At 36.1% G+C, this 144,179-nt stretch overlaps 10 protein-coding genes and 2 long non-coding RNA genes across 26 annotated transcripts in view; 4 read left to right on the plus strand and 8 right to left on the minus strand.

The window, feature by feature from the left end:
* Positions 1-1,984: 1,984 nt before the first annotated feature.
* On the minus strand, positions 1,985-13,246 carry LOC132151507 (nuclear receptor coactivator 5-like). 3 transcript variants are annotated; one of them, XM_059559649.1, is made up of 11 exons: positions 13,094-13,246; positions 9,657-9,917; positions 9,334-9,441; positions 8,085-8,142; positions 6,789-7,001; positions 6,582-6,697; positions 3,844-3,973; positions 3,562-3,761; positions 3,145-3,349; positions 2,935-3,020; positions 1,985-2,849 (listed from the first exon to the last, which is right to left on the minus strand). In XM_059559649.1, exons 2-11 carry the CDS (start codon positions 9,817-9,819, stop codon positions 2,251-2,253), a joined length of 1,878 nt encoding a protein of 625 aa, XP_059415632.1. In that variant the 5' UTR covers positions 9,820-9,917; positions 13,094-13,246; the 3' UTR covers positions 1,985-2,250. The 3 variants fall into 3 exon arrangements, with proteins under 3 accessions (XP_059415632.1, XP_059415634.1, XP_059415635.1); XM_059559651.1 differs by lacking the exon at positions 9,334-9,441; XM_059559652.1 differs by lacking the exons at positions 9,334-9,441; positions 9,657-9,917 and having other exon boundaries at positions 13,094-13,238.
* A 2,332-nt stretch (positions 13,247-15,578) lies between these two features.
* LOC132151215 (uncharacterized) lies at positions 15,579-17,249 on the plus strand. The gene is made up of 4 exons (XR_009436352.1): positions 15,579-15,631; positions 15,917-16,003; positions 16,604-16,688; positions 16,761-17,249. It is a non-coding gene; the product is annotated as an uncharacterized LOC132151215 (long non-coding RNA).
* A 2,293-nt stretch (positions 17,250-19,542) lies between these two features.
* Positions 19,543-25,415, minus strand: LOC132151508 (phospholipid transfer protein-like). Its single transcript, XM_059559653.1, has 15 exons — positions 25,295-25,415; positions 25,091-25,190; positions 23,799-23,924; positions 23,212-23,367; positions 23,001-23,064; positions 22,805-22,868; positions 22,628-22,719; positions 21,495-21,671; positions 21,358-21,417; positions 21,119-21,283; positions 20,967-21,034; positions 20,842-20,881; positions 20,700-20,763; positions 20,232-20,308; positions 19,543-20,147 (listed from the first exon to the last, which is right to left on the minus strand). Exons 1-15 carry the CDS (start codon positions 25,401-25,403, stop codon positions 20,055-20,057), a joined length of 1,455 nt encoding a protein of 484 aa, XP_059415636.1. The 5' UTR covers positions 25,404-25,415; the 3' UTR covers positions 19,543-20,054.
* A 5,174-nt stretch (positions 25,416-30,589) lies between these two features.
* Positions 30,590-33,048, minus strand: LOC132151511 (uncharacterized). The gene is made up of 2 exons (XR_009436415.1): positions 32,930-33,048; positions 30,590-30,910 (listed from the first exon to the last, which is right to left on the minus strand). It is a non-coding gene; the product is annotated as an uncharacterized LOC132151511 (long non-coding RNA).
* LOC132151509 (mRNA (2'-O-methyladenosine-N(6)-)-methyltransferase-like) lies at positions 30,757-40,044 on the plus strand. 2 transcript variants are annotated; one of them, XM_059559654.1, is made up of 16 exons: positions 30,757-30,893; positions 32,962-33,104; positions 33,180-33,304; positions 33,764-33,898; positions 34,008-34,147; positions 34,292-34,446; positions 35,158-35,305; positions 35,390-35,473; positions 35,552-35,651; positions 36,761-36,923; positions 37,075-37,250; positions 37,333-37,419; positions 37,498-37,682; positions 37,858-37,951; positions 38,050-38,225; positions 39,001-40,043. In XM_059559654.1, exons 2-16 carry the CDS (start codon positions 32,981-32,983, stop codon positions 39,266-39,268), a joined length of 2,160 nt encoding a protein of 719 aa, XP_059415637.1. In that variant the 5' UTR covers positions 30,757-30,893; positions 32,962-32,980; the 3' UTR covers positions 39,269-40,043. The 2 variants fall into 2 exon arrangements, with proteins under 2 accessions (XP_059415637.1, XP_059415638.1); XM_059559655.1 differs by lacking the exons at positions 30,757-30,893; positions 32,962-33,104 and having other exon boundaries at positions 33,177-33,304; positions 33,719-33,898; positions 39,001-40,044.
* Positions 40,045-44,051: 4,007 nt separating this feature from the next.
* On the plus strand, positions 44,052-48,312 carry LOC132151510 (deoxynucleotidyltransferase terminal-interacting protein 1-like). 2 transcript variants are annotated; one of them, XM_059559657.1, is made up of 13 exons: positions 44,052-44,411; positions 44,853-44,923; positions 45,053-45,149; positions 45,238-45,336; positions 45,473-45,538; positions 45,676-45,732; positions 46,213-46,274; positions 46,358-46,403; positions 46,477-46,535; positions 46,646-46,706; positions 46,778-46,849; positions 47,620-47,675; positions 47,752-48,312. In XM_059559657.1, the coding sequence occupies exons 1-13, from the start codon at positions 44,337-44,339 to the stop codon at positions 47,867-47,869; spliced, it is 939 nt and encodes a 312-aa protein (XP_059415640.1). In that variant the 5' UTR covers positions 44,052-44,336; the 3' UTR covers positions 47,870-48,312. The 2 variants fall into 2 exon arrangements, with proteins under 2 accessions (XP_059415640.1, XP_059415639.1); XM_059559656.1 differs by having other exon boundaries at positions 44,054-44,411; positions 44,850-44,923.
* Positions 48,313-50,043: 1,731 nt separating this feature from the next.
* Positions 50,044-52,144, minus strand: LOC132151513 (regulator of G-protein signaling 9-binding protein-like). The gene is made up of 2 exons (XM_059559659.1): positions 50,936-52,144; positions 50,044-50,756 (listed from the first exon to the last, which is right to left on the minus strand). Exons 1-2 carry the CDS (start codon positions 51,135-51,137, stop codon positions 50,221-50,223), a joined length of 738 nt encoding a protein of 245 aa, XP_059415642.1. The 5' UTR covers positions 51,138-52,144; the 3' UTR covers positions 50,044-50,220.
* Positions 52,145-52,246: 102 nt separating this feature from the next.
* Positions 52,247-59,072, minus strand: LOC132151512 (E3 ubiquitin-protein ligase RNF182-like). The gene is made up of 2 exons (XM_059559658.1): positions 58,816-59,072; positions 52,247-54,326 (listed from the first exon to the last, which is right to left on the minus strand). Exon 2 carries the CDS (start codon positions 53,596-53,598, stop codon positions 52,855-52,857), a length of 744 nt encoding a protein of 247 aa, XP_059415641.1. The 5' UTR covers positions 53,599-54,326; positions 58,816-59,072; the 3' UTR covers positions 52,247-52,854.
* Positions 59,073-61,786: 2,714 nt separating this feature from the next.
* Positions 61,787-71,894, plus strand: LOC132151514 (nuclear factor of activated T-cells, cytoplasmic 2-like). 2 transcript variants are annotated; one of them, XM_059559660.1, is made up of 11 exons: positions 61,787-62,278; positions 62,793-63,663; positions 64,291-64,459; positions 65,057-65,259; positions 65,833-66,005; positions 66,318-66,458; positions 68,408-68,463; positions 68,553-68,685; positions 69,156-69,695; positions 69,991-70,080; positions 71,561-71,894. In XM_059559660.1, exons 1-11 carry the CDS (start codon positions 62,176-62,178, stop codon positions 71,605-71,607), a joined length of 2,526 nt encoding a protein of 841 aa, XP_059415643.1. In that variant the 5' UTR covers positions 61,787-62,175; the 3' UTR covers positions 71,608-71,894. The 2 variants fall into 2 exon arrangements, with proteins under 2 accessions (XP_059415643.1, XP_059415644.1); XM_059559661.1 differs by lacking the exon at positions 69,991-70,080 and having other exon boundaries at positions 61,798-62,278.
* Positions 71,895-72,816: 922 nt separating this feature from the next.
* Positions 72,817-74,122, minus strand: LOC132151216 (protein MANBAL-like). Its single transcript, XM_059559325.1, has 3 exons — positions 74,100-74,122; positions 73,782-73,944; positions 72,817-73,102 (listed from the first exon to the last, which is right to left on the minus strand). Exons 2-3 carry the CDS (start codon positions 73,929-73,931, stop codon positions 72,989-72,991), a joined length of 264 nt encoding a protein of 87 aa, XP_059415308.1. The 5' UTR covers positions 73,932-73,944; positions 74,100-74,122; the 3' UTR covers positions 72,817-72,988.
* A 6,160-nt stretch (positions 74,123-80,282) lies between these two features.
* Positions 80,283-125,699, minus strand: LOC132151528 (synaptotagmin-2-like). Of its 7 annotated transcripts, none has more exons than XM_059559689.1 (10): positions 125,671-125,699; positions 124,327-124,431; positions 91,218-91,458; positions 90,244-90,404; positions 86,044-86,175; positions 84,256-84,423; positions 82,536-82,703; positions 82,315-82,432; positions 82,098-82,231; positions 80,283-81,299 (listed from the first exon to the last, which is right to left on the minus strand). In XM_059559689.1, the coding sequence occupies exons 3-10, from the start codon at positions 91,429-91,431 to the stop codon at positions 81,084-81,086; spliced, it is 1,311 nt and encodes a 436-aa protein (XP_059415672.1). In that variant the 5' UTR covers positions 91,432-91,458; positions 124,327-124,431; positions 125,671-125,699; the 3' UTR covers positions 80,283-81,083. The 7 variants fall into 7 exon arrangements, with proteins under 7 accessions (XP_059415672.1, XP_059415674.1, XP_059415673.1 ...); XM_059559691.1 differs by lacking the exon at positions 125,671-125,699 and adding an exon at positions 125,057-125,075; XM_059559690.1 differs by lacking the exon at positions 125,671-125,699 and adding an exon at positions 124,664-124,785.
* An 8,664-nt stretch (positions 125,700-134,363) lies between these two features.
* LOC132151516 (myosin-binding protein H-like) overlaps positions 134,364-144,179 on the minus strand; it is a 15,440-nt gene continuing 5,624 nt past the window's right edge. For 2 of the 4 annotated variants that reach the window (XR_009436417.1, XR_009436419.1), the window contains 9 exons: positions 143,531-143,619; positions 142,592-142,787; positions 142,367-142,506; positions 141,772-141,931; positions 140,527-140,663; positions 137,903-138,089; positions 137,050-137,104; positions 135,687-135,716; positions 134,364-134,658 (listed from right to left, as the gene is read on the minus strand). Coding sequence is in view for 1 of the 4 variants with exons in the window: in XM_059559669.1 (XP_059415652.1) it covers positions 137,073-137,104; positions 137,903-138,089; positions 140,527-140,663; positions 141,772-141,931; positions 142,367-142,506; positions 142,592-142,787; positions 143,531-143,619 (941 nt within the window). In the remaining 3 variants the exon portion in view is untranslated. Of the gene's footprint in view, positions 134,659-135,686; positions 135,728-137,049; positions 137,105-137,902; positions 138,090-140,526; positions 140,664-141,771; positions 141,932-142,366; positions 142,507-142,591; positions 142,788-143,530; positions 143,620-144,179 lie in introns of all 4 variants that reach the window. The other 2 variants (XR_009436418.1, XM_059559669.1) reach the window with 2 other exon arrangements.

Here is a 144,179-nt window from a genome sequence, read left to right on the forward strand (position 1 = left end):
GCTTTATCTCTATGGCTTCTGCAAAACTCTCATTCCACTTTATAGATTTGTCAGCACAAAATGCAATAAACGAATACCATTTTATAACTGATTATATCATCTAGTCTTCATTTGGAGAAAGTTTTCAAAGGCTCAAAATCTCAATCCTGGTCCACATTTGGATGTCATTTATACTACACACCTGAATAATATCATGAGCTCGTTAGTAGAGACTCCAAGACTTGGTTGTGATTTAATGACATTTCTGAGGAGGTTTCCTGTGAAAACTGTCAGCTAAAGCAATGGAATTGCTATAAAATATTGAAACAACCGTTTTGATTAACCAGTAAACCTCACTGTTGTCTAATCTCAACCATCTCAAACCCAGTTCCCTCTTATGAGCAATCTGCAACATTTCTTAAAGTCAGTTCTTTTGAAACATTTATTCGTTTATTGGTGCAACGTTGTCACATGAAAATGTTTACAGAAGCCAAGCTTTTGGAGCAGAGATGGTAAGAGTTATGATCTTCCACTCTAAACGAAATACATTCATACTTCTCTAAATAGATTCACATTCTAGTAATTGTGTTTTAAAGATGCCAACTTTTGCTTACTTTTACACAGCAAGGCTAATCAGAATTTATTTGGTTTAATATAAGGTCACGTGGACTGTTACCTGAGATTCCAGCATATATATATATATATATATATATATATATATATATATATATATATATATACCATTACAATATAATATAAAACATCACAATATCACATTTCTCTAATCTATTTAGCCTACCAGTCAACAGTTTTTGTACAGTAAGCTATTTAATGTTTTTAAAGAAGTCTCTTCTGCTCACCAAGCCTGCAAGGTACAGCGAAAGCAGTTATATTTTGAAATATTTTTACTATTTAAAATAACTGTTTTTTATTTGAATATTATTTAAAATGTAATTTATTCCTGTGATCAAAGCTGTATTTTCAGCATCATTACTTCAGTCTTTACGGTCACATCCTTCAGAAATCATACTAATTTGCTGATTATCAAGATTTAAAACAGATGGGTACATTTTTTTCAGTATTCTTTGATGAATAGAAAGATCCAAAGATCAGCATTTATTTGAAATAAAAAGCTTCTGCAACATTATACACTATCATTTAAAGGCTTAGAGTCAGTATAATTTTTATTTTTTTTTGGAAAATAAATTATAGAAATTAGTATTTTATTTAGCAAGGATTCTTTAAATTGATCAAAAGTGATGATAAAGACATCATTTTACAAAAGATTTCCATTTCAGATAAATGCTGTTCTTCTGAACGGTTTATTCATCAAAGAAACCTGAAAAAATTCTACTCAGCCGTTTCATCATAAGTTTTTTTTTTCTTTTGAGCAGCAAATCTATCAGAATATCAGAATTATTTCTGAAGGATTGTGTGACTGGAGTAATGATGCAAAAAAAATCAGCTTTGAAATCTGAATGCGTGTGTAAATATATGCGTGTGTGTGTGTGTGTGTGTTTGAAATATATTCAACTAGAAAACCATTATTTTAAATAGGCTAGTAAAATATTTCACAATTTTACTGTTTCGCTGTACTTTGGATCAAATAAATGCAGGCTTGGTGAACAGAAGAGACTTCTTTAAAAAACATTAACAAGCTTACTGTTCAAAAACTTTCACTGGTATAGGAAACTTTCACTTTTCTCTAATGTCTAGCTTTTAATTGGCTTAGAAATCTCTAAATGCTGGACAATAACAAATAATAATGATTTGTTTATATTCTACAAAAACATTTTATCAAAAAGGCAGAATAGTTTCTATACTGTAATAAATACTGTCAATTAGCACTGCATTGTTCATATACTTTATTTATCACCTGCTGGAGATGACTTGAAAAAAAGTCATAGTCTTCAATATCTGTATCCACAATATCTTTGTATTGCATTTCACCCTTTATAGGTAGGACACAACTATTCTGGAGAAATAAATACAAGAGAGACAAACATTTCTGTATCTAAAAATGAATTTATTAAGTCAGAAGTTGGCTTGTATATACAATGCTCCAATTCCATATAAAACAAACTTATCTATTGATGCAGCATTACACAATCAATCATGCCCTGTTTTCATCTAACACACTAAAGTAAAAAATAAACGAAACCGTAAAACCAGAAAACTATGACTTCACAAAAAAACTCGTTTATCACAAATTACACAGGAGCAAAAAATAATTTATGATAATTCAGAGCAATGCTGACTTCTCAATTAGTTTCAGTAATGGCGGGAATAATGCGACATGGGCGATGGATCCATGCTTTGACCCATTCCCTGTGCTGACCGGCTCCCTTGACCCACAGATCCCATATTCACCAAGTGGTTAATGGGTCCGCTCTGGATGAGCGTATCCAAGGCTTTCTGCACGCTGGGGTTGTCAAAGTTGATCCCGGTGCCGGTGTTGACCGCTGGTCTCGGGTGGCCTGGCGGCCCGGCCATACGAGCTCCAGGAGGCCTCATGGCAGCCCTAGGATTCATCATGCTGCTCTGCGGCTGGACGGCAGCGATTTTGGGCATGCCTCCAGGGGCGCCGTGAGAAGACTGGAGCCCAGCGGTCTGAGGGCCGAGGCTGGAGCTGTAACCCAGTGTTTGGGCTGCCGGAGCAGGACCAGACACTGAGGATGAGCCGCTGCCGCTGTTGAAGATGCTGAGGATCTTAGCCTGGAGCTCCTGCTGTTGGTTGGCGGCGGTGGAGGTGGACGCAGTGGTCAGGTGGGTGGAATGAAGGCCCAGGCTAGTGTACGCGGGCTGAGCTGGAGCGGATAGAGGCTGTGTGGGCTGAGAGGGTTCGTGGGTCGCTGCTGGAGGGTGTGCAACTAGAGAGACCAGAAACAGTGAAAGGTAAGGCTTGATGGGTAACGCATAACACAACATTGAGTTTAAAACACCAAGTGGAGTTACCAGTGTCAGTACTCCCTCTGACAAGACGATCACGTTTGTCTCTTAGATATTCAATTAGCCTGGCCAACTCATCTGGAGTCATATACCTGAGAGATGCAAAGACCACCAGTTATATTTGACACTTAACACCAGTAAAATATCTTGAGTTTCAATGCCAAATTCAAAAATGCAGCAAAAAAACTATTTGAATGCTAGTATTTGTTGACCTACCTGCCCTCGGACAACAGCGTGATGTGGGTCAGGACGGAGGCAGGGTGACCCTCTCGGTCAGGCTCCCTCATCAACACCTCATCGGCCATCTTTGCCGCCTTCCTCACGAGCTCGTCCCTTTCTTTAGCAAGGTGTTCAACTTTAAAGGAGTCAAAGTTGTGGGCCACCAACACCATGGCATCCTGCATGGGCATGTTCCTGTGCTCTGCAACAAGAGTATGCTGTGGTCATCTAAAATGTTGATTATGGCTTCTATAGTGCTGTGTGAACATCTTAAATAATGGTCTGTGATCTTATATCAACGTTGGGCTGGTTTTGAATAGCTGCTGTGTTGTACTGCATTGGATTTTTCAGCGTAAAGCTGATGAGCAAGTAAACTGGCTTCAATTATCAAACTCTTTGTGGAAGGACACACACCTTGCGGAGTCCCAAAGAGGATGTTGACTGTACAGGAACGGTGTACTTGGTGCTGCTGGGTGATGATGATGGCAAAAGGTGTACGAGCACGGCTCACATCCTCCAGAGCTTGGGTCAGTGACACTTCTGTATTCAGGAAGATGAGATCCACCACCATTCCCAGATCCCGAACCTGCCTGCCCACCGTCTCGGCATATTCCCTGCACGCAAACACGGAGCTGAAAATGTTACTGGTTTCTGCATTAAAACATCTGATGCTTTACTCAGGTCTTCAAGACTCACTTTTGCAGCTTGTTGACGACGATGACGGAGCAGTCCACTGGTCTCTCAGCATCATAGCGCTTCTGCAGCTCTTCATAATATTGCCGGTAAAGTTCATTCCTCCGGCGCTCTTCGGGAGGCACTCGCTCCTCTGTAAATTAAGAATCAAACATTTGTTTAACTTTGGTTTGCTTTAAACTAACCACTGAATTAACAATGCTGCTGACAATGACTACAAGAACACTAAGATTTTTGCATTTATATTTTCATTAACACAAAATTCCCATTACAAAACGACAAAAGTTTCAGTAGTATTTGTTATACCACTTTTCACTATTAATTATATAAATAGATAAATTATACATTTTTCAATAAAAAAAAAAAGTACTGTACAGGGGCATTACAATAAAGTTAAAAAAAAAACTGTCAAAATCAGTGTTATTTTAGTATTGTATGATATTTAACTTTCTATAAATTTTTTTCAATATTTTAATTTATATTTTCCTTTTTTTTTTCTTTCAGATTGTTTTATTAATTTTATTAATTGTAATTTAGCAATTTTATTATTTTTGTTTAAAAAAAATTATATATAATGGTTTATATATATATATAAGTGGTGGGCATTAGGGCTGCACGATGTGTCGTTTAAGCATCGATATCGCGATGTACGAATCCACGATAGTCACATCGCAGGATGTGAGTTGATCCGTTATTCATTAACTGTACGGGCCAGCTGCTCCCCGGCCCTTGATGAATGTGATTCGTGGATTAATTGCACAGCTTAACCATCATAGAGTGAAAGTTTTGACAGGGCAGAGAGAGCGAGAGAGAGACCCGGCCACACGCTCACAGTCTCCAAACAACACGAGCGCTGTCTTGCTCTCTCTCCCTCGCGCAAATTAACCAATTGACATGATGGTGTCGATGTTTAAATCATTTAAAAGGAGAATGGAAGTGTGCTCACCCCATTTTTGTTTGTAAGAAAAAATTTGATTAGATTTCATATCGCAGAAAAATGAAATATCGCAATGTCATTTTTTCCCAATATCGTGCAGCCCTAGTGGGCATAGATTAATTTTTTTAATCTAGATTAATCTCACTGTGATCTTGAAATTAATCTAGATTAAAATGGTTCATTCGAATTCTGCCGAAGGCATTCAGAATGTGTGTGTTACCCAAATAAAATTGACAAACAGTAAGTCTTTGAGAAGGGGTTTATCAAGCCAGGTGATGCATTAGACCAGGGGCTCATCTCCTGTTTCCAAAATGCATCACAAAGTGCTTGAAAAAGCTGTAAACTAATTCCACATTACATAAGGTGCAAACAACCTTACGCCTGTTTCACACATACTCCGTCTGCGTTAATGTTTTTTTACGCGTCCATGTTAACGGATTCCAGTTGCGTTCCAGGAGCGTTGCATCTGCAGCAGTGCAGCGATCATTTACGTATCGAGTAGCGGACTGCAAACGCTTCCTGTGTGAAAGCACATCGAGTCCATGCTGCACCACATACGTAACGCACACGGACTGCATGCGCACTGCAGACGAAGTATGTGTGAAACAGGCGTAAGCAGGGCCGTAGCTGGGGTCAGCGGGGCCCCGGTGAAGGTTGTACCAGTGGGCCCTGTTTGAAATTGTTTAATTTGTATGTTCGTTTATTTTTATTTATTTGTGCTATTTACACAATGTTTAAGTTTTTTTCAAGTTTGTAGGTGTCAAGGTACAGAAACCAAATAATTAAATGTAAAATAGCAATGGATAGTCTTCTATGTAAAAATGAAATATACAAATCAAACCTACACCTTCAACATTTCTCACATTATTTCAGTTTTGCTATACATATCAAATTATATCTGGTGTCTGAATAATTTTTGGTTTGACTGTTAAAACTACAAAGTAATTCAGTCAAGAGCAGTGAGTGATTTTCTTGGATTAACATTACAGCAGCCAGTAGCTAAATTAAGCGCGGTCACTTTAAGAGACGATGAACGCATCCAATATAATACACATCCCATTTTTTCCTCAACTATTTACTTTCACTTAAGAAATAACTGAGTTTTTTCGAGCATAATTTCCAAGGTGGATATTTTGTATGTATTTGTCGGCACAAGAGCAAAAATAAGCAAATTCGATGTTCAAGTGTTTTGAGACGCCTTTCTCTGCATGAGCCCTGAACACCAGAACACCGCGAGTACTGAATTGGGCTCTTTCACATCTTTTTGTTTGTTCAAACGGTGATTTGTATTTGTTCATTCAGGTGCAGGAGGGACTTCGAGGAGAACTTCGCAGAAGAGAGATCGGTTCAGTGTCGCTGTCCGTGATACGCGGCACTCTCTCTCTCTCCGCACCGAACACAGCGCGCGAGTGACCAGCTACTCAGTTCAGCTTTTCTGCGTCTTGTGTTTGGATGCTTTAATGTTTAAATCGACAAGCGGTAAGGCTTAAAAAAAAAAACGTGAAAAAGATAAGCTTTCGTGGCGATGCGCAGCAGTGGCCCGTCAACTGTCCTGAGCATCTTTTAGGCTGGCCCCATTTATAATTTTTTTTGTTGTTGTTATTTTAGTATTTTTAGTTAAACTAAAAACTGAAAATATAGTATAACTAGCTGAAATAAAGATTAAGTTATTTTATTTTTTGTTTTTATATTAAGTTAACTATAATAAACTGGTCACAATGCAAAAAAAAAAAAATCTTATAGATTTAATTTTCATTATGATAGTAATCAGCTTTATTATATGGTTGTAATCAATCAAACCAACCCTCCGACTCTCTCCTGCCATTCCAGGGTTCCCTATAACGCTCAGGATACGGCTCATCTTTCTTCCGATAATAGTCGTACTCTCCTCCGCGGTAATAACGATCATACCCTTCCTCTCTGTAGAAGCACAGTAATGTTGTTTAGATGATGTTACAACATAGCTACAAATGCAAAACTACAGAAAAGCTCAAAAGCATTGTGAGTGCACCTGTAGGAAGGATCTTTCTCTCTGCTCTCTGAGCCCCTGTATCGCTCATCGGGTGGCCCTCTAGCATCATGCTCTCGAGGTGGACCGGGACGCAGCTCACGGCTCTCGCCCCTCATCTCTCGACTGTCACGGTGGTCTCGAGAATCTCGCCCATGCACCGGGGACCGAGAACGGGGACGGGGCTCTCGACTGTCCCCGTAAGAGCTGGCTGGCCTGAACAGACAAAATACACTCAGTTAACACATGCCAACTAAACACTTCACCCCAAACACTTAACAGCTCTATTATACCCCTCAACGAGACCGAATCTTACCATCAAGTACTTAGAAGACATTATGTTAGTGAAATGGTAAAAACAAAACACTGTCAGCAAATGTAACAAGTTATTTTTACCAGAAAATCTCATTCAATTAAGCGCTTTCAGAGTTCGTTTCAGAGTCATGTTTTGGGTGGTGCCAAAAATCAATCGCGAAATTTGCATCTTTTCTCTTAAAAAACCTTTGCAAACTGCGAATATAGCTCTCCAAAAACAAATGTTGTGGGAACATTGCTTTTTGAGGTAACCATGAAAACCAGGGTCCATCTTTATAGTTTCCAAAAGGCAAATTTAAGTGAAATGAACGGCAGGTTTCAGAATTAATTTTTTTTGTTCGTCAGTTTGGTTTTTAAGCAAGCATGAGTTTTTAATATTAAAACTGCTTTAAGATAAACCAAAGCATGAAATGCACTGTTCCACGACCGCAAAAAAACTAGTCTCTGAGGTGGTGACGATGAATGGACTGGAGAGAAAAACACCAACCTCTAAATATAGATAAAACTGGATTGGATCAACTGCATAAATTTGTTTTAATTGTTTCCATCTTGTTGAGCGCATGAAATAATTTGGTTTTTGAAAATCTTTTTATGCTAAGTGAGTGTTAACTGTCGGAGAAGGCTCGATTGGAAGCAGCGATTGTCGGTGGACGATTTCGAAACCGTGCATCGTATGTGAACAGAATGAGTAACACACCGTTTAGACAAAGACACACCAAGGGAAATGTACTCAAATTACCCTTTCAACTTTATTTCAGTTAATTCTGACACAACTAAAAGTGAGGAAAAAGGGAAATAAAATATTTAGAACAAACTAAAAACCGAAGAGCCACGAGAAGTATGGATCGAACAGTTTTTGCGCGCTCGACAATGATATTGATGCATTTTAGAACTTTCAATGAATTCCATTGTGGAGGGAAAAACGTTTACCAAAATTCTCGATAGAGGACGTCTTCATTAGCAAAAATCCCAGCGATACTTTACCTGCGTGGAGGGCTTGACCTGGATTTATTCTGTCGTCTCTCCGCTGCCATATTTACATCTGCAAATAAACCAATCCAAACGTTCAATATGACAAAAGATGGGAATATTTCAGAGCCAAACGATTTTTGGTTTTGGTTTTTTCTTTCTCTTTTACTGAGAGAACCAACATTTTACATTCTGCATTGTATGAATCTAAAACAAGTTGTGTCTAAATTGTAAGCATTTCCAAAATGTCAATAGCTGTTAAAAATTAAACAATGTAGGTGAAAAAAGCAGCAAAGGATCTTATGATCCTATGCATCATGTTTACATCAGTATTTGATATTGCCCAGCTGTAAACACTTATTAAACAGCTCTTGAATTAGACTATATAGACCACTAACATTAATTGGTGCTTTACACAAATAGGGTATAATACACCATGGATCTTAGGGCTGCACCATTAAGACAAAACCATAATTGTCCAATTTTCCCTCGAAATTCTAATTGTGATATATTTTTATATGAAAAAAAGCTAGCTGAGAACGCTCTTACTGAAAAAACTTCATATTTTTCTATAGCATAAAGTCTCAAATGTCAACTATACACTGAATTGTTTTTTCTTTAAATAGTAAGTAAAAAAATATGCATATTACAATGTTATACTAAAACTGAAATTAAAACAATGGGGAAAAAATATATGATAACCTGTAGACAAAGAAAACCCACAAGCACTCAGAATAACATAAGTGGTCTTATTACGATTATGTAATTGTGGCTTATGTAATTGTAATGACGATTGGAAATTCAATTAATTGTGCAGCCCCAATGGATCGCTTTAAAAAATAAGTACAAAATTAAAATAAAGCATTTCCCCAATATTCTATTGTCTCATTTTAATTACAATCAGGAAGATTATCATTTCAGTCAAGATGAGTGAGGTGGGAAAACATGAGATTTGCATATGAATTCATTTCATAAAGTCAAAGGATACCAATATCTAACCTATTTGTGAAACGTTCTATTAGATAAACAACTTTTATTAACTTAACATATACGAAAACGCTGAGAGAGGAGAAAAAAAAAACTCAGTTTGATTGAGGATCATCTTTAAGTTAGTTTGGCTTTATTAGATTGACCACATTGTGGTTATTACAGTAAAATTACAGTTATACAATTAACTGGTCCTATGATTTACTTTAAAAAAATTGATGTAACAAGTAACAACTCCCCAATTCACTCCAGTGTTTAATACTAAATAAGACCTTACCTAGTTTATAACCTTTATAAATTCGACCGTTTTGTCCGGCTTTAGCGGCCTCAGCATCTTCCACTCGCTCAAACTGCACAAATCCATACCCACGAAACAGGGACAAAGCTGGAAAAAGGAACAATCATTTCGTTTTACGCAAAAGGGCGCTTATTGGTGGATTTCTGGCCTAAGCTTCCCTTACTTTCAGTAAATCGCAACCATAGTCTTCAAACCAAAGTCTAAAGAACTGTGGATCAAATCATTTAAAACCAATTGTAGCGATAGCGAACACTATAAAAAAAAATTCCGAAACGTCTAATTAAGTCTTTGACGCTACTAACCCTGTATTTTCCCATATGGCCTGAACAGATCCTCCATGTCCTTCTTCGCCATGTGTGCCGTGGGCAAATTTCCAACAAAAATCCTTCGCTCCAGCTCACGAGGGTCATTGCTGTTGGTGGTGTACGATGGTGGTGAACTACTCCGGCTTCTTCTGTGCGACATGCCTCTATGAGCTTTAGGTTCAACGGCCCGTTTTCAAGGAACGCTTGCAGTTGATTTTAGTTACAAGACTATTTGATTAGCTATATTTCCCCCAAGGTCTTGAAATTGATGATGCATCGACATGTAAGAAAAGAGAGATTCCAAAGGTAAAATGACTGGGCAAAGTAAAAAAAATAATACACCGCAGAAGTCTTAAAGTCACCATGAAAACTTAATACAGATCATCATATATATACAGGGATGCACCGATACTAAGTATTGGTATCGGCTCGGATGCTACGATTTTCTGCCAGATCGGGTATCGGTCAAACGAGACCGATCCAAATCCGATATTGTGCATATACTCTGTGTTATTGTTAAGCTCCACAAAAACATTATGAAGCACCATAAGGTTTTCTTGCACTATATTCTAAGTCTTCCATAGTTTAATGTGAGGTACAGATGAATATTTACAGATGTCTGTCATCCTCCATTCAGCATACAAAGTGCATGTCATGTTCGGTTATGACAATCAAGAAGATGAATCTCTCTCCAAGATGATTCAATGTTCCAATTATTACACTTGATCTGTAGATAAAGATTAGTGGTTTTGCTTTTAACGACTTTAACTTGCTGGTGTTAAGTGCTGTTTCTAAATCATGCTTCTTTCTACCAGGTGTCTGTTTGATCACTACACTGTACTGTTCTTAACGCGCACAACGTTCACAGATATAATACACTACGCATCAATGTGTACCATTTTACCAGATGTAGTCGCTTTTATTTGTTCCTCACTAAATAATGAATTTTGATTAAATGTTTAGATTTGTACAAAATTGTGGGTGTTTTTTTTTTTGTTTTTTTCCCTGTATAATAAAGTTGTCCATATTTAGATTGTGTTTAACACACAAAAGATCAGGTCAACACAAAGGTATAGAAATTTTGCTTGGATGAAAAAAATAACTGCGCTGGTATCGGATCTGTATCGGCCGATACTCAGAATTATCGGTTTTGGATCGGCTTTGAAAAAAATCGTATCGGTGCATCCCTACTAATTATAGCACTCAGGTATGAATGTAGATTGATTGATTAGACATTTATTATCTTATTGAATATCCCATCATCATAAAATTCTGTGCCAATAGAAGTTTCATGTTGACTAAAGAAACTTCACAACAATTAGAATGTCCAAGTACAGTTTAAATTCATATGCTGTATTTTGCCGCCTGTTCAAGTGACATATGAACACTTTACAATCATTCACACCAAATAAAATGTTGAAAATAATTAACTTTTTGGCTTAGTGAGGCCTGGATCGCAGGAGGCCTTGGATTTTGCAGCTTCACTTGAAGTCTACAAAGCTCTCTTGCAAAGAATAAGATGCTTTTTAAATTAAACCCATTTCTGAAGTATTTGATGAAGGAATGTAGATGAAGGTGAAAAGGAAAACTGTTGGAAGAACTGACCACAAACAGGTTTCCACGGATCACGCAACGGAAAATACGAGAGCTTGTCCATGAAGATAACATCAAATCTCGAATAGGCCTGAAAGTGTAGTTCTTGGGGATGGATGAACATAAAATGCTCCCCAAAAACTTCTTGAAATTTATCCAAAGTTTAAAAATTTGGTATCCACAATAAACAAAGGCGGCGCTTGAAGAAAATGATAGACCCAAGTCAGTCAGTCAACAAAAACATTGTGGACACTGGACATCATGGTTCAAGGGGTCATCAAATCATCATCAAATATTTTCTCTACAATAAAGCATTGAATTGACCAAATCTAATTTTCCACAACAACGCAGTTTCTCGGGCCGCTTGTTATTGTACATCTTTTTGCCATCTGTACATCTGTAGTCTCTGTGGTCCACTTCAGCATCATGGTGAAATTTTGGTAAGTTGCAAAGCTTTATCATCATACCCCGAGTTTCCAAAGCTCCTCACGCCTTACCAGACGACCGCTGGTTGTTCCACTTAAATGATTTTTCACTGTTTTCATCAGACTCTACCTCAAGAATATCAATATCTGACAGAGCCGACAATGGAGAGTGAAAACATGAATTTGATTATAATATTTAATCAGATTACAGGTATTATATACACTATACTCTGAAAAATTAGATTGAGACATTAAGTGTGTAACAATAGGAATGGTTTATTTATATTTTAAATAACCATTATTATTTTAAATTGCAATAATATTTCAAAATAGTTTTTGGTCAAATAAATGCAGCCTTAAAACACATTTAAAATCTTAGTGATTCCAAACTTTTGAACCGTGGTGTACATTTCTTATGTTTTAGGATTTTGACAGTAGATTACAATTTTTAAACATGAATAACTCGAATATTACATGTTCAAGAAGTAAGGCCTGAAAGACACACCAGTTCATGTCTCACATTGTTCAAAGGCTCAAAACAATTAACTGCTATGATAGAATATCGTGTGATTTAGTATGATAATACTCTGTTACACGGTCTATCAGCTTGTACGGTCATATATACAGTGCTGTTTATTATTCAAAAGGTAGAGACCATGAAAACGACCAGCAGGTGAAAATGCACAAGCATAATATCCTTGTGCTCAGCAAACAGTGTTGCCAAGTTCAAGATTTTCTCGCGAAATTGGACGACTTTAACACGGTTGACGCTGGTTGTTTTTCATGTCCAAGGGTTGAAGTGACCCCAATAAGGTGATATGTAGTCACTGGGATTTGTATTTTACAACCCGTGTCGCGGTTTTTAACACGGAACCCCTAGAAACGCGATTGGGAGGGTTTTGTGAAAACCTGGCAACCCTGGCGCCGCGCCAACCCTTCAGCCATTTTGAGACAGTCTCGTGACGTCACGCGAAATTAAACCCTGTAAAAGAACCCGAAAATAGCTACAAACAACAAGACACCACGTATTCCTGTGGCAAAAAAGCAATCCACATCGTCCTTATTCCGTGGGTTTGAACGCTGTAGGGAAAACCGCGTAACGTTACATTTCGGCTCATGTGGGATTCGATCAGACGCCATGTTCCTCCGAAAATTCGGTCGTGCGAGGTTTTTTTTTTTTGATCATTTTCACTCGAATGTGTTCGTGTTCCAGTTGAACGATTCAAACATTGCGTACGTTACGTTACTACCAAGACTACATCTAACGTTACGGTTTTCAACAATCGAAAAGAACAACCCATGCTACGACTCACACGGCGGCTAACAAGCTAGCTAACATTTATAACAACGAACGCCGTTGGAGCGCCAAAATCTTTGATACCTGAGTTTTGTCAGATCATGGAAGCGAAACCTTACCGTTACCATGGGAACCGGGAAAGTATCCTTTGATTTTCTTCGTGGCGTTCGGTTTGTGCGAACAACTACAGTGAAAGCCCCGCTGCAAAACTGCCTCAACCTTGCGATGATCCTGTGCGGAAGAACTGCGAGCTGAGCTGACGGTGTTTTCAAAATAAAGGTTTCCAGTTCTAAAGTTCCTTTGTAGCAAACGGATGTGATAACGTTACAAAATAATTATGTTTAAAAAAAGTCATTAATTTCGGTTAAGACCGATTTGCAAATACACAATAAAAATAATAAGTTACATTTAGAAGTACATGGTGCCTCGGAAATTAAAAGTATTAATTTGTGTTCAAATGTATAAACCTATTAATTTTATATGTCGTTGCCTTACGTTCAGATAATTCGCACAAAAAGTATTTTATAATGTGTTTCTGTCCTCAATATGGAAATGGGAATAAAAGTGATTGTATATTTACCATTTATCAATCAATTAATTATCATTTTATGTTTAAAAAGGTTGCTTTCTTTGTTTTTAGAATGCTTGGCAGCCGTGTGCTTTTTTGTTAGAAATTATGTAGGAAAAGAAATAGATTAATTTATGGCAAGAGTGCACCCCAAAAACCTACATCATAACAGGAGTTCTGACCTTTGTCAAATCAAAAAGTCTTCTTTGTTGCCTTTTTCTCTATCACACTTTAGAAATCATCAGAAATTGTATATCGCTTGAAAACATAAAATCTGAAAATTCATCCTTTAAAACTCATTTTAAATTCAAACATTGCATTACCGTGAAAATGGTACATCAAAATCATGTTACAAAACGTTTTCAGTCATGAATTATACAAATTTAGGTTTGGATCATGCACTTTTAAGTCTATGTTCAAAATGTGAATGACAGTGAACAGGTTTTAATTATTCTAATGGTTCACAATTAACTTAAGTTAAATAAAGGCTTTAACCTGTTAGCCACAATAGCCAGCACCCCACATTATGGGACTCGCAGCTGAAAGTGCTATACCTAACTTATAATTGTAACAGTTTCCTACTTCAGTGTGTTACAAACATAATTTTTGTGTCTTTGTAAAGAATACACTTTGGCCTTTACTTTTTATCAACCAGATTTGATAATGCTCAAAAATATTAAAAGTTATAGACACTGAAGTGCCTTGAATTTTTTTTTACCACACTTAAATATTTTTATATTTGATATAAGAATACATGAAATGAGTCCTGGAGCAATCTAGAAAAGTAATGGGTTGAAAGCCACATGTCTCATGAGTTTCTATTTCAAATCTGAATAAGATATCATGAAAAATGAGACTCCTGCAAATATTTTTCTTAGACTATGTCTACACCCCCAACCCCCCAAATATAAGAAAATATATTTCCCAATAGTTTTGAAGGCTTCTACAAACTATTTAGTCAGTAAACATACCACTGCATAGTTTTTTTTTCAATTATAAAACACTAGACAGAAACTTAGACATCATATAAGTGGTTTATTTTAGCACTAGAATACAATAAGAATAATTTAAGTAAGAAAAATAAGAATAATAAGAAAAATAAAAAAAAGATCTAACTTTGTTTGCCAATTGCAGAAAATCCTGAGATTGCTAGAAATGCAGCATTTACAATGACTTACGATGCAAATAAGTGCCGATGTGCTGATGGCCACTTATACAGATGGTAATAACACAAATGTGCCATAAAGTAAATAATCCACTCTCTCTATAGACGCGTTCACTTTGATGGCCGTGATCATACAGTAATAGCGAGCTGATTTAGGCTGATTTGCACTCAAACAGATGGTAATCATGCACATACATTCACATTCAACATAAAACACACTCTCACATATATAAAAACTGTTGAAAAATAAAACAAACAAAGAAAAAGGCGATCGCTGTAAGTTCCGCCTCCATCAGCTGACAGGTGCGTCAGAGCGCGTCACCAGAGAGCGCCAAAATTCAAATAAACTATCTTTCGCCTATCTTTCATTCATTCTTTTTTTCCGGTGGATCGTCTCATTCTGTTTGTGACACTGTAAGCTGCAAAACCGTGCAGCGTTTTACTACCAAGACGCAGTTTCCGACCGTGAGTTATTCCATAACGTGCTTCATGAGATGTCATTCAGTAGACCCTTACCTTTCTAACTAAACCGGGATTTACAGCTGTGGATGTGTTTATGACTCGTTATTACGACGGATCTGGTATGTACAGCATTTCTAATGTTCATGTTTGTATGTGTACTGCTTACACAAATGTAGCAAATACAGTCTTTATAAGCTTTCCATTGAAAAACAGTGATCTGTCATCGATGCTTTAGGCTTAGATCTTTATAATGATACATAGTTTGTCAAGATTAAATTTGTCCCGTTTCATTTAATCTATTCTTAAACACTGACATGTGCATGTTGAGTGGCTTTCAGGACGAGGGCGTCGGGGTGCAGGCTAAGAGGTTTTAAAATATGTGCATTATCCCTTCTATCTGGTTAATCACAGATCCAAGACGTTGGTGCAACTCTAGAATTTAGTCCTTATTTTTGGAACTTGGTATTGATTCTGTCTTTATTTTTATTTTTGTGTATTAAATCATAGCTCTTTTGTTGATTTTGATTGATTCCATTGTCCTCATTTGTAAGGACGCTTAAAATAAAAGCATCTGCTGCTAAATGACTAAATGTAAATGTGGTGTGAAATGTCACAAGGCCAGTTTTCACCTTATAACAGCAGTTTCGGTAACTGGACTATGACACTTTCTTAAGCCGGTTATATGCTTTTATCCTCGTTTATTTATGGCTGTAGCAAACCAGCACTAAACATGGCCTGTATTTCCAGATTGCAAATGTCTTATATCCAGAGTCACCAGCAGGTGTCTGCTTCTCCTACTCTGATGACAAGAAGTAAACTACCAATGACACAGAGGTATGACTGAAATCATATTATATTCATATGGAAGTCAGCTGACCACTACAGGAACCAATCAGTCTTCTTCCTGGACCGAGACACACAAACACCTACCAAAACAAAAGAAAACGACATAACAATAAATATATATACATGCACACACATTTGTAAGATATAAATATATCTTTGCTTGTGTTGCATTATCATAATGTTTATACTAGGTACATATATCATAAGATGCAGAAATGCATGTATTGTACAGACAGGAGTGCAATTGAATGTAAGTTTAATTGCATAGCACATATAGTATTTAATTGAACACTATGTGATCAAAAAAACAAAATCCTAACCATATAATAATCGCTGACTTTCCAGGTGGCAACAAACAACTACTTGACCCTGAAAGAGTTTTTCAGGTTGTTTCCGGAGTTCAGCAAGACTTTTTTCATGTCGCTCCATTTAACATGCACTCTTTTATACATTTAATTTGCATGGGTCCGCATTGGCAAACAGTATAAAATGTCAATTGTAAATAAAAAATTATTTGTGCATGTATTTTTGTTTTATGTGTTTGCATAACTGTGTATTATTATTATTTTTTTTTATATCTATATATAGCTTGTGGAATGACCTGCAGAAATTTTGCTGCAAAGATGGAGTGTGTAACTTCTACAATAACCAGGATGTGAACTGCTTGTGTTGTGTAAGTTAAACAGTGCTCCACTAATGGCTTAAAATGTCAGATTCTTTACTTATCTTTTCTGACACTCTTTAGCTCACTACAGTTCAAGTTATAGTCTACCAGTCTGGACTGAACATGTTTAACCTATAAGGAGTTCAGCAGAGAGTCAGGTGAGCTTGGATCAGTTATGTGGAGTAACTGTTCAATGTCAGTTCATATGCTATGCTAATATTGCTCTTCTGTTCTGAAACCAGCATTGAAAATGGCCAGTTTGTGATCCGAGACCTGGGCCATCACTTCGTGAACCATCCTTACTCCAAAGCACAGAACGAGGTAGAGAAACCAATTCATGTGCTGCTTTGGACTACAAACTTCACTCGAAACGAAAACCAAAACTGTCCCTCGCTCATTACTAACCTCAGTTTGTTGTCTCAAAGCTGTAAACACAAGATTATGTTTTAGCTATTTTGATGCTCATTTTCACACGATGAAAGTTATACTTTTGATTTTAATACATTGAATATATATCGCCATTCATGGCAGCGCTTTCATTTTATTTGCATATTCAAATTCTGCCTGGTTTCACCCACACCACTGGTTCTTGCGTGTCTCGTAACCAAATGCAAAACTACAGTTTGAATATGCAAATGTTTTAAAATTCTATATATTTTTTGAGGTGAATGAATGATCTGTACTTGATACTTCACCCAAAACTGAAAATGGTCATTTACAGACACTCAAGCGGTTTCTTTCATCTGCTGAATACAAAGATATTTTGAAGAATGTTGGTAACCAAAGAGTTTCTAGTCTTCATTGACCTCCATAGAACTTTTTTTCCATACTGTGGAAGTCAAGAGAGACCATCAGTTGTGTTTTTACCAACATTTTTAAGAAGATTTTCTTTTGTTGCATGCGAGAAAGAAATTCAAGGCTGAGAAAATGATGACAGAATTCTGGAGTGAACTATCTTTGGGGTAAATTCTTGGGTGAACTGTTCCTTTAAGTGGTATGAAGAACAAAGCTTTGTGTCTGGTCAGTGTTAGTAGGCCTTCTTTAATTCATTTGTGCTTTGAGGGTAAAGCCAGATGATTTTTCTTTTCATTTACGGACCACTGACTGTTTTCTGTTACTTTGTCACTCAAAACTGATCATGTATTTATGTAGTTTAGCATGTGAACTAGATTTAGTCATGCATCCTGTACATAATGATGTTCACATATGTCCATTCCTCCTTCCATCTTTGATTTCGGTTGATTTAGTAGCGAGAGATACTGAGTGTTTCTGAACTGAAATCCGATCAGCTGTGAGTGGAAGCTGACTGTTTATTGCACAATTTTAGTCTTCTCTATTAAACATGAAACTGTAGCTTTTATTAATCATCAAACAGATATATTGTTGCCTCACTGTCCTCATTGTAGACTTTTATTGAGAAATCAATGAGTTGATCGTTTGATTGTGGTTTAAAGTGATGCATATGGTACTTTTTGTGCTCATAAGGGAATAATTTGTGTGCCTTTTATCCCCCTCTACCCCTAGTTTATTTATTTATTATTATTAAAGACATTTTCTATGATTTTAAGTTTTTCTATGTGATCGTTTATTTCAGAAAATGGTGCATTTCAACCCACTCGATCATTTCAATGATGAACTAAAAAACAGTAACACTAACTGATTTTTAAAACGTCATTTTTATAAAGAGGTACAGTGGTTCATTCACAAATGAGGATGGCAAACCAATCACATATTAAACAACCAATATACGATAAAATGTTTAAAAAACAAACAAAACAAAAAAACAGATAAAATTCAACTAAAAGTACATATACATCTAAGAGTTGTACATGTGTTTTGGGGTATAAGTCAACAGGAACTAGCATTTGCAACCCATTTTGCTACTGAAATGTGAATAAAGTAGTTTGTCACTTCATATTAATGCACTGATTAATTGGGTGGGTGTTTGATAGTAGAACAGAGTCATGTCTGAATCTAACTCTATTGGTTTGTGGGGGGTCTGCTCTCCTCAAGAGCATCTCTACAGTATGCATCCAAACAGTAATGCTGCTTTTTGTAAATATAAACTTATTTGCTTATACTGGGGAAATCATTTTACAACAGCTATTTACACTAAGTGTAAAACTTAGACTGTATGTACACTGAGAGCAAATAGTGTAAATAGAAGTAGAAGTATTTGTGCTAAAAGTGAAATACTCCAGCAACAGTGAAAGCAGCATTTGCCAACAAGTTTAGTAAATTGCACTCATTATAAACAGACACTGCCTATATTCATTATATGAGCAATAAATTGTTGCATTTCGTTTGGGGAGATATTAGGGGGTTAAAGGCATGTCAGAAGAAATTCAAAGATTATAAATACACTTTTTTTTCTTCTTGTTTAGAGTAAAGTGCTGATTGTACACAATTACACCAGGAATGCATATTCAGAGACTAAATGTGACCCTGGAGCACAAAACCAGTCTTAAGTCTCTGGGGTATATTTGTAGCAATAGCCAAAAATAGTGAAGTGACGTGACATTCAGCCAAGTATGGTGACTCATACTCAGAATTTGTGCTCTGCATTTAACCCATCCGAAATGCACACACACAGAGCAGTGAACACACACACACACACTGTGAGCACACACACAGAGCAGTGGGCAGCCATTTATGCTGCGGCACCCGGGGAGCAGTTGGGGGTTCAATGCCTTGCTCAAGGGCACCTAAGTCATGGTATTGAAGGTGGAGAGAGAACTGTACATGCATTCCCCCCACCCACAATTCCTGCCAGCCCGGGACTCGAACTCACAACCTTTCGATTGGGAGTCCGACTCTCTAACCATTAGGCCACGACTTCAAATACATTGTATAGGTCAAAATTTCGATTTTTCTTTTATGCAAAAATCATTAGGATATTAAGTAAAGATCGTGTTGTAAAATGTTCTACTCTAAGTCTCTCAAAACTTAATTTTTGATTAGTAATATGCATTGCTGAGAACATCATTTGGACAACATTAAAGACGATTTTCTCAGTATTTTGACTTTTTGTGCACCCTCAGATTCCAGATTTTCAAATGGCTGTATCTCGGCCAAATATTGTCCCAAACCATACATCAATGGAAAGCTTATTTATTCAGTATTTCAGATGATGTATAAATCTCAATTTCTAGAAATTAACACTTAAAACTGGTTTTGTGGTCCAGGGTCACAAATAGGGCAAATTTAGAGTTGACGTTGACAGTAACGAAAGCAGGTCTTGAGGATCAAATGATGTACAGTTAATAAACATCATGCTTCTGCTCAAAGGTTAGTTCCTCTCTTTTAAAACTTCCATTTATTGCTCATTGTGTTAGTTCCTGTGCATCTCTTTACACGTGCGGTAATGTTAGCGTCTTAAATGGAGTCTGTTTCACCCGACAGCTTCTTCTCGATTATTTCTCTCAGACCTGTCCTGAAGTGGAGGTTTGCTCCAACTATGATGTAGCCCTATGAAATCAAAGATGGAGAATCACAGCTGAACATGGTGTCTTAAACTTATGATGTTAAAGGTTTCACAATGCAGCCACTTACATTGTGATACTCGACCACCTCTTCAATGAAGTCCATCCCGTCCGGAAGAGGGATCTGCACACCTCGCTTAATGTAATCTACGTGAAAACACATTACCAAGCATTTTCTGATTCACATATTTAAAGTTAATATGTTTTCTAAAAAAAAAATCTTATAATAATTTTTTTTTATAAACAAAACAATTTGTTTATTCATAAAAAAAAGGTTTTAAATGTGACATTAAAAATGTGAAAAATTCAGCTTTGATCACAGGAATAAATTATATTTGACAATATGTTCAAATAGAAAACACTTGTTTTAAATTGTAATAACATTTCATAATTTTACTGTTTATATTTTTTCTTTTAATAAAGAAAATGCAGCCTCGGTAAGCATAAGAGGCTTCTTTAAAAAACATTAAATACCAACCCTAAATATCTGAACAGTAGTGTACATGTCATTTAAAATATAATATATTGTTTCACTTACTGTTAATGAGAGGCACCGCTGATAACTGCAGCATTGTCTTTAAAGGACTTTGCAATGGAATAAGCTGAAAAAAATTATTCATTATATTGATATATCTGCTCTTGATTAGTCTTGTATCGAATATGCTTGTGTGGAAACTTACAGCCAAAGACTCGAAAACCTGATCAGAGAAAATTGTGGACCTGAAAACAGAATCAAATCAAATCAAAATCAATGTCAAAGTTACTCAAATGTCAAAAAAGTTCAGTGTTTGCAGATCATATTCACTTTTTCAGATCTAAATGGATGGTCAAGCGCTTGCCCTTCATCGCTACTTCCGCGTTGAACGTGCCTTCCTAAAAACAAGGTGAAATTTGGTGCATTTCTAGCATCCCTTCAATCTGAAACTACTGGTTGTATATGTTGTGTATAATTCTCACCATGGTCAAGCTGCTGAGCTGGACAGCTGGTTTTCCTGGAGGAAGAACGAACACTTTGACGTTACAGCTGACAGCCACACTGGCACCAGAGGTCTTGATAGTGGAGCGAGGAGGAGATTTGACCTCTAACTCCAGCGAGAGAGGATGCTCCATGAAAGTCGGGTCCTGAATGGACAAACACAGAAAATAGAAGGTTGCTATGCAATTGCTGTACATACATAAATCTTAGTTTGGCTCACCAGCATCATGATTTTCCCCATGTAGGTGGTCCTGAGGAGCATCTCTAAGTCCTTCGGCATCTGAAATGAGTCGAGCAACAGTTGTTTTTGTCTTATTTTTGTATCCTGCTCTTGAAATGAGTTAGACGATGTCTTACTCGTTCGTTTGCTATCTGCGTTTGGAACAGTCCGCCTTTGAAGTAAGAGAAGAGGCCACTGTCAAAGAAGTACTCAGAGAGAGCGAGATAGACCATACGATCGTATTCTCTCAGTACCGGATTCACAGCGTTGTTCACAAGCGTCTCGTTCTCATTCTTCAGGTCATAAAACATGCCCTGTGTAGAAAAAAAATCACACGGACTAATTTAAAACCATATATATATTGTGTGTGTGTGTGTGTGTGTGTGTATGCTGCAGTTATGATGTAAACAGCACCATGTTTTCAAATATGTTTTTTATTATTATTAAATTTAAACCTTAAAATTCTAAAATATAGCCTTTATTAGAAAATGTACTTCAAGGGGCAAGAAAATACATTTACAGTCTTAAAATACATTTTTGGGTGATCACATAACTTATTATTATTATTTTAATGTTTTGGAAAATTAAGATTTACGTTATTTAATTTATAGATTTATATTAAAACCTTTTCAGGTTTTACTATTATTGTATTAGTAATATATTTCTGCACTTTTTGTAGATTTTGAAATATATTTACATATATATATATATATATATATATATGTGTGTACAATTTATTTTATTTAATTATTTATTTTTGCTCAAAGGTGTGTTTGTTTGTTTTTTTACGAAACCAAGAATTAATATATTTTCATTAAAATCCTATGTTGTTTTTTGCACATGTACTTGGTAACACTGACCAAATATGGTGCTGATATATCATTTATTTAGAAATAAGTTTAAAAGTTTGAGACAAGTTTAAGTTTTTTGTAATGTTTTTGAAAGAAGTCTCTAATTCTCACCAAGGCTGCCTATAAATACAGTAAAAACACTAGTACTGTGAAATATGTATTCATATAAAAAAACTGTTTTCTATTTGAATATATTTGAAAAAGTAGTTTATTCCAGGGATCAAAGCTGAATTTTCATCCAGTCTTCCGTGATTTACAGCTCAAGAAACAGTTCTTAATATTATCACTGTAAAAACAGTTGTGCTGCTTCATTTTTTTTTTAGTGTTAATTATGATAAAGTATTTCATATGAATAACATGTCTTTGCTGACCCCAAAAACCTGCATTTAAAGTTTATTAACTAGTCATCTGTCACTCACCCTAAAATCCATATCAAGGCTAGTTTCTGTCACCACGGGGTCATTTAGCAGTGAGTAATCGATGCCCACGTAACTGTCCACCTCGGTGCGCACTGAAAAACACATTCACATAAACACACGAGTCTGCCAGATCGATATACCACAACAGTTTTACACTGATCAACATCGTTCTCTAACCTGGGACTGTTTCCAGTAGCTGGTTAACCAGAACTAGTGCGGCATGATTCAAAGCAGGACAAATCTGACAGAGACATATATGCAAAAGTTTGTTCAAATCTGTTAAAATGTCACTGAAGTTACAATACCTTTATGTACTGTATGTGAGCACCAGTACAAACATCTGCTAACCTTGACTAGAAAAAAGCAAACAAACCTGTTTATTTAAGACGAAGCGCATTCCTGTAGTCAGGAACGTTCCGATAAAGTCATAAACCCTCCTGTGAGAATATTTAAAGACACATAAGAATATGCCATGAAACAGACAGATATGCAAAACGCTGAGCAAATGATGTATTTCATTTATAAAGAAGTTAATTAAATCATGTGCAATAAACATGCTCAAAATTCAATATAGAGTGCTGTACCCGAGGGTCCCGCTAAATCTGGCCCTCATCTTGGTGATGAACGCATCGCAGGTGATGTTGGCGATCTTGAGACGTCCGTCCTGGTCTTTGATAAGATGGAGGACTGTGAAGATGTTGACACCTTCAGCGGAAGCGTTGATGGATCCCTCATCATAACTGATGGAGAGAAAGGGATGCATTTATTTGATGAGAAATACAGTAAATATTGTGAAATATCATCACAATTTAAAGTAACTGTTGTCTATTGCAATATATGTTAACATGTAATTTATTCCTGTGATCAAAGCTGCATTGTCAGCATCATTACTCCAGTCTTCAGTGTCACATGTTCATTATAATATGCTATATAAATATTAATTTTCTGATTATCATCAATGTTGAAAACAGTTGTGCTGGTGTATTTTTACATGTTTGTATTGTTTGATTAAAAGAAAGTTCATAAGAACAGAATCTTTTGTAATGACTTTACTATCACTTTTGACCAATTTAATGGCTCCTTGCTGAATAAGAGGCTCGTTTCTTTCAGTTTCTTGTGACCTCAAATCACAAACATCTGGTCTGATGTCTGCAGATGTGTCGAGACTCACAAGAGCCAGTAGAGGATGCGTCTCTGGAAGTTGATGGTGATGGAGGAGTTCTGCACCTCGAACAGCAGCCCCACGTCAGGCTGGAAGCGCAGGTCAGAGGTCAGGTTCAGCTCCGTGATCTTCACACTAAACAATCAGTGCAGAATTAGAGCTTCATAGGTTCATCTTAAAGGTGCGTTCAGCCCTCGGGGTTGTCATTCTAGTCCATTCTTAGTAGGCCTTTTTAATACCACTGACACCTAAAGGGCACCATCACCCCCTTCTGAATGAAGACAAATGGAGAATTGAGCATTTAACAGGACTGTACAAGGACATTTTGATTTGGAATATAACAAAAAAAGGACTCTATCTATCAATCTATCTGTCTGTCTGTCTATCAGTCTATCCGTCTGTCTGTCCGTCTATCCATCCATCTCTCCATCCATCCATCCATCCATCATCTATCTATCTATCTATCTATCTATCTATCTATCTATCTATCTATCTATCTATCTATCTATCTATCTATCTATCTATCTATCTATCTATCTATCTATCTATCTATCTATCTATCTATCTATCTATTATCCATCTCTCCATCCATCTCTCCATCCATCCATCTATCTATCTATCTATCTATCTATCTATCTATCTATCTATCTATCTATCTATCTATCTATCTATCTATCTATCTATCTATCTATCTATCTATCTATCTATCTATCTATCTATCTATCCGTCTGTCCGTCCATCCATCCATCCATCTCTCCATCCATCATCCATCTCTCCATCCATCATCCATCTCTCCATCCATCATCCATCTCTCCATCCATCATCCATCTCTCCATCCATCCATCTCTCCATCCATCTATCCATCCATTCATCCATCCACCCATCCATTTCTCCATCCATCCATCCATTATCCATCCATCTATCTATCTATCTATCTATCTATCTATCTATCTATCTATCTATCTATCTATCTATCTATCTATCTATCTATCTATCTATCTATCTATCTATCCATCCATATTTGTAGTGAAAAGTACAGTTATCTGAATTTCTGAGTTTCTGAGTTTCAAATAGTTTCAATTCTACTTCCTTACATTAATTTGAATTGCAGTTCTGCATCCTCTTTGCTACCTCAGTTCAAAATCAGGAACTGAACTGTAATTTAAAAGGCACACTTCGTGCTTTTTTCTGATTGGTGCTCATCCCTTATGCTTACTGTGCGTGTGAAGGACCACACGAGAGCGCTGTGTGTAACGTGGGAGTAAACGACGGGAAATGCAGTAGATAAAGGTCAAACATACTTCTTGATGGTGTACTGGAAGCGGCCCTCTTTACCCTGCATCTCTGGCATGGTGATGTTACTCAACTCTTCCTCCACGAACCTCTTTGTCTCGGCCTTCACTGTAAAGACGTCAAGCAGAGGCCAGTCTGAGATAGTCTTATATTCTAATAAAGTGTAGTTGTATTTTAAGTCCGAATGTTGGGCTTTTTGTCAGATATCTTACGCATCTCCAGTCCTCTGTTAGTGATGCGGATCTTGCATCCAGGCGGTTCTGCTAAAGTCATTGTGATTAATGAAAGAAGAAAGATGACAGAGACGTTCAGCAGTCCCATGATTCCTCAGCACACCTGAAATCAACAATATAGATACTTAGTTTAATTTTAGTTCCCCTATTTCCACATCTTTTACATTCAATACATACACACATAATCAGTGAATAGGAATAAATAGAAGTCAAGTTTAAAATAATATGACGTCATAAGTTTATATAATGGACAAGAATGGATTAAAGATAATAAAGTAAACGAGTAATTAAAAATTAAGTACAAATAATGCAAAATAAATTGAAATAATATATATTTTCAAAAAATTTAAATGTAAAACTAGTGCATCAAAAAGCCTTCCTAGTGCATTAGTTTTAGAGATCAGATCCGAGTGACTCTATCTGTCCACGGATGATGCAGCTTTTCTGTCCTGCACCAAAGAGCTTCTCCAGTGCTGCGGCAGGAAAATAGGTCCTGACAGCTGAATATATCCAAACTGCAAGCATATAAGAGAATGATCTTGCCTTTCAACCGTGTAGAAGAAAGTATCCAGTGGAAAAAGTCCAAGTCTGTCGTCTCTCGTCTCTGTAGCAGTGTGTGTGAAAGGTCTGTGTCTGCGTGTGTGTTTGTGTGTGTGTGTTTAGTGCAGAGGAGGAGAGACTGTGTGCCTAGTCAGAATGGACAGAGGAGAGAGAGAGTGAGAAAGAGAGAGAGAGAGAGAGAGAGAGAGGGACTGTTCATGTACTGTTCAAATGGATTGGGATGAGTTAAATTTTTGTTTAAATCACTAAATCACTTTTTATTAAAATAAATAAATGGGATGCAGCACTTAAACTGTTTATGTAAATGTGCTTTAAAATTTTTTAAATAATACGTACATTTAAATGTCATTTTAAATAAATAAAAAAACTTCATAAATAAATTATAATTCATTTTGAACAATTTAAAACTAATTATTTTAATTAATGAATTGTAATTTTGCTTCAATTTAAAATAATGTAATAATTATTTAATTCTAATTATGTAATAATATTTTAAATAAATGAATAATCATTTTACATCTATTAAAAATATAATATTGAATAATTTAGAAATAAATATCAATAATATTAAATATCAATTAAAATTTAATTTAAATAAATAATTAAAATATATTATAATGCATAATTATGAGTAATAATTAATGTAATATCAATGTATATTAACTATACTCTATATGCTAATTAATATAAGAACTCTTCAGTCAAACTCAATCATATTTATAAATACAAGAACATCTGAACATTTAATATATTGATACGCAGTATAATATTTTAGAGACTTAAACGAGGTCGCTCTCTTGGAGGTCGTGTGTTTGTGTGTGTGTGTGTGTGTGTGTGTATGTTGGAGGCAGCTGTCTTTAGTCCCCCAGATATAACCAACAGGAACAAACAGGATCAAAACAAACCATCCCACAAATGTGCTTTATAAAGTCACTGACCCCAGGGTCCGGCTGATTTACTTCGCTTCACAGAAGACGGTCTCAGGCAGGCGGAAAGATTTCACAAATGCCTCATTTATTTTGTACCCTGTGGGCTTGAGAGCTTTTTTTAAGCATCAAGAGGAAATTTCTTGTTTAAAACAATGTCTTTTAGCAAAAACATGGTCCGTACGCAATAATAGGTGACCTTTGACATAAAATGATGCTGAATGAAAGCTATATGTCTGTACATTTCAGGAAAGATGAACATGTTCTTTGTGAAACAGAAGTGTTTTTGGGGAACAAGAAATAGACTTGACATGAGAATCAGTGCATGTTAGTGGAAATCACTTAAATTTGGACTGTTCCTCACAAGTGTTTCCAGCCATAAAGTGATGTTTGCTTTGAGAAGACACTGGGGTTACTACAGTTCACAAACACAAGGTCAAAACCCCAAACATAAGAACTAAAAAAATGTTACACAAGCAAAATCAAAGCCTCATTACATTCAGAATATGTTTTGTTGACATTAAGACAGCACAGAAACTGGTTAAGTAAATGTCCTTTTAAATTATACTTTTATATAATAAAAAATAAAAATAAAAACATTTGAAATGAATAAATGGTCATTTTAATTGCATTTTAAATAATTTGAAATAAATACATTTATTAAATAAACAATCACTTTTTTATTTAATTTGGAAATAATTTAAAATATATAAATAATAATATAGTACTATATAATTATGAATAATAATTAATGTAACATTGATGTATTATAATCACCAAACAGTTTTGCTCAGAAAGTAGCACAGCAAATTTACTTTTAAATTATACTTATGTATTATAAATTAAATTACATATAGTATATATAATTTACCTTATACACTTATTATATAATATAATTATGATTGAGATATATATATATATATATATATATATAATTTTCAATATTTTAATGAATAAATAATGCATTTTTAAAATTTAAATTTTCAATAATTCAAAATAAATAAATGCATTTAATAAATAAACAATATTTTAAATCATTAATCTTTACATTTTTAAATAATTAATTACAAAATTTAGAATAAATAATTAATATTATAATATTATATAATTATTCATTCACTAGCAAACTGAACATTTCAGATATTTCTATGTGAATTTGGGATATAATGATATAAAATGTGCAGCAGCTATTTGTGTTGATCCATAATATGAACAGTGAAACCCATTATTTAAAATGCAAATATGAAGACAATTGATATTTTACTTTGACATGAAGATTTTCTAATATATTATAGGAACCACTTTAAATCATATGAGCCCATAATGTAAAACCCTTCTCTATCCATGTCCGACTGCTATGAACAGAGCAAACGAGTGCAAATGTCCATATTAGCTTTTATATAACGGTAAATTAGCTTTACCGTTCAGACGTTCTAGCTTACTGCTCTGTGCTTTGCTTCTTATTTCTGTACTTTTCTCTGATTTTTTTCTTCAGCAGATCAGCACAGTGCTCAAACAACAGATTTTTGGCACAAACGCTAAAACTAAAAACTCTTTGGGACTGGAATAATACTACTAAAAGAAAACTTTGCCTCCCACTGCCAGCAGCTTACATTCCAGAGACGGGAAAACAACTGCCTACATTCAAACAGAAGAGAGAGAAAATGCCTCTTGTTGGATCTACTTGTTGCATGAACTGCTGCAAACTTCTGCAAAGGATTGTGATTCTGGAAACAAAGTTACTTGCTGGACTTCCAAAACAGGCATGGACCCTCTCAGCGTACAGCCGGTGAGTCCCATGAATCTTCTGAATCTAAACAGTTTATACCAAATGTAGAGGAACAAGCCGAAACTACGTATTCTCGTATTGCTGCCATAGCTTCCTCTACCCCAGATTCGACTATGACAAGGCTTGTGACTGGTTTTCTATCACCCACTATACATCTTGAGAACAGATTTGAAGCATTAATGTATTGCAGGTGAGGATCCCCAAATGTGATTAAACATGGATCGGATCAGCTGCTAACATTGCTACTAACAGGCGCTCAATGACGAGCAGACCACGGCATTCAGCTCAGAGCACAGCCGAGCCAAGGACTCTGATAGTGGGTGACTCTGTTATCAGAAACATCCGTAGCAGGACTACAACAACATGCTGCCTTCCTCAAGCAACGGTCTCTGATGTGAACAAGGAACTTGAGAACATTCTGATGAAGCACAAGACTGTAAATCGAATCATCATCCTTGTTGGGAAGAATGATATTTGGAAAGAGCAGTCAGAACTCCTTAAGAAGGACTTCAGTGAACTCTTTGAAACACTCAAAGTTCAGTAATTAATCAGTGGACCACTTCCAGCAAGGGGAACAAATATGTTTTCACAGATGCTTGGGCTGAACACATGGCTACAAAGATCTTGTAATATAAAAGGAGTGGATTTCATCGACAACTTCAATCTTTTCTGGGGCCATAGACAACTGTTTAAACTGGATGGCCTCCACCCAAACAAACTTGGTGCTAGAGTGTTTAAGGACAATATCTATTTTTCCCTCCGTCACCCTTCAGCAGAGTGTGTCAATCCGTTCAGCACACACACACCGGGTCCGAGTCATCATGTGGTTGACATATCTCACAAGGACACTGATAACACCATGCAGCCACAACAAGCACTGCTGATGGACACCGATTGCGCTGTATTTTACGTATTCACTGTATTCTTTGTAAAAATCATTTTTTATTTCTAACCGTTTTAAATTCATTTTAAATGTCAGTTTTTAAATCATTTTCAAAATTTTTAAATTGCTTGTTTTATTTTTGTTCTTCTTTATTATTTTACTTTCTTTTATTGTAAAGCACTTTGAATTACCATTGTGTACGAAATGTGCTATATAAATAAACTTACCTTGCCTTATTGAAACAAAAACCTTTTTCAGATTGTGCTGGAGGCACTCGTTCCCCTTTGAGTGATGCCACAAAATGAAATCATAAACTTTGTACACATTTTGTGCAAGCATTGCAGCTTATTCCCAAACACCTTTGTAGAACCTTTCACAATAATTGAATGCTTACACCACTTACAGTGGTGTGGAAATGCAAGATACTTTTAGTGTTTCTCAGATTTAATTTTCTTGCAGACTGAAATGCACCGGTTTGAATCCTCGCTGTACTTCTACCTTTTTTATAGTCTTGGTTCACTATTTTCCCACTTAATTTATAAGGGTTGAGAAAGGGTGTTGCCCTTCGCATCATGTCAAGGACTTTGTGACAACAGTGTTGGCAATAATTCATAATCATGATGATGTGCAAAGATTAACATGCAACAAAGAATTGTCCATGCCCTTGAATGTTTGGAGACTAAACCTTAAATGAGTTCATGTCTTCTTAGAAGCCCATATTGTAGTCACATGATGCAAGAAATGGGTTCGACTTAAAACCACAGAGGACCACGTTCAGTTCAGTGTTACTTAACATTTCATTATAGTTTGTGAAATTTATTAGTGCAAGCATCTTTATATCAATGCATATATGGTAGTAACCATAAAATTGGCAAATAAAATATACATATACAAGTAACTGAAAAAAAACGTAAATATATTTTAAAAGAAAAATATTACATGAAAACAAGTAACAAAAACTTAAATGAAATGAAAATTAAATGAAAAAAAAACTGTAATTACTAAAATTAATTGAAAAAAAACTGTAAGTACTAAAATTGCTAAAACTTAAATGAAACTAAATGGAAATATTTGGGGAGGGAAACTAATAAATATGACTAAAGAATTTCAAAACATAGACATTACCATTTTATTGTATTAAGTACATGTGTAAAAAAATTCAGGACAACAATAAAAGAACGTTCACATAGTTTCCTATAAATAAAGAAATAAAACCGTTTATTTCATTTCACAGAATGAACGCCTCTCTACAAATGGCCGCGCGGTCTCGACGTCGTCCACTGCGGACCCGCGCATGCGCATTAACCGCGTCCGAGTGCCCGATACAAGATGGCGGAGTCGGTGGGGAGGGAGAGGAGGAGGCGGGTCCGAACCGAATAGTGCAAAGCCTATAGAGGACTCCGATCAAACCTCTCCAAGGTAAGGACTTCAGTCATCTAAGAGCAGCATGAGACATATAGGCGTGTGGCGGAATGCACGGGGCACATTAACATCCCCGCGGTTGCTGTATACGCGCACAGTACACGTTATAAACTGGCGTTATAATGCGCAGTGAGCGCGGCGCCCAGTACATGAGAGCGCGCGCCATCTTGACGACCGTTTCCACGAAGCAAAAGTGCGCGCCTAAAATTAGTGCTCGGAACGGTCGAAGTTTGCTGGGGTTTAAACTCAATAAAAGAGCACTTTGACACACTATACTGATGGCCCGGCGCATCCCCGTCCTTTCCGTGCCCAATTAAAGCCGGATGCTCCGCCACTCGGTATTATTTATCCTCTCTTTCCCGCACACTGGCTCGCGCTGCCGTAGTTCTTTGTTAAATGTTGTTCTCCTCCTCCTACGGGTTTCTTTTCGGGCTGCTCGATCTGCGCATGCGCGCCCTTCTTTCGCTCATTTGTGCTCTTATTAACGACGATAAACGCCGTAAACATTCGCATAGAACATATACATGATGTGTGGTATGAAACATGGGTTTACTAAACTAAAAACCCATGGTAATACTGTGGTATTATTATCAGATATCGTTCCCGTGCCGCGTTACCGCCATAGTACTTTTTGTAGTTTTTTGGTTTTTTTTGAGGAAAAACACTGTGTTCGAGTCCCATCTGAGATTGAAGTATAATGTTTTTCTTTCAACATATAAACGCGTGCTTGCGTAATACCATTTCTTTACATTTACCATAGTAATACCATGATGCCATTTCTTTACTTTTACCATAGTAATACCATGGTATTCTTAAAAGTTCCCCACAGTAACTACCATGTTTGTGTACACACGTATGGTATTACCATCACTTTACCTTGATACTGAATTATTACCTTTTGATATCATGCCTAATATGTTGGAAATCCCATACAAAATAATAATAATAATAATGGTAAGTAAAAGCTTTTTGCAAAATAATTTTAGTCAATATTGTTATAACCGTAACATTTAAATTGCAGAATTGTTTACAATAAAGACCTTCAGTGCATAAAGTTTCAGAGCACTGATCACGAATCAATTAATTCAGTTTTAATTGTGCGTTTATTGTCTATAGTAATACTATTATTGTGATGATGATGCTTTGAAATATATACCATGGTACTGTATAATTACCGTATCCATGTATTGTTATAGTGTTTGGCAAAGTTATGGCTCAGTCATGAATTCAATTGTTTGAAACTTTTTCTTTTTTTTTACTCTATCGGTGAATGTTTAACAAATAGATGATCCAAAGATTCACTTTCATTATTGCGTTTAAGTTTCGTTGTTTTCCTGCAAAGTTCTTCCGTAACATTTACCTCAGCTGACTGAAAGGCATAGTCCATAAAAAAACGTTATCATAATTTTTACCCAACTATTTAATTGATTGCAGTCATTTGCTTTAGTCTCTATTTTATTTGTATGTTCACAACTAAAATACAATTTTGGATAAATACGTATAATTTAATTAAATCAACCTTAAATGTACTGTATTGATTTTGATTTGTCCCCTATACGCTGTGAAAATATTCCTGTGACCTATTGAAATCTATATATACACTTTAATTTAGTGCTGTCAAACGATTAATCGCATCGAAAATACGTTTTTGTTTACATAATATATGAGTGTATACTGTGCAGAGTTATCATGCATATATAAATACAAACACATGCATGCATAATTAAGAAAAATATGTAATGTTTATATACTAAATATATTTATATACCATATAACAATTGAAATATATAAATGCATATACAATTTCAAAATATATACTGTATGCATCTGTATTTATATATACATGATAATTAAACACAGTACACAAATATTTATTATGAAAACAAAAACTTAGTTTGACAGCGCTACTTTAATTTTCTGTAAGCTTAGGATGTGAAGTTTCAGTTATTTAAGCATGTTTTACATATCGAACACTACATTTAGAGTTCATAAGACTTTCCTGTATATTGCTCTCATGTTTGCAATGCTTCAACTTGGTAAAAATGCAAACTTTTTTTATCTGAAGACGGGACAAATGAGGAGCTATGACGAGTGAAAACCACGCAACAATAAAGACAGACTCGGTGATGGTCATGTCGCCCACCGGGTCCACGTCACAGACGGCTCCCTTCTCACCCTCGACCAGCAAACCCATCCAAGAGCTGCCAGGTGTGTCTCTGTGAGGCTTTAGATGAACCACCTGACTCTCTGCGGTCCTCATCTGATTCTTAGTTTGTCTTTCAGATGAGCTGATTCAGGCTGGATGGTCAAAGTGTTGGAGTAAGAGGGAGAATCGGCCGTATTACTTCAACCGCTTCACAAACCAGTCACTGTGGGAGATGCCTGTCCTGGGCCAGCATGATGTCATTGTGAGTCCAGGCTTCAGAGCATTTTACACTGAATACGAAATCCTGTGTCAGTTTTATTTAGTATTATTCATATAGTGGCATGCGAAAGTTTGGGAACCCCTTGCTCTAATCAGCGGTAAATTCCATCAGGTGCGCGATTTCACATAGAGCACCTGTTACTACACAGAGCCATTATTAACTGAGAAGCTGCGCAAATCCACGTTTATTTTCAGCGCATCTTCTCAGTTAACAACGGTTCTGTGTAGTAACAGCTGCTCTATGTGAAATCACGCACCTGATGGAATTTACCGCTGATTAGAGAACCGGCTTTACTGACGAGATGCGCATAACGATCGGCCGATCGTGATCGGCACAGCCCTATTTATTACTCGTAATCAAGGTGATATGTTCAATTAATTGAGATTTTGATTTTAGGTCCTATCGTCCAGCCCTAATAACAACACTGTCCTGTTGTTTTAGTCGGATCCTCTGGGCTTGAACGCGGCTCCAGCATCTGGCGAGGCGATGAGCGACGCAGCTTTGGGCAACGGTCAGCGTAAAAGACATCCGTCGGAGGACACTCAAGCAGGCCCAAACAGTTTCAAGAGGCCAAAAGTCTGTTTTCTTCCAAATAGCTTATTTGACGCTTATAAAACAAATATCTATTTATCAGTGTTTAGTCATATTTTAGTGAATCATTTTTCTTATTCCTGTATGATTTCAGGTTGAGATTCCAGTCACTCCAACCACTCCCACTGTCCCGATTTCTCCGAGCACGCCAGGAGTCAAACCCTGGGTGAACACCACAGATGATAAACAAGGCTCGACCAGCGTCCCTGTACCGGCTCCATACCGGCCCTCTGTGTGAGCATGGGCTCCTCGTTTATCAGTCACATTGGCTAAAAGCATCAACTAAATGGTTAAATGTAAAAGTGAAGTGATTCAGGTATCCTGACTGCGGTTCATCTCTGCAGACATGAAGTGTCTGAACTGGTCTGTGTGTTTCAGGGTGTACTGGGACCTGGACGTTCAGACTAACGCTGTGATCCGCGAGCGAGCCCCAGCAGACCACCTCCCTCCACACCCTGAGATCGAGATGCAGAGAGCTCAACTCACCACCAAACTACGACAGCACTACCACGAGCTGTGCTCTCAGCGTGAGGGTATGAGCACACCTCTGCCTTCACATCTGACTCAACATGTTCCCATAAAAAAGCTTTACATTCTACATGTGCAAGATTCTTAATATTAATGGCAATGCAACAAAAACGGCTTAGTATAGTTATTCTGTTTTGAAACAGCCGAGCAACAGAAAATATAGTGAAGTTAGTAGCTTTGTTACTCAAAGTTTAATAATCGCAGCACTAGCGCATCTCCATTTTCACAGCCAGTTCCAGTCTGGGTTAATGGCTTATGAGTGCATTGCAAAGTTACAGGAAGGAAAATGCAGCTCAGGTGTGTCTGTTAATATGTATACAAGTCTGGAGTCAGTAGGATTATATATTTTTTTAAGAAATTAATACTTCTATTCATTAAGTCAAAAGTGACAGGAAAGAAATTTTTTTGTGTTCTAAACTATTTGAAAAAAAGTTAAGGTTTTCACAAAAATGTTGGTAACAATAGTAACTGTTTCTTGAGCAGCAAATCAGAATATTAGAACGATGTCTGAAGGATCATGTGACACCGAAGAATATATTTTTTTAAAGTTATTTTAAATTGTAATATTTCACAATATTGCTGTTTTTACTGTATTGTTTATTAAATAAATGCACCCTTTGTGAGCAGAACACCCCAAACTTTTACATTCTAGAAATATAATGTATATTTTAATGTTTGGAAATTATTGGTAGAAATGATTGACTGACTGTTTTCAGGCATAGAGCCCCCACGGGAATCCTTCAACCGCTGGCTTTTGGAGAGAAAGTTGGTGGATAAAGGTCTGGATCCGCTCTTGCCCAGCGAGTGCAACCTAGTAATTTCTCCATCCATGTTCAGAGAGATCATGAACGACATCCCCATCAGGTTCTTGAACATCCATGTTCAACGTTTCTTATTATTATGCATTTATGCATTATAAATCTCTTACGTCTTTGCAACACATTTCAGGCTCTCTCGAATCAAATACAAGGAAGAGGCCAGGAAACTCTTGTTTAAATATGCAGAGGCGGCCAAGAAAATGATTGACTCCAGGTAATTATTCATGTCAGTTACTAAGATTTCTGAGACAAACATGAACGTTGTGTTAAAGTTTTTTTCCCGTTTTCACAGAAATGCAACTCCTGACAGTCGGAAGGTGGTGAAGTGGAACGTCGAGGACACGATGAACTGGCTGAGACGAGACCATTCTGCCAGCAAGGAGGACTACATGGTACATTCTCATTCGTGTTGCTCTGAGCTGCCAACGTAGCCAGCATTTCAAGGCATCATATGCATGACCATCTGGGTGTAATGATTCATCAATATGGATCGATACATTGATATGATGTCTGACGATACGATGCATTAATGGTACATGTAAAATATCGATATATTTAATATAAATAGGCAACTTATTTGGCAATGTCTACATTTTCACATAATGTCCGTCTATGTATTACCGCCAAGGGTGCATTCTCATTCAAATTCACGGATAACTAAATTGAGCTATCTTCTGCTTTTTTTGTGCATGGATCACTAAATACATAATTACATCAAAATGCACATTTTGGGGAATATCCTATTAAACACAGTCGGTTAGGCATATGTCTTAACGTTAACAGTTCAGAAAGAAAAGGCATGTGTATATTAAATCCGTGCTTGGTTCTTAAAGTGAAATCAAACTAATAATAAATCTAATGCTGTCAAAGACAAATACAAGTGCTCACTGCTTCTGATTAAATAACCTTTGTAACATCAAAAATGATTCATCTATATTCAGTTTTAAACAGTGAAGACCATTTAAGACTATTAAATTTCTTTAGCGTACCTTAAAATTAATTTTAGACTGAGCTGAAAAAAAGCTTTAAAGTTTTAAAGTTGATTGAACTTGGGTCTTTGTTGTATTGGATTTATTTCCTGCTGTTGCTTGTAATTTGGTTACCTGTAGAAAATATTTTTTGCACTAAGCCGATAGTAGCAACCAGAATTGTTTGTCAAATTGTTTATTTTCTTTATTATATAAAAAAATAAAACAATTGTGTAGGCTTAGTTTCTGTTGTTGTTGTTGTTGTGAATCTCCCAATTGAGGTACACAATGTGAAAATTTCAGATTAATGTTCATGTTATATATTTTGGTTGCATTTGTGAGTTAATAAAAATGTAGATGTATAATATCAATATATTAATTGATTTACTTCGGTATCGAATCGTAATCGTATCGTAGAAATTTTTGAGGTATTGGCAAATAGCGTATTGCTGGGTATGAGAATCGATATCGTATCGTATCGTATCGTGACACCCCTTACACCCCTACGTGACTGTAATCTGATCTATCCTCAGGATCGACTCGATCACTTACGAAAGCAGTGCGGCCCTCACGTGGCATCCGTGGCGAAGGACTCCGTTGAGGGCATCTGTTCGAAAATCTACCACATTTCTGCAGAATATGTGCGCAGGATCCGCCAGGCGCACCTCACTCTCCTTAAAGACTGCAACATCTCAGGTAGACATTGGAGACGTCCATGAATAAATGAGGGTTTTATTGTTGGACCAAAGTCAAATCTAAAAATAGGATGATTTTTTTTGGCACTGGTGCGAACTTCACTCTTGGTTTGACTTTAGAGCCTTTCTGATTTATTCTTCTTGCTTTAAAGTGGATGGCACCGAGTCGACGGAGGTCCAGGACCGGTTGGTGTACTGTAATCCAGTCAGACTCTCCATTCCGTCTCCTCCTCAGCCGCGTGTTGAGCTGCACTTTGAGAATGACGTGGCCTGTCTGCGGTATAAAGGGGAAATGGTGAAGGTCAACCGCGGTCATTTCAGCAAACTGGTGTGTACATGCTAAGACGAGTTCAGAACAGATTAAGGTTGGATACATTGGGTTCTTATTTTGTTGGCTCTGGCACAAACAGGAACTCTTGTATCGGTACAGCTGTATTGATGACCCAAGGTTTGAAAAGTTCCTGTCTCGTGTTTGGTGCCTCATTAAAAGATACCAGGTAATACTCTAATTACAGGCATTGGTAACCAACCAGGAGACCGAATGCAACAGTAATGTGTGTTTCCACCCCCCATAGGTGATGTTTGGCTCCGGTGTGAACGAGGGGTCTGGTCTGCAGGGGGCGCTGCCTGTTCCCATCTTTGAGGCTCTGAACAAACAATTTGGAGTGACATTTGAGTGCTTTGCTTCTCCTCTAAACTGCTATTTCAAACAGTTCTGCTCTGCATTTCCAGACATTGATGGCTTCTTTGGATCACGAGGGTATATGAATGTGTTCTTTTGTCAATTATATGAATTTGATGGTTTTGATACAATACCATGTTGATATATGTGTGTGTAATTTGATCCTAACATCCTAGCACAACTACTGTTTTACAAAAGCAAGCATGGTTTCTATCAGAGAGGTTAATTTGCTATATTGGATCTCTGTCCTCAGGCCGTTTCTCAGCTTCTCTCCCGCCAGCGGCTCATTTGAGGCCAACCCTCCGTTCTGTGAGGAGCTCATGGATGCCATGGTGACACACTTTGAGGTGTGTGACTCTTAACGTCATCCCAAAGTCTTTAGACTGGAATATCTTTACATAAATGTACACATGCTATTTTCTTATCCTCTCTCCATCTTTCTCAGGATCTTCTGGAATGCTCCAGCGAGCCGCTGTCCTTCATCATCTTTGTGCCAGAGTGGCGTGACCCGCCGACGCCTGCCCTGACACGGATGGAGGCCAGCCGCTTCCGCAGGCACCAGATGATCGTGCCTCCCTTCGAGCACGAGTACCGCAGCGGCTCGCAGCACATCTGCAAAAGGTCAGACATCTGATGTACATGTCCTTGTACATGTGCCTTTAGTTCCTTGTTCACTGCACAAATAAAACCAAAAGTGCAGTCGTTTTGTAAGGTTTAAAGGAGTAATTGACCTCAGAAATGAAAATTTGCTGAAAGTGTACTCAACCGTAGGCCATCCTGAGGATGCAAATGAGTTTGTTTCTTCATCAGAGCAGGAGAAAAGTAGCATTATGATACTTGCTCACCAAAGGATGCTCTGCGGAGAATGAGTCCAAACAGCTGATAAAAACATCACAATAATCCACACAACTCCACCAGTTAATGTCTTGTAAAAGGCAGCTTATTTGTATGTAACAAATCCATCTTTAAGTTTTAAACTTTAAATCACTACTTCTGCTTAAAATGCGAGTCCTTTCTCCATAATATTGCATTCTCCAGTTAAAAAGTCGTCTCGTCTGAATCAGGAGAGAAATATGCACCGATCAAACACAGTTATATGTGAAAACAGTCTAAAACGGTTGTAAACAAATATGTGATATGTAATTGATGGACTGGAGTGGTGTGGATTATTGTAATGTTTTTATCAGCTGTTTGGAGTCTCATTCTGACAGCACCCATTCACTGCAGAGCATCCATTGGTTAGCGAGTGATGCAATGCTACATTTCTCCAAATCTGTTCAATTCCTGATCAAATCCTTATTTTTGGATACACTGAGAGGTTAATTTTTTGGTGAACTGTTCATTTAACCCATGTTTTACTCCCACAACTCATGTTTCTATCCTCTGTGTCTCTCAGAGAAGAGATATACTACAAGTCTGTCCATGGAACAGCAGTCATTTTCCTCCAAAACAACGCTGGCTTTAGCAAATGGGAGCCCACCACGGAGAGAATCCAGGAGTTCCTGGCAGTGTATAAGATCTCCGGCCTTTCGTTGCCCTCGCCTGGTCCTTCTTCCACCGGTACAGGAGACAAAGACTCCAAACCAGTTCAGGAGCACTTGGCTACGAGTCAAGACAACAGCAGTCCTGTTGACAAGACTGCAGCAGACACAACAGACATTTAGACCGCGGCGCTGGGCGTGTGGCCACGTGTATGTATGTATGTATGTCCATTGGAAAGAGTCTATGATTGTATGAGAGGTTTAACATTGCGCTGTTGGGTTTAGATGGGCACTGGGCATGTAAATGTTCAGGCGAGAAGAAGAAAGACTGACTCACATTTGTTTACTTTCATTATTTAATATTGTTTTAGGTTTTTGAGTTACGTTATCATAATTGTTGGGTTTTATATCAGTGTATTGATAGTTTGGTCACTTTTTAGTTGTCTTTTTTTTAAGAGATGATAAATGTAGTCCCGTATATCTTATTCTTTCTTTTTTTTTTTTTTTTTTGCCTTTTTAGGGTGAATCTCAGTGAAATGTCGTCATATTTCACACCAGATTTATGTTGCAGAAAGCCTTTTAAGCTCTTCACTAGTATTTTTTCAACAATGAAGCAAGTTTTATAGTGGTAAATGGTGATTAAACTTACTACATTTTCATTTGTTATACAGTATTTACTGTATTACAGTTAAAAAGTTACTATTACAATGATTCTTAAAAGATAAAATCTGAATAAATTCAACACCATTCAACTTAATTGTATCGGGTTATCTTAACCACTCAAATATATTTAGCATTACTATAGTACAATTTTTTATTTTTATTTTTTGCAATATGGTATATAAAAAATAAATAAATAAAAAATAGTCTTCAAATAGGTTTCATCTTTCATGCAAAAAAAAAGCATATTTCTTTGTTGATTTTGTGTTAGAATAAGACGAGCTTTGTGATATTCACTTTTCTCACTGGAAGGATTACGAAGCTGTCAATGAGTTGATGCACCGATGCTTGTATATCGATGTTTTAGATGATTCAAAAGACAATTTGCAATCAGGCAGCAATGTTTAAATTACTTCTTCATGACATGCATCAGCGTTAGGGCTTCTCGAAGCGGTCGTCACTTCCCATTCATAGGCGTTCCTTTCTGAGTCGAGAGGTCACGTTTGGTTACTTCATGTCTGAATATATACTGAACGTAGTAACAAAAGGTCAGATATATTTAGTTTCCACCCAGTCATCCACCTGCAGTGAAAGCCAGTCCTTTTTCTTTTCTTCTTAAAATATTGTACAGAACTCCATAACAAATCTGAAATTGTGTAGATTGATTGCGTTCTCCGTTTCTGTGCAGCACAAGCCTGTGTGAACCACCAGTCCTAATCAATTCTAGCATTTAGTCCTAGCAACTGGAAAAAGCAAAGTTACATTTCTTATTAGTTATGAAAGCATTATTCCAACCGTTTCGGTGTGTTATTGCTAATGAATTAGCTCATAAATATAGCATAGGCCCATTGTTTTTCTCCAGTGAGTCTACCTCTGATTTCGGGTGTTTTATAATTGAGAGTAATGACATTATTAAATTAAATTAAAATGAAGCAGTAAATGAGTGGCTTATTCTTCCATTGGCATCCAGTTATTAAAATTGGTAGCTATTGCTTCGATTTCAGTTTTGTGTATATGTGAAAAAAAGTGCTTTAAAAGTTTAAAATTTTAAAAATTTGTTTACATGATATTGGTTTAAATTGTATCACTGGGCAGCGTTTTGAATGTACATTTTTAAAAGGAGAAACGTTATCGATGGATTTGTTACTACAATTGGACTTTAAATGTTGCCATTTTTAACACTACAATGGTGGATCTTTATTTTTTGTTGGGTTTTGTAGGAATTAATAGTCTACTATCATTTTATTAAGCCAATCACTTCCATCTGTAAGAAATGATAGGTTTGTTTGGTTGTTTTTATGCAGTGGACTACATTCTCTTGTAGCCAAACTTGGGAAATGGCATTTATTTTAAGTTTAAAAGCATTCCAGTGGTTTGACGTGTAATGTTACCCATCTTGCCATTTATAAAATCCAATATAACCATTGGTTGTATTTCTTAATCCCAGAGTGGATCACCAGCAGAACTGTAGATGTTGTACAGAACATGGCTATGAAGTTTGTTGCTTTCCTACACGGCTGTTGTTCGTTTATTTGGGAAAAATACGGAAGATGTCTTTTTCACCGTGCTTTTTTTTTTTGTTTTTTTGCTGGTTTTAATTTAACATTTTGGTTCTAAATGACAGTTTATGAATTATAGAATTTATGAAATAGTTGTTTTAAACTAAACCAAAGTGTCATGAAAAGAGGAGGAATTTATCTAGTAGCCTATCTTAAAGTAGAGTCGTGTATGAAGTGTAACCAGCAAAAACATCCATTTATACATAACTTTATTTTTATAATTCTCTTTTGTTCTTTTTCTTACGAAGGTATGTTTGGGTTTTTATTTTGCATGACCTGATATTTTTCATTACAAAAAAAAAATATTTATATATATATATATATATATAAATTGTACAGCTCTGTATTGTTTAATTAGTCATACACTTAGGCTTTAACAGATTTGTATTTATCAGTCATGTTGATTGATTTATATTTGGTCACCATTGCGTTTGTTGATTCAGTGTCCTCTAAAATGCCATGAATGTCTCCCTGTTATATTATTCTGATAAAGACAGAGATTCAGTGAATGTAAATATGTCTTGTGCTTATGTTTCTTCTACCTGTATATTATCAGTGTTGTAGCATTTCCCATCACCTAAAGTGATATAAAGATTTTCATCTGAATCAGAAAAGCTCTCAGTAAAATATTGAAATCACGCACCCATCTCTGGCATTTGTTATTATATTTATTGTACATACAAACCAGATTCCAAAAAAGTTGGGACACTGTACAAATTGTGAATAAAAACAGAATGCAATGATGTGGAAGTTTCACATTTCAATATTTTATTCAGAATACAACATAGATGCCATATCAAATGTTTAAACTGGGAAAAAAAGTATCATTTTAAGGGAAAAATAAGTTGATTTTAAGTTTCATGGCATCAACACATTTCACAAAAGTTGGGACAAGGCCATATTTACCACTGTGTGGCATCCCCTCTTCTTTTTATAACAATCTGCAAACGTCTGGGGACTGAGGAGACAAGTTGCTTAGGAAGTTTAGGAATAGGAATTGTGTCCCATTCTTGTCTAATACATGCTTCTAGTTGATCAACTGTCTTAGGTCTACTTTGTTGCATCTTCCTCTTTATGATGCACCAAATGTTTTCTATGGGTGTAATATCTGGACTGCAGGCTGGCCATTTCAGTACCCGGATCCTTCTTCTACACAGCCATGATGTTGTAATTGATGCAGTTTGTGGTCTGCGATTGTCATGATGGAAAATGCAAGGTCTTCCCTGAAAGGGACGTCTCGATGGGAGCATATGTTGTTCTAGACCTGGGATATACCTTTCAGCACTGATGGTGCCTTTCCAGATGTGTAAGTTGCCCATGCCACACACACTCATGCAACCCCATACCATCAGAGATTCAGGCTTCTGAACTGAGCGCTGATAACAACTTGGGTTGTCTTTGTCCTCTTTAGTCCGGATGTCATGGCGTCCCAGTTTTCCAAAAAGAACTTCAAATTTTGATTCATCTGACCACAGAACAGTTTTCCACTTTGCCACAGTCCATTTTAAATGAGCCTTGGCCCAGAGAAAACGCACTTCTGGATCATGTTTAGATATGGCTTCTTTTTTTACCTTTTTTGAAAGTTTTAGCCGGCAACAGCGAATGGCACTGTGGATTGTGTTCACCGACAATGTTTTCTGGAAGTATTCCTGAGCCCATGTTGTGATTTCCATTACAGTAGCATTCCTGTATGTGATGCAGTGACATCTTAGGGCCCGAAGATCACAGGCATCCAGTATGGTTTTCTGGCCTTGAACCTTATGCACAGAGATTGTTCCATATTCTCTGAATCTTTGGATGATAATATGCACTGTAGATGATGATAACTTCAAACTCTTTGCAATTTTTCTCTGAGAAACTCCTTTCTGATATTGCTCCACTATTTTTTGTCGCAGCATTGGGGGAATTGGTGATCCTCTGCCCATCTTGACTTCTGAGAGACACTCTGAGAGGCTCTTTTTATACCCAACCATGTTGCCAATTAACATAATAAGTTGCAAATTGGTCCTCCAGCTGTTCCTTAAATGTACATTTAACTTTTCTAGCCTCTTATTGCTACCTGTCCCAACTTTTTTGGAATGTGTAGCTCTCATGAAATCCAAAATGAGCCAATATTTGGCATGACATTTCAAAATGTTACACTTTCAACATTTGAAATGTTATCTATATTCTATTGTGAATAATATATAAGTTTATGAGATTTATAAATTAATCCATTCCTTTTTTTACTCACAATTTGTACAGTGTCCCAACTTTCTTGGAATCGGGTTTGTATTTGCTATTTAAGGAACGTTTTAAGTGTCATCAGAAACAGCTTAAAATCTGCTGAAATTTCAGAAAATGTACCATGTTATTACCTTTGTTTATTTTGGACACAGTGCCATGGTAATACCATGTTTTATGTGCATCTGGTATAATTTGGAGTACCGTGCAATACAATGGTACATAAATATGGTAATAGTTTAATATCATGGCATATGTAGAATTGTCCTTTTATCGAACATCCTTTGATAAGAAGTATATTATTTAAAAAATAATACTGTTAATACTTTTTACATTTTGCATATAATATTTAAATATTTCTCAAAGTCATCTTCCGTGCCACAACAATGATGGCCGCTCGCTCCTTCTAAGGGACTCTAGCGTGGCCACTCCCATTGTGTGGCTGCACATGCGCACTACCGATCTAAGACTTTTATTTTGTAAATCGCCACAGGGACGATGATTTTGTTGACGTCACTGCGTTATTGCGTTTGAGGAAGCGACTGACAAGACAGACATCGAGCTGTCGAGCTTTGACAAAAAACAGTACCTTTTCTGATTATTTAATTAGTTCAAAACGTGTGCTGTTAAATTTGTTGTTTTCAATGCACATCTGCAGTAAAGTCTAAAGGGTCAGAATCAGCTCGCCAGACTGCATTGAGTTGCTGTCAGCTCGCAGCGGTGAAGTGCACACTTATCGACCAACATCAGGAAACCCCTGGAGCCTTTCTATCGATCTCCATCGATCCGCTGAGGATTAATAGAGAGTGATGGGAGCTCAGAGGAGCGAGGGACGCAGAGACTGGCTCCAGCAGGATCTGACCGAGCAGCAGATCCAGACAGTGGTGAGTCAATCTCGTGTCATCATCATCATCATCATCATCATCATTCTCTGTATGCACCATAACTGAGCATGCACCATAACCTTTCCACGTCACACTCACCCCAAAAATTTATAAAAGAAAATATATTTTTGCACAAAGAAAACTAAGCCTGTTTTAAGACAAACCTTTTTTTTTTTTTTTGCGTTGACATAATTTTCTTGACAATCAAGCACATTATGCATTTTTATTTTCATTATTTTTATGAGCAAAATAGTTTAGTGTTTATTATCCTTTAATTAAAAAAACAACACTTTAAATCTGTAAAATGTTGCACTGACTGTCAAACCATCCCTGCAATTACATGCATGAACTTGCAATTATAAATCAAGCATTTTATTATATTCTTTATGACCGTTTACACTTTTTCTGGATGTTGTGAAAATGTGTTTTTCTGAACAGCAGAATCCCTGGAACATCATGATCAAACACAGACAGGTTCATCGCAGAGGACGACGCTCACAGATGACCGTCAGGTAAGTCCATAAATGTGCGTTATTGGTTTTCATTGTTAAACTACTATGATCTCAGGTTAACGTGCTTTAAGACATGTGCGGCTCTCTCAGAACATCACTATGTTTAATTGAGCGTGTCATTGTGTAAAGTTACACAGATCCTGTCATTTCCATGGATCTCCTGCGAACTGTTCTGCAGCCCAGCTTTAACGAAGATATCCGTGCTGTGTTCAGAAAATATATGAAGGTGACTGATCGATCATGCTTTTTTTGGGGACTTGTAATGTGGGATTAAATTGCTCTGAACGTGTTATTTATTTAATTTTTTTGCATAGTTTTTTGAGAAGGCAGCCAGCAATGTGAAAGAGAATGTAGGAGGAGACGTCCAGCCCGAGCAGCTTATCAGAGACGCCTGCAGAAACTGCCTGGAACATGTAAATCATGATTTATATATATTTGTACAAAAAAAAAAAAAAATATATATATATATGCATGCATGCATGCAAGCAAAGATTTGTGGTAAATCAACCTATAAGGTAAATGTTTGGTAATGTGCTGTTTTTGTTTTAGGCAAAGCAGCTCTTTCCTGATGTTGAGAAAATGGCCCCAAAGCCTAGTGTTGACCCCACAGTAAAGGTAAATTGAGAATTTATTTTCATATGTTATTATATCTGGTATTATAGCAGACATTTTTCAGTTCTGATTATTTTATTTTAGTGCTAAGTTGTTGTTTTTATTTAATTAATTCTTTTTTTCTTTTGTTGGTTCCACAGCGTGCACGGCAGCCAGACGACTCCTCTGGCCAGAGAGGCAGCCCCATCCCTAAAAAGGTGAAATAAAAAATGTATTTGGAAATATTATTTTCTGTTTGAATATATTGGAATATTTGTAACATGTAAAGATGTATTTTCAGCATCATTCCTCCAGTCTTCGGTGTCACACGATCCTTCAGAAATCATTCTACTGATTTGCTGCTCAAGAAACATTTCTGATTATCATTGGTGAAAACAGTCATGCTGCTTAAAACAGGCGTAAAACAAATAAGGAAAGACTCATATTGTTGTGGAAACTGTGAAGCATTTTGTTCAAGATGAATCAGAAGTTCAGAAGAACAGCTTTTATTTGAAATGTCATTAATGTCGCTTCTGATCATTGCTGAATAAACGTATCGTTTTCTTTCACAAAACTTCTTTTTTGACCTTGAACTTTTCAACAGTAGTGTATTTATAAAAAAGAATGACATTAAACAACATCTCAAAAAGAATAGTGATGTTGTTCTGAATACTAAATATATCATTTTTTATCTTCAGAGGAAAGGTCGCCCTCCTGGTTCAGTTGTACAGTACGACAGACCAGCCCAATACAGCACTGCGTAAGTGTCCAAATATTTTCTCTATCGGATGTCTCCCTATATTAAAGATTCAAGCTTTTGACAAGTTTAAATGTCCTCTGCAGAGCAAAACCCAAAGTATCCGAGCCAATAAGGCGAGAAGGACCTAAGGTAGTTATAATGTACATTTGGATTAAAATAGCATAGTGTTGATATTAAAGTAAGTGTGTTGGTGTTTGTAAAGTGGGACCCATCCAGACTGAATGAGAACAGCACATTTGTTCTGGGATCCAGGGCCAATAAGTAAGTGGATAGAGGTTTGCTCTAACTATATTATAGATTTCACAATAGCTGACAAAAACAGGAACTCTTAAACAATATTTGGCGTTCAACAAGAACTGATTTAATTTCAGGGCTTTGGGAATGGGTGGTACAAGAGGAAGAATCTACATCAAACATGCAGAGCTCTTCAAGGTACGTCTCAGAATTCATTAAGCTTTTTCTATGTTCATGTTGAGGTAACGGTAATATCTTTTGTGTCTCAGTATGCCGCTGACGCTCAGGACAAACACTGGCTTTCAGAAAGACAGCATATGAGAGCTACCGGTGGAAAGATGGTGAGGACGTTGTGTTTGCGTTTGTGTTTCCAAAACATGTTAAAGAAATAATTCACCCAAAGATTATTTACCTTCGGGGCATTCAAGATGAGTTTGTTTCTTCATCATTTCAGCAATGGATCCTCTGCAGTGAATGGGTGCCGTCAGAATGAAAGTCCAAACAGCTGATAAATACATTACAATAATCCACAAGTAATCCACTCCAATCCATCAGTTAAAATCTTGTTAAGCAAAAGGCTGTGTCTTTTTAAGCATTTTTTACTTAAAACCCATTGCTTTCCCAAAACCCAGTCCTCTATCCATAATAATGCTTTCTCCAGTGAATAAGTCATCAGGTCTGAATCAGGAGAGAATTTTGCACAGATAAAAAAAAAAGGATAACAGGAGATGGATTTTTCACTGGAGGAATTTTGATCAGAAGCATCAGTTTAAAGTTAAAATGTATTAATGACGGATTTGATTCTCATAAACACTTCTTTTCGTTTTTACTTCTCAAGATATTAACTGATGGACTTTAGTGGTGTGGATTACTGTGATGTTATTATCAGCTGTTTGGACTCTCAATTTAACGGCACCCATTCACTGCAGAGCATCCATTGGTGAGCAAGTGATGCAATGCTACATTTATCCAAATCTGATGAAGAAACAAACTCATCCACATTTTGGATGGCCTGAGGACGAGGACATTTTTAGCAGATTTTTCAAATCCCAAAAATGAAGCTTTAAATAAGGATTCATCATCATCTTATTTAAACCGTTTCTCTTCTCAGGCCTATCTGCTTATAGAAGAGGATATTCTTGATCTTGCCCGAAGTGAAGACTACAAGTAAATAAAAAATTTCTTACTGAATCAAGGATTAGATGAAAGAATTTTGCATCACCATTTTTTCTCTGAATCTTAGGGACTGCCCTGATTTGAAGCTGGATGAGATGAAACCATTTGGAGTGCCCTTGTGGATGGTGGAGAAAATGCAGAAGGCAATGGAAGCACAGAAAACAGAAAATGAACTTGTCATGTAATACCAACCTCGTCTGGCAAGTCACTGGACCACGGACACTCTTAAGTGTTACCAATTTAACATAACTGTAACTTTTTGTTGTTTGTGCGATGTTCACAGTAGACCCAGGCATTATGATCAAGTTGCCCAGAAATTGTTTTGTTGGAGGTTTACTTGCCAAATAAAAATCCCACATTTCATTTTAGTGTGCAATTGTCTAAACTGGTCTAGATCTGATTTCTTTCTTTTTTTTTCAGTCATCAAATGTGTGCTTTTTTTCATGACTTTGTATTTAAAAGACTTTAATATCTAACGAGGCACATATAGAGCCTCAATGATTTTTTTAAGTACTCTGGTTAATGGACATTTATGTTTGTTTTTTCGTGTTTCCCATGATCCTTTTTCCTGATTTTAACTAATAATATTGTTTATCATTTATGCTTTAAAATTGAATTGATTTGGCTGTTTTTATTTCTCTTTTTAAATATATTGTATTCTAAAAAAAAAAAAAAAAAAAAAACTAAGGTACTTTCTTAACAGAACTATATAATGAGCTTAATGTTTTTACCTTATAGTATATTTTTTAACTTTAATGTTTTGTTTTTTTTTTTCTTAATTTCATACCGGTTACACTCACCTACTGTCTGTTATAACTGAAAATGTAGAACAGTTTATTAATGTATGCAAGTATATTTACCAATAAACAGTTTTCATGCTACGTGGTTTTTTTTTAATTAATACTCCCAATTTATAACAACTAGTAAAGGTTTAAATTTAGGCCCTGTCCACACGGACACGGGTATTTTTATAACCGTGACTTTTTTTACGCGGTTCGGCCTTTCGTCCACACGAAAACGCTGTTTCAGGGCACCGAAACCGAACATTTTTGAAAACTACGGCAAGGGTGAGCATTTTCAGAAACGCTGGTTGCAGTGTTGTCGTGTGGACAGTATAACCGGGGTTTTTGCCTTGCGACATCAGAGTGTGCGCCGTTATCCGCTGTGTTTGACGTCAGATTGTGCGCTGCTTACTGCTTCTGATTGGCCAAGGTGACTTTACAATTTGGATTATATCGCCGCCTGCTGGTGTGGCATGCTCTTGACAGCGCTTGATAGCACGTTTTTGCGTTTTCATGTGGACGGGATTTTTTTTTTAAAAGCAGGAGGAAAAACTCCGGTTATAAAAATACCCGTGTCCATGTGGACTAGGCCTTAATGCATTGAAAGACCGAAACAATGGTTATGGACACACCTACCTGGCTGTATTACCCAATCAAATCAAAGTAAGTCGTGCCTGGCATCAGAGCTCATTGGTTGCTATGCTATCGCTTTGTTCGTAATCCATGCTTCTGATTGGTTGAATTGACTGTAAAGGCGGGGAATTCCATTTGGCAGCCTCAGTTTAAATGGGGGCGTGATGTGATTTAAAGGGTTAGTGGGTTAGACTACTTTGACTACTACTTAGACTACTTTGATGATGTTTTTCTTACCTTTCTGGACATGGACAGTATACCGTACACACAGCTTCAATGGAGGGACAGAAAGCTCTCGGACTAAATCTAAAATATCTTAAACTGTGTTCCGAAGATTAACGGAGGTCTCACAGGTTTGGAACGACATGAGGGAGAGTTATTAATTACATAATTTTGATTACTGGGTGAACCAACCCTTTAATTCTTGTAAGGTGAACTATTTTCTCCTGGAATATAAAGCAGCATGCCTTTTTGTCTGATTTGGTTGGCTTTTAAACTAATTTAGTAGCCGTCTTGTCTGGATCATTGTACTCATGAATTCTTGTTTTTAGAGCCTAACAATGATAGTCCAATGAACTCTGGAGCTGCCGAATTACGGGAAGACCAGGAAGGTGAATGAATGATCATTGCCAGAGTGAAGCAGTTGTTTGAAGAGAATGGTTTCTAGTTCAGTGTTTCAGTGAATCGTGCAATAAACTAACACATTTCAAATCTATTTTGTTGCAGCCTTTAAAGCCCATTTGCACACAACCTACAAGAATTGACCATGAACATAAATGTCTGCCTTTTTAGTTTTTTCTTGTTCATAATAATGTAAATTGTCAGTTATTGGTCTGTGTATATTATTTATATGTTGTATGACACTTTCCTAAATGAAATGTTAATTTAAATGAGTTTTTGTCCCTAATTATTGGATTGCAGTAAGTGAAAATAAGACCAGAATGTTGAATAATTGCTTTGTTTTATTTACATTATATTTAAAATATAGTTTTAGGTACCCAACTGATCAAGTAAGAATATAGTCTAAAAAAATGTTCTGTATTGAATTGAAAGGTTTACGGAATATAATTGTCTGCAATGCAATTTCAAAACTTTTATTTTATTTAAACTAGTTTCAGGACCTAACTAAGCAGGCATAGTAGACAGCCTACTTTGCAGTTGTGATGATTACAACAGCCTGATGTATTATTTTGAGACACCACCTCCACTTCCATTATGTCCTCCAAGCGTTCATCCTCTTCTTGCCAACCATCTTGGTTAGAAACCCCTTCTAACCAGGCTTCTTGTGTGGGTTCAACAGACCACAGTGGAACATTAACTCTTTGAAGCATTTCTTCAAGCAAAACATCAATCTCCACTATGTGGTTCTTCAGGTCTAGTCTTGCAGTCTCCTCTACTGATAACCATGGCGTTTGCACCATGGCTGCCCGAGCTGCTACTTCTGAAGTTCCACCTGCATAACCTGCATTGATGAGGGCTCGTCGATCTTTGCGCTGGGTCAGAGGAAATATCTCTTGCAAGACTTTGACCTTCTTTAGGTCCTGCTGGAAGTTTTCCAAACTGGACAAAAAGATCACCCAAAGTCGTTCAACCTGCTCTTTGTTCTCTTGTCCTTGCTCCATTTCTATCAGCAGACTTAGCAGCCTCCGGTGAAGCCCTGAAACATGAGTCGAACAAGTCAACTATCAAAACTTTGAATGTGGTGTAACTGAATATGGCCTGTTTCTAGTTTTTGCAGTGCAGAAAAATACTGAAAGGGCAATGTAAAATTTCTGCGCCACTAGCATTACCAAACTGCTTCCTGCTTGATTTCTGTTTCTGCTCATCCAGTCTTACCTGAGCATATTTTATGAGCTAATGTCCTGGTTTCCTCCAGCTCCTCTCTAAGGAAGCTCCCATCCATGTTGCTCCCCAAGGAGGTGGCCATTTGCTGGAAGCAGGCTGTCACTTTGCTTAGGGTGGCCTGTGCCCGCTCGCATTCATTCACATGCTTCTTTCTGGTTTGGATTTCCACCACCGACTGCCGCCAGCGACTCATTACCACTCAAGTGGTGGACAACCTAAACTTTGCAGACAATTTAAGAGTTACTGTTGATCGCAATATCAGAATTGGTATGGCCCATTCTGAACTAAAATATTTGAAATGATATATGGAATAGTTTTGGACTTCACTAGATGTATTTTTAAATTCATTAGTCTTGTAGTACATTTTTTTCTCTCAATCTAATCCCAATTAAATGGATATACCATAATCATTTATTTTGCTTAAACATATAAATTATTTGCCTTTGTTAGACTGGTTTCTTTTTGGTTTTCTTTTGTTGTAACTGTTGTACCACTTTAACATTAATTCTTATGTTACCTTATTTTTTATTTCATTTTGATGTGATAATGTTCAATTAAAATGCTACACCCTTTTGCATGCAGATGCATTTGTAAGCCAAACATTTTAGAAAAGAGAAAATCCACTTACTGGTAACTGAGCCTCAAAGATATCCGTATGGTTTCACAGTCTTCAGAAACTTGTGAGTTGTTTTGGTATTCCTGCTTCTCAGTGTGATAACACCTGTTTGAGACACTTCTGCCAACCTTCTTGTATTTGTACGCTCACCTATGTTTTTTTTTCCAAAGCTTTTATAGAAGCCGGTCTTCAGGGACACTTGTTAAAATTAGGCCCAAACCTTTCAGTTCATTCTCTCAGAATACCTTGCACTATAGATCACTATGTCAAAGTTCTTACTTTCTCAGAAATACATGCAGTGTTGGGAGGACAAGGTCCACAAGACATCCATGCATAATGACTGTATGTACGGTTGTCTATATATATGTGTGCATGCGGGTGTGTGTGTGTAAATAATTTGTGTGCTGTGCACAGTGGTTTATGTGAAGTTAATTGTCCACAGGGAGAGTGGTATGGTATTGTGGAGGAGTAGACGGGGGATCCTTTATTGACTCCCTTGTGGTTACTTGGGCTTGTTTGAAAGCTGTGTGTCACTTGATCCAACATGTACACTCCCATGGGTCAAGTCTCCTGAGCAACACCAGAAAGTTGCAATGAAAATCCAGTGCATGTTTTTGTCCTTGTCTAGAACAATACTCCAGCAGTGTTCAAGTATGGTAAGTGTACTTCATTGCGTAAACTAGAGCTCTGTTAGATATGGAAGAATCTTTATTGATTATCTAACAGGTGGCTTTAAAGTATTTGTTCATTCTCATAGCAATGACAAACACATATTCACTTATTTTACATATACATTACAGCTTGGCCATTGATATGCCTTACAAAGGCAACTAGGAACTTCAACGAGAACATTGAGACAATGATTGAAATTATACCACAGATATTTATAAGATAATGAAAAGCGAACAAATTCATCTAGTATTGTTGAACACATCCTGTGGTTTCTATTTTAAAGTGTGGACAGAGATTCATCCTCTTTTGCATGTTATTTATATCACAGTTGTTGAAGACCAATTGGGTGAGCTAGACACGATACAAAAACACAGCGATCTGATGCAGTCCAAAATCATTACTTTCAGCTTGCATTGGTAACCAAGCCTTAACTGCTAAAGTAAATTTTAGTTGGCCCTGCATACAATGTGAGGTGAGTTTCAAGGAGTAGATGCTGGTATAATCTGGTGCAATGGAAAAATTGGGTGTCTGGGATTAGCAGATATGCATCAGTCATTTGGCTTTTGTTCTTTTACAGGTCTGGCTAGTCCAAAGATCAGTCCAAAGACCAACCGATGGGGTGTTATGTGGCGATGGCCTCCATGATCTCATGGCACAGACATTGGCAGAAGCCGTAGAACACGCAAAGGACCAGGGTGGAGGGCACCAGGCTGACCAAGATCACTCCCATTGTGAGCTGCTGGATCATCAGTAAGTAGATCCCCAGTGGCAGCGAGCTGAAGTAGACCAGGCAGAGGAAACCCATCAAAAAGCGAGGAACCGAATGAGACGTCCATGCCCGGCACTTCTGCACGGGCTGGTGGCAAGGCAAGGAGTCAAGGCTGGCAGGCCGATACAAGCGCACCATGTTCAACATGCTCATAGAGTCAGAGGACTGCGACTCTCCAGGGACTTCCATGATTGTGATGACAAGGCAGTCGGATGAACTGTGGGCCTGCTCGCCTCCGCTCAGGCTGCTGGGCGTCAAAAGCACCTCACCACTGGGTGTGGTACCACTCTTAAGTGCCTGGTCCTGGTAAGTCAGAATAGCCAGGATGTTGCTGTCATCTTGAAGCAACCAGATCTCCTCATCGGGGACATGAGTCTCATGGCGACAGAAGGGGCAGCTGATGATGCTCGGAGACGAGTCCAGCTCCACCATCTTCTTGAGGCATTTGGCACAGACACGATGCAAGCAGCTCAACACTTTGGGCTTGCGGGCTCGGGTGTCAAAGCGATTGTAGCAGATCTTGCACTCCAGTTCCTCCACCGTATAAATCACTGGTGCCTTGGAGCCCTCAGTCTCCGAGTCAGACTTCTGGCTCATCCTGAGAGATGGAGTGCAGTAACAGCCGAGAAGACTGGAAGAGCCAGTAAGCTGGTGCAAATGTTCAAATTAAGCAAATTTTAGTATGCTATAGGAGCAGCACCTGAGCACCGTCCTTGTTAGCCCTTGTTTTTCTGCTTTGTGTTTGTTTTTCACCAACATGGATTGCTTAAATTCATCTTTTCAAGAGCTTGCAGCACAAAATGCTGATTAGAAGTCCACAGAATCAAAACTTAGTCCTGACAGAAAGCTTAATATATGTCCATGATATGACACCATAATGTATTTATGACAAGCAGAAAAAGCTCAAATACAACAATATGCAAATTCATTGCTTGCTAAATGAGGATCTCCATTCCATTTCCACGCTCAGTTCCAGAACTTACTTGGGTTTTTCCAGCATGAAAAAGACAAAACCGAAGAGACAAAGAAATCAAGTCAGTTGACACCAGAGAGGTCCAAAAATATTCCATAGCATGGCTGTCAAGCGTCTGCCAGTTCATTTGAAATCAGAGTCTGGACACAGAGTGTGTTTTTGCCTCGTTATCCATAACTGATTCTGGAATGAGGTGGAAGAATCACAGATTCAGATAAAGTCAGCAGAATCATCCTGAATACTGTCAGATATGTTCTTCTTCTAGTAATGGCTACACTTGATCATGACTTTCAACTATGAATGCTTATATTGTCCTCTGAGTTCTTGAAGCTCTTTGTTCCTTCTGCAAAAACTGAGAGAAGAGACAGAGGCGTTATCTAGATAAGAATCTAACTGTTTGCAAAATGCAGCAGATCTGGAGAACACAAGAGGGAATAGCTTGATATCTACACTTACCTTTAATAAGTAAAACCATTCTAGTGTCACTGAGCCAGCAGCACTAAAAACCCTTTGCATTCGTCAAGCCCTTCCTATCAGATGTATAGATGTCAACGTAGGGGTGGGCATGGGTGATAGAAAGCATGCATATACCGACTGCCAAAAACAGTTCTAGTTGTACCTCCCAATATTCAGAATAGTGGCTGATTGTTGACTTTTTAATGTCAAATTCTTAAACATTTAAACCAATATTTGGTTGCATCCTTGCTTATGCCAAAATGTATGTTTTATTGATTACTTGGCTAAAAGAGATCCTCAGATGTGCTAGCCATAGGCATGGCAAGCCGTTCAAGCGAAGGCCAACGAAGGCCATAAAAACTTGATTACATATGCAATTAGCTCCTGTATTCCCTGATTACCTGTGGACGTGACTCACTCCGATCTGACAGAGAGGCAAACAAGTGATGCAAGTGGATGTCAACAAGAGAGTGGCAAACATGCTAATTTAATTTCCCACTAAGAAACATTTCATTGTTTTTCCTGATCTCTTTCCATTTCTCAAAGTGCAGGTTGTTTTGAATTTGAAGCCAGTCTATAAATAGCATGTGTGCGGTGCTAGAGGATACAGCATCCCCCACCTCCCCCCAACCTTGATGACTGTGATAAGGACTGTCACACACACACACACACACACACACAAGCACACACACGACCAACAATACAGGAAGCAGTGATGCGCTAAAATTATGACTTTGACATTGTATGGCAGCTTGTCTCTAAGGGTTCCTCAGCTAGTTCATGTTAATGGCAGCAGACAGTCTGTTGAATAAAAGCCAGTGGGTCAAGCATGACATCCACATGAAGCGAGAGGAGCGAAGGTTAAAAGAACGCAACTGTCATGGGCAATTTATTTGCCATTAAAATGGCAGGGAGTCAATATGTGCTTAGTGCACATAAATACATGCATACATACATTTAGCTGAGTAATCAATGCAGTTGCAGTGGAATATATTCAATGTGTTATACTTGGCTGCAGACAGCTGTAGTTTTCAGTGCCTTGTAAATAAAGATCTTTATTCAGATCAAGAATGTGCTATTTTTAAATGCAGTTTGTGTGATGCTGAAATTTCAAGGGCTAGATTGAATTTATCCTCATGTTGGCTTTAAAAAAGCATTGGCAGGAAAATTGAGCATGCGTAGCCCGAAGTGGTCCTAAAATTGTTTTAATTGTCTTCATCCAAAATGCAATTTCTTATTTTAGGTAAAATGAAGATGTTTTGTGAGATTCACCCGAAAACTCTCAATCCCGAGGTCTGTAATGAAAAATCAATTTCTATTTACTTTGTCTGTTCAGGATGTCTAAAGTGTCCTGTTTCTAAAATAATTGAAATTGAATAGTGATAATGATGAAGTGTCAGCTGTTGTTTGTTCTCTTCTTGCTTTGGTGACCTGTAGTGCCAGTAACCACAGGGGATGATTGCGTCTGTGTGAAGGCTATGTGTTTGTGTGAGAAGCGGAAATAAAGATGCAATGGGCGTTCACAGGAAAACACCATCTGTGTCTGGGTGCTGTGGGTTACATAAATAATACCAGTTCACCTGCCTGCCCCAATGTTTACGTCAGCCTTTTGAGCAGCATGCAGACCTTCTGAAATCCTTCTTATTTTCATTGTTAGTTTGAACATATAAACCTTCATTTTTAGCTCATTGAATTAAGCATGCTTTCTAGGATTTATATGTAACAACTTCATGTAAAAAAGAATATGATAATGAAGCTCAAAATTTTGATCCTAGATGCATGTTAAGGATCACTGATCAGTCATACTAGTGGTTCCAGACTGACAACCAATGTTTACAAACCACAGTAGTTCAGTTAGATATGCTTATAAAGCCTGTTTTAAAACCATTAAAACTACTTATGGCCTTAAATTAACAAGAACACCCATTGGTTTTCTTTTAGATGCATAAAAATGTGCAACAAGCATGACTGTTAATGTAACCTTTGGATAACGGACCACCCTCGTGCCCACCAAGTTCTCCTGGGATGTTTCTACTTGCGTGTTATGATGTGGTGTGCGTTCAAGTGAGATTGGTCGGAATAAAATGAATGTGACATGTTTCTTTTTCTCTTTTCCAGTTCTAGACAGGAAGCTTTTTTGTTTTTTTTTTCAAGTGAGTTTGGTCGGAATAAAATTAATGTGACATGTTTCTTTTTCTCTTTTCCAGTTCAAGACAGGAAGCTTTTTTGCACTAGTGCCACAAAATGCACATTAGATGTGTAATTGATGCTTGCAAATGACAGGAGGGTATCTAGGGACTGAGACTAAATTCTGCAGGAAAGTACAGATCTCAATGCAAAGGACCATTTAAAACTGACAGGATGATTAAAATCATCAATACAAACAAAGCAGCAATATATACTACCAGTAGCAGAATTACAATCCAAATAGCATTTACAACCTATTGTATTTCTGTAATGTGATGCATTTCCAACTATAACTCATATTCAGTTAGTTAAAAATATACTTTTATCCATCAGGAACTGAAATGCCACTGGGACACATTTGAGCAAGCTTTTTGAATGGGACGTGGAAGCTAAAGGTCAAGTTCATTCTCAAGAGCATCTCTTCATATATCACTGGTAACATTTCTTCATATGTACTGTTATTTGCTATCATTTCAGTAAACAGCACAAAACAAGGTAAACTACAAATAGAAAGCATTACACATACATTTTCAGACCAGCTCAATATGTTAGAATAGCTTTTGAAAACCATAACAAAGAGTTACGTATATTGCGCAACCATAAACAAATCTGTCGATTTATGCATTTGGGTTTCCACTATAGATACAAATAACTCATTAAGTCTCTTTTAAAACAAGTTTCATTTTAGAGCACAGCCTTATTTTTCTGTCACTTCTGGCAATGCAGTAAAAAAGGTTTTTTTTTTGTTTTTTTTTAGTTGTTCCTGATTTAGTGTGACAGCTCAGTGGTGATTTCACATGCGAGTTAGCATTCTATTCACTGAAGAGCAGGGATAAAACAGACCAACCCACTCAGGTAACCAGTGGCCTTGTTTACACTGAGTGCCAGATTTGGAGATAGAGATATATATTGTAATGTAACTAAATGTCCTAAAGTGACCAGTTTGGCCAAGACATGCTATTTTGCAATTGGGAACATTGCCAAGGCTGAACACTGTCATCATAAATAAGTATAATTGAGTTTGAGGTGGAAAGCACTTCTTAGAATCTTTCCATCTTTAGAACACTCGCATGTTTTTCATGAAAGCTATTAAATTGGATCCTTTTGTGAAATTCTGATGCTTTTCAACATGCATTTAATAATATGTTTGTGTCTTGCATCTAGCACAGACTCTTTAAAGTGGCAGACTCTTATAATGATGGTGTTCAAGAGGCTTTTTCAGTGAAGTAATTACAATTCATCCTCCACATAAGACATTATATAACATGCTAAGACTCTCTCACTTCTCTCAATGACTGCATTCACAGTTCATTAGTGAGGACTCTGATACTCGTGCTCAATAGATTAACTCTTCAGCTCTTGACAGATGACAGATGAATATATATATATATATATATATATATATATATATATATATATATATATATATATATATATATATTTTTTTTTTTTTTTTTTTTTTTTTTAATAATCCCTTTTTTGGTGCAAACTCATTTTGAGAAAGAGTTTGACTAATTTTCGCATCCATCAGATAAAATATTGAGAGTTATGAGAGATATGTGCAATGCATTTGTCGGAGCCAGCTGGTTAATGATAAATGACAAGAAGAACATCATCATAACACTAATCGAACTACTAACATTTCAACAATCAACAGTGTCTGCATACAATCACTACTTTGCATAATTTAGCTGCTATTTTTAATGTCCATCGCTGGTTTAGATCCAACAGGTATTTTTTATTTTTTTTAGGCTAGCTATTCATCGATTCTTGTGGATTTCATTAGAGCAAATTAAGAACAACAAATGTACTGATATTAGAAAACGATTCTAGTTTTTCCATTAAATAAACACAAGCGGCTCATCGCATAAATTACGATAGCCTATCTGTCGCGTGCGTTTTTTTGTTATTGACGTTTTTACAATAGCGCCGTCGCTTTTCCAACTCATAAGCCGTTTTAGTATTAAATGACAGCTCGGATAAACCCAGTTAATTATTAAAACTAATTTGCCACACGTTTGCCTTTGGAAAAAAGTCGCGTTCTGCAGCGTCGCAGATGTCCATCAAATGCATTGCGCCGAAACGTTGATTACGCGTATAAACATTGGATGCAAATTAATAATTTAATGCACGGAGCCACGGTTTATATCATGAGCTGTAAGCGTTTATAATCCGCAGTGATCGCCAATGACACTCACCCTCAGGTCTTGATTGCGCCTCAAAAACCAGTATCCAACCCTAATAATTGTCTATTACCGACACATTTTCCTTTTCGCGTCGCTTTGTGGTGAGTCACAGTCAATCTCGAGGTCCCATCTGTCCGACCACAACTGCTACATCCCCCTCATTGCGGTAATGCTCCAGCATCAGAAGCTGCACGGATTTCTCCTCAGTGGTTGCTGTGGCAACAGGAGCCAGCGCGAGCTCCGATCTAACGCGTTTGACTTCTCTTACCGGACGCACGTGAGCACCGAAGACGGTGATGATAGACGGGATACTTGGACGTTGATTCGGTTGTTTTTCAGTCACTCAAGAATAATTTTTATCATTGATTTTTCCCCCATTAAATAATAAACGCATCAAGCGCATATTAAATAGCCTACTCTGCTTATTAATTAATTAGTCTTTTTATACAAGGTCATAATGAATCGAGCATTTTAAGATATACATTTATTTGATCATTATCTGGAAATCAGTTAACATGGCGGTTGACACAGCAAAAACAACTAGATTAACAACCTGTCATAAAAAGCATGATGGTAACATCACTGACAGTGACCTTGGAAGCATGCAGCTGTGAGATAAAGAGGAGAAAGATTATGGCATGGCAGGGATGCAAGGAAATAATACAGTGAATCTGAAAAAAAGTAAATGCTCTGGGTGAACAAGGGAGTGTAACATTAAATAAAAATCCCCCATTCCCCGGAATTCTCTTGTTGTAATATAACATTGATTTAATGGTGATTTCCTTTTTTATTTCAGACTGTTGGCAAAACAGAATGTCACAATACACAAGTGTATCTACTTTATCTCATTATATTGTATCCTGACCCCGAAATACCATCCTGTACTGTCTCTAAAGAGCTAGTATAACTGTATAATCTCAAAAATCCACTCTCAAAAAATAAAAATCTGAAACTGTGTAATGCTGAACAACCAAACATTTTATTAACATCAATTATTATGTACATTACACTAACAAAAAATGCTCCAGACAGGCTTGATTTCCTTTAATCATGCTTTAATAATTCATAGTTCATAAATACCTCACCTGAAGCCCTGAAGGTCCAGCTACTTCTTCCTCAACATGCTCTATGACATCTTCACAAGATGTCTGAGTTTTCTAAATGTAATTAAATGAACTAATTAATAAAATACACACATATAGTATGCATTCAACACATCATGTTTATATTTCAGAGTCTTTTTTAAATATAAAGGGCACATGGTTTTGTGGATTAATGTGTTGAAATTTATGTTAGCCTAATGTGTTAGTTTGTCTGTATGAGAACAGCAGTAAGCTAGATCAACATTAGAATAAAATACAGATCATATTCTAACATTTTATCATTGTTGAACTATATAACATTGATTAGTGACTGGTCAGTCACTACTACTAGTTTATTTGTGTGGCTAGCTAGTTATTTTGCCTACTTACACTCTTGACTGCTTTATGAAAAAGCTTCTTATGTCCCCTTTCTTCTTCTTGGGTGGCATCTACAACGTACAAAAAGGGGCAAAAAAACGGAACATTAAAATGTTTTTAGTAGAGAGACAGCTCTGGTAATTTACAACATGCGCGCGCGCGCGCGCACAGACACACACACACACACACACACACACACACACACACACACACCACCCGCTCGCTACTAGTGCAAGCACAAAAGTAGTCCCGGCCCGCGCGTGTAGCCTGTCAGACCCCGCCGCCAATCAAATTACGGCGTTTCTTGTACTGTTGTCGTTCTGGCCGTTAAAATCGATCCAAATAGCAGTTCAAATGAGCTTGCTAAATATTGGTGGGGACAAATTTGTCATCTCAAAATATTGATAGGGACTAGTACCTAGCGCCCCCCCCCCCTAAACCTACGCCCATGGTACACACTCATATATTATGCAAACAAAAACTTTTATTTTGGATGCGATTAATCGTTTGACAGCCCTAGTTAGTTAACATTTAGGTTAATTTGACATTAAAACAAAGATTTTTGGAGGTAAGAAAATTTTTGACTTTCTCCTTCAGAACTGAATGTATAATTTGATGTGCTACTTGGCATTTATTTGTATTATTAGTGAAATTTGTGATTGAAAATAATTTCCTATTTGTGTGTATAATTATATATTATACACACAAATAGGATATTTCCTATTATATGTATTTATACAATATATAGGTATTGAGGGTGGTGCTGCTGTGTGTGTGTGTGTGCTCTTGTTTTTGTCACTTTATGAGGACACAACTCTGTATAATGGCATGGGTATGACACAGGTATTACAAGGAGAGGGTGACTTATGAGGACATAACCCATGTCCCCATTTTCAAAACGCTTATAAATCATACAGAATGAGTTTTTTTGAGAAAGTAAAAATGCAGTTTCCTGTGAGGGTTAGGTCTAGGGTTGGTGTAGGGCCATAGAATATACAGTTTGTACAGTATAAAAACCATTACGCCTATGGGATGTCCCCACTTTTCAAAACAACAAACGTGTGTGTGTGTGTGTGTGTGTGTGTGTGTGTGTGTGTGTGTGTGTGTGTGAAAATGGACATGCATTGCATTGGGATGTGTTTTTGATGTTGTTTAGTCTGTCACACTGCAGTCACTGTTTAAAATGTCATGGCAAGAACTAATTTTGATTAAAGAAACACTTTCAAAGGTCAGTCCAGCAGATGTCGCCATCGTTGTTGATAAAGAACACCTTAGTGACATGAGGATGGACAGGTGCAAGCGGCAGGAATCACCGTAAAAACAAACAGACGCGCATCATTTGCACCTGTCATTGTAAAAGAAATTTATAATAATAATCTATAAGAGTCTGAGAGAAAACATTCCAACAGACTGTTTTCCATAAGAGAAACTTAAACCATAAAGGCCTAAAACATTCTTATAAACGATACTGTAAACAAGCAGCGCAATGAAAGCATAAACCTCGAGTCACTACACGTTTTGCTTTTTTACCTGCTATGCGTGTTAAAATGAACCGATTTACACGAATCTCACTTATTAAGTGTGTTCTGCAGCTCCGAGAACCAGCTTCTGTTACTTTCTGACAAAATAACCGAGTGCACGTTTGGTGAAGGCTATTCTTAGTTTGACACGCAGAGGTTTGTGAGGGAGTTTCTGTTCAAACAGGAAGCCGCTCAGCATCTCCCGCGCTCTCACACGCGACCGAGCCCTCAGCAGAGACACTTCGTTCTGTTGCCTTAGAAACTCAACTAACGGTTTTTATTTTGCGGAAAAACTCTCCCGAGATCGAATAATTGCAACTTTTTGTTGTTGTTTCTTTTTGCCTTATTCGAATCGCTTTTATCGAGGGAACGTTGGCTTGAAAACTTCCCCAATGAGTAATTTATACGAAAATATCGACGGTCAAGAAGAACTGGACTTTCCATTACTTTTCTTGTTCAACCAACCTGGCAATGACTTACCTCCAGATGACCAAGGTTAATGAGTATCACTAATTATTAATTGTAATTTTTGAACTTTTGACTAGCTTTATTTCCATTTTTTTCTGTCCTCTTATAATTTACCATGTTTTTAATTGCATACAAAATAAATAATTATCAAAGTATTAATCAAAAAGAACTATGATACAGTAATTATAGTATATCAGAGCGTGGTACTGTACTATGTGCATGCTAATTCAAAGAATACAAATGCATCTACTATTTTATTTGCATTATCGTGGTATTACTATTATGTACTGTTTTGCTTCAGAGAGTTGGTTTAAAAGATAAGCTGCTTGGGTTTAAAAGTAGGTTGCACCCATTATGTGAAACCAAAGATGCAGTGGAAACTTTCACTGCAGGTAACCATTTAGTTCTCTAGTATTCGAGCCTGCTTATTTACAGGAAACATTCAGAATATTCTATAAACATCCTGTTGTTTATAATACTAAATAAACACTGCTAAAAGCTGGTAAGATGGTTATTAATGTGTTTTCCCATTTGTTTTTAGCTGACGACGCTGGCATCAGCTCCAGCCACGATACCAATCAGACTCATCAAGACCCATCTTTGTACGATGAGGAGTTTGTGTCCCATTTTTCCCACCATCTACCCACTGATGACCTTCTCACCTACGGCCAATCTGATCTCAGACACTCTTTTGGGCACTCCTCCTCGCTTGCCAACCACCCTGGAGCACTCCAAGCCAACGGCCCGAGAATTGAGATCACCTGTCCTGACCTGTACCCACATGACCACGTCCACACCAACCCTGTGAACATCACTCGGCCCATGCTCGACATCCCTTACAGGGAGAGCCAATGCCTCAGTCCGGCTAGCAGCACCTCGTCCACTAGCTGGCATTCAGATGGCTATTCTCCTGGAACATACTCCCCGTGCATCTCTCCTGGTGTTGGTGAAGGAACGCTAGCCGGATTGACCGAAGCCGTCCTTTGCCCGATGATGCAGGCCATCCAAGCGTCTGGCTCTCCCAACACGTCCCCTCGCACCAGCATCACAGAAGACACTGTCCTGGACCGCCGTCCCACCTCTCCACGCTCTCGCTCGTCTTCTCCGCAGGGGAAGCGCACTTACGCCGAATACGAGACCCAGAGATCTCAAAGCCCCCGTTTTGGCCGAGACGAACCCGCCGAGTTCTATCCCCCGGCAAACCTGGAGGACTCCATGAACAGCCTCAGTCACAGCTTGACCAAACCGGTCCCTACTAAGATTGTCCGTTCCAATCTAGAGTATTCTGTCTACACGGAGAGCCAGGCGTGCCTGTTCCCAACTACAACGGAAGTGAAAAAAGAATTCACTATGGAATCGTGCTATTTCATGCCTGCCAACTGGTCCAGTCAGGCTCTCGCAGGGGTTTGTAGGTATGATATAATCGATCAATTAATCAGTCTGGTGACAAAGCCTTACATTTGTTCCTTTAACAACCTTTATTCACTTAAACTCGTAAAAATAAAGGCTCTTTATTGGTATCAGTAGTTCTGTTAATTGGCATGGAAACATTCCATTCCACAAAAGGTTGATTATAGCAGAAAAAGGTTCTTTGGAATATTTAACTCTTATTTATACCAAGAAAAAAAGTGGTTCTTTTAAGAACGGTTCACTGAAAGGTTCTTTGGGAAACCTGAAAATTGCTACCAAACACCCATTTCGTACAAATGAAGAAAAACTCATGCAACTAATTATAAGCAGCGCCACAAACCACAGGAGAAAAACAAAAATGAGGTCTCTCAGTACATCTGTTATTTCTCCTGTTTAGGAGACGAAATGAATGCTTACATAAAGTCTACTGAAAGAGAAAGCTTTGAGAAATAAAAATGCCAGGTTCTCAGAGCGAAGCAGAATCGTATCATTATGTGTCAGATTAAAATGTTTGCACATCTAGTCGTGGCTCCTGTAGATATATTTATTTCCAGAACCTGCTTATTATTAAGTTATTAAATAAGTGATGTGTGATGGATATTGTAACTGAACAGTATCTCATGTGTTAGTATGCCAGTGGCTGCATTGCCTGCTCTGGACTGGCCTCTTCCCAGCAGCACTGAGCAGTACGAGCTCAGGATAGAGGTTCAACCCAGACAACATCACCGGGCCCACTACGAGACCGAGGGCAGCCGAGGGGCTGTCAAAGCATCTTCCGGAGGACATCCTGTCGTTCAGGTAAATTGAGGACAACATTGTGTATTTTTAAGAAAAGTCAAAGCCGTGGGAGGGCGGAAAGGGTAGTTTTGCTTGGTTTTGTAAGGATGCGTAGGGAGCGAATACATCTATTCTTGAGAATCGTTGTGTGTGAAAATGTGCACTGACGTTTGTGAGAACAATCGAAAGTGTTCCAGCGAAACTGAGACGGCTGTCAGTGAAGAGCTTGATAACAGAAACAAGGGGGAGAGAGAGAGAGAGAGAGATAATGTGATGGTTGTGGTGACGTTATTTCCCTGTTACGGTGCAAAGTGCTGTGTCCACATTTAGGGAAATAAGGATCTGTGTTTTTGCCGTTGCTATCGCTTAGACAATACATCATCTACACTGACTAAACCTTTCACTCAACTCACACATATCTCACGCAGATCATCATTTCTGTTGAAAATGAAGATAAATGACTTCATCAAATATTCAAATAACAGGCACTTTTTTCTAATGCAACCACAATCACACAATTTTATTTATAGTTTATCTTCAAATGCTAGTTCACCCTTTGGTTGTTGGGACTGTGTGAAGCATGTGCAGATGTAAAGTGTGGTTTACGAACTGTCTCAGTTGCAAGGGTACACCGGGACCGAGCCGCTGGCTTTACAGGTCTTCATCGGCACGGCTGACGACAGGAACCTCAGACCTCACGCCTTCTACCAGGTCCACCGCATCACCGGCAAAACCGTCACCACCAGCAGTCAGGAACGAATACTGAACGGAACCAAGATCCTGGAGGTGCCACTGGAACCCAAGGAGAACATGAGAGCTGTGTAAGAAGATAATGATATACATAAAGATGACTGGGGCAAGTTGTCTCAAGCGCTGAATCTCAGAAGCTATGAGGTTTAGAGTTAAATTTACAAGTGCAGAAATCCAGCAGTGGTTTTAAGTGTCTAGTGCAATTACACGTGTACGTTTGGATCATTTGTGTAAATTTGATCTTCCAAAGTAATTTATTATTTAACATTTCTTTTGGCAAAACAATAGCTTTTACCTTTTTTTTTGCATCATGAAGTCTTATATTATATAGTTGTATAGTTGAAGCCATAAATAGATTGTATAGCATGCATTTGCATTGCAGATGTTCTGTGACAACTTACCCCATGTAGTGTAAAAACATTCCCTGCTGTTGGACTTTCAATAATAAACCTGGAGAAATATTCTAAAAAAAAAAAAAAAGAAAACTTGCACAAATTTTTTCTCAGTTAGATGGTAGATGTTATTTTCCGTTCTTAGAATATAAAGAAAGAAGCCCAAAACTGAAGAAACAGGAAAAAAAATGTTATAGATAAAAAAAACTAAAAAAAAACTGATTTGCCTGATAAATGTGTTCACATTTTTAGAGTTGACTGCGCTGGTATCCTGAAACTAAGAAATGCCGACATTGAGCTGAAGAAAGGAGAGACGGATGTGGGACGGAAAAACACACGAGTGAGACTGGTCTTCCGTGTCCATGTTCCTCAACCCGGGGGCCAGTGGATCTCTCTCCAAGTGTCCTCGCAATCTATTGAATGCTGTATGCATTGGAACTTTTTTTTTATCCATACATTTTAATGCTACTTTTTTTTGCATGTATAAAATTTCTTTTTTGTTATAATTTATTTTTTTAAATATTATAATTTTATATATTTTACACTTTTATTTATACCTTACATTTATGTTTTATTATAACATTTTATAGTTTTTAATATTAACTAAAAAAATATGTAGGTGGAATGTGCATTTGTTATACAGCCAATCATGCACAGTTATGATGCTGATGATATCAGAATGGTCAAATGTCATATTTTCAATATCACATGCATGAACGCCTCGGGTTCTGTTTCAGCTCAAAGGTCGGCTCATGAGCAGCCAGCAGTAGAGCGTCAGGACGTGGACCACTGTTCGGTTCTGGGTGCACCACAGATGATCCTTAGGGGCCAGAACTTCACATCAGAGTCCAAAGTCATATTCTTTGAGAAAACACATGGTGAGTAAAACTCTGCAGTGAAGGGCTCGGCCACACTTGTTTTGATCATAAGTGTAATGGTAAACCAATGTGTATTTCAGTGGCTAATGTGGGTGTCTAGAGAGCAGAGAGGTCGTCAGTGGCTCCAAAAAGTATGCGGACACACTTTAAAATGTCTGAATGTCATTGCATCAGATGGTAAACTAACATTATTGGCGTAAACTAACATTATAATGCAATAAGTATCCAAAGAGTCACTCTGTATCTCTGATGTGACATTCAACGTTATGTCTACAGTTTCTGTGAAAACTAATCGGTTAAGGTGTCAGTTCAGTTAGCGAGATGTTAATCTCACTTTACACGGATTAATAACTTTCAAAACAGCTGACAAAATGTGAAAGTAGATCATCTGATTTTGTGTGGCAGCTTGTTAACAGCTCCAACCATCCACATATGACTCTTTTAATATTTGACTTCTTCAGGCACTATCAGCCATCTGTGGAGAAAATTAGCATACGATTTGTTTAAAGATGTATTGATATGGTTTGCATATGCTGAAAGATGATAGTCCAGGCTGGAGCCATGAGGCTTTGGGTTGCATGGTAGACTGCAGTATGGTTTGGCCAACCTTTGCAACAACTAAAGAGTGAGAGAGAAAAAAAAGATAAGCCTTGCAAAGCTTGCATAAACACACACACATCTACATAGCCGCCAGTTTGTCTGTCAGTTTTTAAAGACATCAGAAACCTCAGAGCCAACACCTACGCACTATGCATAACCTTGAGACATTCATTCTATACCAAACACCATGGTACTTGAACTTAAATATTGTCGTTTCTAATTGCATGTTGAAATGCTAAAATCTAAATCTAAAACTACTTTTAATAATTTACTCATTACTTTATCATTACTATGCATGCACCTTTTAATAATGTTGTATAATTTGATAGTCAGTCTACATAAAGACAACTTTAAAAACAATGTTTGCAAAGTACTTTACAGCACACATTATATGTATGTAAACATTTAAATATATATGGAAGTGGAGCATGAACGTAAATCAGACAGAGTTACAAATGAAATTCAATTAAAGTGGCAGATGCAAAACCAATTATTAAATGAAATTACATTCAATTGTTTGTGGAAGCACCAGAAGTAGTCCAAAATGTCGAGAATATTTTGAATGGCAGTGTCCAGCAGAGGTTGAGTGAAATCTCAGAGTCACAGAACTTGAAGACAATAGGATATATCAGCCGTGGCTCACACTGACATCCTATAGAAACAGCCTACACTTTCTGACGCAGGCAAAGTTTTAGCTGCACTTTCCATTTAGGTGTGCTAGTGTGAGAGGATGTGGTTATGCTCTGCACAGATAGCATCTACAAGCACAGAGTCTTTTTCCTTTCCTGTACTCAATGTGAGAGTTGCAGAGCAGAAGTAACGCAGCAGGAGAGTGGGAGTTTCACCCGCTATGCATGCAACTTTCTCTCTGTTGTTCATGTAAAAGTCACAGGCCAGTTATCTGTTGTGGCTTCCAACATTAAATAGTGACAGTGCACATGGGCGTTTGTTTGTGAACAGATGTAAAGTAGTTCTATGTTTAAATAAAATACACTACCCTTCAAAAGTTTGGGGTCAGCAGAATTTTGTTTTTGTTTTTGATAGAATTCTCTCACTAAGGCTGCATTTATTTGATCAAAAATACAGTAATATTGTGAAATTGTATTACTAAAAAAATAAATAAAAATAACCGTTTACTTTTTGAATGTATTGTAAAATATAATTTATTCCTGTGTTCAAAGCTGAATTTTCATTACTCCAGTCATCAGTGTCACACAACCCTTTAGAAATTATTATAATATGCTGTTATTCGTAAAGAATATAACAGATCATCTTTTGTTTGAAATATTATTAATGGTACCCATGCATGCTTTTTTTCCAGCATTCACATGACTGTTTTATTGTTTTAGTTGACTTGCAGATATGGGAGGCTGAGGCGAAAGTTTACAGAGACAAATGCACGTCTGTAAGTACTTCAGACTGTTCAGAGAGCAAAGTAATACATAGCCTTCAATAAAGCTGTTCAAAAGTTTAATGTAGGCTGTGCTCTTGCAGAACCTGCTGGTCTTGGAGATCCCTCCGTATCGAGACCCCAACATCTACCACCCGGTCAAAGTCAAATTTCACGTGTTGAATGGGAAGAAGAAATGCAGCCAGCCTCAGAACTTCACCTACACGCCCCTCTCAGGTGAAATCTTCAGTCACTTTAAGAAACAAATGTGACCCTGGAGCACAAAACCAGTCATGATTTTTTGACATAATTTGAAAGCTGAATAAATAAGCTTTCTGTTGATGTATGATTTGTCAGGAGGACATTTTTTGGCCGAGATACAACTATTTAAAAATCTGGAATCTGATGATGCAAAAAAGAAAAAAATCTAAATATCGAGAAAATCCCCTTTATAGTTGTCCCAATGAATTCTTAGCAATTCATATTACTAATCATAAATTACATTTTGATATATTTAATGTAGGAAATATACAAAATATCTTTATTTATTTTCCTAATGATTTTTGGCATAAATGAAAAATCGATAATTTCGACCTAAACAATGTATTTTTGGCTATTGCTACAAATATACCCCAGAGACTTAAGATGGGTTTTGTACAATTTTTTTTGTTTTAAAACGGATCTAATGTTTTGGATTTCCTCTCCAGTGCCACAGATTAAAGCAGAGCCGCTTGAAGAATACCAGTATGCACAGTTAGACTGTATTGGCCGTCCCATCACAGGCGTCTCTCCTCTCTCTTGCCATCTTGCGGACGGTTGCATGATGCCGATCGGCTCCTCGTACCAGCGAGCTCACTGCATGTACCCTGCTGCCCCACTACACACATCCATCCGTTATCCGCAGGATCACACGGTGCCAGGAGTCTTCTCCGGCTCCCCGGCTCATGCTTCCACACACAGCACCACCTCCGTGTCTACATTTGTGCCAAACACATACCAGCACACCATGGCAGGTAACAGCTTCCAAACGGCCGCCTCTCTGTTTCCCACCCTCGACGTCTCAGAGCTCTGCTCCGCTGCGGCCCATCAGAAGGCATATGGCTCGAGGGCGTCCCCAACCACAGGGAGATCCCCTCCGGCCCGCAGCCATCAGCAGACATACCTGCCAGTGCAGCACCAGAGAAACGTCAGTCCTGTGAGAGTCACCATCAAACAGGAGAACCTGGATCAGGCCTATCTGGATGACGGTTTGTGCTCTCATCATTCATTCAGTATATAAACTTGTGTCTAACAGTGCTGGGCAGTAACTGATTACATGCAATCTGTATTACGGAATCAGATTCCATAAATGTACTTGTGATTAGATTATGTTACATTCTAAAATGCTCATAATCAGATTACAGTAACAGTTTTTTTTTTCAATGAAAGCGCCGCGTTTTTGAAAACGGCAGGAGTGTGACGAGCCGCTGAGCATGAGAGTTGAAGAATGTTCAACTTTGGGTAAAATCTCAGCGCGCTCATCTCTTGTCACTTTGTACCCAGCCGTCCAATCACGGTGGAGGATGGGGCGGGACAAATCCCACACCGACCAACCGCCACGTCCTGCTTGTACAACATTGACAGACCACAAAAGTAATTACATATACATTTTTCGACTTCAAGACTAAGAGAAATATATCATTTTAATAACTAAATTAAATTGAATTTCATAGAATTGTTAGATTTGTTTGTATTATTTATCAGTTTATATGAAACTATAAAACTAAATCATAGCATGATTACAGACGTACAGCACATCTCAGTTGTGTGTGTGTGCAGTGGTTGTTGGATCGGTGTGTTTGATGTATGCCGCTCTTCACCAGGCGGCTCTATTTGGGTCAGTGCTTCAGTTCTGTTAAATATTGAGCTCTAACAAACCTAAAACACACACACAGGGACAAACAGGACACACTATCGATCTCTCAGGAAAGCATTCGATCACAAAAGCGCTGGAGAATAAACTAAACGTGCTCTTCATTCACATAAGACCACGTATAGTTGATATCATGAGCCATATTTTAATAACGTTGCACAAAAGATGTTGATGTGTGTTTATTTGTGGGGCTGCGTGGGCATTACAAAGAATCACACCCACGCTTCAGCTTCTATTTCAGGCTGATTATACCTGTAAACGCTCCCCCTCGTGTCCCCTGATCTAATTTTAGATGGAAAACTTTCCATTTTAGCCCACTAACTTGTCTCAGCACAACAGCAGGAAGCACAACCAAATACAGCATGAGATAGAGGGTCAGACTCTGTGCTGCCGGCTGGTGGATGCTTACCGATGATGCACCACTCAGTGCCTTAAAAGTCTTCAAAGATAGTAATGTCTGGAACAGAAGTCTTTGACTAATGCTGAGTAATAGTACTAGTAATGAACACTTCAGCAAACAGAGATTCTGCAGGTGCTATGAAGGTAATTTTAAGACCAAGAGGAAAAAATTTACAGAATTAAAGTCAACACTGTTCATCAGTATTTTCTTCTTAATGTCTAGGGAACACAATATCAACAAAAAATAGCACAAGTTTGAAAATACAACTTGCATTCAATTTCCATTACAAAAAAGGAATACAAAGTAAATAAAATGTGATGTTCTGCCTCAGTATTTTTGTCATTTTCCAGTGCAAATGTCTAAAGATTCTTAAATCGAGATGCATGTATTTTAGCAGCACATTTACAAGATCAGTCTTTTTTTTACTTTGAAACTGATTAAAATTGAGTTTAGGGTTAAAACGAGCACAAATATCTGCCAAAGGGCTCCAAAAAATAGACCTTATTTAAAGAACATGAACATTTTAAGCATAAACTCATTTAATTTTGTTTGGTTTCTTAAAAAAAAAGAAAAAAAAGAATTCATAGTCCTTTTAAGGACTTAAGATATTTGCATTTGAAAACAAAAAATACAGAGAAAGATATTTTTGCAGTGTATGCAACATTTAACGCCGTGACTTTAAGACGTTCTGCTTTGATTTCAGACCTTTTTAAAGCCGTAAATTGTGTCAGGATGAATTTGAAGACTGGCAGAAACACTGTAAGCATCACTAATGATTATGTTTTTATTTTTCCTTGCAGTCAATGCTGTTATAAGAAAGGACCTTGTTCATAAAAATAATCTCTGATGTCAGTCGTGGAAGAAAACCGTCATCCTTTCTCAAGATACATCATCGTCACAGATCAAGACGTCTTGGCATTGATGTCTATTTAAATCACAAGTTTGTCATATCTATGATTTATACACAAAAGGGTGACCAGTATGATCATGTTCAACATGAAATCAGTGTGCTTTACTGTTGTTTATACATATTTAAATATATAATGCCTATTTTCTCAAATCATGTTTTTATCACAAATCGACCTTGCAAGACATATTTATCAATGTGCATTTCAAATAAAATGTTTTAAAGTGGCTGTTGCTTTATTTTATATTCGGGTAGTAACAGATACTTGGTTTCTGTCAACATGGCAGATAATAATAGTTTAACATTAAAATAAAATAAAAGTTTACTTTAACATTAGCCCATCTAACTGCTAAAGCAATAATTTAAATAGTTGCGTTTATATATAACTATTCTTTTTAAAAAGCTTAAGTTTGCAAGCTGTACTATAACTTTTCAATACTCAAAAACTTAAGAACACCAAATTCAAACCACACACTGCTGAATCTTACTATATTTGTCCATTTATTAACACTTAAGTAGCATCTTTTTTTGATCATGTTGCCTGATAATTTTCTCTCATAAGATTTTACTTCTAAAAGTAAAATCATCTAGTTGTATATAGTTAGTACTATGTTACAATGCTTATTTGAAACACTATGTAAGATCTAAGAACAACCCATTTAAGATGTAAAAAATTGTCTTAAAAAAGAAATTGGGCAGGAACAACACAAAACAGAAATGCATGCACCAAAACAGAAAACAACGAGGAGAATAAATGGACATCAGTTTATTCAGTTGAATGTATTTAAAATTGGCATAAAAAACACCAAAGATTACCGTATTTTTCGGACTTCGCATCGGTCCAAAAATACACCATGATGAGGAAAAAAACATATATAAGTCGCACTGGACTATAAGTCGCATTTATTTAAAACCAAGCACCAAGAGAAAACATTACAGTCTACAGCCGCGAGAGGGCGCTCTATGTCTTCAGTGTAGACTACAGGAGCAATGAGCAGCATAGAGCGCCCTCGCGCGGCTGTAGACTGTAATGTTTTCTATTGGTTCATTTCTCTCGGTTCAATGTCAAATTAATTTTGATAAATAAGTCGCAGGACCAGCCAAACTATGAAAAAACTGCGACTTATAGTCCGAAAAATACGGTACTCAAAAACAATGACACATACATAATTTGATTAAAAAAAAAATTTGAAAGACATGGCAAAATCCAAACTCAGACCAGATGAAGTAATAATGGCTGAACTGAACAATGCCTCTAATGCTGTGAGTCAATCCATCATTAGTGAGTTTATCAGACAAACACCTTCACTGTTCACACTCTCTATCTCTTCTTCTTGCTCTCCTTTTTCACTTTCTGGCGGATCTGTTGAACAGCTCCCTTTGGCTTTCGGTTCTGCTCAGAGCTGTGAGCGTCAGCCGGCTCCGACGTCTCCACCTAGAGTTTATGAAGTACAACAGAATAAAATCATTTGAAATTTTAAGACATCACAGGTGAAAACAGTAAATATTTAACTAATAGATGTCATCATACTTCCCCAGATGATTTATCAGAGCATTGATTTGCATTGCAGTTTTTCTGAAATGTTAAAATATGCAAGTAAGCCATTATCTAACTAAATATGCACATATTTAGTGACATAAAAATTTTTTTACAGAGGGGGTTTGGGGTATAAATCAGAAACATTTGTAAACACTGGGAAAAAAATGTCTATATATAGTTCTGCTGGAGAGTGGAGAGGAAACCTAATTTAAAGAAAACTGCTTTTAAGGATGTATTGTAATTTAAATCTACAGGCACAAATAGATAAAGTGAAATAAAAGAAACACTTAAATGTGTATTATAGATGTTTTCTTTTTTATTTATTTATTTTTATTTTATTTCAATTCGCTACTGCATTGAAAAAGTTTTGATGACTTAACCCCACCCCTAAACCGACCATCACTATGACGTCAGCCAACCAGGTAAGGGATCATGGTCTAAAAACACCCTGATCTGGTAACTCCCATTACTTTCCTGCAGAGACCTATACTTGGAAAAAAAGGTCTGATTCTACTAAATTTAGGTCACTTTACCGAAAACCTCAGATATCTGTGATACTTTGAGTTATTCGCACCTGTTCGTGGCTCTTGGATGAGGGTATGATTATTGCTAAAATACAGACGAGCTGAAAAATAGCAGCTAGAAATAATCCATAACGCAGGAGACTCGCGAAGAAAGTGGGCTCTGGGACCTCCGGAGGAGAAAGATCCAGATCTGAGGACATGATGCGGAGCTGACTGAGGACAAACAAACACATACACTCACAGAAATATCGATTATTAATATGCTTCGATCAGACAACGCAATACAAGTTCAACAGTGCAGATTTCATCGCGTCACTGCTGAAATATTTACATATTTAACTCACAAACAAACAAATTAAAAAAGTTACCTGGATAAATAAATCGAAGCCTTTCCTGTCTCTTAAAACTAAGGATGGCTGAAGCGAAACAGTCGTTCCGAAGCTTTGCGAGATCCCGAAGCGCAGATGTGTCGAAACACTGATCCGAAGCGTGATTCGAAACACCCATGTCACGTGACTATGACCAAACGAAGCCTCGAAGTGTTTCACTAATTGTTTCATCAGGTGTGGTCCGCCGAATCAGCGTTTGATTGGAACGGTCGGCAACAGACCACACAATCGCACATCTGTATAAAAGTGAAATAAACGCATTTTGACCTCGTGGGTTTTTGTGAGAGGAGTTTGACTTTGAGATAGCGGATTTTTGGTGATATAGTGACATAGTGCGATTTGATTAGTTATAGGCAATTTAGACTTGCATTTAAATTTACACAACACATTGACTGAGAGGCTAGAGACAGACAGAGTATACATATAGTGACACATTAATAGATAAATAGATATAAATATATATAGACAGCTAGATTAATAGATAGATACATATATAGATAGATTACAGATACATATATAAATACATATATTATAGATAGATACATATATAGATAGATTATAGATACATATATAAATACATATATTATAGATAGATACATATATAGATACATAGATTATAGATACATATCTAGATACATAGATCGATTCATATATAGATAGATAGATTTGGATAGATAGATAAAATGGAAGCTCCCCAGAAGAGATGCCGTACATCTGTGGTGTGGGAGCATTTCCATTTAGAAACCCCAAATAAAGTGAGATGTGTGTATTGTGATCGGCAGCTAGCCTACTGCAACAATACATCATCCATGATGCGCCATTTGAGGAGCACTCATCCTGCCATTTTGCAGGGTGCAGAGGATGGCATTCCCCCTGTACCTAGGCCTGCTACTGACACTGCTGGGCCATCTAAGCAAGGTATGCATTGTTTGGGATATAATTATAATTGAAATATAATTACAACCTTTTGGGACACTGTTTATAAAGTTTATAAGTTATATAAAGCACTGATTATAAACACTGGAAGGTTTCCAAATAATGAACCAGTAGGCTATACTTTTAATAGATGTGCACTAATTGAAGCTGTATTTTTCCAATGTATTTGTCTGAAAGTATGTTTTGTATTCTCTTTTAAAAGTCAGACAGAGGGAATTGGATGAGGCTCTTATAAACATGGTGGTGAAGGATCTGCAGCCCTTCACCATCGTGGACGATGAGGGATTCAGGGCATTTGTGAACAAGCTTGATCCAAGCTATGTCCTCCCATCCCGGAAGGTGCTTAAAATAATGGTCAGCGAAAAGTACAACAAAGCCAAGGAGAAGACAATGGAGGACCTACAAAAGGCCGAATTTGTTAGCCTTACAGCTGACATGTGGTCCTCCATTAATATGGATGGATATCTTGGTGTGACTTGCCATTACATAACACCAGAGGCAAAAATGGCAACTGTTGTACTGGGTGTAAGGAGGTTTTACCAAACCCACACAGCCCAGCATCTCATGGAGGCTAAAGCCTTGCTAATGGCTGAGTGGGGAATAACCTCCAAAGTTCAGTGCATGGTGACTGACAATGCATCTAACATGATCCTAAGTGCCCAGCTACTCCACCTTCGCCATGTCCCATGTTTTGCTCATACTTTAAATTTGATTGTGAAAAAGGCACTAGATCAAACCCCAGTCATCAATGAAATACGCCAGAAGGCCAGAAAGATAGTGGGGTTGTTCAGATCCAGCTGCAAAGCAAAGGACAAGCTTGTGGAGATGCAGAGCTTGATGGGAAGACCAACTCTGAAACTGATACAGGAGGTTGACACGAGATGGAACAGCACATTTGACATGCTACAGCGCTTGTATGACCAACGTGAACCAGTGGCTGCTGCACTTTACAACTTAAACAATGATACTGCTCCCCTGACAAGTATTGATTATGACATTATTGAACAATCATTGTCAATACTGCAACCATTCAAACTCGCAACAACAGAGATGTCAGAGGAAAAGAGAGTGTCTGCTTCAAAGCTTATACCACTGTACAGGATGTTGCAACACAAGCTTGCACAGAAAAAAGGAAATGCAACGCAGGAATCAACTGTTCAATTAGGTAGGCCACAATGACCATACTACCGATGTGATTGGCCATAACTGTCATATTATTGTCATTATTATAAATATGTGTTTCTCCTGTTTTGGCTCATAGGCTCACATCTGCAAGAAGGTCTGCACTCCAGATGTGGAGGTTATGAGAGTTTTAGAGCCTTGGCACTGGCTACACTGCTGGACCCAAGGTTCAAAAATGTGGCATTTGGAAATGCTGCCAAAGCCCAGGAAGCTGAAAAGCATATCACACTGGAGTGTGCTTCACTGATGCGTTCAAACACAAATCCTGGTGAGCAGTTTCAGTCTGTGTTATGTTATGTAATCTGAATCATGTAATATAATATATCCTTCATATATGCCGTCAGTTTAGGATTTGTTACTAATTGCTGTTTTCATTTTTATTCAGACCCAGAAATGTCAACATCACACCCATCATCATCATCATCACCATCACCATCAACATCAACACCAGTAGAAACACAGGACAGTTTATGGGAACTTTTTGATACTCGCATCCATCAAACCAAGATGATACACAATGCTACAGCTGATGCCACAGTGGAAGTGAAAAAATACATGAACGATGCGTATTTGCCCAGAACTCATGATCCACTAACTTACTGGAAAGAGAGAGCAGTAATCTTTCCTCATTTGTATGTCCTTGCAAAAAAAATCTTTGTATGCCAGCAACAAGTGTCCCCTGTGAGAGGATTTTTTCAAAGGCTGGAGAAATTATCTGTAAAAAAAGAAGTAGGCTAAGTCCTTCCACAGCAGATAAATTAATATTTTTGAATAAAAATCTCTAAAAAAGTGAGACATTGTGGCTTGATTTCTTTTATTAATATTCATTTTTCATGACCAAAATAACATTATGCACAGTGAGGAGCCTATAGGTTACAAGCTTCACATATTAGAACATTATAATAATAAAAAAACAACACATTTTTTTAATGGCTCGTCAAGGTTGTTTCAGATCAACACCTGCAAGTGACCACTAGGTGTCACCGTTGAGACGGGTGTCGGATTGATTCGAAGCCTCGAAACAATATGGCACATTTGGTTCAACTGTTTCATTGGTTCACGAGGCCTCGATTTTGCTATCACTACTTAAAACAACAGATTTTCTCCGTTTGTTGTCAGATTATGATAAACTCATCGTAACCGTCCGAGTTCCAGTCTTTAAGGTTTGTTGGGTTTTACCGCCACCTTCAGCACAGGAGGAGACATCCCAAAACTAGAATAAACGGCAGAGACGGTGGGTTTAAGTAATACTTGTTACATTGTAATTCTTCAGTGTTTTATTTACATTCAATACCTTTAACTTTAATGTATTTATAGGTGTCTATTATCGTTCAGCGCGCTGCTAAAGTGGATGGATTTTGTCACGTGGTACCTGTTAGATTTCTCAGCACAGGTCAGGATGGACCAATCACAGCGAACCAAAATCCACCGATTACCACTGAAAAAATAATTAGCGAGAGCACAGCACACATCAGTGAGTTAGCTTGCAGTATCAAACACATGCCTAGATGTGACAAACATCTTGTTCTGGTTACAATATAGCATACTTGCTAGAAAAAAAAAACCGGCAGCCTAGATGAAGTAATCATTTAGCCACTCATCAGAGGTTTCATTTCAAGGACTGACACACCACTCCAAACAAACAATATATTTAAAAGATATTTATTTCCTACAATTAACTAATCAATAACTCATGGAGAAATCTGCGTGTAGACGTTCTACTTTGATGGAGGTGTTCACATTGGATGTACAGGATGAAAAGAAGCTACACCAGTAGCCAGGAGAAAGGCTTTCTTTTTTTTTCTTCTTCACTGGCCGATGTTTTCATTTGTAGAAGGAGATTTCAAAGCTTGCCTAAGCATCCACGAAACACTGGAACCTCCACACAGGACGAACGCAAAAGGAAGGCATCAGTTCTTTGGGAGAGTCTTTAGGTGGGATGGACGGGGGGTGTTAGATGCTAGTAAGCTGAGATGTTGGCAGTATTGAAGGTCTTTGTGACTGCATGGTTTATATTAGAATGCAATGAATGGAAAACTGTCTTAACACAGATAGGGAAGGGGGCCAGTCGACTGGCATCCACAGTGTCCCAGGGAAGACTGGGATTTTGTTGCTTGCTCTGCAGAGGAACACGAGAGCCCTGCAGCTTGATTCACATCAACAGAAGCAGAACACTGAGGCTTTTTAATCTACATTGGTCCTATTGCAAAGTACAACACACAGAAGCTGACAAACACTCTTAAGTAGATGGTCCAAGGCTGTTCAACTGAACGGAAAGTCATAGAAAAGAAATGATTACATACAACAGACCGAGCATTCATTGAAGGAATTAAAAACAATAAATATGAGAACACATCTGAATGGCCACTAAAAGACCATGTTTATTCATTATACTCCATCTTGGCCTCTCTATGTTTTGATTCAGACAAATATTCAGCTGCCCCTGTTGAAATAAAATACTTTAGAGGTGCCATTTGATCAGTCATTTCATAAAATTAAGAAAACGAAGGATCAATCATGTGAAAATCATATGCAAACTGATCTCAAAATGAATTTGACAACGTTACATTTGCATCACCATAATTATGATAATACATCTATTAATTTATTTGCAAGCAATTATGTGATCTCAAATGACTTCAGTTGTTGTATTATAAACATGAGGGCATCACTTTCATACCTGGCAATATCCTTTAAATTATTGTTAAGAATTATAAAACCAAAACCATCTTTGAACAGACAGTTTCTCACACATCATTTTGACTCAAATGGGTGATGGATATTATTATTGGTATCTGTTGAGGTGTTTGTTTTTGTCCGAAAATGATGAGCTCTTGCGAGGGCCCATGCATATGGCTTCTAGTTTCAGCAAGTGGTTTTACACACTGTACATTAACAGGTGAATTTCATGAAACAACATTCGGGTCATTTTCACCGCAAAATCAAAAGAAAAGAAAAAATATATATATTCCACAGGGAGAAAATGTAGCTTATTTTAGGACCATTATTACTTTTTGCATTTCATCATAAAAATTAAGCATATTTTTCCACTGAATTCTCATTATAATGCAATGCAAAGCAAAGCAATAAAATAATAATAAAATAAAATGGTCCTAAAAATTTCTTAATGAAAAATACACTTTATTTGTGTCTTCTGGTTTTGTGGTCAAATGTAACCCAGACATGTTTTTGTGAAATTCCCCCTAACAAGACATTCCTGTAAATTCACAACCTGAACATTTTTATTTCTTGTTTTCACATCAACAGGACAAATACACACAGAAACTTGAAAAATACATGTTGACTGGACAAAAAAGGTAAATAAATGCAAATGAACATAAACTGACACCACAAGCATGAGTCTAACACTCACGTTACACACAGCTCTTAATTCTTTTGCAAATTCAAAAGTATTTTTAAAAACTCTATATTAATATATTTTTTAATATCTTACGCCCTTTCAGGGAAATTTCATAAAATGTGAATTAATTTTCTTTCCTCTACATTTTATTATCAAAATGACAAATACCACACGTACACAATATAATTATGCTCTATCTTTAAAACATGCTTCTATGTACATCAGTTTGTAGGTACATGCTGTAGAAACCAATCTGATCAATGCATATATACACAAGCATCACTGGGGATGAAGAGTGGAGCTGAATGCTTCGGATTGTTTTATTTCGTCTAGTTTACCAAACACTCAGTTAACCGCCACTTACTATTCTGTTCCAGTTAATACATTGGCATCTCGGAGAGTGGAGTTTACGGAATGAACTTTGAGTTTGAGCTCTGAACAAAGGTGGCAGTGATGTCAACCAGGAATTCAAATGTATGTGAAACAAGCCGAGATCATGAACACACAACTCTCAAGGACACATTGACCGAGTGCAAATCTCTTGTATATGATCCCACGATACATTCACAGCCAGCTTTAGTGCATGTCAGGTTTGGCCAGATGGGATCTTCTAAATGTGAGAAGTCTGGATTTGGCACTGTAATAGCAGCATTACAGTAAAAGAGACTTGAGAGACACAAGCTTGACTTGTGTTGAATGTTTATTGCAACATTTCATGAATTATTAGGATATTTATTAATATAGTCCTATCTAACTGCACTATTACAAAACCATAGACCTGAATCCTCTTTCTTTTGGGCACATATATGCAAATGCAATATGTTTCGATGTGTCGTATGGCCCAAAGGCCTAATTTACTTCTTGACAATGTAAACAGATCTGCCTTACACCACTTTCTTCTCCTGGGATGTTTAAGTGAACCTGAACATTGCTTTGTAATTGTGCAAATGTGTAGATATTTGCAACATAAACGTACCATTATTGGCACTTATGATTAGGCACAAAATTCCACCTCACCAATATATCCAACAAACAAGATCCCGAAACAAATTACTTCCTGTTCATGGAATGAAATAAAAGCCTTTTGTAACATTTAATCCAGTTAACTAGTTGTAGGCAAATAGTTTGTTTGTTTACTGATTTTTTTTTATTGCACTTTCATTGCTGATTTTTACTATTTTTTTTATCTGGGTATTGTGTAGTTGGCTGGCAAATTGGACTGCAAAGTAGAAAACTGTGTGAAAAATACCACTCTACCTCTACTGTCCTTTTGCTTTCACTATTTAGGTGCACAATGTTATTTGCCTTGGTTTATGCTATGTGGCGAACATGTGATATTGTTTATCTTTTCAAGTATATTCTTTAAAATAGTTTTGTTGGTGATTATGCAAAACAAACTGGCAGAGCGCGTACGGATGAGTGTGGGGTGTCATGCAGTGGTGGGTTGGTTAGTTAGTTGGTTAGTCAGGCTGAGATGTGAGAAGTTACTTCTTGGCATTAAGGGCAGCCAGAGCACCGTCGATGTCTTCCTCTGGTTGGAGGGGATGCCATTGGGCGATGGGACGGCGCGGGTTGGCCAGCATGTCAGACCAGTGCTTGAGCGCTGTGCCTGAGGCTTTGCTGCCAATGAAGATCTTCCCGATGGCATCGTTTTTACCGATCTTATCGTAGTCGAAGACCGTCACCGCCACAAGGATTTTCTAGAGAAAAATGAACACAGAAAATCATTTAGCCAAACTAATTCTACTGTATTAGAAAATCTGGTAGTAAAAACTGCATCAACTACTGTTCAAAATATATTCAAATTGAAAACAGTTGTTTAAAACTGTCTCTATTTTTACTGTATGTTGAAGAATCATTAATCATTAAAGAAAATCATTAATAATCAATCATTATTCTGGTATAACATCATTTGAGAGAACTTTTGTTAGAAAAATGTATTCAGGTGGAAATGATGTGGACATTTAAATGCTAATCATTACCATAGTTTTGGAGTTGTAATAAACTTAAATCTTTAAGGTGAATGTCCATGAAATTAAAAAATATGTTTTGGATATTACATTTCCATTGACATTCGAGGTACTTTATTTGGGATTTCATCTCAAAATGTTACATATTAACAATATATATTTAAATAGTGTTAGCTGCTTCTAATAAAACAATTACTAAGAATTGGTTTACACTCTGTGACACCAACTGTGTATACATTTATAGATTATACTTTGTCAATAGTAAAAATATAAAATAAAATTCTGTAGCATCGCAACACAAATGTGTCAAAATTTAATAATTATGATGTATCTTCTCACTTCTTTCTAACTAAAATATTGAGATTTAGTTATTTTTATTTTTTTACTTATATGTTGAGTTTTTTCCTTGATTTTTATTATTATTTTTCGTCTTGGTGTTGCTCAGAGAAATGTACAGAAAAGCAATTATGAGTTTGAAAATATCTGTGTGATGTGACTTTTCCAAACAGATAATAATTCAAAATCTACCTGCATCTGCTCCAGAGGGATCTCAAAGCTGAAGGACTCATTGTAGTACGGGTTCAGTGTGTTCTTCTTCACCGTAGTCTTCTTCTTTTTTAGACGCTTGCCGTTCTGCAATAGCTGGATCTTCACATACGGGTCTGCAAAAAGTCAAATGTCGAGTTAATTGCATCAAACATGAAACGTATCTTTCTGGTCTCGTATATTTCAGCTTGTTTCTCACCAGAAAGGCCACCCACGTCCATCTTCTTCAGGTTCTTGGCTTCGAGGATACAAACAGTCAGTTTGCCCGCAGTAGGAACGTAACGCAGAGAGATACAGATGTCGCCAAGCTTCTCCGGCTGTATGGAAAAGATATCAATATATGATATGAAGTTACTGATCTGCAATCCGTCTCGAACCAATTAAAAAATAGATCATAATATTAGATCATCTAATAATCACCTCCTCTTTCTCAGCACTGTCCAGGTCTCTCCACTCCTCGATCGGCTGACCCAGATCCAAAGTGTTCATGGGTAGCTTGACCTCACCGATGATGTCGTGCTTGGAGAAGCGGTCGTAGTCGTACACAGACATGACCAGCGTCTTCCCACCCAGCTCCTCGTACGGGATCTAACATGGAAACCATTGAGAAAAAATCTACATAAATATGTATAAAGGAGTTTTAATATTTTTGCAGAGTTGAGCTATAAATCTGAGCACAGAACATGTTGTCCTTTGAATGTTGTTATATATAGGAGATGCAAGCTGTTTTTGCTTAGTTCTGCCATCAACAGATAGATAGATAGATAGATAGATAGATAGATAGATAGATAGATAGATAGATAGATAGATAGATAGATAGATAGATAAAAAAATGCAATTTTCAAATTATTCTTATATATTAAAATATATTAAGTTTGTGACTGTGAATTAAAGCCTAAAAACATTTTTAAAGTGTGTGAATTAATTTTTCATTTTTAAAATATTAAAATATAAAATTAATATTATTTTATAAAATATTTTATATATTTTAAAAAGGGTGTGATTGTATATCCAAACCATAAATGTTTTTGATCACATAGTTTAATAGCTAAAAGTATATTAAAACTTTGTGATTAATTTGAATCAAACTGATAAACATAAAAAATATTAAATTATAATATGTAATCAAATAGTATATATTTTTTTAATATATATTATATGTTTTTGACTATGTGACCCGAAGCCTATAAACTACATTTTTGTTTAAATATTAAAGTATAATAAATACTCAAATAATATATTAAATGTAATTGTGACGATGTGTATCAAAGCCTTTAATCTTTCTTTTATTTTTTTAATATAAAAAATAAAATATTAATATATAATAAAATAGTTTAATATCTTAAAATATATAAAAAATATATTCAAGCATTTTTATAGAAAATTACATTCAGTTTACAGTTGATTTTACAGTGTTCTTATACAAATTTTTCACATTATTTGCATCTCTTGTCTTTGTCTTGCCCGTACATTGTGCAGGTACGACCGATCCATTTTTAGAAACACAGTCAGCGTTCTCACCATAAGGCCAGGGCTTTGAAGATGGCCAGCTGTCCCTGTCCTAAATCACTTTTCTCATAGTGAGACTATTAGAGCTCTAACAGTGTCCACCAGAGGATGCTCGGCCCCCCCGGAGCTCATTACTGACTCTGGGAAACTAAAGCTCATTCAGAAGCTGCTGGAAGCATTAAGACCAAAATGCTTGTGTTGCAGAAAACAGCCAATGAACACTAATGACAGAGTAATATCACTCGAGGCACATCAGTATTTTTGTTTTCTTCCATATATGTTATGTGTTACAGCCAAGATTTTACTGATTATGCAAGTTTCATTTTATATATATATATATATATATATATATATTTTTTTTTTGAGAAATAATTTATTTGATTAATTTAGAATAAATGTGACCCTGGACCACAATTTTTCGAAATGTAGATTTATTCATCATCTGAAAGCTTTTTGGCATAAAATAAAAATCAATAATTTTGACCCATACAATGTATTTTTGGCTATTGCTACAAATGTACCCCAGCGACTTAAGGATAATATTATAATTGGATATGCTTTGTGCAGCAATATTTGACTAACAGAAAGACTGACATAACAATAAGTCATTTTAAAATGGTATAGGTCTTACCTTAAAGACGAAGGACTCATTGAACACTGGGTTGAGGGTCTTTTTGTGCACCTTAGTGTCAAACTTCTTCTTCTTGTCTGGAAGGATGAACACTTTAACGTAAGGGTCGGATGTTCCACCAGAGTCCATGGAAATCAGATCGGCACATTGCAAGATTCCCACGCTCAGCTGTGGATAAAAACAAAGGAAAAATAGAAGCAAGAGAAGAGATACAGTGACTGGAAAGAATATCTTGTAGAAATAATTTTAATCCCCTAAAGAGATCTCTTTGGTATATTTCAAATGAGATTAAATGAAGAATGCAAATAATCTGCTTGTCAGATTTTTCTTGAGAAATTTACACTGCAATTTTTCTTTGAGATATGCTGTCATACTATAAATAACAGTACAGAAAGGGTTGTGAAATGCCTGTCAGGCTTCATGCATTAATTTAAACTGAAAGAATTGTTTATAAATACACTACCGTTCAAAAGTTTGGGGTCAGTAAGGTTTTTTTATTTGTATGTTTTTTTTTATAATGTTAAAAAAAGTATATTTCAAATTAAATATTGTTGTGCCTGAAATCCAAAAAAAAACTGTTTTTCACAAAAATATGAAGCAGCACAACTGTTTTCAACAATGATAATCAGAAATGTTTCTTGAGCCGCAAATCAGTAGAATGATTTCTGAAGATCATGTGACACTGAAGACTGGAGGAATGATGCTGAAATGAAAATTCAACTGCACATCACAGAAATCAATTAAATTAGGAATTGTAATCAGATTTCACAATCTCACAGTTTTTACTGTATTTTTTATCAAATAAATGCAGCCTTGGTGAGCAAGCGACTTCTTTTAAAAACATAAAAAAACGTACAGATTTATTTTTCACTGTACTGTTTCAGTGTAACAAAACTCTAGCAATATTCTGTGGCTTTATGCATATTAAAATGGGATCTGATTGCATTAAAACACATAGTAAGAATATCGGTTCACTAATTAACGCTTGTTTAAACTCATTTTGGTGAGCCGTAAGCAACTTCACCTACAGTTTCACCTACATTAGTAAAAGATTCAGCACTGTAGGAGCACAAACTCCCAAGACCATCATACAGGGAAATTTAAAGAGATGTACTAGTTAAAGGAACAGTCCCAAAAAAAAAAAAAAAAAAAATCTGTCATTGTTTACTCAGCCTCATGTTGGTACAAACACAAACATGCTGGATTCTTAAGAATCTTCACAAAATTCCCATTAATTACTCCAACAACACATACATTCTTAATCACATAACTGTGACAAAAAATGCATCTTAATATATTTTAATATGAGACAGGATAAATAACTGACAATACATTTAATTCACAAACAAAGATTTTAAATTGAGAAACAGTTTATAAAACACCCCAGCATCTTAAAACAAAACTGAATATATTCGGGGGGGAAAAGCCCTTATATTACCTCATTTGGTGATAACGAGTTTCAAAATATAAATGAAAACATTATATCACATTTTTCTTCACATAATACAAATTATATAATAATATAATGATAAGCTGTATCATCTTATATATCAAAATAACGTGCTGATTAAGGCATAATACATGACTTCTTTGTATTACAAATGTCTGTCCAAAGCAAAAATGCTTGAAAAATGATTTTGGTGATGAAATGTGATGTGCTTGAGCAAAACAGCCACTATTATTGGAATAAGACCACAAATTTACTATGAAACTAGCATTGGATTTCATTCATCAGATATGATTCAGATTATATTCTATTATATAATTTCATTAATCTGACATTCTAACCTTGTTATCCTGGAAGTCGTAATCCAAAGAATACTGAAGCTTTCCAAGTTTCTCCACTTCTTTTTCCTCTTCCTCTTTCTCCTCCTCCGTCAAACCAGTTTCTCCTTCTTCATCATCATCATCCTGGTGTTTCTGTGGGTCAAATGGCAAATTGTTTTAGCAAGTCGATGTCTGGGATAAAAGCAGATCTGGCTCCTGACGATAAGCATGCCACAAGCTCAGGGCCCGGTCAGTTGCAGTAAGGTTGGAGAGATGCTTTTACCTGGCCTGACCTACTAGTTATCTGCCATAGCACACTCGGAGTAATGTTGTCATTCAGGGTGGATGTTGCAAATGACTCGAGTTCACAATTTCTATTGGTGACACTTTTTTTCTGTTCGCTTATCTTGGCTTTCCAGAGTTTAATAAAATTATGTTTTGACTCTATATTCAAATTAGGTTTGGTAGTAAATGGAAAACAAAAGAGCTTTTACTGATATGCATAATTTGGCATCAAGCGTTTTCTCATCTGCATGATAAATTTAACTGTTCATCAGTGATACTCCAGGGAACGAGTGATGACAGCAAATTTTTAAAGAAGAACAGACTCCTTTGTGCTATTCATAGCGTATGAAATGCTGACATGTCATTCTTGTGTGTTTTTGAACATCATCCAAACTGCAGGAAGAGAAAAGAAAACTATAATGTGCAGAATAAATTTTTTGGTTCCACAAATGGGTCACAATTTCAGCATTGTGAAGTGGCCTTAAAAAGTATTTGGACACTAATCACACTTCAAAATGTCTGAAAGTCATTGAATTACAACAAGGGTCTTCAATGTTTACATTAACCAACTTTATTACCATAGTTACCAATGAAAATATAACAGACATACAGAATATTTTTAAAAGAAATTATGAAAAACTTAGAATGAGATAGCAACATATAAAAATCAGGGATCATTTGTGTCTCAAATGCCACTTGGTTTGATATTTTGTTATCTAACGCAATTACAGTACATTGAGACTTTTTTAAGTGTGACTGAAGCGTCTAAATAGTTTTTGGGTTCACTTTATGTAAAGATGATGCATAAAAGTATTATAATGCTATATGAACTGAATTTTTGTGCATTACATCTTCAGGACAAAATCATTCAGGGCTCCAAAGATTAACCAAGTTTTTAAAAAGATAACTAACGAGGACTGTAAACTGGGTCCAGCTGCATAAATTCGGACTCTAGCTTAAGACAGTGACTTAAGTAAGAGTTTGACCAACTGGCAGTTAGTCAACAAGTAATCAGTCGTATTTTTTCGATTTAACTTTAGACTAATTATGCTTTTATGTAACTGATGTTTAAAAACTTTAAGACCAGTCTTAAAGAAAAAACATTAGATGATTATCTAGCAAAACTAGTGGAAACCTTTTATGCAAATGGCCCCAGATTTAAAGATTTTTTTATATATATATTTTAATGTGCCACCAAAAAAATTGTCAGTCTCAAGTCAGTTCCTAACCATATCCATATAGCAACAAATTAAAGGGCACAGCACAATATGTGCTAATATTAAAAACAAATTGGTCATTTTACACATGTTTTGAAAGAATCCGGTACTTCATATATTTCTGTTAATATATATTAAACTGAATTGATTGTATGATCATAGAACAAGAGCTTACATGATAAGCGTACAAGGGTATGGTTGAGACATCTTGACTTTTAGTGCAGTTAAAACAGCCATGCCCTTTAACACATGCATTTATTTTGAATCTTGTGGCTCGTCTCTTACTAACTCCAAACATCTTGCCAGTATAAGTGAGTTAATAGTTATCCCAGTCATACCTCCAACACAAGTACAATTTTTTGTTATTGTATTATGATTATTTTTGGTCCAATTAAGTGGGGTTTTCATTTGCATTTGTAACTTTCCTTTGTTTTTAAATGATATCTTTCTCAAGCAGCAGGTACAAAATGCTCTAAACAAGGAAGTTAACAACAGCCAAACTCAGCGGCCAAACATCTGTGCCATTCATCCGTCCACCTACCGTAGCGCCGACGCCCGTGAGCGTCAAGAAATGCGGCGCATTAGAAATATAGCGGGAGGAAGTAGAGCAGAGAGAAAGGGAGAGGTTGAACTCACGACACACCATAAAACAGAACCAAAAACAGTCAAGACAGAAACAACACCAAGAGCACCATTGTGAGAAATGAAACACTGCCATGTTTAAGAAATCTGTATGCATACAGGTTTGGAATAAAGTTTTTAGGGATCAGACTATAAAATGAGTGCCTTTTCTTCCTTTACTTCAAGACTTCAATTGATCGCATTGTTATGCACAAAACTAATAATGCATTCAAAAGTGGTGTATTGTGCACTTTTTTTTTTATTTAAAAGAAGGCCTACTGCTACTATATATGAACAAAAGTTTAATAACATTTGGTTTGCAAACACTTTAAACAAATAAGGTGCTTTTTACAGCAGTGTTCCTTTTACATAGTAGCAGTTAAAATATTTATTGTAGACTAAATCTCAACTTACAACCTTAATGTAATTAAATGAAATATAAAACAAGCTATGTGTCACTGCCAGGACATTAACATTTTTATAGAAAACATTTTATAGTTTGTAATAGAAAAACAAGTTATGCTCAGAGTCCAGAGCCTCGATCATAATATTATAACAGGCATCTTCCTATTAACGACCTGCATGATCCCTGGACCCATCGCAGCAGAGTGTGTCGCGGGACAACACTTGTTGTGTGGGTAGAGACTCTTGTGTGCGGGAGAATAATTAAGGTGTGCTCACACTAGGCAATCTTAACCCCCAAAGCCTGGTTCACTTGACTAGTGTGATCGCTCCGCTTAGCAGTCCCTGGCTCGGTTGGAAGAGGTGGGCAAGAGCGCGGTTCAGTTATATATAGATCAGTGAGTGTGATCACTAACCGCGCCGGAGTGCGGATCTTCTGATACGTGCTGCATGATTGCATGAGTATTTCTGAGCGGCAAAAGTGATAGATCTGTAAAGCAATATATTGTGAGAGGGACGTGTGTTATCTCGTCCCATATGACTCATAATAATAAATCACAAAGTTAACAAAACGATTCACTCTGCTGTGCTGAGCAAGTGCTTTTCTGCTGTCTTCACGTGCTATCGGAAAACTTCCTATTTCCAGTTTATAAAGTCATAATTACAAGCTAGTTGCATTTGTTTTCTGTAAAAAATATCAATGGGCAGGTTTTTGAATGCTGATGCTTAGCCTAAATAATTTGATCGAGAGCATCCCCTCCTGTGACCCATGATTTGTCTGTGTGTTTATTCAGAGCCAGTGAGCAACGGACATTCATAATAATAAAAAACTGTGTTAATAACATGTTAACTTGCCCAACCCTAATATATATATATATATATATATATATATATATATTGTTATCCTCAAAATGAGGATCCTTGTGAAAAAAGGTTCATTAAAAACCAGTGATGCATTAAGCAACAAATTAATTGACTTTGTCTTTAAGAGTGAGTCACTAAATCATTCACTCAACCAGTTTGTTCAAAAGCACTGATTCATTCAGTGGCAAATTAATCGAGTGTTTATACGAATGACTCATTGAATGCTTTGAATTGCAAGTAGTAACTTGTAATACTGATTATAAAATGTAAGTTACTCAACATTAACTTCTTGTTTAATAATATAAAACAATATTACACTCATAATTATACTGCTAGTCTGAATTCTGTAACATTATTTCATGATACATACTATATATGTGTGTGTGTGTGTGTGTGTGTGTGTGTGTGTGTGTGTGTGTGTATGTGTGTGTTTGAAATTACAGAATTAAAGCCACTCATTTCTTAGAATGATTTTCTTTTTATGATCAAAATTACAAGAGCAACAAACTTGTTTTGGAACATCCAGTGTCCATTTCGATTAAAAGAAAACCAAACACTCACATTACTCACAAACACAATAAAGCAAACCACTAAGCTAATAACATAACAGACTCTCCTTCATAATCAATGCAATCCACACTAAAGTGGTCTGAGGCTTGTTTTCATTTCTTAATAATGCAACACTAATTTTGTTGATATGCCCAGTTAATATAGAAGTTAATATCATCAAGTTTTAACTCTAATATCAAACAGATTAAAGTGTGCATCAGTTGTTTTAGCTACATTCTGTAATGCTGTCATGTTGGGTGCTATTGAACGCTCTGTTACATACATCTCCACCCTGCATGTTCTTCATGTTGAAGCCGTCCTTTCCCTTTTTGCCTTTCTTGTTCTTCTTCTTCTTACAGCAGCATTTCTTAATGATACAGAAGCAGCAGGTGAGGATGAGGAGGGCGGCCACTACAGCGATGGCGATGAGCGCCCACGGAGGCACTGCAGAGCATCATGGGATAAAAATCAAAGAGATTTATTCAGACGTAAGGCTGTCAATGAGCAGCGTGTGAAGGGTTGTTTCCTGAAGGTGATATGGTGAGTATCAACCAAAAAGGGGGGTTATGAGATTTTAATTCAATGTTACAATGCAAATATGTTTTCAGCAAAAAAAAAATTATAGAGTGAATTAAGATTGCATGTTGAATTAAAGGGCTATACATATATATATATATATAAAATAATAATGCTAAAGGATTTACCTCACCCGAAATTGAAAATTTTCTAAAATTGTTCTTACCTTCAGGCCATTCAAGATGTAGATGATTCAGAAGATTTATTTATACATTATTATTATTATTTAATTCAGAGGAGATGACTTTTTCACAGGAGGAAGCATTACTCTGGATAGAGGATTTGTATTGAAGCCAGAAACAACGATTTTAAGTTAAAAATGTCTTGATGGATTTTATCAGCTGTTTGGACTCTCATTCTGACTACAGAGGATCCATTGGTGAGTAAGTGATGTAATGCAAAATTTCTCCAAATCCATTCAGATGAAGAAAAAGAACTATTTACAACTTGGATGGCTTAAAGGGCGAGTAAATTCTCTGCAAATATTTATTTTTGGGTGAACTATTTCTTTATGTTACTCTTTATTGCATTGCACTTGTATTGTATAGATCAGAAATAAGTTCTGTTCTAGGGGCCAGGCATATTGGCTAGTGTTAAAATCCATAAAGCATCTTCGGCATAATGAAACACTATTGATTTTCTTCATCTAGTGGGAGTGTACAATATCTCAGCAGGACTTACATGGGATTTTATCGATCTCATTGAGGAACTTGCTTTTGATTTCCTCAAAGACATCATTCTTGTTGACGGGTCCCTCAGATTCGGTGGAGTTGTCTGCAGGTGTGGAGACGGCGGGGGCCATCGTCATGGTGTGTGACGGGTGGGTGCCGCCGAGTCCCGTGGGCTCCGGGCCCACCATGGCTTCTGGCTTCTTTTTGAAGAGGTTCCACTTCATGATATCTGGCTCGACCACTCAAGGACCCTAAAAAAGGTTATTGAAGTCATATATTGAAGTCTGGCATGCTTTTTGATCGTAAGGATGATGAGAACATCTGTATGTGTGAAGGGAGCAGATTAAAAAAAAAAATTCAATAAAATTTTCACAGTATATGTATTATTATGAGAAGCTTCAAACCAGAGGCTTCGTCTTGAATAAATAACAAAGAAGCACAAGTGAAAAGAAAACAAGACTGAGAACTCTCAGAAGCAACATGGACGGCTCTTTTTAATAACAAAATTAAATAATGAATGGGAGACATAAAGTGTCAGAGCTTTAGGGCGTTATATTAAATATGTGTTCTGAGTTTGTCACACCACAGAAAAATGTGTTATTAACCACCCAGCCTGTCATAAAAACTACAAAGGTACATGAAGGTTGAGAAACAAGACACAGTACTTAAAAAAGGTGTAATCCACAATCAACGTCCAAAAACAGTCAAAGGTCATAACAAGGGCAATCAGTCCAAACAATAACAACAGGGCAAAAAACACAAGCACAGATAAATTCAAAACAGGCAGGGAAACAAAAATCCAGGAAACAAGACACAAGAAAACCAAAAAAACGAAGCTTAAAATTGCAGTAAGCAGACAGGGTGAACAAGACACAGGTGCAAACAATGAGTGCAGATGATGAGTGTGTGCAAAGGATTATGGGGAATGAAGTCCATGTTAGGAAGAGGGCGTCCCAAGGAGGGAGGGAGTCCCCCTAAACACGAAAATGGTGAAAACCTATTTAACTCCACAATTCAGTACAACATAGTTCACAGTCTTTGTAATGTGTTTTCAGCTATGCATTTCTAACATTTATGATGTGTTCAGAAACAATTCTCTGAATTGCCTTTACACAGACTTCAAAGCTATGCTGTGCAAGATAAACAGAACACTGCACTGCAGGACAAAACATGACACAGTTTGTCCTGTGATGCCTCAGTGCATTCAACTTGTTCTGGCTCCAGTACATTTTGCACCAATTTTCCTTTAGGTTATAAAAAAGACATTATTCCTCGCATTGCTTACAACATCCTTGAGTGCAACAGAAATCAGAGAGAATTCACATTCACTGCAGCATCTACCTCCAAAATGTCAGATAATATCTGCTGTCACTGCAAATAGCTTTGCACAACCTTGTGAATGAAAACTTATGAGTTTAAATGAGGGGAGCTCTGCTGGCAGGTTGTACATTCGGCTAGACAATATTTAAAATCATATTGAACAGCAGGACAAATCACAAGGACTCTTAAGAAGGAGCTCTGATATGTACTATATGGAGATTAATATGTGGGTTAATAAAGAGGTTTGAATCTAGAAACTGGCACAAACTGGTGGACAGACAGCAGTAAATAAACATTATCTAAATAACATGACTTTGGCAAAATTTTGTAAAGACGTTTAGATATTGAATGTGATTAGGAGTCTTAAAAACACATGCTAAACTGTATAAAAAAATTCTAGTTTTGTTTTCCAATAATATTGTTAACTACAGAAAAATTATTACATAATTTAAAATCATTATTAAAAAATAATGATTCATTAAAATAAATATTCAATAAAAAATACAATCAAAATATGTATACGAATGTTTGATTAAATAAATTAATCAAATATTAAAAAGAATTATTTCAAGTTAAATAAAATTACATAATTATTTTTATTTATTTTTCAGAATTGCAATGCATAAGTGAGAGGAATCTCACAAGAATTTTCAGCTTATTCCTTGCTAAAAATGGTCCTGTAAGTTTGATCACAACATATAATCATTGCTGTTAATAGTGTTCACCGTTTGTTTGAATGTCATTTAATAACTGCATGATTTTTTTCCCGTACATATCTGCCATATAAACATCACCTTGACAAAGTCAGTCTCTACTGTTAAACTACTCCTAAATGTAATGTAGAAACTTTCATTTTCTGTGAAGCTGAAGATTTGTATCGTGCTCTACAAATAAATGTGGAACTAACTGAATGTCAGCTGACAATGCAAATGAAAACAGAATAAAAACTGAAAATGAGACTGCTTTTGATTAAGCAAAGAGTTTCTAGGCAAAAGGTTAATGAAATCACAATACTCATAAGGTGTAGATTATTAAAGTGTTAAAAAAAAAATTGGTTGTAAATAGACAATATGTGTTCTGCAAATTTGAATGAGAAAATGCATACTTACTATCAGTGGTTAAGTAATATGGGATTTTCTATGACTGACGCAGGTGATTTGTTTATATGTGAGTGTTTCTTCATTCAGCTGAAATGTAGGCTTTATATATGGTCTGTGTTACAGCACTGGCTTCTGCTTTCCAGGATTTTCAGTGTTGTGCTTAGGTATCTGAGCTATGCTTAAGAAAAACAATCTACGATTGCCTCTTTCACCGCCAACCGCCAACAAACAACCATAAATACTAATCAATACCAATCTAAACAAAGCCACAATCAAATGGGTTTGATTTAACAAATGCACATCTCCCTTCCAATCCATGCTGGATAAATCTTCAAAATGACAAGATCCTCAGCCTCCACTCTTCAATACACGCAAAACCAATCTGCACTATTTAGGAGGCAATCACTGATTTGACCAGCGTTTGAGGGGTTGCATTGATTTTCTGGAGTAGCTCGACATCTATCCGCTGCTCTCCACCGTTGCAGAGCTCACCTGCTGCGTGCCACTGGTATTTGCGCTCAGAGCTGCTTTATTGGCTGACAACGCTGTGTCAAAATCTCTATTCCCCAAGAGTAGAGCATGTGATGAAACCCTTCAAACGCTCACACCATGATAGGCATGAGGACTCTCAGCCATGGCTGGTGTGTTTAAGGGGCTTCTGATTAGTCTGGGGGGGCTTGGCCATTGTCCCAATACGAATTTTGAATTAAAACAAGCTCTTAAGCTCTGTGATTAATTACAATATATATCAAACTTTAAATCAAAGCAAAAAAAAAAAACCATATATATCATAAACATACTGTATACACACATATACAGAACAATAAGATATTAATATATTATTTATATATTTAAATATTTATTTTTACTGTTTTACATTATATATATATATATATATATATATATATACTGTATATATATATATATATATATACACAGGGTATCTGCACATTTTTGATCAACAAATTTAATGACTTTTAAGACCTTTTTAAGACCTTCAAGAATAAAAATTAAGACCATTATCCCGGCAAAATAAATAATAATTATATATATATATAGTACAGACCAAAAGTTTGGAAACATTACTATTTTGAATGTTTTTGAAAGAAGTTTCTTCTGCTCATCAAGCCTGCATTTATTTGATCAAAAATACAGAAAAACAATATACACTACTGGTCAGTAATTTGGGGTCAGTAATTTTTTTTCTTTCTTTTTAAAGTGTTAAATTGATAAAAAGTGATAGTAAAGAAAATATATTATTAGAATTAGTGATGCACCGAAATGAAAATTCTTGGCCGAAACCGAAAACCGAAAAAGAGAAAACCAAGGCCGAAAACCGAAACCGAAACACCGAAAGAAATTATGCCAATTATTCCATTGCATTTATTGCTATGACCATGTACTAACTTTACTAAAATTAAGACATTGCAATTGCATAAATTAATATTAAAGTTTCAAAGATAATTACAATTACATAAATTATAAAAAACATAAAAATACATAATTACAAATTATGCAATATTTATTAAGCACATTGCAACAATGCACAGTATAAAATAAAATTCAAACTAAAAATGTATCCCACTCATGTGAATATTAAATAATAATGTACAGGCCTACTGGCCTGCAGAAAGGTTTTAAAATGAACTGTTCTCTCATAAAAACAAAGTGCATTTAGGTCAAGTGCATTTGAAATTGTTCTCTGTAGGACTAGAAAGTGCATTACTTCTCCAGTAGGCAAGACTGTTATCACTTCTGGGGATGGGGACTTCAGACAGATAACCATCTAGCTGTTGAGCAGTTGAGCTTGTCATCTGCCTGACATTTGAGAAATATTTGAGAGAGTGTATTTAAATAGGGGCAGGGCATAAATAATTTGTTTTATCAAATTAAAGCAGAAATCTAGCAGAAAATCTAGCAGAAATATGGCTACAATCTGATATTATGTATGTATATGTATATATATATGTGTGTGTGTGTGTATATATATATATATATATATATAGGCTACTGTAAATAAAATGTCACATATATAGTAGCCTAAGAACTAGAACAATAGCCAATGTATTATTATTTGAGGCACTTTCTTGCAGAATTTCACTGAAAATATCAGACAACGAGGGTGAATGCCAAGAGACGAGTCTTTTTTCCGCGCTCTGATCTGTCTCCTTCGCTTGGCGCTTCTCCGTCTCCACGCGGGTTCTCCGCATCCAGCGCGGCCTGTATCATTTCTCGTGCCTTATTTCCGCATCCAAGTAATGATCTTTATAACGCGGATCAAGCACATTCGCGATGAAGTGCAGAGGATCCGAAAAGATCTCAGTGAGACGTGTGCTAACAGACTCTATAAGACTGTACCTTTCTTTGTTCTCACTTCGTGGTCCGTCTTAATCTCTTTGTTAGGAGACGCTTTAGTGCTGCGAATAAAGGAATAAGAAGAGAGAGAATGTTCTCACTGGTGTGAAGTGAATGTCGCGGGGAGCTCGTGGTCTGCGCTATGCAGGTGCACGTTCAGGTCGCGGTTTCTGTTTGCGTCATCATCACAACATTTCGGCCGTGTTGTTTCGGTGATAAAAGTCTTTCGGCCAAAAACCGAAAATGCTCTTTTGGGCCATTTTCGGCCGAAAATCTTCGGTGGCCGAATATTCGGTGCATCCCTAATTAGAATATTTATTATTAGAATTTATTTATTTTGAATAAATGCAGTTATTTTTAACCTTCTATTCATCAAATATATTAGACAGCAGAACTGTTTCCAACACTCATAATAAATCAGAATATTAGAAAGATTTCTAAATGATCATGTGATAGACTGATGTTACATGTGACACTGAAGGCTGGAGGAATGATGCTGAAAATTCAGCTTTGCATCACAGGAATAAATTATTTTTTTAAAGTATATTCAAATAGAAAACTATTGTTTTAAGTTGTAATAATATTTCACAATATTACTATTTTTTCTGTATTTTTGATCAAATAAATGCAGGCTTGATGAGCAGAAGAAACTTCTTTCAAAAACATTAAAAATAGTAATGTTTCCAAACTTTTGGTCTGTACTGTATATATATATATATATATATATATATATATATATATATATATATACACGACACTCTAGGCAGTTCAGGTTAACAAAGCACATTTGTATTTGAACAACAGTGCAAATAGTCAGTGCATATTTAGCAACATAAGTGCATGTCAGGCAACTGCCTTCTCAATACTACAACAATACTGCTGTAAATAACGTACAAACAGTGCGTAAACAAATCAAATTGCAAATGAAAAGCTAAACACGGAGTAAAAAAAGGGAATTAGTGTCCAAACAACAGCAAAGAACCCCAATATTCTTCAAACATGAGAACGAAGCTGCCTTGATTCACACTTCACAGACGTTGCCTTTTTATGTACGGAACAAGTCCAAATCGAGCAAGATAACTATATTAGAATATAGTTTTTTTTTTTTTTTTGCCTAGTTCCTATGTCTATGGCCCAATGACGCTACAATGAGCATTTACTGCTTTTAAAAAATGCGGGTCAGGAAGCGAGTCGGGTACAATATTTTCTTTTTTCTTTTTTTGCGGTCCGAGTTGCGGGCGGGTCAGTTGAAAACGTCGGTCGTGTGCGGGTTATTAATACATTGACCAACGCATCACTGGTGCTCACGTCTTCGTTGGAGTAATGTCGGCTAACCGTGTGCAAAGCCCACAGCATTTCGGCCTTCAGTGTAGTGGTTGGGGAGAATGTACCGAAAGCATTACTTGTACTGGGACCCGAAGACACCAACGCGGGTGTAACGTTAGCCTTTGAAGTAGATACCGATGCTGCAAACATCTGAATGGGGACAGTTGTTGCCTGACTATCGGCATAGCGCTTGTGCTTCTCCCCTTGTGCGTCGTGGGGCTTTGCAGCTCATTGTTCCCAATTGTATGGTCTTTTTGCAAAGTCTGCACCCCACTTAATATTCCGTCGTTTTTTGTAACCTGCTATATTTCTCATCATCGAGCCAGTTATCATTAAACCTGCACTTTTTCCCCTCTTTGCTCGCGTCTGCCACTCTGAATGAAACACTTCTTCGTCTGTTTCTATGACAGGCCTACTGGGAAAACACTGCCCCCTAAATGGTGTATGATGCCTGTGCTATAGGCACACGCTACTTTTTACTGCCTTCAGACAGGGACGTGCGCTGGTGAAATTACGTTAGCATGGAAAATAGTTTTTCCGATAACTTTCTTTCATTCCGCCCACATGAAATTTAATACCGCCCACATGAAATTTAATGCCACTCTTCAAAAATTAGCGCAATTTAATACATTTTAAGACCTTAAAAAACTTATATTTTATTTAAGACGTTTTAATACTTTTTAAGGATCCGCTGAGACCCTGATATATATATATATATATATATATATACTGTATATATACTTTAAAAAATGTAATTATTTACTAACAGTCACAAACTTGTATATATTTTAATACATAAAATATTATGTATTAGACATTATATATTTATATAGTATTTTATATATATATATACACACACACACACATTTTAAATCATAACATTAAATATACTAATACTTATTAATAAGTTCTTTTTAAATCTTACATATTAGTATTTTATATTAAAAAAATTATGAGTTTTGATTCACGGTCACAGACTAAACTATTTGATTGTATATTAAAATGTTATATTTTAATATAAAATTTTTTTTTATAGGCTTTGATCTGGATAGTCACAAACTTTTAATATATACTATTTGATCAAATCTGTCTATCGATCCCTTCATCCATAAATACAAATCCGGGAAAGACAGATACTGATATAAGTTATAGCATGAATGCACTGCCAGAGCCTTGATATGTGCATGTTAATCTTTACTAATATGTTGGGTCTGGAGATGTGATCTGTCTGAACTGTGGAGAACTGGGATATGCGGTCAGTCTGCACACTGGGTTTCACCCTGATTATGTGTGTCTGCGACGGGAACACACTCTGGATTTAGACATACATTCCTCTAGATCACTACCGACCTGGAAACAGCAGAAATTAGAGAGTGCAGAGTAAGATTTTGCTTCTGTTGGTGTGGAAAAACCAGAGAAACAAATCCATAAGGTAATCAATTAGATTAGAAATTGTATCTACCGTAAGGCAAATCAAATTATATATAAAGCTCAAACTACAAACACTGACCTTTTTGTGATATGCTGTTAATTTATGTACTTCTTAACTGCCTTAAAGACCCTGTTAGCATTTGCATTCTCCTGAGAAACATCCCCACACGACCAAAGAGCTTTATAAACATCTCGTCTTATAAATGGAGACTGACAGTGACCTCTGCTTCACTGGCACGACAGCTATTCTAACACAACCCTGATAACATCTGTTTACAGTAGTCTTTTCACCATTGGCAATGCCTTCTGTACTGAAGAGCCCGTCTATCTCAGAGATTTCAAACTCTTCACTGCATCTCAATGAAACGCTGTTTCTGGAAAACATCTGGAATGGGTTTTCTCCTGAGGAGATCTGTGACGGAAAGTCCTGCAACACTACCCATCTGAAATAACCAGCACAGCAGATCACTACCATATGTAGAGTTGGCCTACTTAGACAAGGAAAAGATTGTTCAACATGACTTTTAGGGACATACAAAAAAGAAAACAGCAGTATCAGTCCATGACCAACTGTACAGAAAACATAAAAAAATTTGAGGAAATATGCAACATAAACTTTGTGGAAAGAATATAATATGATCAAAAATATAAATAAATAAAATAACTTTACAGCAGTGTCAATACGTGACAAACTGTAACTATATGGTATCTTTCAAAAGTTTAATACAGCTAAATTTAACAAAACCTTAGCAAATTTAGTAATTAATTAGCTAAATCAGCACTAACATAAACCAGCCTGGGACTATATGGAAATAGTTTCAGCAAAGCAAAAACTACTTTCAGTCTCAAATATAACAATTTAACAGCGTGAAAAATGTTTGCATGCTTTTCAGATGGAGTCGATCGGGAGGGTGGGGTCTTGCAGAAACGGGAAAGCCCTTACCAGGCAATAGTTCTGTCCTCCCTAATGAAGCCGCCCATCAAAAACAGGAGAGCAGCAGAACGCTTCACAGGAGCATCCCACGATCTCACTCGCATCCACACAAGCTGCAGTCCCCCTCACTGCAGTACAGTCTGAGTCTCGCTGCTGCACAGTCCCCTCTCTTTCATTACATACAAATCTCCCTCTTTCAACTTTACCTCACAGTCGCTTTATCGCTACCTCTGAACTGTCTTCTGTTCTTCTGTCCTGTTAGCATTACTATCTCTCCTCCTGTTCTCTCGTTGTCTCTCTCTCATTATGGATTCTGCTCACACTCGGCCGAATGCAGGGTGCTACGCCCTGAACCGCTATTGGAGTACAATCTCCACGGATCAATATGTAAAATCGTCCTCTCCTCAGGGAGACTGAGCGGGATTGGCTGCTGAAATGTCAGGGGGAAACTGTCCAGGTGTGCAGTGAAACTTGTGCTGCATGTAGGAGGGAAACAGAATAACAAAACAATACGATCCAATTTCTCATGCAATTCTCATGCAAGGCCGGTCCGTAATAAACCAGGAGATGTGCAGTGCACAATCCTGAGAGGAGAAACAAAATGAAGAAATCTACCTACGGTTACTGTCAACTATGTGACATTTTGCCAGACGGCTTCACATTATGGGTCACATTGTTATGGAAATATTCACAAAAATAGCCACGGTTACAGCTAGTCTGATTTTTTTGGATGAGGGTTGCAGTGCTGGTATGAGCTTTTATAAGTTGTTATTTCTGAATTAGAGAAATTAAGTGCAGTGTTTAATCAACTGCAATCCTTGATGGGAGCTAGGAATGCTGTGTTCTGTCACATTTTAAACCACAAACTGCTCCTGGGGCAAACTGATTTTGATGGCTGAATGGTAGTCAAGAATTTTTTAATATTAAACTAATAAATAAACTAGTAAATAAACTAGCTTTTATATTGTATTGCATAATTACATTTTACATTGTTGAGTGGCACTTTCCTGTGCAAATCTCACTGCTATGATGCTGGGAGTTGTGGGTGGTTGCTAGAATGATTGTTGCTTTTCTGTGCAAAACTCATCACTCACAACCATGATGCTAGGGTGCTGTGGAGAGATGTGTTCCGACTGGTTGCTAGGTGGTGCCTTACTGTCTTGCATGATAAAAAGTATCTGTAATATTCTTGTCTCTCGATACGACTTGTCACATTTTCAATGTGTTTCTATGGGATTTTACTGATCTCTTCAAAAAAACAACAGCACACCTCTTGTCAACAAACTGCACAATCTTAGGTGTCATTCATGGCTGTAAAACAAACAGGATGAGTTACATGCCGAGATTAACATTCAAATCCCTATGTACGATGAGCAGTAATAGCAATAGCCAACACCACTACTAATCAGATCCTGTGCTGTGCAGAAGAGTTCCAGACAATAGGAAAGATAATTCATGAAAAATATAAATAAATATAGATGAATGAAAGATTCATTGCCCAGTAGGCTGCATTGCCCTGTGATCTCCCACAATAGAGAGCTGACAGCGCAGCAATAGAGCTGATGTCAATACTGATTATTCAGAGAAATGAACAACAGCGGGGCGAGAGAGAGAGGGAGGGAGAAAGAGAGGGAGACAGAAAGACAGAGAGAGAGAGATGGGAAAAAAGCCCTGGCTAGAGCACAGAGGGAATAGAGGACTGATAGCACTGATGAACATTAGAGACAAACAAAACCAGCAAATGCCCATATCAGAGGTCACATGATACAGTTTTTTTTAAAGCCAATGACATGAACTAGATAGAAATATAATTTAAAGATTATATTTTATAAGTAAATTTAAACCTGAAACAAAACAAAATAAAAATATGAAATTAAAACTGAATTTAAAAAACTGAAAAAAATATGGAAAAAAAACAGAAATGAGAAGTGACGGTTTAAGTACTAAAAGTAAGATTATAATAAATATTATAAATGATAATGTGAGTTTTGAAAGCATTATAGTGAATATTGTGTAAGTCAAGTGTTCATTTAGTTTCAGTGGATTTCTGTGGATATTTCTCTTTTATTAGCTATAGGTTATCAGCCACTTTGTTCTCTAGATTACACTATTGATATCAGCCATTAAAAAAAATATTAATTAATAAATGCCTGTATTTGTCTACAAGAAAAATGCAATTTAGTGTGTTAATGTCACTTTCAAATATCACATATTGGCCAATATATAGCATTATTAACATTATTACCACTTAATAAAACCTCAGTTCATTGTTTTTCGGGAAATCCTTTGTGCATGTAATAAGTGCTGAGGTGGCCTGGGTCCATGCATTAATAACACAGACTGGCCGGCCTCTGCCAGATGGAGTCTGTCATCCCCGATTCAGAGGTCTTAACCCATCCAAGCTGAGCAGCACTTCCAGGTACTGCTTTTCTATGAAGCCTGATGTATGTGCACCAAAGCTGAATCACCAATATGAATGAGTCAGTATTAAATTCATGAAGATTTACTCAACGGTTAATGAAGGCTATTAAATGTCAGGAAATACAATAACCCTCAATTATCACTGTAGACATTATAAAGATCATTACGTCAGGCTTTCAAGTCCCTGATGGAAGATATGAATTTCCTGACAATAATCTAACCTACATCCAGCCCAAGAACTGACCTATATAGACAACGATACATGAATCTACCAGCTTGGGTCCATCTAATTAACCCAAAATTTTACAAAATGTCCCAATTTTAGATCTAGAGAAGCGTGTTATTTCATAGGAAGACGTGACTTCATGAATTAACAGTAAGTGTCACAGTTTCAAGTGCTATCTTTAATTCCATTCAAGATAGCGAGGTATAGTTACATCACACAGTTGACCATTGTCCAGTTATTTGGTCATGAAACGACTTTGCACTTAAGCTGATAGAGTACAATTACATCAGATTTGGCACTCTTTCTCATTTTTGCAATCATTGTGGTGGAAAAACTGCATAATTCTGTAGGAAATATTCTGTTCAGTGCAGGTCTAATATAGTCAATAATTAAACTGAACTTACAAATCACAATGTACCAGATTTTTCTGCTCTCATGGTTCACTCGAAAAAACCACATTTCCATTCATGACCAAGACAAAAAAACCTTTGTCACTGCGACAGAACCACTTTCACTGATTGTTACATGATTTATACGGTGAAACAGAAAGGCTATCCCAAACTGGGTGGATTTATGGCTGCGCTGGATCATTTGGGTGATGTGTGCAATCAGACACAAGATGGTGAAGAACAGCTGAGACGCCCCATACAGTCTGCCATGTTGAATAGGATGTTTCCTAATTATGGCATTACAAAGTTGGAGACACAAACTGTAACAAATCTCACTTTCTAACTCAACTTCTTTCTGTTGCATTTAAATATAACAAATCACAAATTTGTTCAAATTTTCTAATTGTTTTGAAGTTAAAAATTGCCACAAGTCTGTGTAATAGATTTAAAAATGCATTCGAAAGAGGTGAGAACTTTTTGAATAATGAACATTAATATTGCATAAAATGTACATGTTAAATTAAAGTTAAGTATTGTATTACATTAGATTAATAAAAATAACTAACTCATGTTAAGCAAAGGTCCAAAGTAAGCTGTAGTTGTGTGCGAGTGTGCACTAAACTTCCAAACTTCTCATAGGGAAAGCAGAAACAATATGCTTTTCATCCATCATACTCACAAAGGCAATTACATTCAGTTCAGCTGAATTAATTTATATAATTTGTTTATTTCTGAAGCCCTTAGGCAGTGAATTTTCTGGTTCAGGCATCAAGCCCTACCGTGATTATACTACCAAAAACGGTTGAAACAGTATCTACCTGCGTTTCATAAAGTACACAAAAAAGAGGCAAAGGAGAATCATAAGAATTTTACACTGTAGAACAAATGATACCAACACAACATGAAAAACTGTAAAACTTATTGTTAGGGATTTGTTCAAATCTATAACCATCTAATGTTGCCCCAACCAGCACTACTAATAAAACATTTAGCATTCCTTCAGGCCCATAAGACATATGATGCATGGATATTGCAGCAAAACTTCCACGAAGATATCCTTCACAGTTCTGTACTTATTTCAGTGTTTAGACAGATGTTGCATATGTAGCATAATTTTTTGCAATGATAAATTATATGTGGTGATCTAACACTTATAATGATGTGACAAGCATAGGCCTATGCAGTGGAGGCAGGGTATTTAACAATTTAACAATACATTAGGCCATCCTTAAAAATATTCTTGTTTCCCGTAACCCGACCTACCCTGTCAATTTAGGACAGATCCAATAATTTTTTTTTTTTTTTGCTTTTAGTCCGACTGACTTGCCTGTTGTACATTTGCATTAAGATCGACCATTTTTTTTTTACTCTTAAAACAACAAATACAAAAGCAATAAAATAATATTAATTATATTTTAGTAAGTATTGTAAATATATAAATTGCCTAGGCCTACATACAAACGAAGACAGTCAAACTCAATTATTAATTGTTTACTATTGTATATTGTGTTGGACTATTGACTAATCTGAAAGCTGAATAAATAAACTTTCAATTGATGCATTGTTTATTAGGACAATATTTGGCAAAGATACAACTATTTGAAAATCTGGAATCTGAGGGTGCAAAAAAATCTAAATACTGAGAAAATCGCCTTTGAATTTGCCCAAATTAACTCTTAGCAATGCATATTACTAATCAAAAATTAAGTTTTGATATATTTACTGTAGGAAATTCACAAAATATCTTCATGGAACATGATCTTTCCTTAATATCCTAATGATTTTTGGCATAAAAGAAACATTTATAATTTTGGTTTATTTTTGGTTATGCTAAAAATATACCCCAGCAACTTAAGACTGCTTCTTCTGCGTTAAACAATAAATTCCGTATTTATGACTGGCTTCCGCGATTCCATGTTTTTTGCATCAAAGAAATCATAGGGCCCTAATAAGCTCATTGTGAGAGTAAAAGATGGGACATTGTTGTTTATCTACTTAGTATTTAGGGGTGGGCGATATCTCGATATTTAAAATATATCGAGATATTTTTTAAACACGATATGGATTTTGACATACTGTATATATCGATATATTGTTTATATTTAATTCTGATTCCGCCACTTTGTTTGTTTGCCTTCTCTGTGCTGTGCTCACCCCCCGCCTCCTTGCTTTTGTCCCCTCTCCCCTCGCGTGTACAGAACTAGTCTAAAAAAAAGTCTTTAAAAAAAAGTCTTTAAAAAAAAAAAAGGACAACTGGCTTCATTATATGGAGATACTTTCGGTTCCAGTCATAAAAACGGAATTTACAGTTTAACGCGGAATTGTCAGATTTTGAATGAATTAATCAAAAGTAGGTCATGCACTTACATCAAATCGCGATATGGACTAATATCTGCAAATATTAACCCGGAAAAGTCTATTTAAATATGAATCCTGCGTGTTCTGCGTGTCTGTGTTAATGAATGGCGCAGAAGCGCGTCTTCATTCATTAAACACACGGAAGCGCGCGTGACGCTTGCGCTGATTTCAGCGTCTCACTCAATAAAGACGTGAACACATGAACAACATCTCCAGAACTGCACTGAGAGTCACTTCATGAGCTTCTGAACATTTGATTTGAGTAAAACTAGCACATATCACATCATAGACTGTAGTATCACATACACAGAACTGTAAAGGTAAACTCGTCAAAATAAAAGTATTTGCCAGAAATCTATTACTATTGTTCAGCAGAATATACATAGCCCACTACTACTACTATTAAAATGAAACGAACATAATTTTTTTAAGGAATAATCACACAACACTTCTTCCATGTTTTATTTTTAATATTAAATCCCCTTTGTTTACCAAAATATAAAGTTTGCTTAATTTTAAATAATTAAAAGAAAAACTAAATGAATGTTTTATGCCTTCATTTGATAACCAGAAAAATGTGAATACACAGAATTTCTGAAAGGAAAAAAACATTTCACATAAGGCTATTTTAAGAATTTTTTTTAACTACGTAATTAAGTTGTTTTTATGCATTTAAAAAATTGCACATGCTAAAACACAGAATTAGGTAACAATAAAACATATGGTGAAGAAAAAAATAAAACGTTTCATAGGGCCCTAAACGTAGTATTTGGCATATTTGTTTTTGCAGTAGTTTTGTGTTTTTTTTGGGGGGGGGGGGGGGGTTCCTGTAAAGATATCGAGATATATATCGTATATCAAGATATAGCAAAATATCGAGATATATTTTTTGCTCCATATCGCCCAGCCCTATTAGTATTGAGTCTCTCCAACTAAGTAACAACATAGCGTTAAATCACCATTCAACAGACACAAGCCACCATTGCAACTGCCATCCAATGGACTGCAAAAAGATACTAACATTTCAATCTGCAACCTTACTGACTGTCCTGAGAAACTATGCTGACACCGTGTCTGCACCACAACAGGACGCAACAAAGCGACCGTTGAAAATCATTTGAACTTTGTGTAAGCACGTCATAAATAGAATGAGGCAGCAGTTTACTGCATCCATTGTAGACAACATCACTGATTATAATTGATTCTACACCAGACACGAGCGGCGCCACAAAATACATTATTACATTTTCAGTAAATTTTCATTTTTGGGTGAATTATTTCTTTTAAAAAGATGTGTTGTTCCCCATTCACATTTCAGAAGTCAACGATGTGTGGCTACAATAGTCTGTGCACACATAATTGCGTAGAGTATGAATGTGACGTTACATGTGAATCATATTGGTAGTGTCCAGTGTGGCAGATACAGTATTCATATAAAGATGGTGTGGGGAGATGTCACTGTAAAAGTAGCTGGGATGGCAGGGGATGCACTGAATTATTGATCTTCCTGAAGTCTATTCACACACACTCACAAACCAGCATGTAAGCAGATGCCCATACATATTAATTGTATTCAAAATACACACAAGTTCACTCAGCCCAGAAAATGGTGTGAATATTTAATGTCGACTCAAACAAGGGCCTTAAACTACTGCTTTTGTAAGACAGTAACTGCAGGAGTCTAAAACAAACTGCCTAACGTGGAGGTATGCTGGAATTTACTACAGTAGATTTAAAGGGCAATGCGCAGAAATTAAGAACTGACTCCCTTTCAGTTCATTAGAATGAATTTGAGTTTTACTTGCTTAAAGAACTTGAAATTATGAATTACAATTCAAAGAAATTCAATAGTCCAACACAATATACAATAGTAAACAATTAATTATTGAGTTTGACTAATCAAGCATATTTATTCCTTTGCATACCCTATAAAATAGAACAAAAAAACAACTGTATATTTTTAATTCAATATATCAAAAACATATTATAATATATATATATATATATATATATATATATAAACATTCATTAAATATAAAAAATCTATTAACTTACAATGAAGTTGAATTTTGTAGGTGACATTTTAAAAATCGGTTTCTAATATTATCTAGGGGTATTTCATACATAAAACCAAAATATTTTATTAAAGTCCCCCTTGTCCCCCTAGAACTCATCTTTGATCATCAAAATTAAATTTAACCATATGTGTTTGAACCAGAAATAAGCTGGTATGCTCAACGTAAGCAAGGAGACTTATGGCTAATTTCGTGAGGTAACATAATCTGTTTGAGCTGGTTCGTACATGGATAATGACTGATATAACTGTTTGTACTAGCGGACAACTATAGTGGATTCTGTAACATTCGATAAATTTACTTACTTGAGGACTTGGTTAATGAGGACACAGTTAACGATATGCTAAGGATAGGATCCCTAGATGTGACTGATTACTGAATTTTGTGTCGTAGCAAAAAAAAAAGGCTGTTTCAAACCGCGTTTCTATGACTGCCTTGTCAAATGGTGTTCATCAATGGTGTTGATAAATGGATTGGCACATGATTTGTCTAAAAGCATATTAAAAACACCACAGGAACAAATAAACAAATTTGTAAACAAACTTCAGTAAAGTAAGGGCTTCTCTCTGATGTGATTTGGACCAGGTTTTATTCTCACTCTCTTGCTCGCTTTCTCTCTCTCTCTGCTTCTGCGAGTAATGCTGCAATGCAGGGGTTTAACCAGAAATATAAAGCTCGAGGGCGCATCGAGCGGAGTGATTTACTCACACACAGAGTTCATTAACACAGTCAGCTAGGTAAGCAGTAGTCTGTCAGGTGTACCACCATGCTATCACTTAAAAAGCATAGTAGACATATTTTCTATTGAAACAGGAAGTTGGGTCCATTTGTGAAAAAATAAAAAGTAATTTTAAATCTGTAAATATGCTTAAAGCTAATTTTAGTACACCAGTATATAGATGGAGCATGATGTATAAAAAAAACATAATTCTTATATTTGTTTTTGCACAAGTTTCGAAGCTTCAACCACAAAAACATTAAGCATGCAAACACCATAAAGTTTTTGTGCACTATATTCCAAGTCTTCTCAAGCTGTTCAATAGTTTAATGTGAGGAACGGATGAATATTCAAGTCATTAAATTCAAGTTCACATAATCTCTTCTCTTCTCTCCCCTATCTTGGAGACTTGGAAATCTTTTCAACTTTTCTTAATTCTGAAAATTGGACCAAGATCTGCGATGGTATCTTTCCAAAATGTACCTCAATTTCCATACATGAACAAAATTTCAAATTTTTCCACAGAATTTATTTTACACCTGTTCGACTGCATAAAATGTTCCCAGGTTGTTCCGACCTCTGTTTTAAATGCAAAGCTTGTAAGGGCACATTCTTTCATGTATTTTGGTCTTGTGTTCACATCCAACCATTTTGGAGAGGGGTCCACTCTGCAATCCAGGAGATAACAGGGAAACGTTTTATTTTATCCCCCTCACTTTTTTTGTTGAATGACATTCCTAAAGACCTTTTTGACTCGGACCTCAAATCTCTGTTTACTACCCTCATATTTCTGGCTAAGAAATGTATATTACTAAAATGGTCTACATCTCAGATCCCTACAATTTCCATGTGGATTTCTCAGCTGTCAACCTTTCTTCCTTTGGAGAAATTAACTTATGACCTCAACCACAAACAGGACAAATTCAGGAAACTTTGGGAACCTCTCCAATCCTTCCTACACAAAATTAGAAATTTTATTTTTAGAGATTTTTGGCTTCTTCTGTTTTGATTTATTATGTTTTTTGTTAACAGATACACTTGTACATTTGATTTAACTTGCAGCACTTGGGGTTTGTTTGTTTGTCTGTTTGTTTGATTGTTTCTGTCTCGGTTGTTTGTATTATTTGAAAATCTCTAATAAAAAAAAAGAAAAAAAAAAGTATGTGAGCTTAGGGAGGCAATACAATACGACGCACTTACGCCATAACTATGCTAATTTGCGCATGATGTCATCTAGTTCATGTTCTCATTATTTATATTTATGAATTAAAATTTCAAAACATCCCCCCCTCTGTTTTTTCCACAAATCGCACCCTGATTACATCTATGGCACCCCTGTACATACAATTATTAGCCATCAAAATAAAAGTCACACATCGAACACATCGGCCAAGCAGAAAAACGTATCGGTCTTGGTGATATATCGGTCGACCACTAATATATATATATATATGTGTGTGTGTGTACTGAATGCTTCTGTCATCAAAACAAAATCCTTCTATGTGCAAACACACTTGGCAATAATGCTCTTTCTGACTTCTGACTTGTTTTTCATGAATGTATTTTACAACAATACAAAGAACAATGTGTAATATTTTACCAGATTTAGTCATACACTTATTCACTTTTATTTGTTCGCCACTAAATAATGATTTTTACTAAATGTTTCGCTTTTATAAAATTATAGTGCATTCATGATATTTCTAGAGCAACTTTTATTTCATATTTTTATAGATTTATAATATATTTAGAATTTTTTCTGTAAAATAAAGTTGTCTATATTTAGTAGATTGTTTTTAACACACAAAAGAGTGAGGATCAGGTCAACACACAGAGGTACAGAAATTCTACATTTATTAAAAAAAGATTTAAAAAAAACACTGTGCTTGTATCAGATCTGTATTGGCCAATACTCAGATTTTTTAGTATTGGATTGGATTCTGAAAAAATGGTTTCAGTGCATCCCAAATAATTAGTATTAATTTAATCAATTTCACACTTTAATATAGTGTCCTTGTAGCAAGGTAGCATCACATGCCTTCTGAAATTAAGGGAAATGGATGTCAGAAACCAAGTCAAATACAGTGCAAGTACAGACTTCCATTATGAGTCAGTATCATAAGGTTTGCATGACATTTTTATTACTCTGAACTATAATTGAATCTGTATGAAAGGCTGAAGAGCTTCATTCATTCTCAACACACTGGAGTCCTGCTTTTATTGAGAGAATAGTCTGCTTTAGCATCTATCATGCTGCACCACAACCAGGAATTGTTTCTTAATCAAAGCAGTTAGATTTGATAAGCTTCCACTTCACTTGAAATTCAGCCACAGGATTATCCCGTTTCATGGCAGGGTAACAATAATAGATTAGCTGTTAAAACACTGACTCAATCTCATAAAAATGATCAGGTTACAGGTATCAAATCACCCTTAATACAGGGCTCCACACTCATTCTTCCCACTGTTTGCTCTTTTGCTACTAACAAGCACATGATTATGTTGCAACTTGCAATATTTATGGAATGAATCAATGCATGCTGATGAACTTTTATCATAGTTTATAGTTATATGTAAACGAAAGTGGTAAGCATTCAACACATTCTTTTTATTAGTAGTATTATTTGTGATTTTAATTTTGTGACGGGAGTTCATCTTTTGCTATGTTATAAGCTGTGCTCGAATTTTTGATCTTGTTGTCCCGTTTTACAAGAAGAGATAATTGTCTATAATCTACAGACCTTTCACTTTCTTTCAGACTAAAACAAAAGATGGATTCATTGTTAATCTTAATTAAAAAGGACAACAAAAATAAAACAGTAAGACACAATGACAAACGTACGGAGCCCCGCACATGACATGCAAGAAAAAATAAATAAATTGTGCGCATGATTTACTAATTCATTCCCTTAATGTACTAAAACGTGAACACAATTACGTGCTATTGCGTTCACTTGATTTGCTAAATCACGATTGAGCAATTCGGGGGAACGAATTAGTAAATCGTGCGCACAATTTATAAATCGAATGAATGAAATAGTAAATCGAGGGAACGCAATAGTAATCGTGTGCACGTTTTAGTACATTGAGGGAACGATTTAGTAAATCGTGCACACGATTTAGCCTACTATTTCTTCATGCATGTCATGTGCGGGGCTCCATACAAACTAGCTTACAAAATGTTTATTAACAAAAATTAATAAAATGAGGCATGGCATACACCACATGCTGTATTATACACTGACTGATAAATTACAGAACATTTAGCAAACACTGAGAAATCAAATAAAAAATTAAATAAAAATAAAGAGAGCCTCCATAGCCTCCAACCTTCTCTGGTTTAAGAAGCTGTCTTTTACTTTACTTTAGCTTGAAAACCATCCATTGTTTCCTCAATATTGACGTCATTTTTCTGCACACATTTTCGCACACATTTCAAAAATCCCAGGAAGTCTTTCGAAAAGAGTAGAGGTGTAACCTCGGCATCCTGGCTAAATTCGCCCATTGGCCTCTGACCATCATGGCCTACTAACAATCCCCATATCTGCTGATTGGCTTCATCACTCTGTCTCCTCTCCACCAGTAAGCTGGTGTGTGGTGGGCGTTCTGGCGCACTATGGCTGCCGTCGCATCATCCAGGTGGATGGTGAAAACTGGTGGTGGATGAGGAGATACCCCCTGACTATGTAAGCGCTTTGAGTGCCTAGAAAAGCGCTATATAAATGTAATGAATTATTATTTTTATTATTATTACTACACATATTGGCCTGAGCCCATTTGCTTTAATTAACTACATGATCAATAATTGGGCTTTCTATTTCAATTACTCTTCAGCCTAAAGATGCATTTCAGAGCAAATTGGGAAATATCAAACCACAGCTGATAAACATCCTTTTAGAAATACTTTGTCCAATACAAACATGTTCTTAATTAAATAAGAACATCACACTTCTTTCACCTGTTCATGGTGGTATTGAAGCAGACTTATCTGTGAAGCTGCTTTAAATTTTTTTGTATTATGAAAAGAGCAAAAATAATACACTTTGACACACTCAACTTGAACTGTCATTCATTGCCCAAAGTTTAATGATATGATTTGTTAAACAAGGAGCCGTACAAAACTTTAAAAGCATTACTACTAGTCAAAACTTAAAGAAACTGCATGTTTATGACTTGCAAATAATGAACTATAATTTCAACATCCAACAGTGTATGCCATGCAAATCTATTTCCAAATGAGAAATCTGCTAAATTTACCTGAGGAACTTTCTGGTAAAATGTAATGCTGCAAAATGTAATGCACTGAGGCTCTTAACACCTATCTAATAATATGCGTAAATTATAAGGTCCCCATTTGCCTAGTAACAAAGAGTTATGTCTTATTCCAATTTTTACAAGGACTGTCATTTTATGTGGCTTATACTTTGAGAGAGTACTGGCCCAAGTCTAAAACAAAACAAAAAATCCTAGTAAACAATTATCTCTTTGCTATAAATGATCGGATAAATGAAGGCATTCCATATTAGATCCTTTCATAAACACTCAGCACACGTCTGGTTAGTTGTTACAGACCCACTGTGCAGTTATTCTGATTGATAACGAAATCCATTCCCAAGAAGACTGCAGAACTGCTTAAGGAAACAGATACGCTTTTGGGTAAAGGCAACTTGTGTGCGTCATTCTGTCTGAAAAACAACCTTTGTGCCAGCATTAAAATTTGCATTTGATTGCATCACAGTAAGGCTGAAATTTAAAGGGATAGTAGAGAGAATAGTGAGAATCATGACATCATTTACGCCTCATGTCATTCCAAACCTGTATGAGTTTCTTTCTTCTGTAAAACACAAAATGAGAAATTCTGAAGACTTTGCTGGTTGCTGTTTTACATACAATTACAATGAATGGTAAATGAAGTTTTCAACATTCAAAAAGGACCCAAAAGTACCATAAAAGTAGCTCAATATGAGACTTTTGAAGACATACAATACTGTATGGAAGCCTGTTTCCAACACAAAATGGAAAAAAGAGAGATAATTGTGGCCTTTTAGTTATACATCTGCAATCTGACTTTAGCACAACAACTGCAACAATAACACTATTTTTTTTACAATAGCACATAATCAGTACTAAAATACTAGTACTGGTTCAAGAAGTGGGTCAATAATGACATAATTGTCATTTTTGGATGAACTAACCCTTTAAATAACTGATACAATATTCTAAATCTCCTTCTTTGTTTTCTACAGAAAAACACATCCAAACTCATTGGTATCAGTAATGATTTTTTAAAGTACTGCCCCTTTAAGAAACGATTCAAACACACACATCCCGTTCTCAAGGGCTCCACAGTTAAATCTGACATTGTTGTGTCTTAATTTCTCAGTGGAGACGTAAAGACAATGGTCTCTTTTCACAGGATGAAAATTATTTATGTGGTCATTAAAAGTTATGGGGTCATTTCCAGTGATTTCCATCGTCTTATCTGACTTGTCATTTTCAGGGCGTTTCACTACCATTGCTCCTGTCATCTCTGATCTCCCCATTAATCCAAACTGAACTGACGACTGCAGCACAGGCAATTTAAACTCACTGCTGCATTTCCAACACATTGCAGTGGCAGTGTAAACCTGATATCACTGATGCCCTTGTCAGAATTTTGGCATGTTGGTGGAAAAGTAGAAATGGCAAGGTACAAGTCTGATGGATAGATGTGGCCAGATATAACTGCAGATCTGGACGCGCTAGCTGTATGCAGTTAGTTTTTAAGATTACATTTCTACATAGGGTTCTCAATCAATTTCTAAATAGAATCTATAAAATAAATATAATCTAATTAAAAAAGTTCATTAATTTGTATGACATTCCAAATAATTAATTAAATTATTCAAACCTATAAGTATATAAATTATTACTAAAATATTTAAAAGAAATTCAAAGGCATAACATCACCGTTGGTGGATGTTGGTTTAATAAAAATGGTTTAATATTTACTGTATGTTCATTCTATTTATTTATTAATTTGTGCTATTTACACAATGTTTTTTTTTTTTTTTAGTTTGTAGGTGTCCAGAAACTAATTTAAAATAGCGCTGCTTAGTCTTCACTGTAAAATAAAATACACAGTCAAACCAAAATGTATTCAGACACCTTCAACATTTCTCACATTATCACAGTTTATTTGTTATAGTTTAGAAATTGGTAATAAAATATGACAAGAGCTCAGAGTTAAACTGTGTCAGAACAAATACCTCTTGATAGTGTCAGATAACTTTGATAGAAAGATATGTAATGGAATCAACCAAAACTTCAGACAACTATCAGTATAACGATATTTACACAACTATCCATACTTTGTTGAACAGTTACCAAGCAAGCAATGCTTAATTTTGTTCAGTCTGTGGTGTGAAGAGGTTGCATTAGCAATTAAAAGAAAGAAACACTTAACCAAAAAATGGTCAGGTCCCTAATTTATTTATTTTTTTATCAATTTCACTGGTAGTCTACAGTATGAATAATTTTTGGGTATAGTATTTCACAGTTCGCTGTATTTTGCTATACTCACTTACATAAATGAACTAGTGTCCTGCACCCACTAGTAAAAAAATATAATCAATTATATTCGATATTATATTTGACAAAGATATTTTTGGTTTGACTGTGGATAAATTCTTGTTAAAACTACAATGTAATTCAGTCAAGAGCAGTGAGAGATTTACTTTCATTTTCATACATTAAAGACACTGACAGCAGAGCTAGTTAATTAGGCGCGGTCACTTTAAGAGACAATGCATCCATTACAATGATACACATCCGATTTCTTTCCAACTCTTTACTTTCACTTAAGACATAACCACAGACTTTTCGAACACACTTTCCAAGACAGGTATTTTGACATATTTAGTATGTATTTGTCAGTACAAAAGCAAGAAGACTTTGAGAAGCGTCTCTGCGTGCGCCCTGAACAGTAATTATGCGGTAATTATGCGCATATGCGACCATTTTGGTCACAGTGTAGTTCCCTGGCAAGTGTTTATGATTAGGAAACCCCAAGGATAGGAGACCCTCATCAAGCTTTTCAGCACATACTGTGAACAAGTGAGTCAGCAGGCCTTTAGTTAAGCCATAAGAGCAAATTAGCTGCAGTAGCACACATCTGAGCATACATTCAGATGAGGCTGAAGTGAGAGACGGCGAGCACCCACAGGGAGAGTCACGGCTTCGCAGTGAGGGAGCCGGTCTCTTTATCAAGCCTGTTCTCTCCTCCGCAGTGCCTTTCTCTCCCGTGAAGGTCGAACAAATTAGGCCAGAAACTCTGGCCCACATCTACGCTCTCTAAAGGCCCTTTCACATGCCTCGCGTCAGGGCTTCAACACAAGTGGCATGCACTGCTTACACAGACACAGTCCCAGAAGGTCGGATTTAGTATTCATTCTCACAGAATATGTGTATAATGTGATGATCATTTTCTGAAAGATCTTGATGTATACAGATACAACACAGTGTATTTAAATCCTGATTGAAACAATTTCATGTTCAGTGTTTTTACTAAAACGAACAAAAACTAAAACTATGATATTTTGGCAATTTAAATAAAGCAGAAAATGAAAAAATAAATAAATAAATAAATAAATAAACTAAATAAACTAAAATAAACAAAAAATTTGAAAAGTTTGCAACCAATTGAAAATTGTGAAAATGTACTAGTTGAAAATGTACTATAAACTGAAACACAAATAAATTCAAGTTAAAAATAAATATTTGTAACATTTTATTAATAAAAACAACTAAATAAATTAGACAAATACATAACAAAATGACGTCTGAGTGGCACACAAATTAATAAGGCAATCTCTGGCACACAAGCATTTGAACAACTGCATGCACAGAGAACACAGTTTTTATTTCTCTCACAGACACCTAAAATAGTTATCGGCTGGACAGAGTTCAGAAAGGTGGGAGAAACAGATAGAGCTAAAATTTCCCATCCCCGAACCAGATACAGAGATCCAAATGATCCAAATCTAGGTCAGTGTGAGCGAGTACCCCAGAAAATCTCCGACCCACTGAGAAACAAGCACATTGACTAATGACCTGGCATTTGTGTTCTCTATCTTTAACAGCAAATAAATCTGCAGTGCTTCATTTACAAATCTACTGCATTTGTAACTGGCCAGGATGTTGCTTCTAAGAAAGTTTTCTGACAAAATGCATTGCTATGGTTTCAAGGTATTCAGGGTGGTTTCAAGGCACTGTAAAGAATTACTGTAATTTTAACAGTAAAACTTTTACAGTAAAAATGCTACAGTAAAAACCTGATAATTGCTTAATAGCAAGTTTGTTTACTCTATATACAATGAAAAAATGTATCTAATGTGACATTTCATGTAATGGTACAGTAAAAATGCTAAATTCCCTGTTTGAAACTTGACACTTCATGGTTTTCTATTAAAATAAATTTATTTATTATTTATTTATTATTAACAAAAATATTTTTTGCAGTTAATTTCAGGCAACCACTATTTTATGGTGAATTTCTTTTTTTCAGAGATTTTCCTTTCACAAGCATTTCCATTTAAAAGAAAACTACAACTTATAGCATGTCAACCACTGAAGGCTGCACCGTAGAGGTCTTCACGGGTCCAAAAATTTGTGCCCGAACCCGAAAGAGACCCGTAATGTACTACACCGAACCGACCCGGACCCGTCTAATATTTCAAAAGCTGGACCCAGACCCGTGTAGATCCGAGAAATGCCGACCCGGACCCGAACCCGCCGAAATACAGCTTTTTGTCTTACCTTATTTAAAGAGCCGTAGTCTCTCTTTCTTGTACCTGACTGCCTGTGATGCATTACAATCCTCCGACAAAAAAGTTATTCATGTTATTCCTCTCGTTATTCCAAGTCCAAGCTGAATCCACTCATTATTTCAGCTTCAAAAGTCCTCTTGATGTCACCGTGACAGATGACAAATGCTACTGTGCACATGTACATTCTGACTCGAGTTAATTCGCATAATAACTTCGACTGTTTGCCCTTTTGAACTATAATAACGATCGATCGTGCAATGCCATGGCCGCTGGCGTTATTTATTTGCTAACATCTCTGTGCTCTCTGCTCTGCATCGAGTCTGAATCTGACCACTAAAACTTTAAGATTAAATGGTTCATTAATAATATTATAAAAATGGGAGAAAATGTAAAACGCGGTTTGGCGGTTGAAGTGTCCCTCACTGGTTGCCATAGAAACATGAAATGCACTCGAGACTGCACATGCGTGCTAGCTGTATCAACCTAAAATGCTTTAACGCAATTTGAGCATCATAGAAAACATTCATGTGACAGTTCACCTCAGATTGTGTTGCTGATTTGAAATATATTAAATATTAGTGTGTCATGTCTGCAAGCATTAATACCGTGCGTGCACTTGCATTAACTCTGAGTCTGCGCGCTCTGCTTCTAAAAGCAGAGAGAGAGAGAGAGAGAGAGAGAGAGAGAGAGAGAGAGAGAGAGAGAGATAACTTTTTTTTGGCTCATTCTTTTCTTTTCCTAATTTTACAAGTTGCAAGTTACAAAAAACACAAGCAGTGTTTGATCACGGCCGGGTGTTCTCCATTTCCGATGACTCCGTTCGCACGGGTATTACACACAATGTTAAACAGACCCGGGACCCGAGGTAATAGATTCGGACCCGACCCAGACCCGGCTGATCATTTAAAATATAGACCCGAACCCGTACGTGCCCCGGGTCAGGTCCTGGGTCGACGGGTCTCGGGTGCACTGTGAAGACCTCTTCTGCACCGTATTATACAGTAGGTCCCTAATGACAGCACCAGGAGGGGGCAGCAGAGCAGTATAATTGGTCTATTACAGCATCAGAATACATGAACTCCTTCTCTCCAGCACCTTGTTTTATCAGCCTGTGGTTCTTGCTGGTAATTTGATCATGCAGCAGTACGGATCATCGATCATTCAATAATGGGCCGACATAAAAGCGGATGCCGAATTGAAGCACAGTGCTTAAACCTGTATGCAGCAGATGCCACTTTCACGGTGCATCTAGGTTGTAACATTTAAATATTTTAGATTGTGAATTCAGCTTGCATATCATGAAAATTAAATGCAGGAATTACAAACAGTACACACACTTAAACCGATGTTTGCTTATGCAATTATACATACTATTTTATATCATAATCACTTGCACTGAATAATGCATAAAGCTGCGGTAGTAAATGAGAATAACAAAGTGTTTTTAATTAAGTGCAAAATATTGTTAATCTCAGGATAACAGTCCCACTTATCATGCAAAGAGTTCAGGCTTCACATCTTCCGTGAGCTTAATTACGTTACTTAACTGGAGGTTCAACCAGTGCATTGAAGTGTGATGTGCATAAATAAAAAAACTCATATATCAGAGATATTTAGGGGTCTCTGGGGACTGCATTGAATAGCCGCATTTGTATTGATCAGCTTGAGCAGGGATCAGAACTGTTTGGGTGCTCCCTGATAAAGCGTTTACATTAACTAACTTCACAATTCAGTATAAAATTCTGCACGTAATGTTTGAATGAACTCCACATGAAGAGAAAAGTAGCATTCCATCACTTGCTCACCAAAGGATCCTCTGCAGTGAATGGGTGCCGTCAGAACGTGAGTCCAAAGTTGTGTGTTTGTAAAAAACAAATCCATCATTAAGACATTGTAATATATGACATATGAGTCTATAATCCATAGCAATGATTCCTCCAAAGAAAAATCATATTTGTGATGATGTTTGGTCTCTCATTCTGAAGGCACCCATTCACTGCAGAGGATCCATTGCTGATCAAGTGATTTAATGCTACATTTCTCCAAATCTTTTCCCATGAAGAAAGAAACTCATCCACATTTTGGATGGCTTGAGGGTGAGGGTGAGGGTGATTTTCAGGAAATTTCATTTTTAGGTAAACTGTTCCTTAAACTAAAACTATTAAAATTTAAATTAAAATGGTTTTAGTTAATCTAAATAAAACTAAATAAAATAAAATATAGGCTAATTATTACGTACATGAAAAACTTAAAGGATTAGTTCCCTTCCAGAAAAAAAAAAGTCCTGATAATTTACTTGCCCCCATGTCATCCAAGATTTTTATGTCTTTCTTTCCTCAGTCAAAAGGTTTTTGTGGAAAACATTCCAGGAATTATTTTCTCCATATAGTGGACTTCAGTTGGGATCAATGGGAAGAAGATCCAAATTGCAGTTTCAGTGCAGCTTCAAAGGGCTCTACACTATCCCAGCTGACGAATAAAGGTCTTGTCTAGCAAAACTATCAGTTATTTTCAAAAAAAAAAAATGTATATACACTTTTTAACCACAAATGCTTCTCTTCCACTAGCTCGACTTCATGCATTATTTAACAAGTTTGGAAAGGTCAGGTGTAACGTAGGGGGAAGTACCCACCCATTGTTGACAAAGCAAATGTGCAAAGAAAGTCAAACGTCCTTTACAAAAAAGGTAAAACGACAAAGTCGGATGATTTTGAAGTTGGAGGAGAAAATGAGATGGAGTTTTTCGCCCTGGCCTACCCAGACGAAGAACTAACCATGCATGACCTTTCCAACATGATTTTGTAATGTGTGAAGTATTAGATAGGCATCACAGAGCTAGTGCAAGATGAGCAAGTTTTTAATAGTAAATTTTTCTTCAGCTGGGATCATGCAGAGCATTTTAAAGCTGAAATGAAACTGCAATTTGAACCTTCAACCAGTTGATCTCCATTTAAGTCCACTATATGGTAAAAATCCTGGAAATGCTTATCTTAAAAACCTTAATTTCTTTTCAACTGAAAAAAGAAAGACATGAACATCTTGGATGACAAAGAGGAGAGTAAATTATCAGAAAATGTTTATTCTGAAAGTGAAATAATCCATTAAACTTAAAAACCTTACATTTAAAACTGCTACTTTGTAAACTTACATTAAATAAAATAAGTTTAAGTTCATGTACTGAAATTACTAGATTACTAGATTTAAAAAAGAATAACAACTAATCCATTTAATAACATTAAAACAAAAACTATTATTATTTTTTTTAAATAATACCAAAAAAATAACGACAAAAGCTTTTACTTAAGTTAAAATGATTTTTTTTTTATTAAAATAAATTAAAATAAAAGACTAAAACACTACATTAGTATATAAATTATTTTAAAATAACATTGGTCCCAATAATACATAACTCTTTTGACATGCATGATATGGCTATCATTCAGTACCATAGTAATGTACAGTATATATCTCTCAAAGTACCATGGTATTGCTCTCTGATGCCATCATTGTACCACAGTACAGCCTTGTTTTTAAGGAATAATCACCCTCTCATACACAAACATACACTCTGACACACACACAAACTGTGTACTTCAGCAACATACACTTCAGCTCCGTTTGTCTTTGTCAGAAATGGCAGTGGAGTGTAGCAGAGCTTTCTGAGCGGTGTGTGTCTCTCAGGGGGATGGACATACACTGCACCAGTAGCTGTGCGCTGTGCAGCAGTCTGCATGTGTTTTGCCTGAGGCGATGTGGCCCACAGTCATCCACCCAGCCATTTGCTAACATTCATGCCTCATTTTACAGCACCGCTGCTTCACCTGACAGGATATTGCTGCAAGATTATGCTATTGCAAATACAATATGTGAAGTTTTATAAGAATGCATGAATAATAGGCAGCGTGCACAAACAAGCAAAAGACAGTATTCTGTATTCTCAAATTAGTATAAAGCTAAATGACACCAGGGCCTGGAGTTATTTCCATCATTTCCATTTTACTTTTAACTATGAAAACCACAAATGTAGAAAGGTCATTGCCTATCTATCAGTTGACTGATAATGACATCATTACGGGAAAAGTTTTAGCCAAGAGTCAAAAAAAGAGTCAAGAAAACAGAGCTATTTTAAAGACTTTTCAGTAAATCCCACTTTAAAAATGTCAGATTATTGACCAAATTTTACTATTTTGTAATGAGTCAAATGGAAGTTCTGTGTGTTTGTTTAAATAGCTTTAAATTGCATTTTGAATAAATTATCAAATAAAATGGTAAAAGAGTATTTTAACATTTTTAAAATGTAACTTTTATTGTTTATTTTTTATAAAATTTCATTTTTGCATACACTATGTTATCAGTTGTAAACATTTTATTTAATTCCACTTCAGTCTATTTTACTGTGTAATTGAGTATTTCATTCACACTACACAATCCATGTAAAAATAATATCTATTCCTTTTTTTTCCACTTCATGAGCACATTTTACTGAAAATGATGCTGTTCACAGTTCATTCCAGTTCTACAACAGCAACCAAGGGGGCGGGGCTTAGCAAAGGGTCAATATCATAGAACTGTTATATTGCTTTCTTGTTCTCTAACACTGCCACAGTGTTCCACATCTGATTTAGTCAGCATGCTGTAACATCTCGCAGCCTGAGGGCACTGAATCTACCAGCCCAGCACATTGGCTGTCCTCACTAAATATTATGTTATGGAGCTGTCAAAAACAAGTCATTCTTTGATGCTGCTCTATCACCAGTTTGGAGTAATCTGATGGACAGGGGGTGATTTTTGTGTGTTGAGTTGGCATTTCAGTTGTGAATGAATCCGTGTTAAATCAAATGATTAATGATTCATTGAATTACAAGTAATGGAATGTGTCACTAAATGAATCTCAAAAGAATTGACTCACTGGAATGAATCGAATCCACACCACTAATTTGTTGGCTGTATTCTGGCTTTTACTAAACACTGCTATGACAATCACATTCATTAGTATATAAAATAAAACCAAACCGCAGAACTGCCCTTTTGTTATTGTGAATTAACATTTGTAGTGGCCAAAACAGCTGGCATGACAGAGCATTCGAATTGTGAAACAAAAAATTGTTTTTCTGCATTGCCCACATTAAGCAGTCAGAGTTTATGAAGCCATTACATGAGGAGTGACTGATGTGACAGTGAAGATGCTGTTAAATCAAAGCTGTGCGAAGGTACGGATGGATAGGTAAAGAGAGAGAGAGAGAGAAAATGATACTACCACACCTTTACTACACAGTTTGAAATGTAGCTGTACGAAAACTGGAAGTTATTAAAAAAAACCAATGTGACCAATTTAAACAGCTTGCTCATGGCTCCTTCAGTGCAGTATCACTGACAACAGATCAATTGTTTCATTAATACTGAACCTGGAAAATTTACAGTCTGAGAATCACTGCCTCATGACAAACATATTACGTGGCCATTTTGATTGAATATAGTGTTCCACCAATACAGGATTTTAAAGGCTGGTCCCAATATAGATAACAGGGTGGATAAAAAAAAATATATCAAATAAAGTAAAATGAAAATATATATATTAGCACTAATTTCAAGATGGGACATGGAAAATAAAATAAAATAAAATAATGACATTTACTTCTGGATGGGCAATGGAAAATAAAATAAACAATAACACAAAATAATGATTAGCACCTATATGCACAATATTTACTCACAATTTTTTTTTAAATCATTCATTGTTTGACGATTCTATCTCTTTATTTTAAAACTGACACAAGGAGAAACTACAACAGACAATTCCACTAATCTCAAATAAATCATCTGACACTTAATAAATCGGCCTGTCACTATGATTATATATTCTCAGACGTGTATACTTACTTACACACATATAGCTAACTGTGCTATGCGTCCTTCTGACCCTCCTGCAATAACAATATTCTAGTATCCTACAGTAGCTTTTATGAAAATATTGATATCAGCTTATAAAGAAAGAAAAGAACACAATAAATCCGTACTGATGGTCATTTCAACCATGATGATTAAAAGAACCACAGAGAGACCCTTATGCTTTATGTGAACACATCCCAATTTCAGCAAGACACGATTACAGCAGGCAAAGACCATTTGATTTCATGAACCATCAAGCAGATATCCACTTTTAAAAACATACAGCACTCTAGAGAACAAGAGATATAGATCGAAAAATAAGAGGTTTGGGTATGTCACTGATACTCCACATAAGAAAAATCTGTAAATACTAGAACATAAACCAAATGCAATATCCCAAAGCTCATGATGAGCGAGATATTCTTTATAATGATGGTGTATTAGGAGTCTGTTGAGTTATGAGTCCTGATACTGCGTTATTGTTACCCAAGTCCAATCCATTACTGTAAAACAAAAAAGGGACAATGCTCTTCAAACATTACCGGCTCCTGTACAGCAGAGGGGGGACTGATTTATTACAGAAAGGGGAAATGGTTTCACTCCACTGAACAGAGTCCACACATAACCCTCACATAAGAGTGTGTGTGTGTGTGTGTGTGTGTGTGTGTGTGTGTGTGTGTGTGTGTGTGTGTGTGTGTGTGTGTGTGTGTGTGTGTGTGTGTGTGTGTGTGTGTGAGTGTGTCCAATGCGGCGACGCCTCCTCTGTCTCACCTCTGCTTTGAGTAGAGCGAGGTCTACTCTGAATCTAAACGAGTGCCGTTATTATGTGGAGCTCTCAAGGACTGACCCGAAGAACTTAGCCAAGCATTGCAGCCCAGGGCACCTCCCTGTCATCTATCTGTCTGCATTTGTCTTTCTCCAGCGCTATTTGCCACTGCAATCAATGAGATTACCTCTTAAATTGGCTTTTCCTGTTATCGACCCTGCCAAGATGTCTTTGAGAAGTGAAGACACAGGCAAGAATGAACACAACACGCAATAGTTGACTTTTGCAACTGACCTCAGCGCAGTTCGCTTCACCTGCCAACCAGCAGCAAGCATAATAAAACGTTAAAAGATGGAAAAAAGACGATGCAGGTCACTTCCGATCAAAGTAGTCAGGTTTATAACATCCTTCGCCAGCAGACAGGATGAGTAAATCTGTGCCTGTTGTGGGTGAAACAGCTTGATCAGCAAAAAGATGTCACGACCAGCAGCCGCACGGCCAGTAACGAGCTCTCCACTGGACGTCAAACGTAAATTAATTTAAGAAAATGTTGTAGGGATAAACTAATCAAAAAAATAAATAAAACTTGTCATAACAACATTCAAAAGTACAAAGACAGCTACAATTGTGTTTTATGATCATGCATACTCAATCTACAGCGCCGGCAGTGATGTGTCAGACCACACCTCTGAGTTATCAAAAGATGCATATTGTGTGTACAAATGATGAGACTCAAGTTCTATTCTATGCACATCGGCCACTATTATGTAATGTGATACTGCAGCACTAGGACGCTACGTACTCGCACTCTCCTGCGCGCTGAGAAAGTTCCACTCGCTTACAAAGATCTTCCTCTCTCTCCTCTCTGTCGTATGCCGCCTTTCCCTGATTTTTGTATTGTAATGACTGAAAGACTATATTTAGATTCCTGTCTAAGCATTCAAATGTTAAACTGCACTGTATAAAAGGCATGCTTCATCATAAAAGGGGGATACTGTACTTACCTCTGTACCGTGTGTATCCAAGCTGTACTGCACCAAGAAGAGGGTGGTGATGAAGAGGGGGGTTGAGGAAAGAAACTTCGCAGAGCACGGAGGGCACTTTGAGGGCTTGGGGAAAAAAAGAAAAGTGACAACAATCAAGACTTTTGGTTTATCCTCTTCTGGTTGTGTTGGAAATAACAGACATGTGCAAACACACACACACCCCTGATGTCATCCTCTACGCACCCCCACGCTCACACACACATACACACACACAGACACACAAACACAAAATAGCTCAGATCGGGATGGATGTAGAAATGCTCTCACGCACACACACACATTACTAGTCTCACACCCTGCAATAGCTCAGTACCACAGCCCCTGGTGATTCACTGCTGTATTTCCCGGCACTGAGCTGTCATTGGTTCAATCACGGCTCAATAAAGACTCCTCCCATTTTTTTCATGGCACACTATGAAACCCATCCCATCCCTTAAAAACCTACCTGTATCCTGAGCTGAATATAGGCAGGATGAAAGGAACGGAGGAGAACGCGAGGGGGCGGGGCGACAAAGAGGCGCAGTAACCAATCAATGAGTTGCAGAGAGAAGCGCGAAAGATGCGGTGGGCTTCAGGGGATGTGTTCTCTCGCTCCTGCGCTTCAGCGTAATAGCAAAGGACATATTTAATGCGAGTTGCGGATAGGAGATTGCTGTACTGAATGTGAATGAATAAAGAGAGCGTGTACCTGAAATAATGACAATAAATCTTTGTCGACTGTGCTGTCCTCGCGGGCTGAAACAATAAAGGGCGACCAGTGTGGACTGATTCAAAAAGCAAATGACTCTTCTGAACTGATTCTTTTTAGTGAATTGAAAATGCGAGCAATCATCATGTCCGCTTCCCAAAACTATGAGCCGGTTCTTTTAATTATTAGTGTAGTTAGTTCAATAAGACTTGTTAACATTACCCGGTTTGATAAGTATGAAGAATACTTTACTGAACTGAATCAAAGTTCAACATCTGACTTAACGTTAGTTGGTGAAGGGCAACAAGGTCGTGTCAAAAATGTAAAACGTCAGTATCATTACTGAATGGCAGTTCACATCATAAAATCGTGAATTTTAGAGATAAAATTAAAAATTTTAACAACAACAAAAAAACTAATAGTGCTAGTAAAGTGTAGCAAAATCTAAATTCCATAGAAATCTATCAAACAGGATCGCAGATTATCGAATGAAATATATAGATTGTAAACAGAACCGAAAAATCATCCTGTCAAAATCCAAATTATAGGTTTTGCATCATTTACCGAGATCATTTTATGTTCTGACATCAAAGTTAAACAAAAATAGTACTTACACACCAAAAAGCACCGTCTTCACCGTCAGAATAACCGTTGACATTTAAAAGACTGAGATTCCCGCTTCTTGTGCGTGTCTTACAGTTGTAAACAACAAGCGTTTTGACAAAGTTCACAAAACTTATTCAATTTTTTTTCGCATTTTTGCTTTTTTATTTAAATTGATAAAAGTTGAGTAAAGTTGTCTTTGAAGTTCTTTAAAAATAAAAAAGTGCTACAAAGTAATGAAATACTACTAAGATATTTTTTTTTAAATAATTTCAATTTTGTGTTCTCATTGTATTTACACAGCTTTAACCAGATGTCATCAAAATATAGCCTTTCTTCTCCCACCACAAATTCCATGTGCTCTTTAATAACATCTCTATTATTGTAAACCTTAATTTTTTTTATTTTTTATTTTTACCAGCAATCCAGGAAAGCCTATTTGGTATTATTTAACACTGACAGACACATGTCAGCTATCAACTTCAGCAAGCAATGGCATAAAATATAAATATACATGATTTATGGAGTTTCACTAATCTGTTAAATCTGTAAAGTATGTGTTTTTAAGGTCATAATTCATAACCATTCACCAAATGACACTCTTTGCATTGTTTTGGCATCAGATTATTGTATGCTGTAGCCTATATGCAATTTTCAGTTGGTGCCTCAAAGATGGCAGCATCTATTTTGCATACTTCCGGTTGAGTCTGAGCAAGCCCGACCTGATGACACTGAAATGAATGACATATTTTAAAGCTCCTTGTCTGTAGTAAATATAATAACTCATTAGGCACTGCTCTGACTCCACCCCCTTGCGCTCCAGATGTAACTTAATGTGCTCTATGTAAATTATTTATTAAAGACTGATGGGACGTTCTGTAGAACTCAATCTCCAGCAGAGCAATCCGTCCACACACTCCAGAACCTCATAATAATAGAAGCAGTTCACAGATGATTTTAGTCCCCTACCCCTTTTAGTCTATCTCCATTTGCAGCATCAAATAAAATCAAACTGCAAACCTGAAGTTGCACAGTATGTGTAACTTTCTACGATTTCATTGATTTAATTGTCTTTTGAATGTGTCAGTGCAATGCTGATATCAACTAGAAAGAAACCAAACCAATGCATAATAGATCTAAAGTTCATTCCATTTACATCTGCATTGTTTTTATTCCTTTACATATTTGTGTTTTTGTCAGGTATACAAAGAGTAAGCACATGGTGCCTTAGTAAATTGGAAATATAATAACCTACGCAGTGTCCTGTAGAGTGTCAGACGGTGTTTTATGAATGTCAGACAGGTGTAGCAGACTGGCTGTATGATTGCATTTATTATTATTGAGGCAGCAGTAGAGTCTTCCGGGCTGTGGCAGATGTCCAAGTCATCCTGTTTCATGCTCTCCTTTGGCAAAGTGGGATGCAGCTTTTGGCCAGCGCTATATATTTAACTGGAGAAAACTCAGGCCTCATGACGGAGCAAGAATTCCTTTGATGCATTAAGAAAATTTACTGTGGTTTCCGGTTCTTAATTTGAACATAAAAATATTGTGGAGTGCCAGATGAAAGATACATGCTATTAGAGTTTTGTGCACTTATTTATAATGGTTTGACAAGTCTAACATCCTGTTATTCTATTTTTAACTGCGGCTAAGATGAAGTACTAAAACAACTAAAACTAAAACTGAAATAACCAATAAATTAGACCAGGATCAGCATCAAATAAAAATGTAAAAAAGCACATTAAGAAAATTTGTAAAATTTAAACTAAAATAACCCCGAAAATATAAAAATAGTCAGTCTAGTAGCTGCCATAGCAACCACCCAGAACACACCATGTTATTTTTGCTAATTAAATTAAAATGAATAAAAGTAATTTGTACTAAAAAAAATAAAATAAAACATAATTATTAGATTTAAAAAAATAACCTAAAAAAGTTAGATTAAATTTTTTTAAATGTTTAAAAATGAACTGAAATATGATGGCAACTAACAAAATAAGTTTAAGTTGAAGAATTAAAATTACTAAAACTTAAAATGAAAAAATTGAGCTGAATAGAATTATTTTTTTAATACAAAAAAGAAATAAATGACAAAAACACAACTAAAATTAAAATTAAAACAGAAAAATTAAATATAAGATAATTCAAAATATTAATAAATACTGTTACAGCATATAAATAATACTAAAATAACAATCATTCAGACCACTTAGCAACCACTTAGCACATTTTGACTGCCTAACACTTTATGCAACTCAAGTTGGGTCCTGACTAAGACATTCTCTCTTTATGAAACACCACCGCCTGTTTATGCAAAGCATATTCTATAAATATATGTCAGTCTGTTGTCAGCAAGCCTCAATGAAATTTGATCGAGTTCTGGTCTCTCAAATTCAGTTGAGTGCTGTCTAAGCTTCTCTATATCATCAAATCTTATTGCAGTAGACAGAACATCCATTGAACATCATTTGTTTGTCCAGCTGCGATGCCACAATAGTGACGCCGCCGGAATGACAAGCACCATAAACCTGATACAATACAGCCGGCTCTATCATTCATCTCTGTGAGGAATGATGCATGTGTTATCAGATTACAGTACATCACAGATGGATTGCTTTAGAAACTAGATGTGTATTCTGGCTTTTGTATTTGAAAGACTGTGCATGTTAAAGTTTGGTAAATTTATGATGACTTTCTTGATAAATAATTGAAAATCTATTAATAATTTCAGTGTCATTAGTTTTATTGAAGGAAGGTGTAAGATGTTGTTTTGAACATCATGTCAAGAGAAATTAAGCATCGCATCACTTGCTCACCAATGGATCCTCTGCAGTGAATGGGTGCCGTCAAAATGAGAGTCCAAACAGCTCTCAAAAGTTGTCTCGTTTGAATCAGGAGAGAAATATGTACAGAACAAGAAGTGTTTGCAAGCAAAACAGTTCTAAACAAATATTTTGGTGGATTTTGATGTGAGAGGTCTATATGGACTTTTTCACTGGAAGAAGTAGGCCTATTATTATGGATTATTTATGTTTTAATGATATATTTGTTTCTTACAAACACACACAGCTTTTGGCTTCACAATATGTTAACTGATGGAATTGAATGGTGTGAATTAATTCACATTAATTGGATTATTTTGATGTTTTTATCAGAAGTTTAAACTCATTCTGACGGCACCCATTCACTGCAGAAGATCCACTGGTGAGCAAGTGATGCAATGCTAAATTACTAATGGTCTGTTCTGATGAAGAAAAAAATAATCTACATATTGGAAGTTTTTTGGTATGTATGTAAATCAAGATGCTACTGTATAAACAGACTTTTTTATTCAGATTTTTTAGCATTGTGATCTTGTTTTTTATTTGATTACTTTATGATTGATTCCAAATCATGCAACGCCCACTAGCAATCCAGCAGCAATCCTTTGGGATTTCATTTACATTTAATCATTTAGCATTAATGGTTTTATTCAAAGCGACTTACAAATGAGGGCATGGAAGCAATCAAACCAACAAAAGAGCAAAAATATCTAAGTACTGTGACAAATCTCGGTTACACGTGGGTTTTTTATTATTATTATTTTTTTTTTTTTATAAATCGATGGAATAAAAAGTAGATAGAACAGAAATGGAATAGATAGAGCTTGTTAGAGGGTGTTGACAAGATTCCTTCCTGTTTCAGATTCAGGTCCTTTATGTTCTTCAAACTGTTATTTAATGACTGCGGCATGTTAAAGCTTGTTTAACAAAATGAAATAAAAATGCAGCTTTGGGTAGGAAGATATAAATATACTACTATAGTTTGGAAAAAGAAAATTAATATTTTTTTTTTAGCAAGGATGCATTAAACTTCAGAAGTGATAATAAAGACTTTTATTATGTTACAAAAGATTCTATTTCAAATAAATGTTGTTCTTTTGAAAGAATATAAAAATATGAAGCAGCACAACTGTTTTCAACATTGATAATAATCAGACATGTTTAGAAAAGCAAATCAGCATATTAGAATGATTTCTGAAGGATCATGTGACACTGAAGACTTGCTGAAAATTCTGCTTTGATCACAGGAATAAATTACATTTTAAAATATATTAAAACCATCAATTGTAATTTGTAATAATATTTAACAATGTTAATCTCTTGATGAGCATAAGAGATTTCTGGTAAGGTTGTGTACTAGCATGATACATGCCCAAAACTATGTTAAAAAAACATTACTCTGAACCCATATTTCATAAATGATCGTTTACAATCCTGATTCAGTTTTAAACTGAACTGGCATTACATGGATCAGTAGAGGGAGCTGCTGTCATGTCCAATGATTGTCCCAAAACCTGATGAGCTGCCTACAGCCAGGCCACATCTGAAGACTAATCTAAGCTTGTCCCAGTTTACAAAGACTGTTCCAAATTCACTTGGCTATATTTGAAGGCAGCATTGCGTCTTCATGGAGAAAGCAATCCCAGAACGTATTTATGTGAAGAAAAAAATAGTGCACAAATAAATTGGAAATGTTGATTATTTCTTCCACTTTCCCAAAAAATATTATTTGAATAACTAGAGTAGTATAATTAATATTATAATTAGTATAATTGGAGTATTTTCCCATTGGTCAAGCAACATGTTCATGCCATACTCTATAGTGTTGCTTATGTAGACAGTAGACTGCAAGGGTTTAGAACAGAGCCAGAGTGTTTTATGAGACAGATCTGGACTGGCCCTGGGTTTGAGTATATGTTGCTCAAGGCTGACTATTCTGACAAAAAAAAAACATTAAAGGTGCTGCCATCTACTGTTTAGAAATATATACACCATCTAAACACTGCATACATTATACTTATCAGCACCTTTGTCTTATTTAATAATTAAAATATCCATAATGAAATATAACAACCTAGTATTTAAAACAAGATTGACTGAACTTCACTAGAGAAGCTACATTTATTTAGATTTCTTAGAGACATTTCAACTGGTTGTCCTGTCCAATTTATTGTACTACTCCGAAGTAAGCATCTTTATTTGTATTTTTATACACCGATTTATGAGCTGCTGTAAAGTAAAGTAAACTGTAAAACTATTTGCAAACAGGTAAAAATAACTGGAAGTTATGACATTCCTTGCCCAATCTTACGTAAAATATAAGGTGTAGTTACACAAGCAAGGTATACTAACTAAAATACTTTCAAATAAATGACAATCAACATTATGTTTCTATGTGTTACGTTTAAAACATTTTGAAAATTTTCAACCAAAGTAGTCTCATTTTAAGCAATTCATGACCTTAAATCCAGTCTTGCTGTAATTTCAGCGTGACATCATTATTATTTTATGCTCATTCAATTTCCAACATTATGAATTCATTTAATTCATATATATATATATATATATATATATATATATATATATATATATATATATATATATATATATATATATATATATGAATGAGTTCAGTTTTCTAGTGAATCAAGGCCATTCTACAGTTTAAAATCCAGTGGGATTGTAAAAATCATATTTCTCAGGGTCAACTACATAAAAAGCCTACATTTTTAGGTCAAAACTGCTCATTAACTACTGTATAAATTTTTATTAAGCATAGACCTCACCAAAATTAATTTCATTTCTCATAGTCCACTAGCTTTAATTACTGTACGTGTTGGCACAGGGTTTCATGATGCTGGCCAAACTAAATAAGCACTAAGCTTTAGGTTTCTCTGACAGGAACCCTGAGAAGTTGATAATGAACATCACACATAGCACATAGTCCTTTCAAAGTCTTTGCATTCTCAAAAACACATTTATCTTAATGTGTGTGTGTGTGTGTGTGTGTGTGTGTGTGTGTGTGTGTGTGTGTGTGTGTGTGTGTGTGTGTGTGTGCGTGCGTGCGTGCGTGCGTGCGTGTATGGCAAGCCGAATTAACTTTTATTCATTCGCAGGATATGTGTTCTTGATATCAAGAATTTAATTTTCACTAGTTAAAATGTCCATTCTTGATATCAACAATTCAATTTCCACTAGTAACAATGTTAATTCTTTATATCAGGAATTGTATTTTCACTAGTTAAATGTCACCATAGGCTTCCATTCAAATTTAATTGTTGATATCAAGAATTGCTTTCTTACTAGTTTAAATTCCGATTTCACATATCAGAAATACAATTCTTACTAGTAAAGACCTTTATTTTTGATATCAGTAATCACATGGTTACTAGTACAGAAGTTTATTCTTGATATCAACAATTACATTTCCACTAGTAACGACACGCATTCTTGATATCAAAAATGATGTCATCAGAAATGCAGAAATGCGTTTATCATATCAAAAATGAAATTACTACTAGTAATACTCATAATTCTTGATATCTTTAACTTAATTATTACATGTTAGAATTACATTTTCACTAGTAACATTTTTTATTTTAGTTATCTTAGTATAGTGTTCCTGTAGCTCAGTTGGTAGAGCAGTGCATGTTTCTAATCTTTTTCCGCTTTTATTTATACAGTTGTTTTTGTATTTATTATCGTTTTCAGTTGTTTGTCATGTATGAATTATTCAGGACGATTCTTTTTTTTTCTCACCGTCATTGTAAATTGTACCATGTTTAATCGGGTCTGTGCATTACTGCCGTTATCAAGTGTCTCTGGGTTTATTGAGCAGATTGTGGGAAAAAAATAAATAAAAAATAAATTACTGAAAATTACATCCTTCTTCGTTCATAGGTGCATAAATGATTGTTTGTAATGGCTATTGGACGGGCTGGCTTTGAGTACACTCCTAACATCTTTGTCTATATTTTATTTTACCATTTCAGTGTTTGACGACGCTGAAGAACTGACCCACATTGTAAAGTATTGAGTATACAGTTTGTATAACAGTGTTGATTTAATTACCATCCCTCTTGTCCACCAATGCTTTAAGAACCGGACAACATGTTATATAAAAATAATTCCTATTAGGACACCACTCCTTCATGTAGCGAACGATATCCCCAGTGAACCGTTTTTTATGATGGATGCATTATTATCTGTTATATTTTTTCTTTTAGTTGTATTTTTTATTTTATGTATTAGAAGAAAGTGTAATAAAACCAAAAATAAACACCTGAAAAAGCGACATGAAGTTATTTTTTTAAACTTAATTAATGCCTTATTCACTTTTCCTTTAATTATCCGAAGGACTTGGTGGCCAATAAAATGAAACAGCATACTTTTTTTTTTTTTTTTTTCCAATTAACAAAATTTTTAAAAATGACTCCAGCCATAATATAATTTTCAAGTTTCACTGACAAAACAAATAAATAAAGGAGGAGCCGTTTCTGCACATGGATGTTCTTCTGCCATCTTTGGCCAATGCTGAAAAAGGAGGAGTGTCGAAAATCTCATTCATATTCATGATCTCATTACCATAGCTGTTCTTACATGTAAAAATGGCTTTTCTAAATATCTGTAAAAGTATTTTTACTAGTTAAAATGTTATTTAAGATATCAGTAATTCTATTTTCACTAGTTGCAAGGACAATTTCAGATATCAACTGCCTTTGTTGATATCAATAATTACTTTGTTACTAGTAAAAATGTGAATGCTTGATATCAACAATCTAGTTGTTACTAGTTGAAATGTTAATTCTTGATATCAGTAAATGTGTTTCAACATGTTACAATTGTTATTTTTGATATCTGAACATTAATTTCTGATATCAATATAATTTCTGATATCTAAAATGGCTTTCTTACTAGTAACAATCACATTCATGATATCAGAAATGAACATTGTCACTTGTGACAATTAAATTGTTGATATCAAGAATCAAATTGTTGATATCAAGAATAAACGTCTGTACTAGTAACCATGTGATTACTGACATCAAAAATAAACGTCTGTACTAGTAAGAATTGTATTTCTGATATGTGAAATCGGAATTTAAACTAGTAAGAAAGCAATTCTTGATATCAACAATTAAATTTGAATGGAAGCCTATGGTGACATTTAACTAGTGAAAATACAATTCCTGATATAAAGAATTAACATTGTTACTAGTGGAAATTGAATTGTTGATATCAAAAATAGCAATTGTTACTAGTAGAAATCTAATTGTTGATATCAAGAAATTAACATTTTAACTAGTGAAAATTGAATTGTTGATATCAAGAATACATATCCTGCGAATGAATAAAAGTTAATTTGGCTTGCCTATTGGCATTCCCAGGTGAAAAATAATTGATATCAAGAATTAACATTGTTACTAGTTGAAATATAATTCAAGAATTAACATTGTTACAAGTGGAAATGTAATTGTTGATATCAAAAATTCTAATTGTTACTAGTAGAAATCCGATTCCTGATATCAAGAATGAACATTTTAAAATGTAATTGTTGATATCAAGAATACATATCCTGCGAATGAATGAAAGTTAATTCGGCTTGCCATAGTGCGTGTGTGTGTGTGTGTGTGTGTGTGTGTGTGTGTCCTTTAGTAATCCGTCTGCTCTCAGTCAAGTTTCCACTGGTTGTGACGGTGTCTGTACAAAGTCTGCGTCATAGTAAGAAATAATTTCCATACTAATGAACATCATCCTATTCAGTCTTCCAAGGCTCCACTGCAGATAGTGTTCAGGGTCACTCGTTCTGTTAAATCATGAACCTTCCTAAAAATGTTACATTCGGTGCACAGACATTATGATAAATGACAAAAGACATCATGTGGATGAAAGGCTACTGTTTAATTGAATTAAAACAAACACTCCTGTTGGTCCGGATGGGACTTGATCCTAGTTACATCACTGGACGAGTATGTGAGGCGATACACAAACAAGAATCAATACATGCAGGCAACTGCTGATTTAAATGTCCATATAATAAATATATGTGCTTTTTCATAATTCTGGGGCCAAGCATTAAATTATGAAAAAGGAAGAAAAAGTCTATTTTAATAGATATTTTTTATTTCATATGTACATGATTTTTTTTTTCTCATCAGCAAAAGACGTCTTCCAGTCCTACAAAAGTGAAAGAAAGAATCAAATTAGTAATAACAAAATTGCATACGACATATCAGTTGAACTGCATATTAATGCACTACAGTAAGTTGCTTTGAATCTAGGATATCAATGTTAACTAAAACTTAACTTAAACAAAAAAAGTCTTATTTTAGCTAGTTGCCGAGCACATTAGCACTTTTAAGTCTCTTGGGTATATTTGTAGCAATAACCCAAAAAAACAACAACTGTATTTTAAAGATCATGTTCCAAGAAGATATTTTGTAAATCTCCTACTGTAGATATATCAAAACCTAATTTTTGATAAGTACTATGCATAAGAACTTGATTTGGACAACTTTACAGAAGATTTTCTCAATATTTTGATTTTTTTGCACCCTCAGATTCTAGATTTTCAAATAGTTGTATCTCGGCTAAATATTGTCTGATCCTAATAAACTGTACATCAATGGAAAGCTTATATATATATATTCATCTTTTCGAAAAATTCACACTTAAGACAAAGGTTTTGTGTTCCAGGGACACATTTAAAGTTGAATAACTAAAATACTTACAAAAAAAAAAAATATTTGGAAATTTTATTTGTTTAAAGTTTATAAATAATTAAGGCATTTAAAACAATTCTAAAAATAAAAATATTTGAAACTAAAGTGAAACAAAACAAATAAAATAAAATTAAACATTAAAAACAACAATAGTAAATAAATGATACTAAAATAACACTGCTTTAAACTTTTATTGAATTATATTCCTTTGCAGAGTATGTGTTTATTTGTCTTATTATTAATAATAAAATAAAAAAAATAAAATAAAAATATGTAAAAATAAAAAGACACCAGTGTCCCACAGATGTGAAAAAAAAAAACAATTAGATTAAACTATTCTCCCACCAACAAACAGTATATCAACTCGCTGCATTAATATATGATTAAAATGATATATTGTTGCAGCATATACTTTATAAAAACATTGAAAGTGGCTTAATAGAACTGATGTTAGGGCTGGAACATTCTGGAATGAGTTCTCACCTTTTGAGAGGGATCCCAATTTTTCTATTCCTTATTTGGGACTAGAGCACATGCAAAGAGGAAGAACAAGGAACAGATGTCAGTCGGCCTGAAATAGTTCTAACATTCCAATCAACATAAACTCTGTTTTTGCTGGGTGTTTTCTGTGGTGAGATTTAGCAGTATGTTTAAGGACTTATCAGGGTCTAATGGTAGCAGTCAGGTGATGGTACATGTATAGAATCATAATGAGTTTTATTTATGGGGATTTGCCACTCGGACACTTTCAGCAGCCTCAATCTCCAAGTTTAGAGTCCCCCTTGTAAGGTCAGGCACGGGGGGGAAGACACATGTCTACTCAAGACCCAAATAGATGGACAACCAAATCTCTTTTTTGCAATCCAAAGCTGCTTCTTCAAAGCAAAAAATCTAAACTGTTCTTTTTTGGTACATTATTGGTGACAATAAAGACAATATAGAGTTGAAAGTAAACATGCCCAGAGATGTAAAAAGTGCAGAGAAAATATACTCAAGTTAAAGTGTTATGTTAACTAGTTAATTAATTACATTTCATTATATTTGCCATATCAACAACATAGTCTATATTTATGTAAAATAAGAATAGAAAAAAAATAAAAACAACATACAATGAAATGTCTTACATCTTTGCAAAACCAACTACCAGTAAATTAAATCTTTCATTTTAATATTTAAGAAAAATTGTAAGGGAACTGTTAAATATTTGCTAATGCCAAAAACAAACTTCAGCAAAAAAACAACAACAAAAAAACAAAAAAAAAACACATTATATACAGAATAAGGTCTTAGCTGTATAGGCTTAAATGAAATTAGGAGTAAAATATATAACTTTTTTCTTTGGAAATGCATAAGAGTTCAGAAGTCTCACCACGTTTGTATTTATTTAAAATACAGTATTATTATAATTTAAAATAACTTTTTTTCTATGTGAATATATTATAAACTGTAATTTATTGTTCAATTTTAAGCATCATTCCTCCAGTCTTCAGTGTCACATGATCCTTCAGAAATCATTCTAATATGATGATTTGCGGCTTAAGAAACATTTCTGATTATTATTAATGTTGAAACAGTAATACTGCTTCAAATTTTTGTGTAAACTGTGATGCATTTTATTTCAGGATCCTTAGATGAATAGAAAATTTAAAAGAGTAGAACTTTTTTGAAATAGAATTCTATGTCTGTACTGTCACTTTTGATCAATTTACTACATCCTTACTAAGTGAAAGTATTATGTTCTTTTATAAAATACTTTCTGACCACAAACTTTTGAACAGTAGTGTAATTCTTAAGTACAGCACTGAAGTCAAATTACTCTGAGGTACATCTAAAAATAGAGACTGACCTGTATGGATGTGGGTGTTGAACTTATTTCTTATCTGCATCAGCAATCACAGGCTCTGTCGGGAACCAAAGCAAGAACGCAGTTCAGTCCACTGGCTTTTAAAAACATTATGTGAGGGATAAATGTCTGTAGAAGTATCACCCAAACAAACACGCATGTTGAACGTCCAGCAACATTTGAGTTTTATCTCAGACGTGTGTGAACTCTGTTTTGTCTGACATGTTCATTTATCAATGCTAAATATAAACTCCATGTGTCTGAAATCCATTTGTTTTTATCATCACAGTGTAGCATCATTCCATGAATCCACAATTCAGTTTTCTCTCTAACACACAGAACTTCTTTCTAGCACCAGCAAAATGTTCTTGATTTCATTCATAAATGCATCTGTCAAACGTCTGCATGACGTTAAAACAATCTAAATGTGGCCTTGACTAAATCTATACTTACAAAGGGCAGATTTTAAATGTACAATCCCTGATTTTTGCTCATGACCCAGTACATATGCAATATTTAAATTCTTTAATTCATCTCTGCTAATGGATCATAATTCATTTCAGTCTTTTTAGACCAATGAAATGCCCCAAATCTTCTAGCCATTCATAATTACTTCTAGAAAATGATTTCACAGCCAGTGCACTCTTAAAGAATAAATCAAACCCATGAAATATCATTTAGATTAAGCATTTAGTGTCTATAAAAAAATTTTCATGACTTTTCTGGGCTTTGAAATTAGTCCACTATAGTTGAACAAGACTATGACACATAACTAATCATGACTGCAATTTCTTCTTTGCATGTTCAAAAAGAGCAAAAGCCTAAAACACACTTAAGTTCTACAATAATCACTTACGTTTAACCTCTAGTTTGCAGGTCACCAAGGCTTCTCCGTGCTCGTTCTTGGCTCTGCAGGTGTAGACGCCACCGTCAAAGTTGCCGGGCTTGCGGATCTCTAGGGAGCAGATGCCCTGGTTGTTGATTTGCCTGAACTTGGGGTCGTCACCGATAATCATCTGATTCTTCATCCACTCAACCTTGGGCTGCAATGAAGCCAGAAAACACAATAAAAATATCACATCTGCAGTCAATAACTGGTGACGAAGTAACTGCAAAGAGCCATTTCACAAAAATAAACTTTTATCCACATCGGCAAATGGAACACTTAAAAATAAAGGTTATTTTATGCCATTTATGCTTCGTTGACGAACCTTAAACATCCATACATTCATTTTACAAAAGGTTCTTTATAGTGGAAACAGGTTCTTTTGATTACTAGAATATATAATAAAAAAACTTTAGTTTGAAGAACTGTTCCCTGAAAGGTTCTTTAGAGAACCAAAAATAGTGGTTTTATGGCATTGCTTTAGAGAGAGAGAGAGAAAAAAAAACCTTTTGGAACATTTTGTTTTGGTGGCTTTATGTGCAAAATATTTCATGTATGTGATATCTGATAATAAAAACTAGGCATCCCAGATAAATGTTCCATTTAGCTATAAGATAAACATCAATATAACATGCATTATGTCACATTTCCTTATAAACCCACTAAAGCCATTTTGACTTGCATTTGATGCTTGGTGAACGTTCACTAGCTCACACTTTCCACCGTCAAGTTATCGTTCCCCTCTAGAAGCTGCACTATCTCTGGTGGCATGTTAGTGGTGAATACCCACTCTCTTGATGGATTAAGTGATGATTATAGGACAGACTTCATTACAAAATACCATTTTTACAATAATTTAACACATTAATGAATTGCAATAAGCTGGGCTGCTCATAATTATTAATGGATACAGCAGACAGAGGTCATTTATACCTGGCAGGATTCCAGTGATCTGATCCAAAATCGACCGCACTGAAAAGCTTCAGCTGCCATTTTGGGACAAGATCTCTCAAATAACATTGCTACATTGCATTTATAGCGTAGACAATAATTGATTTGTCAGGGACAACGCAGCCTAACCCCAGCCTAATCTTTCAATCAACCAATCAACCTTTCAACAAAACAAATGCATTAAACTTTACCAGTTGCATGTATCTTAAAAAATAACCATCTAATTGTAAAAATGTATACAATACAAAATGAGACTTCTGCAGCATGTTAAACATGCATTAAAGATCAATTCATTTAGATCAAATGGACCCACTTTATATTAAGTGGCCTTAACTACTATGTACTTACATTTTAATTAATAATTTAGTACAATGTACTTATTGTGTACATACATGTTTTTACATTGTACTTATATTTAAAAAAAAACTACATGTAATTACATCTATATTTAATTTCTGTAATTACATTTATAATTACACTGTTGACCCATACTTTACACCTTAACCCACCCTTAAACTTACCCATACCTCCAACCCTCTCCCTAACCTTACCCCTATCCCACCTCAATAAAAAAAAAATATATATATATGTGAAATGACATTCAGCCAAGTATGGTGACCCATACTCAGAATTTGTGCTCTGCATTTAACCCATCCGAAGTGCACACACACAGAGCAGTGAACACACACACACACACACTGTGAGCACACACCCAGAGCAGTGGGCAGCCATTTATGCTGCGGCGCCCGGGGAGCAGTTGGGGGTTCAATGCCTTGCTCAAGGGCACCTAAGTCGTGGTATTGAAGGTGGAGAGAGAACTGTACATGCATTCCCCCCACCCACAATTCCTGCCGGCCCGGGACTCGAACTCACAACCTTTCGATTGGGAGTCCGACTCTCTAACCATTAGGCCACGACTTCCCATGACTTCCCCTCAATAGCAGCAAAAGTGTTTTACAATACAATATGAACACAATAAGTACATTGTACTTATTTTTTTATGTAAGTACATAGTAGTTAAGGCCACCTAATATAAAGTGGGACCGATCAAATAAAATAACCATTAGCCTTCCACTTTAATCACTTATTTCAGCGTCTACCCAGCGAACAAAAATACATCCTAAGAGCGTTTTGCTAACGTTCACATTAAGATATGAAAACATTATTTCCAAATGTTCAAAATATCCTGTTTTTTTATGTTTTTTTTTTCTTTTTTATGAATGTTATTGACAACATCAAGGGAATATTTTATTTTATAATTTTGCAAATATTATAGTAGGGCTGCCCCGTAATAGTTGACTAAACTCGACCTCAAATATGGCTTATCATACTGTATGACTGCGTCATTTTGGTCATACTATAAGAGTAAGAGATAAGAGTAATACATCTTTCAAATCTGTAAAGCCTCTACGTTTATGTGTGTGGACTGACTATAACAACAAAACATTGCTTGAAATGTTAAACAAACATCTGACTAGAATATTCCATAATGATGTTTATGTGCTAACATTTTGAGAATGTTATCAAAGACTAGATACTTCTGAATGAACGTTCTATTAACATTACTGGACAAATTTTTGTTTAGAACTTTGAGAATCTGCAGAACACGGGTCCTGTGTATGGGTGCATGACAAACCATGTACCTTAGGGAATCCCCTAACGGAGCAAAGCAGCTTGGCATTATAGCCAATAGTAGTGGAGCGGTCTGCCAGGGGGGTGGTAAATTTGGGTGGCTGGCTGAAGTCGTGTTCCTTGTACTCTGGAGGCTTGTAGTCAATACCTAAAAACACATCATGAAGATCAGTGAAGTAAGAATAAGAAGAATAACCATTGGATGACTGTAAGACTCTCTCAGTAGGCAAATGCATTCCTGCAGCTCAAACAGCAGAGCACGACACCAACAATGCGTAACTGTTTGTAAACTGAATGCAAGTCACATGGGAAAAAAGCATTCGCCAAATACATACTCCTTGCCAGTTTGAACATTAAAGTGATTTTAACACATTTGAGCTGTGTCTCAGACAATGCACAAGCCATGAATTGAGTTTCTTTTCATTTCGTCTTTATGAATTGAGTTTCTTTCCATTTCGTCTTGTGATTGAATGGACAAATACATGCAAAAGTATGTCAAAATACCAGTCTTGGCAAGTATCCTTAAAACAGTCAGTTATGTGTGTCTTAAGTGAACTTTGAGTTGAGAAAGAAATCGGATGTGTATCAATATATCAGATGCATGAATTGTGTTTAAATTGACCGTCCCCGTCTGCGGCGATAGCCTTGTGGGAAATGTGCCAACATATACGTAGTGCTGTTCCGCCTCGTGCATCCTGAGTTTGTGGATATTTTCCCTCTCTCCCTCCCACTTTGCTTCCTGTCATTACACTGTGCCATCTAAATAAAGGCAAAGATGTGAGACTAAATTTACCAGCTGCTGTCACTGGCCTTCTTGTTAATACAAAAAATAAATAAATAAAAATATCAAAAGAAAACCACTTACTGCTCGTAACTGAATAACTTAGCTTTAACAATGATTAATCTATATTTAATTCATACAGTGAAGAATATGCAATGTTATTTTACATTTGATTATTATTCAGTTTCTTTACTTGAACATCAACAATTCTAAAAACCTAAAGCATCTTTAATTTGTATCTTTGTTCTATTTATTTATTTGTAGCTAGTTGCTTTTGTGGTGATATTAAAATTAAAAATCGAGAACTGTAAAACTGGTAGCTAAAATGTTGGCGTCATATAAGCTTATTTATTAGAATACAAAAACAATGATAACAAAAATGATAATAAAAATTTGAACCACTGGTCCAACTGTGCCAGTAGAAAAAATCCTTAGTGTTAAGCCCATATATACACATGCAGAAAAGCCGGTTTACCTGTCTTCTGGATGGTGGCTGATGTCTTTGTAACGGTGGCGTCTTTACTGATTCCACACTTGTTCTCAGTGAAGACCCTGAAGATGTAGGTGTTACCCATGATCAGGTCTGAAACAGTGGCATTCATTCTGTGATAATGCTCCAGTACTGTGAACCAGTCCTGTGGAGAGACAGCAGTACAGCTCAGTAAACATAATTAATTAGATAATTTGGTTGACTAGTGCCGCTGAAAGGAACAGCACGAATAAACATTGTTTTACAAACATGCCTCCCCTTCGTCATCCATTGACACAATAAACACATAGTTGTCTAGGTCAAAAAATGGAATGAGAGAGAATGAAACTAAGAATGGCCAGTTATAATTGTTTCTGCATGTTGAGCTTGGATAGTAAAAATTATTTTAACACCAAAAAATATATCATGGCATTTACAGGCACTTTCGAGTATACCAAGAATACCACATCCAAACAAACATGGCACTGACATGGTAAATGTGTCAAAAAAAAATGCTATGAAAATAGTACCATGTTCGAAAAATCACAGTGATCCCATGGAATTTTTTTGTAAATGTCATAATTTTTGAAAGAGCTTCTACCCCTGTTTTTTTGTCAGCCTTCTGGACGGTGTATCCAGTGATTGTTGTGTTTCCATTATCCTTGGGTTCGGTCCATTCCAGAGCAACATTGAAACCCCAGGTGTCCACGATCTTGACGCTGGCTGGAGGTCCAGGCAACTCTGGTGATCAGGTCAACAAGACAATTGTTAAAAAACAAAAAATAAACAATATAAACCAGGTTCCACGATGTGTACGAACACTTACCAACAATCTGCAGAGTCAACTGGGCTTTGTCCTCAAAGCTGTCGACTTTCACACACATCTCATACACGCCGGAGTCGGCTCTCTCGGCAGCACGGATGAAGAAGATGCTGTCCTTGTCGGTGTTGCGGATGTTAACCTTTTTAGTATCCACAGGCTGGCCATCCTTTGTCCATGACACAATAGGTTGTGGTTTGCCCTGCAGTTAAGAAAATAAGATAGATAAAGCTGCAAGTTAATTTACAAAATCAACCAGATTCATTGAAAACACTTAGAATTGACTGATTAGTCTTCTTCTTCTTGCAATTAACTTCTTTCCTTGTGAAAAAGAAGTGTGATTAATTGTTTACAATGTGCACTTACAGTGTACTTAAAATATATTTTTAAATCGTAATTTACTTAAAATTACTTGCAGATTATTTAATATTAATTAAATAAAAGTCGACTTAATTATTCTTTAAGAGAAAACACTTTCCTGACTTTTTCTTAACACATTTAAGCCCATCTTTAAAATGTAAACTTTGTAATAACGCCAAATTAAAAGTTTTAACTTTAAAACATTGTTTTCAAATCTTTTCTCATGCACTTTTAATTAAACGTTAAGTGTCCAAGAACATTACATTCAATTCACATTTAAGTGCATTCTTTTAAACCATATTATTTCCGTAATACGTACTAGTTTCTAAATATACATTGATATCCAGTGCAGCTTCCTGTTTTAGTAGGAAAATATTGGAACAGCACTCTTCTTGAATAAAAGTAGCATGTTAGTGTTACTGTATTATTCCAAATGTGAGTATTTTTATTCTGAATTTAGACCAAAAACACTTTTGTCAAAAACAATGTAGCCATTTTTTCCCTGTTCTATGAATAAGCAAGCAGGAGTTTATCTGCCTTTAAAAAAGTTTGGCTATAATCATGCATTGTCAAGAGATCACATACACTGAAGGGAATAACAAGGTTGATCTTCTCTCCAACATTTTTCACATAGCGCTGCCTCAGGAAACGTGGCAGACGGATTTTGGGGCGATCTTTAGAGAGAAAAAAATGGTACATGATATGATTACATTGTACAGTATGTTTTTAAACAGTGTGATCAGGGTTATGTTTTCACTGAGATGTCAGTCATCATTGAGAGAAATCCTAGTTTTAAGAGAAAGTTTGACGATATTCAAATATGTTCTAAGAATGTTTAAGTCAAGTTTTATAAACATTATTTCTGAATATTCAAAACGTCTGGTTTTAGTTTTAAATGTTTTAAAAACATTTGAGAATGTTACTCTGTTATCTGAACATTCCGAAACAAGTAGCAGCATTTAAAACATCTTAAAACGAACTAAAATGATTCAGAAATAAACGTTCCATGAAAGATGTATTCAATAAATAAAGGTTTTGCAATAACGTTTTGGGAACATTATTCAAAACAGGATAACATTGAACAAATGTTACTGGAAGAATTTATTTATATTATATATTATTATATTATATATTAAATACATGCAGAATTTCATCCTGAGCTGCAGGTAGCCTGTTTCATCTTATGTTGGTTAACAGTCTACAGCAAAAAAAAAAAAAAAAAACCTACCAAAAA

Source organism: Carassius carassius, chromosome 10, assembly GCF_963082965.1.
Source record: "Carassius carassius chromosome 10, fCarCar2.1, whole genome shotgun sequence".
In the NCBI taxonomy this organism is placed as follows: Eukaryota; Metazoa; Chordata; class Actinopteri; order Cypriniformes; family Cyprinidae; genus Carassius; species Carassius carassius.

Bases quoted from the DNA above. Each gene is read 5' to 3' on its own strand.
- LOC132151512 (XM_059559658.1), bottom strand. From the start codon at position 53,598: ATGAGCCAGAAGTCTGACTCGGAGACTGAGGGCTCCAAGGCACCAGTG.
- LOC132151509 (XM_059559654.1), top strand. From the start codon at position 32,981: ATGACGAGTGAAAACCACGCAACAATAAAGACAGACTCGGTGATGGTC. The intron at 36,924-37,074 runs GTAGACATTGGA...CTTGCTTTAAAG, and splicing joins TAAAGACTGCAACATCTCAG to TGGATGGCACCGAGTCGACG. The intron at 38,226-39,000 runs GTCAGACATCTG...TGTGTCTCTCAG, and splicing joins TCGCAGCACATCTGCAAAAG to AGAAGAGATATACTACAAGT.
- LOC132151513 (XM_059559659.1), bottom strand. From the start codon at position 51,137: ATGAGTCGCTGGCGGCAGTCGGTGGTGGAAATCCAAACCAGAAAGAAG. The intron at 50,757-50,935 runs GTAAGACTGGAT...CTCATGTTTCAG, and splicing joins AGCTCATAAAATATGCTCAG to GGCTTCACCGGAGGCTGCTA.
- LOC132151528 (XM_059559689.1), bottom strand. From the start codon at position 91,431: ATGAAGTGGAACCTCTTCAAAAAGAAGCCAGAAGCCATGGTGGGCCCG. The intron at 86,176-90,243 runs GTATGTAACAGA...TTTGACCCACAG, and splicing joins AGAACATGCAGGGTGGAGAT to AAACACCAGGATGATGATGA. The intron at 82,704-84,255 runs GTAAGACCTATA...TTTCCATGTTAG, and splicing joins ATGAGTCCTTCGTCTTTAAG to ATCCCGTACGAGGAGCTGGG.
- LOC132151508 (XM_059559653.1), bottom strand. From the start codon at position 25,403: ATGGGACTGCTGAACGTCTCTGTCATCTTTCTTCTTTCATTAATCACA. The intron at 23,065-23,211 runs GTACAGCACTCT...ATATTCTCACAG, and splicing joins AGATTTAGCGGGACCCTCGG to GAGGGTTTATGACTTTATCG. The intron at 22,869-23,000 runs GTTTGTTTGCTT...TGTCTCTGTCAG, and splicing joins GCTTCGTCTTAAATAAACAG to ATTTGTCCTGCTTTGAATCA.
- LOC132151514 (XM_059559660.1), top strand. From the start codon at position 62,176: ATGAGTAATTTATACGAAAATATCGACGGTCAAGAAGAACTGGACTTT. The intron at 66,006-66,317 runs GTATGCATTGGA...GTTCTGTTTCAG, and splicing joins CTCGCAATCTATTGAATGCT to CTCAAAGGTCGGCTCATGAG. The intron at 66,459-68,407 runs GTGAGTAAAACT...TTATTGTTTTAG, and splicing joins ATTCTTTGAGAAAACACATG to TTGACTTGCAGATATGGGAG.
- LOC132151510 (XM_059559656.1), top strand. From the start codon at position 44,337: ATGGGAGCTCAGAGGAGCGAGGGACGCAGAGACTGGCTCCAGCAGGAT. The intron at 45,539-45,675 runs GTAAATTGAGAA...TTGGTTCCACAG, and splicing joins GTGTTGACCCCACAGTAAAG to CGTGCACGGCAGCCAGACGA. The intron at 46,404-46,476 runs GTAGTTATAATG...GTGTTTGTAAAG, and splicing joins TAAGGCGAGAAGGACCTAAG to TGGGACCCATCCAGACTGAA.
- LOC132151507 (XM_059559649.1), bottom strand. From the start codon at position 9,819: ATGTCGCACAGAAGAAGCCGGAGTAGTTCACCACCATCGTACACCACC. The intron at 7,002-8,084 runs GTAAAGTATCGC...TTGTCTGTTCAG, and splicing joins AGGTCAAGCCCTCCACGCAG to GCCAGCCAGCTCTTACGGGG. The intron at 3,350-3,561 runs GTGTGTGTCCTT...CTCTTGTTGCAG, and splicing joins CCTCTTTGGGACTCCGCAAG to AGCACAGGAACATGCCCATG.
- LOC132151216 (XM_059559325.1), bottom strand. From the start codon at position 73,931: ATGTCCTCAGATCTGGATCTTTCTCCTCCGGAGGTCCCAGAGCCCACT. The intron at 73,103-73,781 runs GTGCGAATAACT...CATAAACTCTAG, and splicing joins CATCCAAGAGCCACGAACAG to GTGGAGACGTCGGAGCCGGC.